Genomic DNA, 135,604 nt, shown 5'->3' with positions numbered 1-135,604 from the left:
AGCTCCTAAATCCCTTAAGTGCTTCTCGCAGTCGCTGGAAAAAACAATAATTTTTTTTTTTTAATGCCCTTTTTCAGCCCAGGGGCTTCTCCCTGCAGCCTGGCTCCAGAAAGCGAAAGAGCGCAGATGTCTCCAGAGCAGCCCCGTCTGTGCCTTCTGAGCCGATTTATGTTTCACAGTTCACTGGAAGTTCTCCCCGATCTTCAGGTTTCCGAGCACGCCATCACGCGCCGGGGTTTCTCTAACCAGAAACTACAACCTGTCCCTTCTAGCAAGAGACGGGTTTCCCCGTCAGAAGCTGCAGTTAGAAAATACCCCAGGGTCTCGCGGCCCCCCTCGCAGCAGCTACGCCAAGCAGCTGACAGGCTGGCGGGAGGAGGATGTTAGCTGCCTCCTCGCTTGCTGCGAATTTGTGCTTTGCTCACTAGCCGTCAAACGCTTTAATTTCTTCAGCTGCAGCAAGGCTTTCTGCTGGGCACCCAGGATTGATCGGGGTGTTATCACACTGGAAACCCGATGGGAAGTCATTGCCATTTCAGAGTTGGCCACGTGCAGTTTTGCCAGAGCTCCTCCACAGCCAGTGGCACTTTATCACCTGAGGACAAGGCATGGGCTGTGGACAGGACAGCAGTGAAGGGGCCATCCACTCCTGGGGACACGCAGCCAGGAGAAACCTCCCGCACACAGCAAGGGGTGCAGTGTGATCCCACCGCCCATCAGAGCCTGCCTCCACAGCCTTGGTGCAGTCACCTCCGGGGGAGTTATCCCCGGCAGATGGGCCACAGGTCTGCATTTGAGCTGAGGGTAGTTGGGCATTTAGAAAGTCCTCTTCCATAGCCACAGTTTGGTGGCAAGGAACAGGTTCCTGCCAAAGGCCTTTTTGACCAGCAAACTGACTCTCACAGATTGCAATCATGAGTCTTAGGACTCTCTGAACCCTTTAATTCTGCTCCTGCCCTTGCACTGGAAAACAGAGCTGTCAGGTGGAAGGCAGCGTTGCTCCAGTCGCTTTGCTGTGAGGAAGGGATTTGGGCAGTCCTGGCACTGGAGGTGCACCACCACAAAGCCACTGAGACAAGCGTAGCGTGCCCGGCCCCCATGCTCTGGACAACGTATCTCTGCGGCCGAGGGGAAAGCGCAGCGTTGCCTCATTCCCCATTGCTCCCTGCCAGCACCAGGGCGATCTCAGCCTTTCAGTTTGCCAGCACCAGAAACAACAAAGCAAGACAAATCCTGTCCTCGCAGCAGAAAGGTAAGTCCAGGCAAAAAGCATGATGTGTCCTGGCCTGGAGCTTTCTCCGTGTGGCTGCCCTGATGGCAGTAAAGCAGGGGTGGCAGCACCAGCCAGCCTGGAGCCTCCATCCAGCAGCATCACCCCATGCTCCTTCCAGCAGGGCCGTGTCACGCGGAGCTCACAGCACTCTTCCTAGCCCAAACACCTCCTTTCTCACCACTTTCTGCTCCACATTCACCCAACCACTGCCACACTTGCTTTCCACCCGTGCCACCTGGCAGGAGAACGAGGCCCTGCCAGTGCCTCCACCACCTGGTCCCTCAGGCCGGGCTGAGCCCTGGCCCATCCGTCTCTGGATGCGCACCACAAAGCGTGGCAGCCCCGGCGGGGCAGGAAGGAGAGCTGGGGGGCTTCACCTTCTCCCAGCCTTGCTTGAGGAGCCAGGCGCTTGTCTGCCCCTGCACTGTTTTGTCCCATCTGCTTCGTGTGCCTCTGAGGCCCCAGGAGCCAGCGCAGGGGCACGGTCTGCGGATTCCCCATCTGTGCCACATCTGAGCTGGCTAACGCAGTGGAAAAAAAACACCCAGTGTCTGGGTCTCCGAGGAGGTGATTTGCTCCGTCTGCCTCCTCCCAGGCAAGGCTGAGGTAATGTTGGTGCCGGCCAGGAGGCAGCTGAAAGCAAAGACACTTTTTGGGGGGTTTGTGGGGGCTGGTACCACTCTGTTCCACGCAAGTGCTTGCCGCACAGACCTGAGCACATAGGTGGCAGCTGCGGCCGCTGCACTTCGATTTGCCTTTTTTTCCTATTTGTGTTCAGCTGAGAAGAATTTGACATTTTCTCACTGGCCCTGGCTTCTGGCCTGAGTCACCCAGACGTTTGGGCTGCCGGGAATACGCTCTGTGCCATAAGGCTGGGAGAGAAGAGTGTTTGCTGGCTTTGGGGAGGATGATCCACAAGCCTCCGCCACGCTGGCATCTAAGTGAGTTTGCTTCACTGCTAGGGAGGATGATGGGATTTGGCACCACCCACCCCGAGGTTTGCACAAGGGAAGACGATATTTCTTACACCATCAATCATCAATTCTTGCACCGGGGCCATATTAAATCCCAAAACATTACTATGAACAGGCACTCATCAGAGAAATGGGACGTTTATAGTGCTTTTATGAAGGAAATCTGTGGTTTTTGTCCAAAAACTTGATATAAGTTTTCAGTTAGCTACATCAAAAGATGATTGCAGCAAAAGCTGGCACAAAAAAGCAGTTATGAGTGCTGTCATATCTACAGAGTGCTCTGAATTGCTTAAGGATTTAAGTTCGACCAAATGGCATGTTTTTTAACACAGACCAATCTATGGGGAAAAACAAGAGAGAGAGAGAGGCGGAAACCCAGCAGCCAACCTTTGTGGAGGTGTCAAACAGTCAACTCAGCATGAATTTGCAGCCTGGTTTAGTGGGTAAGCTGCTGCAAATCCCGCAGCAAAGGGCACTGACACCACCCCCAGGTCCCTGTGCCGCCAGCTACCAGTGGCAGCGGGAGCAGCGCGGGTGAGCTGGAGACGTGCAAAACATGAGGGCAGATAACCTGGCTGCCGGATGGGTGACCAGGACGCAGGAAGCTGGAGTTGAGGCCAGGAGCTGCGGGACACGATGGATGGCAGCGTGAGAAGCTGATGAAAGCACCAGGAGGGACGGGATCGCACAGGGGGAGTCGTGCCAAACTGCACAAGGAGGTGCTGGGGGTGATTGTGGGTCTGGCATTGCTGTGACAGTGCCTGTTCTGGGCCTGCTGGCACCGTCCTCTTCCCATGACTTCCCAACACAAACATTGATCTTCTGGGTCAAAAATTCACTGCTGAAAATACCTTCTCTCACCACCCTACCCCCTCAGAAATTAAAAAAATGAAAAGAGTATTTCACAATAAGTGGTCCGTAAAGAATAACCAATGCATAACCTCTGTAATCTTTTGGCTATAAAGGTGCTCTCTTGCTCATTATTCCCCTCTCACGGGGAGATGAGAGGAGTACAGGAAACTCACTTCCAATTTATTCCTCCTCATTCAAAGGGGAAAAAACACATGTAAGCCATCATCCAGGTGCTCGCCAGAAAACAGCTCAGGACGTTGCATTTCAAATCAAACGGAGATTGCCTCTTTCCATGGGGGAAAGAGAAGGCTAGCAATAAAATAATAATAACAATACAAAAAAATAATAATAAAAAAAGAAAACGCCACCAGAAACACCATTACCCACAGATGGAAATACTGAGTTAATCATTTATTGGATTTTCTCCTGTGTGTCTGGACTTCTCTGGAAACAGCTGCAAAAACATTTTTTTTCTTCTTTTACTCAGAAGAACAGAGTCACAACCCTTTCTTTCTGACTTAAGCCTGGAAAAGTAGCTGTAACGGCACAAGGGGAACAGCAGATACGGAGGTAAGGTCCACGCTAGGAAAGAGCTGGGCATGTGTAAAGAGAGTAACCTTTCTATTATTTTTAAGAAAAGACAGACAGTGGTAATAAATCATTACAGTAAAGCCCTGGGTGGCAGCCATGGCAGGGAAAGGGCCGGTGCAAACACGGCAGGTTAGCTGGTGTTATTGTGGGGAGTGGTACTAAGATCTGTGCCAGCATCATCACACTTCACCCAGTTCTTGCCTTGCAGATGCTCCAGCTGAGCTGGCTTTTCACTCAAAACGCCTGGAAATTTCTCTTTCAGGGGTTAACTGATTCTTGCCTTGCTTCTTCCCCCATTGACAATTCCCTAGAGTCTTGCCATGCCCAGGACTCTGGGAAATGTGATTTTTCCAGATCCTCCATCTCTTCTCTCCAGAGATTTCACTTCCCTCCTTCCTCCATCTGACATGTTCCTTGGGAGAAAAGGAAATGACAGACATTCCCTGCCTGCGCAGCCAGATAGTGATATTTGCCCTTTAACTGGCCAAAATTAGAGCATTTGATGGGAAATCTCATCCATCCTCTTTGGAGATCTCCAATCTGACATTTCTCTCTGAAAAACCTCACAGCACAGGTACCTCCCCTGATGTGCCTGTCTCTGTCCTTCAGAAATGTCCTTATTAGCCCCAGTAAAACTGGACGACACAGAAAATCCTGATGAATGCCCTGCTTTGTAAGGTTCGCGGTTACGTCCTGGGACTCTGCTGTTACTTCCTCTCTTAATCTCTTCCCTCCCTCACCTCTATCAAATCTCTCTTTCTGGCCTTCTCTTCAGTAAAAAGGGCTGCAGGGTCCCCCAATCAGCCTGTCAGCGCTGGGTCTGTACTTCCTGAGCAGGCCACCAGTGACAGCCGAGAGCACCCTCCGTTTCCTGGGCAGGCTGGAGAGCTGGTCGATGAGGAACCGCATGAAGTTCAACAAGGGCAAGTGCAGGGTCCTGCACCTAGGGAGGAATAACCCCAAGCACCAGTACAGGCTGGGGGCTGACCTGCTGGAGAGCAGCTCTGCAGAGAGGGACCTGGGAGTCCTGGGGGAAAACAAGGTTGCCATGAGCCAGCAGTGTGCTCTTGTGGCAAGAAGGCCAGTGAGATCCTGGGCTGCATTAGGGATAGCGTAGCCAGCAGGGAGGTGATCCTGCCCCTCTGCTCAGCCCCGGTGAGGCCACACCTGGAGTATTGGGTCCAGTTCTGGGCTCCCCAGTACAAGAGGGACATGGAGCTACTGGAGTGAGTCCAGAGGAGGGCTACAGAGATAATTAGAGGAATGGAGCACCTGTCGTACGAGGACAGGCTGAGAGAGCTGGGCCTGGTTAGCCTGGAGAGGAGTGAGAAGAAATCTTATCAATGTGTATAAACATCTGAAGGGAGTGTGTTAAGAGGATGGGGTCAGTCTCTTTTCAGTGGTGCCCGGTGGTAGGATGAGAAGCAACGGGCACAAAATGAAACACAGAAATTCCCATCTGAATATGAAGAAAAGCTTCTTTACTGCGAGGGTGACAGAGCACTGGCACAGGTTGCACAGAGAAGTTGTGAAGTCTCCTTCTCTGGAGACACTCAAAACCCACCTGGACACGATCCTGTGCAACGTGCCCAGTTTGGCAGAGGGGTTGGACGAGATGATCTCCAGAGGTCCCTTCTAACCTCGGCCATCCTAGGATTCTGTGATTCTAGCACTGGTAATGCATCACACCAGCCCCACAAGTCAATCTGACAAACACAGCTGGACTAACAACCAAGAGAAGAGTGTTTTCCATGAACATCAACATCATCTTGAAAAGACCTTTGGCACTAAGGAAAGTGCAGAAGTATTCAAAAGTGCACTCAATCCAACAGGCAGGGGAGGGGACCACACTGCATTTGAGCAGAACAGAAATGCTGCAGGTGGTCTCTTCCCTTCCAGAACAACATACAGGATTCTACAGAATGATATCCTTTCTAGGGAATCCTTAGCTAGTCTCACATAAATCATTTTGGTCTTGACCTCCAAAAGGAGATGCCAAAAACTGAAACTGCATGGTATGTTATGATCAAGGGAAACTTACATTTCAAGCCAAGGTACTGTGGCTTTGTGTTTTTGGTTTCCTGAGACACTGGGATCCTCTGTAAAATCCCCTGTATGGTTTTCCCCAGCTCATGTGTGCCTTCTTTCTTCTGCCACAGATTATTCAGACTAGACTGGGACTGCACATCAGATGCCAAGCCATGGAGAGTGGAGGGGAAGAGAGGGATGTGCTCTGCTCAATGGCCTTTTTTTTTTTTTTTTTTTGGTAGGGTAAGTATCACCTTTTAACAGTGCTAACAGTGTGTGGAAAAACAGAGTCAGAGGAGGACTGTTGCAGCTATGGCTATGACTTCATTGGCATGCTACAAGCGGCTTTCAGAGTCAGGCAAGCATAAGACACATCACCCCACAGTCCTCCCAAAAATGGGATCATTATGTCCCACAACTCTGGGACAGTGATGCAGCAGCCACTACCTGAAATGCTACAGCTGCAGAGTGAATTAATACCATTGAAAATGAAACTATTAAAACCAACCAAATAAAGCAGCCTCACCGTGTTGGAAAGGTGACAAGGAGAGATGGGTTGGCCATCTATGTTTCTTCTCACTGTCTTTACTGCAAGCAGCAGGACTCTGCTAATTGGACATGAGAAATTCCTCCTCATGCAGGTATTGCCTCTCATTTTACTTCTTCAGTCCAACAAGCAGAATGGAGTCCTTTAGGCAAATGAGATGTCAAACAGCCATGTTCAGCTTTCCAGTGAGGGACATGATATTTCCTTGTCTCAGCCTGCATGCTTAGGAGAAAGGGCCAACTATTGACTTAGGTTTCAATAGTGTGTATAAAAAAGACCACTTTTACAGTGTTTTAAGTCCCCTGCACAGTTCTCATCCACTCTCCAGTTCCCAAATCTCTCTCCTCCTCCCATGTGATATTGCAATACATTTTCAGGAGTGCCATTTCCATACTGGAATGAAGCATGCAGTCACACTAACAAGATCTGTTTCCTCTCCTTAGACAAAACAGCCATGGATGTGGGTAACAAACAGCTAGAAATGACCATGTTCATCCACATCCCTCCTCGGATCTCTCCATACAGTGAACACACATGAGTCACAAATGACGGATGCAAGGTTACAAATAGACAATTAAGCAAATTTCACTTGGACAGAGCAAGTCCAGCAAGTGTGGACAAATTGATAATGATTTTGGTTGGAAGGGAAAGGTTTCTGCAGACAGTTCTCTTGACAGATTTTTCTAAACAAAGAAAGACACAGTTCCCACAGCAGAGAACAGAAGCCAAAGCCAAAGAAGACCTGAGCCGAAGATATTATGTGTTTCCGGTGGGAGAGTGACACCAGAGACAGATCACGGTACCAGGTACAACACCATGACAACAGCCTCCAGTTTGCAGCTCACAGGGCTCTGTTGTCAGCTGGGGGGTATAGCATTTTCTCCTATCCATAGCCCTTTTCCTGAAGGCAGTCTGCCAAACAAGGGGGCTGCACAGCCTCCTGAGTTAACATCATCTTTATAGGGTCATATAAAGAGATTAAAAGCCCTAGGGGAACAAGAGCCAATAGTCCATTCCTGGGAGGATGTAGTAAGAAGCGAGGCATAGCTTTGCATCAGATGATGGGAGTATATGCATAAATCACACACTGAAACTGTATGTAGAAAAGTAGCTACTAGGGGAAGACCCTGTCCTCTCTTCTCATGCAAATCCCCTACAGTGTTTACTGGTCCTCTCCAAAGTAAGACCCGAGACCTCCTTTCAAACCCTTCTATGCTCTTTCTTCCCTCCCCAAATGTCAAGCTCAGCATGTATCCACTAAATTTCTACCCTCTCATGTACCTCCCCATTTCCTCACAACACCAGCCACCTCTTGCTCCTCACAGCCCTGGCCTTCTACAGCACTCAAACCCAGACCCCAGCACAGGAGCTCTCAACTCCTCTGTCCTCTTGCTTTGTACCACTGCTGCCTCCTCAAGGAAGGGTCCCAGCCCTACTGCCGTACATTTCCAGTTTCCCAATCCCTATCTCTCATGCAATCACTTACCTGCTTAATATTGCTCTTTCCCTAGCTAGTTGTTCATTCCCACCCTGCCCCTGGCCAGGGGTCAACACTCCGTCAGTGAGATGGGTACACAGACTTGACATTCAACATCCCTTTCTGCATAAGCAGCAGAAAAGCTGTAGGAAGCTCCCACCCACCCCACTTTTAGTCCTGCCTGCCATCTGGAAGCTGTGCCAAATGCCAGATCTATCCAGGCCCACTCTGTGCAAACAGAATGCTCTGCCCAAGAAGCATTACTTTCCATTTCAGCTTTTCTTTCTACATTTTCCCCCCAAATGAATAGCTGCCATCACCTTTAGTCCTACCCCCTCCCCACCCTCCTGTAACTCAGCCTTTATTTTCCATCTGCAACTGGATGAAACAGTTCCTGCCTGTTCCTGGGCTAGCACTCAGGATTAGTTTTCACAATTTCCATACATCTTCCTCCACACCCTAGGTGGCTATACTGAAAGCCAGGCTAGCAGGCTATATAGCATCTACCTCTTTTTGTCTCCTTACTTTCAGGAAATTCTCACTTGGACTGCAGAAGGCATGAAATGGACTGACTATACAGTACTCTAGCATAGAGATCCAATCTCCTGTAAAGTGGGTTTTATCTCAACAACTGAGTGCGTTGGTGGACATTGTCATTTTCCATTCCATATCACTCACCATCTCCATGTGGATCCAGATGAAACTGATGTGCTGCTCCTGACTCCTTTGAATCCAGAAATCCTTCTTTACTCCATTTCTGAGAGTTTGAATTTTTCTCCTTTAACATCATACTGTGTCTTTACAGCTCCATGAAACCAACTTTACTACTCCATAACTATCCCAAGTTCAAATCCAAGTCCAAATTCAGCACAAGGGAAAAAGCCACTCACTCCCACAAGCATGTGTTCCTATCCTTCAAATTCTTTTTTCCATTTGTATTTCAAATTAGGATACTAGATTTTTGATAGCTGGTGCAGAAGCAACATGCTGTTTTCCTCCTTTTCTTGGATTTCAGAAGGACTTGACTCCTTGCCTGAAGAACACATTAGATTCCTGTTTTCTGAGAGAAAGAGAAATGAAGAGTTATGCATGGTGATGAAATGATAAGTGTCTGAGACAGTTGCAGGAGATACAAACTTGGGTTGAAAGTCTGTTGGAGTCAGGGAAAGCTATCAGTTACTGCATTGGCCTTTGGAGCCTCCTGTGGTTCAAAAAATGTTGGGTTCTTCCCAAATGTTAGATTTCTACTGGCTACCTTAAATTTAAATTTTTAGTCTGTTTCTGATCCTGCTGAGCACATTAACCTTCACTGCTTAGGGCAGCAGTGACAAACAGTCAGCACTGCTCAGGATCAGGCCGTTGTGCAAGTGCAAGACAAACAATTGTTAATTATAGTTTTTCATACTGGCAGACTTCTCTGAAGTCCAGGGCACACACTCATGAATTAATCCTCCTACATCACCTGGTAAAAAGGCAAACCTTAGCATTCTCACTTCTCAGATGAAACAACTGAGGTAGAGAAGTTAAATGATGTGAATGACATGATCAAACCACAGATGCAAGCAAGTGTTAGAGTCAATATGAAAGGTCTGCTCTCTGCATAGCAATAAACCAGATGTCTTTCTGCGTGGTGCCTCTCAGTCAGTCCCTACTAACCACATGCTTCAGTCCCACTGCAGATAGTTACTTACCTACATCAAGTTAACCAAGGCACACAAGTGCTTTATAAAACTGGAACCCAAATATCCCAGATCCATACGCACATTTTCAGACGTTGGTCAAGCGCAATGCTGAGGCAAGAGCTCCAGCACATTTACCACATCCATTGCCCCACAAAATTGTCAGACAGCACAACTGTCTCAGGAGCCCGCCTTGCTCAACTGAGCCCTCAAGGAAGGCCTCAGTTTCCCTGTGTTGCCTGAGTCTGAGCTGTTGGAACTGGAAAAAGAAGAGAATGATCTACTGCAGCACTCAGATTTGTCTCTACTCCCTCCCTGCTTGAGTAAGTAATACTTTTCAATCAGTAAGCCCAAATAAATAAACCTAACTCACAACTTGGGTTTGAGTTTGAAGGGATTAGCTGAGTTGGATGAGAGATCTTTACCTCTTTTAGTAGGTCAGTATTTGTTGATGAGTTAGCAGCCCCCTTGGAACCAATAAAAGATTGGTTTCCTATATGTAGAATAAAAAGCTCCACCTTTTCCGAAGAATTCCTCATGCAGCAGTTCTTTAGACACACCTATGAAATTCAGCCATATTTACATTGGAGGTTAGCAACAGCCAAGAGAACAATGGAAAACCCTTCTCCTTCTCATAATGGGAAAGTGATTATTGCCAAAATAACTTGCTTAAATAATGGACTAGCTTGATTAATAGCTTTGATCTCAAACAAACAAATGAAAACAAATACTGCAGGCTTATGATGATCCAAAATGTCCATATCATATGGTGGCATGACAGGAATCCTTCTACCTGCAAGAAATGCAGGGAATCTGTTTTTGAAATGCAACATGAACAATTCAACAGGCAGTCTTTGTATAAAAGCTATGGGCCTCAAGCTATACAGCAGAACTTGATGCAGCCTGAGGATTTGCAGGTTCCTCACCAAGGATGTCTTCTGCATATAAAACATTCAAAGACATTAAAAAGACAAATTGTGCTATGTGCAGTAGGGTCACCTGGCAAAAAGAGACACCCAATGATCCTTTCTTTTTTACATTTAGAAAGACATGGTTGAATTTAATAAAGGATGGAAGTTCTCTGGGATCCAAATGATATTTTATAAGAGTAGGGAGTGCTTGGCATAGACCCCAAAAGTCTCCTTTGGCCAATGTGTGTTCATGGAGGTCTGGTAGAGGACATTGGTGGAAGTGAATCGACTGACGTCTTCTGTCGTAACAGCCACTGCCAGCATGAGTTTTCCTATGTATCAGACCCTGTAAAAGGTGTGGGTGATGGTGATATGGCAATATACATACCACGCGACCTGTTGCTTATGACTAATGCATCTGTAGCTACCAAGACCTTCTGTAAAGTTGACAAGACAATCCACTGGTCAAAAACTCCCTGCATGGAGTGGAATCATTCTCAGGGGTTGGGACCACGTAATTCAAACAATCTTGCTGTGACTGGCCGAACAAATATGTGGAAAACTCACACTCTTGGGATGGATTGGAGAATGAAAGCCACCCTGAAGAGGAACACAGTGGAATGCTTTCAAATATCAAAGCATATTGCAGTAAATAAGGTATACTAACAACCACCCAAAACTGTTCATACAGCTACAGTTTACCCTGTGGTACAGGGAAAAAAAAGAAAAAAAAAAGAAAAAAAAAAGAAAAAAAAGAAAAAAAAGAAAAAAAAAAGAAAAAAAAGAAAAAAAAAGTAAAGAATGCCTTCTAACCATTGCTTCTTAGCCAAAAAGGTCATAATTAGATGGGAATGACATTTTCAAGAGCTGTTGTTTTGCTATGAATCATACAAAAAGGAGACATTAGCTGTCCTGGAAGGCAGCACTTTTTACTGTGATTCTCCTGTTCTCCCCTTGCCATATCCTTCAACCCATTGCCTTAAATTCTCCTACTCCTACTCCCAAAAGAAGGCGCTGTCACAGGCAGGAACCAAACCCAGTCCTTCTGAAATCAGTCCTGTCTTTCAGCCACAAGGCTGTTTTCAGCTCCTGTGCTCACAGACTGCTGCTGCCGTAGCAGCACCGAACATAGGACCAGAGAGGATTGAACCAGACCAGCCTGGCACAGAGTTTCATATTCACTGTGTGTCCCTGGGGAGTGTGCTGGATTTGGTCCCTTGGTTTTTGAGGTGAAGACTTTCTCTTGAGTGCCAGACTTGACCAACTCACAGGCAGCTGCAGCCTGATTAAACAGTGCTCTTTTTAGCCCAGTTTTCTAAGAAAACAGAGCTTACGGGGTTACGCTACCTGTTATCTGTTTGTTCATCTGCCCCGCCTCCTGTAGTATCTTTTGAACCAGTTAGCTAATTCCAAACAGAAGTAGGACAGAGGTCTCGGGGAAAGTTAGGTTAATGGAAATCAGCACTTGATCAATGCTTGTTCTGCAGAAAAGACACAGAGAAGCACATCCCTTCTGGCAGCAGTCAGCATTGGCTGGTGGTATACACATTTAGGCAATTTTCTTGCCTGCTATAGGTGACCATGAAGACACAAATGGAAGATGGGAAACACTGATAGAATTGCATGAAGTAGGGCTATAAGAGCGAGTCCATGGGAATGGGACTTCACATGTCACACTCGTTATTACTGTTGGTTGAAGTTCCTCATGATTTGCGTGCACCGCTGTCACAGGTAATTATTGGTGATGCAACATCAGCAACACAGCAGGTCCCGTTGAAATGCTACTGGCTCTAACTAGAGGACTTCTAAGAAAAAGAAGTGGCTACCTGGCTACCTTCCCTGGTTACCAAAGTGCAACTTTTTAGTAAATACCCAGGTTGCTGCCCCAAAGTCTTGATGGTGCTTAGAGGGTTGGCCACGAGTAAATACATTACTCAGCACTTGGTCAAAGTGTTACCATTTTACAGAATGCTGTATTTACTGTTATTGCCCCAACATTTGGAGTAATTCATCAGAGCAGAGAAAAGAGATCTACCACTTCCCTGCTGGCCGCAGAGTTTCTTAGATTGTCTTTCCACTGCCCGGGAAGAATGGACCCTGCATGCCTCGTGGACTACTACTCTTGTGTCCACAGTCCAGTTTAAAAAAGGTAATCTAGCTCATACTTGCTATGTAAATGCATGATCACCATTTCAACCATTCCTAGTAATTCCAGGCCTGGATATCTTACTTTTTCCCAGCAATCTTTTCAAATGTTTCACTATCTTAACAAGTGGAAAACATCTAATCAAAATTTCCCTTCCTGTAATTTCAGCCTGTGGCTTTTATTTTATCCGCCATGGACAAAGAGAACAGATTACGCCTTTCTGTCCTGAAGCACTCTTGTAATTACCTGAATAGGGATCACATAACCATCAGTACTATCTTCTCTAAATTAAAACAACATTGTTTTTTGTTCAGCCTTTCCTGTACATCCTGCTGCCTGTGTTGAGACAGACCTGCCTGCTGGATAAAGCAAAAATGCAGAAGTCTACGTTCTCATTAGAGGTGAACAGTGATTACTGGAGCTGCCTGTCACCAAGTATGAGGAAAATGTTCCATGCTTACAGACCACACATTCTGGGGACCCGGAGCTAGAAATACCTGGTTTCAAAGCCAAGTTCTGCTTTTGCCAGTCTGTCTGGTCCTAGACAAATTGGATCCCAGTTCACAACTCCTTCACTTGACAGACAGGTCTAGAAATAACAATTTGCTTAACTTAGCATATCATGACCAAGGTAATATAAAGTTGGAGGCTGTGCAGATGTTGTAAAGTGTGGTGGAAGAGATGATTGTTATGACAGACTTCCATGTGTGTTCTCTCTTACAAGTTATTTTAAAAATTTTGTTCTGAAATACTACAGGTGTCTAAAAAAGATAGTTCTTCAAGACTGACTACATCAAACTGCTGGGATATCAATAGCTTCCAAGTAAACACAGTGACGTGCAGGACCTCAGAATACCAGGATCCTATTGGTAAGTATTGATATTTGAAGCCCTTCACATGAATGACTAAACTAATTTGCCTATCATTGCTATGACTCATGGGTTTCCTAGTAGAAAGCCGATTCTGCTGGGAGGATTCTCTAAAATGGGTATATTCCTGCACCCTAAGGTGCTTATAACATAAGGTGCTTATGAGTATCAGAATGCTTTCTAGTTCAGGCTGTTCTTTATTTTATTTTATTTTATTTTATTTTATTTTATTTTATTTTATTTTATTTCATCACTGCAGTAGATATCTACCTGGAATCACTCAAATGTTTACTGCCATTCAAGACTTTCCCTCCAGATTGGAACTTCACATACAATCATTTTCCTTTAGCTGTATTGGTCAACAGATTCTTTATCAAAGCTTCTTGTGCAATTGTATTGACTTCCTAACAAAACAAAACAAAACAAAACAAAAAATATTTGGTTTGTTCTGTTTTTAATAGACTAAAATGTAAGAGAGATCAAGAGATCTATCTGCAATAACAATCATCTTCTGAAATATTGGCAATGGCATATTAGAACACATGGGTGTTTCTTGTTTTTACTGTTTATTGAAAGAATTTGTTCCACATGGCTTGATGTAAGCAGGTAAAAAGAAGTCTGTATTTTTTTATTTTTCTTTTTTTTAAGGAAGTGGGCACTGATGTATGTCACAGTGTTCAGGTGATCCAAGCCCACCTGCAACTGTTTTTCACATTGCATGCCCATTCAGTTTGTACCTGCCTACCTGCAGTTTGTTTGGGTGCTCTGTTCACTTCTGCATGGTACCAGGAGTGCTGAGGTATCTCACAGCTCTTGCTGCCTAATACCACTTTAGGGATTGCTTTGAGGAGCCTGGTGGCAGAACTTGTCTGTTCTGCTCCCAGTTTCCATCTCCTTAGCCTATCAGTTTATTTAGCCAAGTTATATCCTGCTCAGCATGTTCAACCTGTGCTCACCACAGGTCTCTCTCAGTTAGATGAGGTAGTCCAGCCTTCAGCTGTGCTCTCATTACACCAAGATACAGGTGGGAAGGAGAGATGTGGTGAACAGACCATGCTGGCCAGATGCAGAGGTAGCTGACGAGTTCTGCAACAGCTGCAAATTTCCCTTGTGTGATTAACAGACCTGCAGCTCATTACCATAAACAGTAACAGCACCTCCTGAATTTTGGCAAAAAAATTCAGGGGAACTTCTCATCGAGTGGTACCAAGAAAAGCAGTTTTCTAGGGTGTCAGGGAAGAACAACTAAGGCAGGAAGAGAAGCCTATTATCAGTACACATTTCAATCTAACTACAGGGAAAGGAAGGTACAAAAGAGGCTATTTACTGCAGGCTGGAAGAGGGAGACAGCTTTTCTAGGCATGGGTGACAAGACTGTGTTTCTACTGGAAAGAGATCTTTATCTATGCAAGGCATCAAAAAATAGAAGAGAAAGGTGAATTATTGGAGTTGATAATTTAGCCTTGCTCAAAAATATAACCCATTATTTTGGGCTTTTTTGTACAAAGACTCTCCAGGCCTCACTCCCAAACTCAGGAGATGAATTAGAGCAGAAGAGCTTGCTCACAATAAAATGACTGGCTGCCTCTAACCCCAAGGTGGCCAAACACAGGCATCACAGAGTTCCTTTCATTGACTGGGACTTGTGCTGCAGGCTGTGTGGGGAATGCCATTAAGTACTATTACTGGTGTTAGAGAGAGACTGAGATAAAGAACAAAATACCTAGAAACTGCGTGTTTGCTGTGTGTCACCGTGGATGGTTCTCCACCCAGGTTAACCAGGCCCGCGGTAAATCAGCAACCCTCTGGTGCTGCACTGGTGTCTGCTGGGGCCAGGCTGTGCTGGGCAACGTGAGGAGAAGTGGCCAGCTGCTGAGCCAAGGTGCCTCAGCAGCACAGACAGCAGCAAGACTGAGGGGATGCACTCGTCTGAGAGCAGCCTGCTTGCATTCATCTTGGATCCTTGTTGGGAGAGGCTGAAAGAAATCATCCAAGCAAGGAAAACTGGCCATATTCGCCTCCCACACCCTCTTAGGCCTGCCTAGGACCATGCCTGTTCTCCGCATCTGGGCCAGGTATGGGATTGCAAGAATACCTGAAAGGTGCTTTCCACAGCAAGCCTTCTTGTGTTGGAATTTATCTTCCTTTACCAAATCCGATGGAATGAGTGCTTTTGTTTGTCTCCTCCATCACATAAGGCCTGCTGTCAGGACTCAGGTTAGGAGGCACAATGTTGTTTCACCCTCAGCTGAAAGAATCCTCGATTTCTTCAGGTTAAAAGTGTCCAGCTTGTTTTTCTTGGCAAGCAAACATGACTTTAGATCACACGTGCAACCCGTGTTTGGCCAAATCCTAGAGAAAAAAATCATTTTGCACCTCCAGAAACAAGCTTATTGTATGCAGCAAATAACAGAAGGCAATGGAGAAGTGTAGCTTAGGAAAGCGAAACTGGGTATTTCATTTGCATCTTTTGTAGGCTTTAATTTTACTGGGGAAAATGTTAATTGAGCTAATACCTGTGAAGTAAAAAGTCAACCCAGCTGGGTATTCCCCATGTAAACCTTCATCTGCATACTCATGTCAACTCCTTTCCGGCACAGACCTTACAGTTCTCAGCTGCATTATGCTTGAAATACCCACAGTGGCAGAAGCCACCGTATGTCACCCCATCTGTGAACATGTGCAGGCACAGCATTGGTTTTTGCCTAATCAACTGAAAAGGGATTAACTAAAAGGAGTATTTAATTCTCAGATTTTAAAAATATCACTCATAAAATGCAAGGAGATATTCTGAGGTGAACAACTGCAGTTACAGTGGTCAAGTAATAAGCACAACACATTAATAAAGTCCTTGAACTTAATACTTACGAGCTATTGACAGGGAAGACTTTTTTTTTTTTTTTTTTTTTTTTTTTTTAAATCAGAGGTCTGGAATAAAACTATTTTACTATACAAAAAAATTGAAGTGATTAGAGGATTTCAATATGTGTGTTATCTTTAACATGTCCCTTCTTCTAGAATCATTATGGATTTCCCAGGCATTAAAAAAAGAAAAAAGAAAGGAAAAATCATTTAATCAAGCTTTTAAGAAGCATGCCTTCTATAAAAGAACTGGGAACATATCTGAGTGTTTTCTTCTGTACTTAATTCGAAGAAACAGAGTGGCCCATTCCATAGTTTGTGCTATAGGTACTTGCAAGATGAGTGGAGAACATCTGATACAGTAAAATTTGTCTCCTCCTGGTGCTGATACAAACAACGACAAAAGGCACTGTGACATCCAACATAAGGCCCAAATGTTTATAAAAATCTAGCAGCATAAAGCAGCTCTCTAATTCCTTTCGAGACAGCTGTGCAGCCCTGCTCTGCCCGCTATCTTCTTCCCAAAGATCTAAGAAGCCAAGACCGTGGTCAGGGGCTGTGTCAAATGTCAGCCCATATTCAGGGTGTGGAATGGACAAATGCAGAGTGTGGACAGCAGGGACCTGCTTCCCAGAGAGATAAAGCACCGTGTTGCCTTCTCCAGCAAAGGGAAAACATGACATCACTGACCAGAAACCTGAAGATGACTCTGTTTTGAGCATGTCCTCAGGCCCTGGCCACAAGGAGCAGCACAGTGACTCTCACCAGTGGTAAGACAGGGATGGCACTGGTTTGGGTAGGTATTCTCATTGTTGCCACACAGCAATTAATTATATATGATGTAGATTGTTTTGATAGGATGAGGATTGCAAAGCGGCTGGGAAAACCACGGAGGAAAATACTGAGTTTGGTAAGCTGTTACTCAGATTTTCATATGGAACAGCTGAGAAGATGGAAATGAGAAACTATTTACATGTTCTGGCCTACTGGTAAGACACCAAGAGGCTACATTATATTCAGGAATGCTGTCTTGTGCACAAACCAGGAAATCGTTCACTGCTTGCTCATCCAGGATCAGAACCACCCAGACCATGGGCAGCACGTAGAAGGAGAGATTTGTAAAAATGTAACAGGGAAAGCCTGTGTGTTACACTCAGGCTAAATAAGCACATTGCACACCCTTCTCAAGTTCTACCAATGGCATGGAACTGTGTAACCAGCTGCAGTTGTAAAGGAGCCACAAGAAGACCTACTGCCTGAGCACTTGGAAACAGCCTTTCTGTGGAAAGGACTTAAGCAGAAGGTTTCATGGAGAAAGAGAAGGAAAGCTCCTTGTTTTATCCTTTACACAAAAGGAAGACGAAAGCTGTGATTCACAAATTGGAACATCCTGCCTAGTGTAATAAGGACAGGTATCGTGCTTTCTCAGTTTCCAGAAGAGCTTAGCACTGATTTGCTTTCTCTGCATTTGTTTAAGCAAACATCACAAATGAAGTTAAAGCTGCTCCTGCAAGTGTTAAAGCCTTTGGTACAGATGGTTACCTTTGTCTATTATCACCACCTCCAATTAGAGTATGAGAAAGATAAAAGATATTACCCAGTGCTTGCCCACACTCACAGGTCATTTACATACAGATCAGACTAAAAATGTTTCCCTGTGCCATGGGAAAATGATAATCGATTAAAATGTTGCATGGAGGGAATACAACACATAAATGCAGTATAGCAACAAATCACTTTCTTGCGTTTTTCCTCCATGGAGCTTTGGCTTCCACTGGTAACAAATATTTTAATAAACCATTTCTGCCTGGGGATCACTGGCAGTCACAGCGGCATGAATAGAAAACAGTATTTGATTCATCAACTCTACCAAAATAAAACATTCTGAACAGGGATTATGCAGCACTATTTCTTTCACAAGATCAACACTGTCATTCCCATATGTCCAATACTATCTGTGAGCTGCGTTATGTCTGCAAAACACAGCTCCTATTCACCACTTTGTGGAATGGTAAACAGCCCCATAAGTAGCAAACGAGTTGGATATACAGTCCTCTCACTCTGCCACTGTGGCTCTGCGTCGTCTGTTTTGAAAGAATATTCCCCTGGACTTCTAGAAGAACATAAATGAGAAAATATCAGGGAATGTGGCAAACTCATGTTTGAGGCAAAAATGTAGAGCTGAAAGAACTTCTTTCTTAACAAGCTTTTCTTAGCCACTTCATTAGCTGAACTCATAAGCAGTTTTCTCAAAGTTATGTCTGTATAAAATCATTTGTCAAATAGTCTCAGGGAATCATTTTGGGCCTACAATGAGTTCCACTGGTGTTTGTTGTACATTTTCCCTCTGCACTACATTGAACTGTTTTGCTCAAATACAAAAATCACATTCTATTCCCTGACTACACCAAATAGGTTTAAAATCAAAGCGTCTGTTTGACTGTTCAGGTTAACAAGAACAAAACCTGCTTTTTATGACTACTCGATTCAAATCCTGGTTTCATTCCTGACAAAGAAGCAAACACAGGCAAAGTTGAAATGATAAAACTTTTACAAATGTAAAGGAATCTCCCAGCACAACATGGCTATGAACAACATTTATGCATCCATATAGTAAGAAAAACAAAGGAAGACCTTAAATATTTTGGAATTTGCCACTCATTCCCTGCCCTCAGCTGAAATACAATTTGTTTGTAAGTGGAAAAGAAAATCTGAAACAGGCAATTACTGCATCAGCAATCACACTTCATATGTGCTTCTGCTATAGAAACTATCACAATGATTCATGCCATGCTGCAAAAATGCTTTATTGTGTATCAAGCTCAGTGCTTTTAACATAAAAAATGTAACCATGGGTAACACTTGCACGTGTACTTACAATGTATAAACACACTGCAGATTCTTCATTCTTCCCACACCACTCTCTTAATGTGCCTGCTGAAACAACTTTTTCCTTTCTCATTTTAATTTAGACCATCTTTTTTTCCTGGGGTTGTTGTTAACAAAAATTGTCTGTAATCAAGAGAAAAATCATGAAAGCTCCACAGAGAGTAGCAAAAACTAGGCACAAAGCCATCATTTCCCTCTTCACCTTAATTCCGTGCAGAGGCTAACAAAGTCAGTTACCTGAGAGGGGGGGATGGCAGAAGGAATGTTGTAATTCTGTTAAGACGAATCCTGAGAAGGTATTGCCTTGTTACGTTAGTTTATATTGTTATTATTATTGCTACTATTATTATTGTTGTTGATGTTATTGTTGTTGATGTTGTTGTCATTGCTATTATTATTGGCTTCCACAGGCCACCCTTCACTACGAAGTGGGAGGTATCTTTATTTATTATTTATAATTTATATTTATTATCAGCTGCACTGACACCCCCTTTGGGCCAGCGTTTAACCCTACAGAGGCAGACCAAGTCAGTCATCTGCTGGAGGGTAGGAAGGCCTTGCAGAGGGACCTGGACAGGTTGGGTCGATGGGCTGAGGCCAATAGGATGAGTTTCACCATGGCTAAGTGCCGGGTCCTGCACTTTGATCACAACAACCCCATGCAACGCTACAGGCTTGGGGCAGAGTGGCTGGAAAGCTGTGCAGAGGAAAATGATCTGGGGGTGCTGATTGATGCTCACCTGAACACGAGCTGGCACTGTGCCCAGGTGGCCAAGAAGGCCAATGGCAACTTAGCTTGTATCAGAAATAGTGCAGCCAGCAGGACCAGGGAGGTGATCGTCCCCCTGTACTCTGCTCTGGTGAGTCTGCACCTCGAGTACTGTGTTCAGTTTTGGGCCCCTCACTACAAGAAGGACATTGAGGCCCTTGAGCATGTCCAGAGCAGGGCTACGAAGCTGGTGAAGGGTCTGGAGCGCAAGTCCTGTGAGGGGCGGCTGAGGGAACTGGGGGTGTTTAGTCTGGAGAAGAGGAGGCTCAGGGGAGACCTCATTGCTCTCTACAGCTACCTGAAAGGAAGGCATGGGGAGCTGGGGGTCGGCCTCTTCTCACAGATAACCAGTGATAGGACTGGAGGGAATGGCCTCAAGTTGCGCCAGGGGAGGTTCAGGTTGGAAATGAGGAGACATTTCTTCTCAGAAAGAGCAGTCAGGCGCTGGGACGGGTTGCCCGGGGAGGTGGTGGCGTCACCGTCCCTGGGGGTGTTCAAGGAAAGGCTGGACGTGGTGCTTAGGGACAGGGTTTAGTGGGTGACGGTGGTGGTGAAGGGATGGAGCAGAAGATCTGGGAGGTCTCTTCCAACCTTTATGATTCTGTGACTCTCCGATTGTCTCTATGGTCCCACCCCCGCTCAACGGCCGCCCCGCTCCGGCCCAGGGGCCGCCCAACGTCCCGCCCGCCGCCGCCGCCCCGCCGCCCGCCATGCTGCCCGCGGGGCTGCTCCGCCGACCCCTCGCCGCCGCCGCCCGCCTGTGCGGGGCGCGGGGCCGCCCGCAGGTGAGGGCCGGGACGGGGCAGAGAAGGGCAGGGAAGGGAAGGGGAGGCCGGGGCGCTGTTTTGGCCGTGGTTTTCCTAGGTGGGGGGGCGAGAGCCCCGTTCCTGGCTATTCAGTCAGCCGAAAAAGCGAGCCTGTTGCGGGGCCGGGGAATATTTATGTGGCGTGGATGGGAAAACTGTTCTCCAGCAGCACTTGGGAGGCTGCCAGCAAAAGGCAAGGAGGCAGGGTTTAACAGCGTCTTGCAAGAAGGAAGCAATCTCTCCCCAAGCGTTTGCTTCTTCCCGTTTCTTATGCCAGCAATCTATAAGTTGTCAATACCGATTTAAGGCTGTAATTAGGAAGCATATTGCAATAGTTGGTCGTGTTCCCTTAGTTCCCTTGGTAAAAATGTAATGTAATCTGGGGAAGTATTGGGCTAAACAGTGCCAGGAGAAGCAGTGTTTTAATGCAGAATTGTAAATTAGTAGTAGCTTTTTTTAATTATTATTATTTTATGCAGTTGCACACTGTAAGTTTCCTCAGCAAAATTAGTAATGGTTTCTGGTTTAGTCAGTACTCTGCATTAAACTGTTAAGTGATATGAAGAGTTAGCCACCTTTTTTATTTTTTTTCTTTCTTTTTAGAATCATAAACTCTAAATTTACGTATTGAAAGCATATTAAGAAGTGTATTGCAGGGGGTAATCATCAAGATGTCTCGTTCGCTTTTGTGTTCACAAGCAGCCAAGGCAAGAGCACGCCCTGCAGAGGGTAATGAATGAGTAACCTGGCAGGCAGCACTTCCCCTGCTCCCATTTCTGTCGAGCTGACCCTTGGCTCACATGCCGTGGCATCTTTTCCATCGCAGAGGACTGGGTCATGCAGGCATACCTGGTGCCAGTGGTTCTCGGAAGACCCCCGTGAGACCCTGTTGAGGAAAGGAAACCCCTTCTTTTTTAATGGGTAATAATTAAACAGTTCATTTTGACAAAGGAAGCGTGACAGTCTGTTGCACTGCCAAAAGGAATTCCAGCAAATAGTGCACATGGGAAGTATTTCCAAAGGAAGAAGTCACAAGGTACTCTTGCAGTGGAGGTCATGAAGCATTCCCTCTCCCAGTCCCCAGTAAAAACAAAACAACAACAACAACAAAACACCTGTGCCTCACTGTAAAACAGAATGTCTAGAAATGAGACAGAAGATGGTTTTCTGGCTTGAGAATTAGTTTGTTACTTTTCTTAACATTTTCTCTTAGGTACTCGCGTCCCTTGCTACAGGCCCCAGACAAAATAATGGCATTTTCTATGAAATTCGCACATACGATATTAAGCCATCAAGGATGAAGGAGTTTGTGGAACTGGTCAATAAGTACTTCCACCTTCGCACAGCTCACTCAGAGCTGGTGGGACTCTGGACTGTGGAGCTGGGAGCGATGAATAAGGCTGTCCATGTGTGGAAGTATGGTACGCTCGGCATCCCTCTGCGTGCTCCGTGTGCCAGCGAGGGGACTGCTTACGTGGCTTTTGTTTGTTGCCCTTACGATAGGTAACCAAGCATCAGAAAAAAAAAGATGTTACCATACTGATTACTGAAAAAAAACAAAACACTGTAGGACAATTTTGACGTGTTGGGATGAAAGAATTACAGCTGTTCCTACAGGGTGGTCTTTGTGCCTCGCAGGTGTATGAGATGAACTGCAGCTTTTGTCTGTGGTAGGTGTCTTGCTTAGGGCCAGCTCGTGAACCACAGATGTCTTCACAATCTCAAAATGGATGGAAAAAAGACTGAGACCTCCTCAACAGGATAATGCAGATAACTGCAGACAATACATATGCAAACATCTGTATGTGTTTATACAGAATCACGCACGTATAATTGTTCCCAAATTTTAGATGAGCATAGTTCAAGTTTAGCTCAGTCACTCCCCTAAAACAGAGCACACAGTTTATGTGGTTAGGTTCCTGAAGCTACGCTGTGCTGAGCTGGAAAGCTGCTCCACCAGCTCTGTCATCCCACGTGCGTGAAGTGCTCTGTTGCTGCAGCGATGGTTGCAACAGGCTGCTGGTGCTGTAATCAGCTTTTTACATTGCTGGAGTCAGTGCTGTCTGCCACATGCATCTGTGGTTAAGAAATGTCCTGCTTCTTAGAATTTTCTGCCATATTCTGTTGTTCCTTTTTCTAAAAAAAATTCTGAATAGTTTCTGAGAAACTTTTTAAATGGAAAACTAAGGAAAAATAAAATTATTTTTATTTCATAATTATGTTTATATGTGTACGGTTCAACATCCTTTCTCCTTGTCTCATCAGCCCCCTTCTTAAATGTTGTTAAGTAATTAAGGAAAACTGTTACGTTTTTTCTCTCAGTACCAAAATACTGATACTCCTCAAGGTTCTTTCCAGTCTGTCATGCTGCATCTTTCTTATACTGGCTGATGTAGCAGTAAGTACGTTTTTTCATATTTTCTTCCGCTTTCTTACAGATAATTTTGCCCACAGAACAGCAGTCCGGAAGGCGCTAGCCAATGACAAGGACTGGCAGGGAAAATTCATCTCTCCAGCCCTTACCTGTATAGAGAAACAGCACAATGAAGTTGCTTATCTGGTACCCTGGTGTCAGCTTGGGAAACCTTCAAAAGAAGGGGGTGAGCTTACCTTCTTTTTTACTGATTAAAGTTACAGATGCCGACTGACCAACTAACAAAAAATGCCTTAAAGTTTAAACCAGGTATTACATGATTTTATATCCCTTTATGTAACAAGTGCATGTATGTACACTCGTGAAAGAGGCGACATAGTACAGATGAGGTAGAAAGTTTTTAAGAATGGCTTTGTACTTATGTCAAAAGCTACAGCTCCAGCTGTAAGGCTGTAAAAAGTTGTGTGAGTCACATAAACAAACATGCGGGATGACAACTCCACACTGATGTTCTGAGCAGTCATCCTGGGCTTGCTTTGTCCATCCGTCAGTGAGGGGATGTTTCCTGGAAACATTTAAAAAAAAAAGATTGTTCTGTTTCACGGGAATTTTTCTCCTTTATCAATTTTTATATTACTGCTTCTTTTGCATAATTGTTTTTAAAACAACAGAGACCCCCAAACCTACCTTTTAAAGGTACATATAAGTCAAGCATACTTTGTAGATCATAGATGAGGTTTAGGTGTCCTGTCTCTGTATATTTTCTTTCTTTCTGTCATGAATGTGACTATACGCTTACTGAAGAAAATTCACAGACGTTAGTCTGTCAGTGGAGTGATGTCAAATAGGCCCTGCTTTACCCCTCAGAATGTGTATGCATACAGTAACCTTTGTTGCTTATTTCTGAGAGATGGTGAATTTTATGCTGTGTTACAATTGAATTTAAAAGCAGTCCAGTTTTCTGTTAAAATTGGATACCTGGCAATTCTAACACTCAATTCCCATTTTAATGTTTGTACTTTTTAAATCTCCAGCCTGTATTTGGAGAACAATACCAGACAGTACATTGCCATATGACAGTTGTCCAGATTTCTATTACAGTGTTAGCAAGTGTGATTTAGAGTAACTATGTGAATGGAAAGGAGGCAGGTAACATGTCTTTTAGCAGGACTAGAGTTTTTTGGGATATCGTGCTGTTTGTCTGCAAGCAAGGCAGATTGTTTGGGAGAGCAGAGACGGTAATCTAGTCGTGGTCTGTTGTTCATGACTTCGAATCCTGATGCGACCAGCTGCCAAGATTCAAAGGGGTTTGTAATGTCATAAACCAGCTCCAGAAAACATCACTAGTCTTAGAAGAGGCCAACTTGCATAGTTCAATCAGCCATCGCAAACTTACCAAGTATAAGTATTTGTGATTTCTGCAAAGTACACTGAACTGCTGTGAATGTTCATGCGACCGTTTCCCTTTAAGCTGGGCTTTGTGGGAATCCTTCTGTACCTCTGGGTCCCAGCGCTTTTATGTAGACTTCAAACAGTTCCAGCTGAAGAGCCACCTCCCTGTGCTCCTCTGGAAGCTGTGAGATGATGTGTGGGCTGGGAGGAAGGGGGCAGTTTTGTGGGCTGCCCACCCCAAATGGCAGGGAATTGCAGTACTGCTTTCACAATGACTACATTGTGGCTGTGACTAAGAAACAGCAAATTACGTTTTATTTCCTTCCTCGAGGTCGTCTTTGTCTTTTCCTCCAGGTGTATACGAGTGGGTTACTTTCCAGATGAAACCTGGTGGGCCAGCTCTGTGGGGTGAATCATTCCAGGCTGCAATCAATGCTCACATCAATACAGGCTACACTAAGCTGATTGGTGTTTTCCACACAGAGTATGGGTTACTTAACACAGGTACAAGTACTACTCACTTTCTGATAAAGATTTGGGAATGGTGACTGGGGGAGAAGGGGTGGGAAAAGTGGGAGAAACCCTTGTCCTGGCTCACGATTGGATGGCTCGATTAAAAAAAAAATGTTGGTATGGATCACAGAAGTCCTGTAAACAGTCCTTGAACCCACCTTTGTGTATTGGGTTATATGCTTAAGCCAGGTGGTGCTCTTTTAAAAGGTTCTCAGATCTGATGTTCAAGAGTCAAACCTTTTAAAGGCTGAGCAACCGATTGTCTCTCCACATACTCGCCTTGCTAGATGCAAGGCATCCAACATGAGAGGGTGGAAAACTAGGGCATGCATATTGTATTACAACAGTAACAATATTTAGCTGCCTTTATTTGAACTTTTCAGTCCATGTGATCTGGTGGAATGAGAGCCCAGATCACCGGGCAGCAGGAAGGCACAGCGCCCATGAAGATGCCAGAGTGGTAGCAGCTGGTAAGAGATGTTGGCTCTCACTGCTGTTACTTGTATGCATGCTGAGAAAAGTATTACTCCTCATTGGATTTCTTTCTTAATTAAATGCGCGTTTCATTGCAGTACGGGACAGCGTCAGGTTCTTGGAGTCCCAGCACAACATGCTGATGATTCCTCTGGCATGCTCACCCCTGAAGTAAGCTTCCCCTAAACGATGTGACTGATGGCAGAAAAGACAAGGTGGAAGCACCGTCAGCAAGTACCGTCGCATGGCTCGTCATACCCTCATGAACTGTGTGGTTTGTTCTTCAGTTTACAGTGAATGGATGAAAAATGCTGATACACCAAAGAAAATTAGTAAAATCCTGCACATGATAGTTTATGGTGATGTTTCTACATCTCCAGAAATAGAACATGAAAATTAGCTTTGCAGATCTTTTATTTTAACATCTCACTTCTTAAAACTTTTCTGTGTTTACTAATAGGCCCCAGTAAGTAAAGCGTTGTTTTCCAAGGCTGCAATTCAGGGTGGTATCATTTTCATAATGCACATTGGCGACTCTTCTAATCATTGCATCATGGGTATTACATATTGTCTTAAGAATGAATGCCCCTATATCCTTGTAACACGGTTATGTTTCATCAGACATCTCATTGGGATGCTTTATATTAATTCTTTGTAATGTAAAATTTCAGTGTGGCTACAATTGTGCCATGGAGGTGCTACAGTGAAGCTGGTTAGGTGGCGTTCTGATGGAGTCTGCCCTGACTTCAGTCCTTTCATTTTGTATTCTGTAAGCTCGCTTTGAGGAAGTATTTTAATGCTTATTTAGGGTGCTAAAATTTACAATCTTGTATCTCAAATTCAGCGCATCCATACATGCTTACGTTCTTTGAAATACTGTCTGCCAGATTGTTAAAAGCCAAATAAATTTGCATAAAGAATGAAATTTTAGTGTTTGCATCTCCAGCTCATTATGGGTTTGACCTGTGATAAACCCCATTCTCCCAAGTACAGCCTTCTGCAGGTTTTGCATTTTGGTCATCAACAGGCCTGGTAATAGCTGCTCTGGAGTCACTAAGCTGCTTTGTGATTTGCTAGAGCAGCAGCAGGGCAGAGAGCATGCGGGGTGAGGTGTCACTTAGATTTTGTGTACAGTGAAAAGCACCCTCTGCTGAAATCTGAAGGTCGGTAATTGGCAGTGCACGCAGGAGGCCTTTCCACAGTTTATTCACTGACCTGCGATAAGCAACTGATTTCACTTTACCAAAGTATCTTTGTGCAATCTGCCTAATGATGATTATTGCTTCTGTCAAGTGCATTAAGGTCTCATGGAAAGCACTAGGAAAAAAAAAAAAAAAAAGAAAAACGGCTGCAGGTAGTTGTGCTGGTGTCCAAGCTGAGTGGATGGGATCCAGCTGCTGTGTAATGGAGTGTTAACAGGTCACAGATTTTACTCCAGTCTTCATCCTGTCTCCCCGTGACAGAGGGACCTCTAGCGTTCTCAGGGTGGACAACGGACTAGTTCAGAGACCCCTGAGTTATATTTTACAAATAAACTTTTAAAGGTATAAATGACTGATAAACCATCACTAGCACATTGATTTAGAATGTGATCTTGTAGCAGTTAAAAGGGGGCTGTTCATTTTTCTTGAACAAAAACGGTACAAGGAAGTAATAAGACTTTTTGCACACAAATGCAACTAATTACTTATATTTATTAACTGACATGGAAAACAGCAAAGTATTACAAAAAGACTAAAATTTTGTAATAAAACTATTCTATCACAAACACTTAAAGTGATGAATACTCAGAATGTTGGAGATGTACTTTATTCCAAAGTTTTTATTTTTTGTGGCACAAAAAAAATAAAGCACACTACCCAAATTGCAGGCTGAACACTGTATTAAGGCAGAAGAAACAGGTCATTTTAATTGGCTTCTTGAGAAGAATTTTTGTGAAGCGTCTAACTCAATGAATTCGTTGGATTCTGGAACTTTGATAGTGGGAGAAGAGGCAGTAAAAGCCAACATTTTTAAATCACTCTTCCTTTCAGCAATCGGATCATTGTTCTGCTTGCATTTCTAAATTGCTGTTCAAAATCAATACATTATTAACTTGAGGGATTGTCCTTTAATTTGATGTTAGCTAAGGTATTTCAGAGCCTTTATACACAAACACAACATTTTGCTTTGTCAGTGAAAACAGGTATAGAATAGAAAAGAGAAGGAGCACTTATCAATATAGTTGCAACTTGCTGCACCACTGTGATGGAAATATTCTGGGGTGGGTGCCTGACAGATGATTTGGACATCCAGATGGGTCTGTGGTTCTTAGAAGCTCTGTAGCTGGATTTGACAGTTACACCAATTACTTTTTTTTTTCAGGATTTGTTGGAAACCTTTTTACTTAATAATTTTAGAAGCTTAAAGTAGCTCTTGTTTTTCAGATCTTGGACCACCTCACTTACTTACCTGAAAATAGCAGGTGCCTCATACTTGAACTTGCTCATCAATTATGCATGAAAGTAAAACCAGACCAAAACAGGGCACAATGAGCTTCTAAGTAGCACTTTTCAACAGTATATGCATAAATGACACTTTACAGACCAAAGGTGCCAGAACAGCTTTATTTTTTTTTACTTAATACAAGGCAATTAGAGTGCCTTTTAATACTTCACATAACAGTTATTAGCAAATACAAATATATATACTTTTTTTTTTCGCTTTTAATGAAAATGTCCATTTAAGGATTTAACTCAGAAATTTCAGTTGTGAAATCTCACTAGATTTTTGCAAAGTTAATAGATATTCCAGTGCAAAAATAGATCCCATTACAGATAGCATAAAGTGCTTGGAATGAAGGACCAACTATAATTCAGGAGGCAAGGATAAGCGCAAAGTGGCGGTTTAACCATGGGGGAGAAGTATAACAACTCTTACTGAAATACAAGTGTACTACAAAGAGGGATGCAACATTTCAACAGTAATACAGTTTAAAATAAGTTAACACCTCAGTGCAGCTTCATTATAATGAGTGGTTCATAATCATACTGTATGTGACTAGAGTGATTTTTTCCCTATAAACTGTTAATAAGGGTAGACAAATTGTTGTCTGGATTTACTCCACGACAAATCTGCATGAGCGTTGTATTAAGCTGTCTGTTCAGTATGACTACAAACAAAATGGACTAGAGTTGTGAAACAGTTCAGTTAATATCCATGTTTACTGTAAGGTTTTCATCACAGATACCAGACTACCTGTGGCAGGTTAGAAGCACGACAGTCACAGGGCACAGGAACCAATAATGTCTTTTTGGCCAGCTAAGGGAAAAATAAACTGTTGTTTCCTGCTAAATTAATCATTTATATGAACAGTTACAAAGAGCAGACCCCAGCTCTTTTTTGACCAAATCTGAATCCTCCTAGAACTTGTAGTTTTCTATGTGCACTAGATCTGTGCAGTGCAAAACGTAAGCCCTTCACTTCAGTCTCTATGCTGAGATTTTGACTTAATTCTGATTTGTAATCACGATTTCTAGCAGTGGTAAGTCTTCAATACATGCTATTTGTTTAACTGATAAAATAACCTACCAGCAGCCTGCTATAGAAAAGTCATGGCTGTAGCTCAGCTGCTTAGTAGTTGTTCTGCACCTAGAAGTTTGGTGCAGACTCATCCTCGTGGGGGCAAGGATGCCATAAAGGTAATAACAAAGCATGTTTTAAGTGAGGTATAACAATCCCCGTTACTCTCCTTTCTATCCCCTTAGCAATGTAATATACAGATAAAAAATAATTAGTATGAAAAAGGCACTTGAGCAGAACGTGTAGTAAGCTATTAACTTTATCCCAAGGTAGAACACAGCAGGGACTGGGGACTTGTGCTAAATATTTAGCTGTCTATGTAAGAAAAATGCTGAATTGGTCAATGTTACCACGTACGCCTGGAAATACGTAATCAGCCTTAAGGCTCATTCCAGCCTCCTCACTGCTTGTTGTGCTGCTATGGGCATTCACAGAAGAAAGTGGTCCGTGGCTCGTTCATGGCAGAGTAGCGTTAAAAACTAGTTCAGAACTTGTATAGGTATTTAAGGCAGAGGCACGACATACAGGAATAGCCCAGGAACTACTACACTTGGGTTCAAACCACATACTGAACCTATTTCTGAACTTTGTAAAAGCAAGACGGAACGGCCCGTAAGTTTATTAACAAAAGCATACTCTCCCACAACTGTTGTACAGGATGAACAAGAATTGCTTGTTCTCACCACATAATCTCCCCTCTATTATTAATCTTTGTAAAACTTTAAAAATTGACTGATGTAATTTGTAGCACTACTACTTTGAACTATCTTGTTCAAGATGAATTTTTAATGAAGCAGTTTCTTGCATGAACAAGGGTGTGTTCTCCAGTTAGGGATCACCTAATGACTGAAACTATACTGCACAACAGAAGTACAAACTTGCACATTAATCTAACATTATATTAGCTTCCAACAGGGAAAACTTCAGGTGAACAACTTGCATTAATTCCAGATACAGGTTGATTGCAAGAACGTGGAACTCGCCAAGATCGTGAATATAGCTATCGCTGAATGGAGAACGAGAACACAGCATTGCAGGCATAATGTAAAGAAATACTGTGGCTACAAAGATCAAGTGAAAGCACTTTCAATCCCTAATTATGCTACTTACTTATTTAAAGTCATATAAATAATACTGTTAAAAAAAAAAATGACCTACATTTCTAGTTTTATCTGGCAAAGCCAGAAATGGCAACACTTGTGCTAAGCAATAACTTTAGTTGATGGGTACCTTTCTGGTGCAAAGCAGGGGTTAAAGAGCAGACGTTACGTATCTGAGTGACGTATCACGATTTAGAATTTGCTCTTGGTATTAGCAGCTTGTACAACTACTGAGTTTGCTGCTGTGGTCAGAACCCTGCTTCTCACCCACTCCCTTCTGCTAGGTGTTCATGCAGCTGCTGCAGTACCTCGAAGGAGCAGGAGAGTACTCAGCTACACAAAAACCTAGTCGGAGTAGGTTACTGGTTGTGGTGCTGGTGGGACAATCCTGTGCATTTGTAGGGTTCACAGTTCTACATATCCCCACCCTCTATAATAGATGTATGGATATGATGGCCCATCTCTTGCCATCCCATCTGCACAGCACTGCTTTGTGGCCCCAGATTTGTCACTGACAGACCTACAGCAGTCTAGGAAAAGAAGCTGGTCAGGTAAGTTTTTACAAACTCAGGCCACAAGGCTGGTGACTTTTCTTGCCACTGACTGTCCCGGTGCATTCATTGCCAGCAATGGATGTAGCACCAGGAAATTCCCACTCCTGACATGCATGTTTTCAAGAGTGAAACATGCACGTCTTTAGAATATCAATAAATAACCACTGGCCATGATTCCTCAATGAACTGTTTTTTGCAACCCTAGTAAAACATACTGTACAGGACAAGATACAGTATGGATGAAAGCCCGCAGCATCTGGTGGGTGCTTTACCACAGCTTCACAGAGTTGTACTGTAAATGAGCTAAATTCAAGTCTTTCACTTAAGAACAGTACAAGACGACTCCACGAGGCACTGCCCCTAAAATGGAATTTTGTTTTCATTGCATTGAATTGCATTGCATTGAATGGTTATCAGTAGAGTGTCCAGTTTCTCTCCCTCTAGCTTCTTCTTTGGGAGTAACCTATCCCCAGGCAAAGGAAGTTTGCATTCTGCTCATCACTTCTTGGCTGAAATTGGCTCACACGCAACTTTCTTTTACCTTCTCATCTTGCAGAAAGGAATTAAGGATTGCAATGTCTACCACAGTTTGGTTTTTGTGCAATGACAGGTCCTTAGTGTGGTCGTCGTCACTTTGGTCCTTCGCAAAATTTACAAATACCTGCAAGGAAAAAGGCCATGTGTAACATCAGTCTAGATTTTCATTAGTTCAGGGCACTTCATGCACTGGGCTTTCTGGACTAAACCTGGGATTCAGTGCTCCAGCTTGCTGAAATGCCCTTACAAGACAGGACTGGAAGATTGGTGCTAGTTTTGGCGCACTGGCTACTAGAAACTTACTTGGTCAAGTGTGGTCTGAGAAACGGAGTAGTCTTCTATGTGGAGTCTCTTTTTGTTCTGGGAGAGAATACTGAATATTCTGGCCAGGGACGATGGTGAGGAGGGAAGCTGGTACTGCAGCATATTCCGATGCTTTTCCTTTAGGACACTTCCAGGGAAAGCATGCCCAAAGAATTCCTCAACAGGCTTCAGGTCTGGGTTTGCCCCTGCAATTCGCACCACGATAGTGTAACCGTCTCCAAACCTGTAAACAAGAGGGCCAGCAGAGGAATTCACGTCAGCGGCTTTGAAACAGATGTGCAGCTTAAAATTCATCAGCTGTTCCCATAGCCAGAAAAGCAATGGGAATGCTGCATGAGGGATTAAATCTAACTGTATCTCCCTAAAAATGCATGCTGTGGTGGCAGTGAAAAGAAAATAGGTACCTGTTCTTTAGATGCTGGACGCTGCCCAGGCACCTGAATCGCCCATTGACCATTATCGCCATTCGAGTGCACAAGGCCTCGCATTCTTCCATGCTGCAGAAAGAATTAACTTCCTTAGCACTGTGAGAAGTGCTGCAGGGCAGAGCAGCTGAGCGCAGCTTTGCATCCAGCCCCAGCAGATGCAGTAGCACTGGTATAGTACAATTGCGTTGCTACTTGCCTGTGAGATGTAAGCACCACTGATCTCCCCTCTTTGATTACACTCAGAGCACAGTTCCACAGGAAACGACGTGCTTTGGGATCCATCCCTGTTGTCGGCTCATCCTGCAAAATACATAAAAAAGTAGGTTATGCTGTTCCATTCCACCAACAAACGCCTCATGTCTGACATGACCTGGCCATTCTGATTATGCTTATTGGAAAAGCTGAAAATAACCAAGTTTGACTCATTTTTTAAAATGAGAAAACAATTTATACTCAAAAAGATGGTTGCTAACTTAAAATTTGAAGAACTAAGTGCTGTTTATTTTGCAATTATAATATGTTGAAATAGCCAGTTCTAAACAAGTTAAACTCAACCAGTCCAAATTTAAATAGAGCAGTAGACTACTTCTTTCTATACTATGAACTTTACTAATCCTGAGGTTTATTCTTCATTTTAATCTAAAGAATCCTAAAACATTTATTTCCAACTTTCATTGAATTATTAAAAACACAGGACTGATTCTCCCAGACAGAAAGATTTGCTTGTGCCCAAAAACTAGAAAGTCCTGGAAAGCACTCATAATTTTTTGTAGGTATAGAAATCTCTGCAGCAGTGGTGAAGATGCTACAGCAGTCAGTAGTCTGGCATCATGTTTGAGACCCACATTTCCCCAGTGATTTTTCAGAAACAGAAGCCAGGAGGCACATTATAGTTTGAGCCTACAGTCAAATAGGGAAATGAAGTTTCCTTGTGTTCTTTGCTTACATTTAAGTGACTGATGACATATTCAGACATTAGGTGGTCATGAAATATCCAGCCTTCATCTAAGTCCGATTTCTTTGTTTTCAAAGGAAAATGTTAACAAGCAAAGTTTGCAAACTCACCAGGAATACCACAGGTGGCCCTCCAATGAGGGCAATTGCTGTGGAGAGCTTGCGCCTGTTCCCTCCACTGTAATTGCCTGCATATTTTTCTCCATATTTCACAAGGCCCAGTTTCCGAATTGCCCATTCGCCAACCTAAAAGAGACAGCACAACACCCTCTTGAACTGAGCACAGCTACATTTACACAGTGGGAGTTTCTTTACAAGCTTTAGCTTTAGAGTGATTTTTCAGAAGGGCCCCCTATCTGATGCTCCAGTCTGGCACAGATCTAGGTTTTGGAACACCAGGTTCACCTTCAGATGAGAACATATAAAACCCTGCCCCTAGAGGCCCAGAAAATCCAATGGCTGCATCTTAGTTATCACAGAATCATGGAGTATTCTGAGTTGGAAGGGACCCTCAAAGATCATTGCATCCAACTCCTGGCTCCACACAGGACAACTGAAAAACAAACCATATGTCTGAGAGCATTGTCCAAATGCTTTTTGAACTCCAGCAGACTCAGTGCCATGACCACTGCCCTGGGGAGCCTGTCCAAGTGCATTAAGTAAGCACGCACTTCAGCATCAGCTGAGCATCAGCACAGCATCAGGTGATGCTGCCCAAACCATCAGGTACAGATGTCCTGCAGCAGTGCATATTCTGCAGAACCCAGGACACAAACGGTGAAAGCTGCTGATAACCCAATGAGGCAGTATTAAACAGGGTGCTGTACAGTACTGGCAGCTCTCATTATTTGCCTAGACTGTTAGCATAAGCCTATATGTGAATGCTGAAACAGGAGCAGTGTAATGATATGGTGTGATGACTCAAAAAGATGCAGACCACCATGATACTGTGTGTGTTGTGGGGAGTGTGCATGCAAGCAGGAACAGTTAGTCATGGGGGTGGTCCTATGGTGTTTCATTTACCTTGCAGACTTCTTTCTCTGGAACACCTCTGAGGAGTGCAAAGAACTCCAAGTGCTCTCGCCCTGTCAGCAGCTCATTAATAGCATCAAACTGTGGGCAGTATCCCATGTTCTGATGAACTTCTTGGATGTTGGACAGAATGCTGTAAAAGAACTCCCTTTGTTAGGATTTTACAAATACACACCATTTAGACAATAAAAAGAGGAAGGTGCATCAGTGGGTTTGGAATCATTGGACTAACAAAAATACAGGATCCTAAAAGTCTGTCTTTGCCCAATTCTTTTTCTTTTCTTTTTATAGATGTGACATTTAACCATGGTAGGACAGGTATTTAGAAGTGACTAGCAGATTAAATACACCTTCATAAGTCGCTGAAGTACTTTAGGAAACTCCATAAAGGGCTGAAGCAGACACCAAGAGCTCAAAATTGAAAAGCGTGGCAGCATTTAGACTTGCTGGAAGTGAAACAAAGACTGTGAAAGTTGAAGGAGGAAGCAGCAAAGTATTTTCTTTAACACAGAGCAGTGAAAAGATGCACGGTCTTTCACCTGTTCCCTTTGAGGAAAGCTTCTCCTCCTGTCACATCTGTATCACCAGTTAGCATCTTGAAAGTGGATGATTTGCCAGCACCATTTACTCCCAGGAGCCCAAAGCACTGGGGATATAAAAAGAGCAAATGAGCACAGAATCTGAGAACAGGGTTCAGTCACATAATTTTCACCACTGACAAGATTGGAGGTGACAAACTTGACTCTCAAGACAACCTGAAGGGAGACTTCAGTGCTTTTTCTGAATAAACTTCTAGACTTTCATTTCAAGCATAAATCTTCAGGCTGGGGAAAGGAATGAACTGTGGTGTCACCTCGGTGCAGTGCCACCACAGCGTATCTGTGCTAAACCTTGGAGGGTGCCATAGTTTGGCCTCTGGTCCTAGAGGTAGCAGAGTTCACTAATATGTTGAAAGGCAGGGAAAGCCTGAGTCACAAACTGCTTCAACTTCAAGGCAATTGCACCCTTTGGTGCAATTTGAACATTATCTGCTTCTAATATCATCCTACTCTGTGCTGTGCTTTTAAATACTCCAGTAATACCAAAGCAATGACTTTGACAAATAAGCTTACCTCTCCAGGGGGGATTCCAACACAGATTCTGTCAACTGCTGGCTTTCGCTTCATTCTGTAAATCTGAAAACAGAAAAAACAAAGGAACAACAATGTAAAAGAGAACTATAACTACAGCCATACATATTCAACACTTCAACATTCTCTGGTTCTGATTCCATTAATCTCTGAGTGAGGATGCTGGTGAACTGCACAGCTTTGCTCCAACATGTCTCAGAAACACAAAACTTTTGTTACCTTGGTCAGCTCCTTGATTTCTAGGATGTCACTCTGTCCTCCTCCACTAATTATTCTCTGTCTCTCTCTGTTTACATCTTCATCTTCATCATTCACAGGAGGCAGCTTGGCATAGACAGGCCTGGAGAGAGCAACATGGTAAAGCCTCAACAGAATGTGACAGAGCCTCCATAGTTCACAGCAGACACCAAGAAAAACTTCACCTGCCTGCTGTGGCGAAGTGGAGCAGACAACCTACCTGGGTTTGATGAAGAACCTGTATTGGATGAGCACGGTGATGAGGAAGAACACTACACCCTCCACGGCCATGGCAAAGAGGTTTCTTCCCACCAAGTCCCATGACAGAGGGGACACAAAGCGATTCTCACCTGTGAAGGTAAGAAGAGCACAGTCACTTTTCCAGAGCATTGGGAGCAGCCCATCATTTCTTCCTGCAAAGCTCACCAGGTCAGGCAGTGGGGGAACTGGAGAGCAACCAGTGAGAGGATGGAGGGGATAGGCTACACAAATTCTGGCTGCATGCACATTTCTTGCTGCAGCAAAGTTGGGGGTGGGCAATTGCTCTTAGTTGAAGGTGACGTGGGCCCTGAGAATCCAGTCTGATGAAGAATTGCTGGCCCACCTTCTGATGAAGCACAAGACAACTGACTCAGGCCTGGCATTTGCATCCCAGAAAAAAATAAAATAAAATCCAGCTCTCCAGAATCTCTGCGACTCCTTTCACTTGGCCTAATGATCTTCTCCATGCATAGTGACCTCACGTATTTTCAGTTAAGGCTCCCAGTAACTCAAAGTACTGGGGATCTATCTGCCAGACCTCCTCAATGCTCAAAGCCTGAACAGGACAGCTGAGGAGACCTACCAGCTTTGGTCAGCTCTGCACTGCAAACTGTACACTTTCAGTTCCTGAAAACTCAGAAGAGCAAAGGGTGCTCGTTTGCAGCAGACTCAAGCGTTCCCCCTCCAGTTCATGACACTGTGCCTCCATACACAATTTCACTTACCAAACCTCTCCAGAGCATCAGCCATGGCCTGGTTTTTCACCATGTCGATAAGCCCCCGCCCCAGGCAGAAGTGGGGGAAGATGAGGAAGACGGACTTCAGGATGTCATTGATGTTGTTCAGCTTCTGTTAAGACAAAAATGAAGTGCCAGTGAGCCATCTGAGTAGAGAGCAGCCACCACCTGCTGAGTGTGACACCATATTGTGAGTGAACATCCACAGCCCACTAGCAGCACTGCAACCCCACAAAAAAACAAGGATTAGAAACATTCTGCCAAGAGCCAGTCCCATGGCTCCTCTGGATAGTCAATGTTGTGCTTTCTTTGCTCAAGATGCTATTAATACTAGCAAACTATACCAAAGGACAGATTCCTCCAAATGCTCACAGTCTGAAAGGCAGGGCCTGCAAATAGCAACATACAGAAAGGTTACAGGTCGTGGAGACAGGACTTGTGGTGGCACAGCCTGGTTATCTCAAGTGGCTGTGGGTAGCCACTCCCCAGTCAATATTGGATGCTGTAATCCTTTGCCTTTGCTGTTTTCCATTTGGCTTAACCCACAGGTCAGACTGACAGCAGCCTCAAGAGAGGTTTCTGTTCTGCCAGGCACTTATCTTCAAGCAAGTGCATGTCTTTACTGAGATAAAATAGGCCTTACAACAAAAAGGATCATCATCAAGGACTGCTGCCTTGTGCCTACAGGCAGTGCAAAAGTACCACAGGCAGTGGTACAATCAACAGGTTAATCCCACAGGGTCCCTTCCCTCAAGGAGTACTTCCCACCAATATGTGCCACAGGGCCTGCTAAGATGTCTGGTGTTGTATAATGGCATGAGGGAAAATTGCACCTCCCCCAGTAGGCATCTGGCTGTGCAAAAACTTAAGTGAGGTGCACAACTTCCCAATATAGTCAGAGAATTTACCACTGGAGGAAAAACCAAGGACAACCAAACTGAGTGCTTGAAATGGCCTCTAGTAGACAGTAACTGCCCCTTAGGAGGAACATGAGGGAGTTCCATTTAAACATAAGAAATGCCCATGTTTAAACCCCTGCTGTAACTAAGGAGATTCTGCAGGGGCTTACATTGTTGGTGAAGAGCTCCAGGACAAAGGTGGCCACGCTACCATTGATGCCAATGAAGAGGTTCACACTAGTCAGCACAACGTATGCTGTGCTGGGGATTTTGAACACAAAGGAGGCTGGATACATGAGAGGGGTGATAGACCACCTGCAAGAGGAAAGACAGCAACATCAGATAAGGATCTTCCAAATCTATGTTCCTTCCTGGTCATTATTCTGAGGAGAAATCCCTTACCCATAAAGAAGCAGAAGAAGAGCCAGCACAGGCAAGTTGGAGGAGGATACATATGATTTCTGCTGGAAGCAGATGAAGATGATGATGACTAGCGTGGCCGGAACAATGTAGTTGCACTGGAAGGTGAAAAAAACAGCTTTAGATTTGTTTCTAGATGACAAAAAATGAAGGTGTCTTTCTGCTCTGAAACTATGATTTTCAACATCCTGTAGTGTTCCCAAGGCTACTTGAGATGGGAGACTCTTAGGAGTGTCACATATGTAAGCTGCAATGTAGTACATATGAATTTAGACTTCTTGATCCCCTTTGAAGTAGTTGATAGAGTCTCAGGGGTTCTGGACACCATGGATTAAAAAGCCTTCTTTGAATAAGTAGAATAAGTGGCAAACAAACATTCTGGGGCAAGAATTCTAAAGTGACATTAAAAATGCCAATGCTGGAGCTTATGGTTGTCCTCCTATCTTCTGTTCAGTGTTCTTTGTCCCACCATAGCCCCAAGAGCATAAAGACAGAAGTCACAGTTGTTATTCACTGAACTAATATGGTGCCCACTGGCCCCAGCTACATTTTACATTTCAGTGGACACCCTGCAAACACAGAATTGAGGACAGATTAAGCACAGTCACAAAGCACAGTTCAGCCCTTACCATATCCCAGACAAAGTTGGCCAGCCAGTAGATCACAGGCTTCACACCACTGATGAACTGCAAGTGCTTAGCCTTGCTGACGCGTTCCTGGATAAGGAAGACCACAAAGCTGGCAGGAACAAAGGACATGGCAAAGATCACACAGATGGAGACTAGGACATCCACAGAGGTGGTCATCCTGGACAAAAAAAAAAAGAACGAAAGCAAAGTGTTTGTATGTTGGTACTGGCTTCCTTGAGATGAGGTTAGGCAGCTCATTCAGGGCAGTACAGAAACTGGTTCTCCTTCTGCTGTCCTTGTTTTGCAGGGTTACCACAGGAATACCACACCAGGACATGTTAACTACAGGGTTGTATGATCAAAGGAGTACCTATGGCTTGTAAGCGCCTCAAAGACAGCACCAAAACCTGGAGACAGGTTGGTAACTTCAGCACGATAGCCTACTTTCTGCTTTCCTCATCATCACCCTACGTAACTTTGTTTCTCACTTAATGCACTTACTGGGGTTGGGATTTTTTCACTTTCGTTTTTTAAGTTCAAAGGTATCTCTGACTGTCACCTGCCATTGCTGTGCTGTAAGATTTGACGGATGTATCTGCATACAGCTTAGGAGTCCTGATTCAGCTTGTGAACTCATCAATGCCTCAGTGATACTGAGTAAGCCCTGTGCATTACTGCATGCCCCAGAGGCTGAGATGGTGGGCAAAACTGAACAGGACCTATCAATTTGTCAAGTGGTGGCACTCTGGGACAAACAAATGGTATGGCAAGTCACCCTTCTGGCTGAGAAAGGAAAGGGGGAGTTATACTGTTGAAATTCCCCAAGCAGCAGTGGATCAGAGGATTTCATTGGTTCTTGGAAGTTACAGCTTCAAGGAACCATACACAGAAAGCTTGCCCAGCACTGAGAAACAGGGAACTACATTCACACAACAAAGAGGTTCCCTTTCATTTCGTGACCCCTACATATGCAGCTGCCTAGGGAGGATCTATCCTAGTTTGGAGATAAACCACTGAAGCTTTGAGAACATAACAGTGTGAAAACAGTGGTGACAGGTTGTTTGACTATTTACACCAGCTACAGAAAAAGAGTAAGTGACTTACAAAATCCTTACAAAACCACTGCTGTCATTTGTGTTTTGGTTATTCATCTTCCTTCAGAGGTGAGGGGTTAAACTAGCCTGCCCAGACCACAGAAAATTAGGGCAAGTATGGCAGAACCTCATTGCCACAAGCCACTGACTGCCCATCAATGATGCTACAGCATTGCACATGTTGCCAGCTTCCAGTAATCATCAGCTGATGATCCCAAACCCATCTGTATTCACATTAGGACTTACAGAGCCACTTCAGAGAGCTGCTGCTTGGTGAGGTTGAGTGGGTGATTGAAGGCAGTGATCCCATAAGCACTAGGGTTTTTGCCCTGCTGCAGGTTGGCCCGAAGGATGGCATTGTTGATCACATTTAGGAAGGAGGCAATGGCATGCCAGCCCTTGTTGTTGAACCACACCTGCAAGAGACCACATCAGCATCAGAAACGCGCCAGGTACATCAGCCACCGAACAGACTCCTGAGCCCTGCAGAATACCCCTTTCTTTGTTGAGGGTATGTGATTTCTTTCTGTCTTTTTCCAGACAGCTTGCTCAGGGACCAGACATACAGTTTGACCAGTAACCATTAGAGGCTGCTGGAAGCAAGAGCATGTGCCTTGAAACCAAGCCACTGATTCAGCACAGAACTCGTTCTGAGCCTTAGGTCTGGACAGGGGCAAACAAATTTCAGTGAAAACTATAAGAATATAATCTGCATCTTCTCCACTAGAAAATGATTTAAATGCAGAGAGCTCTAGTCTGCACAGTTGTCCATGGCAAACAGCTGAGGCTTTGCTAACTAAAAATAACCCCGGGTTACCAAAGTTTCAAACAGCAGGCACAGCTGTGAGGATGCTTGACTTACCTTCACGTTGTTCTTTGTATCCAGGCCTTTCATGAAACTTGCCAAGCTGTTGAGAAATCGATCTCCAGAACTCCCCTGCAAACAGCAAAAAGAGAGTTACTTCCTCTCTGAGAGTTCCTTTTCTCACATCCTGGACTCTCGGGGTCACCCTATGTTTTTCATGGCTCTGACCGTTTTCCTTCTAGTCTGCAGACTGTATCCTCTGAGACAGAGGTGGTAAGAAGGTTAAAAGAAGTGCAGCTTTCCCCTCCCTCTTTTCCTTTCTGCAGTCCTACCAATAGGAGAGATCAGCCTTAGGCCTGTTTTAAATTTTTTTTTTTTTCCCCAGTGACAAGTATTAAACCAGGGTTGCAGAAAATCTTCGGTGACACCACAGCCCAGGGGCAGTCTCAGAAGAAACCGGTGGACCAAGTTCTCTTCTGAGCCAGGACAGACTCAGCACAGAAGAACTTAAGTGAGGCTTTACAGGAGCTGGCAACAGCTTGTTAATTCCCTGAGACAGCCTGCTCTGCCCTGCCACAAAATTCTCAGAGGTGGCTGTAATCCCCATTGACTTGCAGATGGTGTTGGGTAGAACCCGCATCAGCAATGAGGGCTGTGCAAATGTCAGCTGAGTGCATCCCCAAGCCTTCTGCTGCTGCCCAACACCAGCCTGGAAAACCCCACCTCAGAGGTAATGGGAAGAAGCCACTGGAAAGCTAACATACACACTCTTCTCACTTTACAGTTTCCAAGTCATCTCCCAAATAACAGAACTCTGTTACATGAACACTATCTGGGTTTATGGGAGACAGCCACTCACCTGCGCTAGCTCCAAGATTTTCTTCACCTGCTTAATGGCATCAGTGACTTCATGGCTTGGAGGAAGCATGAGGGAACTGCTGGCTCCCAAAGAAAAGCCACCATACCTGGGGGTACAGATGAGAGTGAAGCACACATCTGACTACACACCTTCAGAAAACACCACTTCTTCTTTCCCAGATGTCTCCTTTTCTTGCACTGCAACCAAGGCACGTGTCCCCACTCTTACATAAAGGGCAAACTTTGACCCTTCCACATTGCTACTTAGCCCTGCTGCCTCCCACCCCTTATTTCTGGGGTTAAATAACCAGCTTATGACTACAGTGTGCTGTTTGTAAAGACACAGACTGTGTTTAATGAATGCAGCTGTCCTCTGCTGCCTGTGCAGGCAGAGCAGGACCCATCTCTGCTTCCCCTGCTTGGAAAAACAGCACCTCCCGTGAGACAGTATTGTTGGCTGCGCCTGTGAACCTCCTCAAGTCAGTACTGCTCTCCATATAAGCCAGGCAGGTTTTCCAGCAGTGTGCTCTAGGGTTGCCCCAAGTGTATCCTTTGAAGTGTTCCCTGGACACTTGGCCGTTAAGAGCCACATACAATAAACTATGAAACTGGGTGGATCTGTCCTGAGAACCTTGCTCAACACAGTGCACAGGGGGCAGTGGTAACAAACAAACTAGAGAAAAGGTACAAACTCACCTGAACTCATTCACCCAGATCTTATTCTTTAAGCTGCAAAGACAGAAAAGAAAGCAGATGTGTTATATACAGAAAAAGAGGAGACAACCCCTACCAGTGCTTCAGGCACCCAGCCAGGGAAAAGGACGCAATACCCCCTCACATCTGGCATATGATCTTTAAGGTCCCTTCCAACCCAAACCATTCAACGATTCCATGTCCCACCACTCCTCTCTGGTAAAACGCCTGGGGTTTGCACCCCATCTTTCCCATTATTTCACCCACAAGGCTCAGAACATGCCTGCCTCTCCTCCCCAGAACTGCCATGGCATCACTATAAAGCAGAAACACCTGAACTGTCCAGGACAGTCAGAGGAGCTAAGAGTTTGGGTTGCCAAGACCAATTCGTCTGAGCTATGCAGCATCCCGTTGACAGCACACTGTGTTTGGTGGGGAGGTATGGGACAGGGCATGTTAACAGCTACCTTTTTCCAATGATCTGCGCGTAGGTCTTCACTAGATAGTCTGATATATTGCGGCCTGTCAGATTCTGGAGGATATCAGCAGTGTCTTGTTCTCGCTGGTGTCACCGGGGAAACACAGATGAATATCCATTAGAAAACGCAAGTGCCAAGTCAGATAAACTGTGCTGAGTACTGCATACAGTAATCACACCCAGCCACTCCGCTCTCTAGGACCATCCCTCACTGCAGGACCCCTCAAATCCCTCCTACCTGTGGGGGTGGCAGCCCGCCTGCACCAGGGGGACACACAGGCAGCATCTTCTTGATCTTCTCATTGCTGCACTCGCATGATGGTGAAGGGTTCTCCATGCTCCAGTTGCCTTTCAAGATGTCCAGGACTGACTCTGGGACTGAAGCAGTGGTCCATTCCGTCTGCCCCATGGTGCAAGGAGTGTCTCTGTGTCAGGACAGAGGCAAGGCAACCGTCACCCCCCTTCCCATCATCCAGTGAAGATGAGCTGCAGTTCTTCCAGCCTAGGCACAAACCAGCCTGGACTCTGTATATCCCTTCTGCACAAGTGGCCTGGATTCTTCAGTGATTTGCCCAAGGCCATGCAGCAAGACAGCAAGAGCTAGGAAATACCACCAATGCTGCCTGGCTCTCCATCCTGTCTGCTGGTGTTTGTGGGGGTGCTAACCAGGATTTTTTTAGTGCAGCTGGAAACAGAGGATTGTGTGAATAGGTACAGTCAAGAGTAGAAGGCGATCCTGCCTGTGGCAGGGGTGCTGAAATTAGATGAACTTTAAGGTCACTTCCAAGCCAAAACATTCTATGATTCTATGACTAAGTCCCTTTTTTTTTTTTTCTTTTTTCTTTTTTTTTTTTGGTTCAGAACTGAACAGTAGTTTGAGGGAGAGACTACAGTCTCCCTTCCAGCTCCGTCAGTAAGGACTTGCATTCAGACCCTGCTCCCTTACTATGCCAGGTGCTGGCATTTTCTAGAAGGTCCTAAGCGTAAAAAAAGTTAATGTAATTACAACCCTTTTGGTTTAAATCCTGCCCTGGCCATGTGTACGTATCGTTCCCTGAAGCTGACTAAATCTACTGAGTGACCAGAAGCCAGGGCTGGGCTTCCCCTTCCCAGCACTGAGGTCTACTTACGGGATGGAGTGTCCTTGCATACAGCGTGTCCCAAAGCCAGGCTTATTGAGAAGGGCATCCAAAAGCCTCTGAGTGCCTGCATCTTCTGGAGCATCATTGCTATGGATACAGAAGACAAACACCACCGGGTCAGTGGGTTAACACACATGCAGCAAAAACAGCAGCAGAGTAAGGCTGAGAACACAGTGAAAAAGCTCAGGAAAAGGATATGGGTGGAGGTTTCCCTTTGAAAAACACTTGGCCTAGGAGCACAAACACACTTCTGCTTTTCATTTATTTCTCTGCACAGCATTACTAGTCATAACACCGTTCAGAAATGGATATGGCCTTGCTAGTAGTTAAGGATGGCAGTTAAAGGTTTAAAAAGAAAACACCAGCATTCCCTTCAAATGTACCTCTGAGCTAACCACAGAAAACAAATTTAAACAATCCGGTAAGGAATTCAGTACTCACTAACTTAAGTTAGCAGAGAAGAAAACAATTTTAGGATTTAGCACTATTTCTGTGCCACGAAGAACATACCTAATAAAAGTATACTGCTCATCGTACATCCAGGGCTGCAATTCTAGGCTGGGATACTTCCCAAAGGGAGGAACGATCAGGCTGAACATGAGAGCAATACACACGAAGACAGCTGGCAGCACAATCTGAAATTGCAACAAAAGAGTGAGCATTTTTGAAGTGAATGTTCCAGTGGCATCATCAGCTCCAGGTGAGTCGATAGATCAGGACTTTTTCCAAGTTTCCCAGGAAGGTCTTTGTTAATTACCAAGGCATCTCTAGACATCAAGACAAGGCCTATCCTGACATGCAGTCACGTCACTCACGAGGCATGCAGAGGACTCAGCCCCCACTTGCTTCTCTCAAGGCAGAATTTGGATCTGAATCTCATTTGCACCCTTCCTGTGCAAGAATACGTGGTAACCACTCGGTTATCATCTACCTCCTTTCACTCGCACAAGCCCCCTTTTGCTCAGATGTGCAGAACAGACTAGTTTGGGTGATCTGGATTCTCCTGAAGGTTCCTCTCTGCCTTCAACCCTAGACGCATCATGTGGACCAGACTTTCCCTTGATGAGGGACCCTGCACATGCTGGATGCTCTCACCTGAGCGAAGAAGCCTTTCCGGCTTCGCTTGGCAATAAGCAGCCTCTTCCACAACAGAGCCACGAACTGCTGCTGGGAGAGCTTCCAGCCCTTCATCTGGTAGGAGCCTTTCCCATCCATGCCACTGAGAAGGTCTGTCTCTCTGGATTCTGCTGGCAAGAAGCAAGAAACAATTAATTACAAGCTCACAAAGATATTCCCTGGACAATTCTGTACTGGAGAAACAAGGTGATGGCTGGACCAGTTACTCTCACTCATCAAAAAAAGAGAGCAACAGGTTGAGAAAGCAACAGAAATTCACATGAACGCATTTACACCTTTATCTCTTTGAGCCTTGACAGAAGGTTGGAATAGGGTATGGATACTGCACTGCCTACTAAAGGCAAATAAGCCACTAATCCTTTGGCACTCTCAGCCTTGTAGTCTGCACGATTTATAATGTGAAAGAGTGTCCACAAGAAGAAAACAGGCTTGGGAACCCGCAATACCTGGATCTATGTCTGAATCATTAGGGTCAAATGCATCATCTTCTGTAAATGGACGAAGGCAGCTCTGTCTGTCTCCAAACGCACGCCTGTTTCTTCTGGCTGGCAGCGTCCCATCTGAAAATAATGCAGTTATGGATAGCTGAACTGCTTCCATTGATCTCCAGTTAGCACCAGAGAAAGCAAAGCAATGTCATTTTCATTTTACATGACGCCCATCGGTAAACTGAGCAGCTGAGTTGGAGTGATTCCGGTGCAGAAAAACCTAAAACCATGACTGTCACTCTGCAAGGTCATACGGTTTATGCACTATTCTGCACGTGCTGTCCTAGAAGCTTCTTCCAGTGCACTGGACATTTAATTTTAATTTTTAATTTTTCACTTAGCCATAGAAACTGCAGGCTTCTCTCACCGAAGAAAATTCTCATTTAATGTGCACATGACACCAAGCACAATTTGCTAGCATTAGTTTATCAGGAAACACTGACAGAAGCACTTAGTGCAGTGAGCTGCTCTCAGGAAAAGAGAAAGTCAGAGGGTACTGTGGTCTGACCCTGTAAAAAGTTCTTCCTGCTCCTCAGAGTAGACAGCAGTGTCACTCAACGTCACAATACACTCAGAAACTTGAAACTCTGCACTTTTCCAAAACGAGGGTGCTGTTACTGAGTAGACAGAAAGTAACAGTAAACGAGCATACTTTAAGCATACTACGAACAGCTTCTTTAGGTCATAAAAGCTCTCACCGTATAAGAGCTCTGCTTCAGCCTGAAATAGGGACAAACACACCTGGGCATGTCACTGTATATCTGGACACATCGCCATCCACAAAGGTCACCCACCTGTCCAAGGCTAACAACTGAGAACAGGAACACTCTTCATTTGATATATCCACTACATCCTTTCTTCCCCTGGAAGCTAAGCCCTGCACTGAAATGTTACTCCTGAAACATCTAGGCTCCGTCAGCCATGTTCTTAAATAACACAAATAGGGTAACCCTCCCTGAAGTCTCCTTCAACACCGTAGGAGACAACTACACTCACCTGAGGTTTCTGCATCCACACCGCTATCATCAGCCACTTTGAGGAAGATCTGAAAGGCAATGGTAAGTGTCAGTGAAAATTAGAAGGGATGCAATATTGTGGGGACTCCTTCAGGAAATGCCACGACAGAGCCTAAGACTGACATTTGTATCATGAGAACAGAGGATATAGGCTCTTGTCCATTGGGTGATGGGAGCATGGACTTTCTCTTAGCTTCCCCAGAAGCATAGGCTGTAACCACATAGCAGTAGTTCCCCCTTTCCGACATCAGTTCTCAGTATGTCTTAAATGAAAGTTTTTTCCTATGTCTGAGAGAAACACCTTGGTACTAAATGTATCAGAACACAATCACAAGGATCAGCCCCAAAACCCTGACAAGGACATATGGCCATAGGGTTTCTGTAAACAACAATCTCCAGTATTGAAAATGCACGTTTTCAGTTAAGTGCAGCAAAAAGCATCCCTAAAAACACCTCAAAGGTGTTTACACAGTCATTAGAAGCCAATCTGGGGCCAAACTTCACATGACAGACATCTCAGTGAAGTGCAACTGAGTACAAAGGACCTAGCTTGCCTGTATTACATTTCCATTTTTAACACAAACACTATAATGGTATGGAAGAGAATCAATTTTGGAGAGGAAAATAGAGCTACTTGCTCCACAATAAACAGACAAATATTTACAGGAAGAAGAGACAAGACTGCCTTGCTCTTATTTCTGACATAATTCATTTTCCCTGGTTTAAATCAAAAAAGAAGTTTTAGCTCACTCACCTCCTCCAGGGTAGTTTCAGAAATGCCATAGCTGGAAATGCCAAGGTCAGAGAGACGGTCATCAATCTCATGGAACAGCTCCACAAAAGCTCCCTCTTTAGCAGCTTTGTATGGCAAGACATAGGTTAACTCATGGCCAATGTCCTCCACCAGCCTGGCCTCAGGAACATGTTTTGTAATGAGATTTGAAATTGCAGACACATCTAGATAAACCAAAGAAAAAGGTAGTATTCATCTTTTGACTTTGTTCACCATGCAGAAAAAACAGCTCAGTCTAAAATAATCCTGTCAGAAGCAAAGGAAGGAATATGGGACATCTCTGGAAAGCAGCTCATTTCCAAGGAAAATCTGACTTCCATTTATTTTTAGCAAAGACTTGGACCTAAGTCTGGTTATTCCTTTTATTTGTAGAATGTGGGAGACCTATTACATGCTACCAGCAGCTCTGCAAGTCGTATTGCTAACAGGCCTAGCAACTATATCACCTTTGACTATTAAATCTCAAGACAACGTGAACTCAAGTTGGCTCACAGGAGAAAAATGTTCCTGTATTTATGAATTTAAAAATGCTGTGTCTGTGAACTTGATAACTGTCCCAAGACTGTAGCTAACCACAGGGACACAAAGTTAAGGCAGTTGTTCAAGGTCAAAGTATGAGCAATGTTAGCACTGGAACTGAATGTTATACACTCTTTTTCCAAGTCTCACCTATTGTCAAGGTGTCACTTTCATGGTCACTGCCAAGGCCAGCATCAGAGCTGCTCTGGGAGACACTGTCATCCTAGTCACAAAAGAGAAGACAACCATTAAACAATGCTTAGTTAGAAAAGGGGTCTGCCCAGACGCTACACTCTTTATAACTCCAAACAGATGCTGCATCATGCTGGATACTCCACAGAGGAGTCGAAGTAAAGGTGACATACCACTGCAAAGGGCTAAAATACAACCAAGAAGTACGCAAGTATCACAGAAGGGTGCATTTAATCTATCCTGTCTCTCTCCAACCAGCTTTGGAAACAGTGGCATTGAAAGAAACTATAATAGAGGCATATATCCCATGCAACAATTTAACTAGATGTAGTCTGCCACAGCACCTACAAAAGCAAGCAACCCTTCTTTTAAAGAATAAGGGATTTCTCTTCAATATATTCTGTCATGTAAAATTTTAAGTGCTGTAAGGCTAAAATGTCATGCAGGAAGAAAGAACATAAGCAGGAAGGGTCAGTTGTACCTTTTTCAGATAGGACACTGTGCTGCTGCTGTTTCGACAGGAGCTCAGAGAGGAATCCACATCCTTCTTGACCAGAGTCAAGTAATAGCCTGTTCCCAGCTGGTTCTTCAGGAAGAGAGAAGAACCAACACAGCAGAGCTTGCCATGAGAAATGATGGCAATCCTGTCCCCCAGAATGTCTGCCTCATCCATGTGGTGTGTGGAGAGAATGATAGTGCGGCCTGGAAGAAAGCAAAGGAAGACACTGCATAAAACAACCATACCCAAGCTCCCAAAACAAGAAAGGCCATGATCACCTGGATTTTTCCATGAAGTTGAATGGGAGGTTTGGACCCAGGCTGAAGCTCATTTGAACAAGGATAGCAGTATGGAAAAGATTCACAATTGCTGTCACAGTTATATTCTCCTCATTCTCTGCACACCATTGCCCTGCTTAGCTGAAGTGGGTTAATTTCACGTCAGCAAGCATGGCTGCACTATGACAGGACACTGCTGCAAGAAAAGGGTGAATTTTTGCCTTTACTATTCTCACAATACATCAAGGAGCTTTGTTCATGAGCTCTGACATGAATGGGATGAGAAATGAGGACAGGTCAAAGATCAGAACATGCTTGTCCCACATGCTCTTTGTTCCTTCCTCAGTGCAGGCAACAACAGAGTTGCAAAGACTCATTGCTATTTTGGGAACAGTCACGAATCAGAGATTGATTTTCTTTTGCTTTCCACGACACATTTCATTGGGAGTACAGAAAAAGACCACCTACCTTGCCGATATTTCAGAAGCAGTTCCCATATCCCTCTGCGGGAATAAGGATCCACCCCAGCTGTGGGTTCATCCAGAATGACAACCTTGGAGCCACCCACAAAGGCTAAGGCAACTGAGAGCTTCCTCTGCATGCCACCTGACAGGCACAACAAGAAAGAGGAATTCAGGCTGACACAGAGAGCAGGAGAACAACAACAAACCAACACAGCGGAAACTGAGCTCTCCAAGAGAAAGCAGAATTGAATACTGAGAAGACAGTGCTGCTACTGTTTCAGGCTTTCTGGGTCCCATAAACTGCAGGACAGGGGATAATTCATAGGGATGGTTTTCCCCCAGCACTGCCCAATTCTTCTTCTACAGCAAACCACATCTTGCAACCCCCTCTATAAGTGAATTACGTGTATCTTTGCTACATCAGCAGTAGCAAATTTCCTGCTTGGAGGCCTAACCGTGTTTGAGGATATGGAGCACAGGTCTTTAGAAGCCTGAGCTACAGCAGTAGGTCCCCACGAGACTCCTCTCCTGTGTAAGTGCATCAGAGGCAGCAGTGAGGAATTACTATATACCCTTCAACCTCTCTTATGTTACACTTTTCTCAGTGAAGCCAACCTGAGGCCATCTACACTCCCTTTCCGAGGACAAATGTGCAGTCTGTGAACATGTTGACTCCGAGACAAAGCAGTCTCAGTCCTCAAGTATCTGGTACAGAATGATACAGGAATCCTGGCATTCTGGAAAAAAGGGGAAGGACACTCCAGGATGTCAACTGAAGAAGCATAAGTTGATATAAAAAGGGCATGTGCTGTTCACAAACAGCACATGACTTGGAGGTTAGGTTACGGTCTGAGCCACCCTCACCTAACCCCATAAAACCCAAACATACTAGTAAGCACTTGGGAGAACAAATATCACATGTAGCTTTATCACAGGTACGCAAATTCCATGGCTAGAGTGGATGCCTGTGTCATGATGGAAACAAGTACAAAACACTCATAGAACGTGATTGACTTTTTATGGTATCAGCATGAAATACTGTAAGATTGTTATGTTTCCTAATATAGATGATAATTAGGTACTTAGTAAATAACTAATATTTTAAGTGTCAAGTTGTGTGGTAGCCTGTGGAAGATCCAGCCTTAACTGGAAGATCCAGACGAGATCTGCGATGCAGCCTCTGCCAAGCTCTGCTGAGAGGGAGGGCTGAGGGAGCTACTCAGAAATGTAAAAGCTGCTGAACCTACCAGAGAGTTTGCTTGTCCTGGCTTTCAGTTTGTGAGGCAAACCAACATCCATTGCCATCTGCTCCATTTCCTCTTTCACCTGCTTTTCCGGCAGCCCTTTGAGCCGAGCATAGAACCAGATGTGCTCCTCCACAGTGAGCCTAGCGAACAAGAACAAACTCAGGGCACAGCTGAGAGCACCATGCTGGGATACATCCCTTGCATTAGGGTTACAGCAAGCGCATTTGTTTGCTTGGGAAAACATCTCTTAAGGCTGACGTTTTAGACAGCAGCTACAGATTGGGTGTGCTCAGCTTGGGTCTGATTTCAGAGTGTGGCTGATCAGCACCGACGCAAATAATCCTCCTTTAGAGGAGCTTGACAATGCTTAGCCATAACACCCCAAACCAGTAGACACTGTGGCAACATTTAGCCTCAGTAAGTTTAGTGTAGCAGATCTCCTCAGAGAGGACAAAGATGAAAGTGTAGGCTCTTCCTGATAATACATAAGCATGCATGAACACACTAATAATCAGAATGTCCTTGCACCACTCTCACACCATCCTGTTGTCTGTCACCATCCACACAGCTGAAGATACATCCATCCTAGCTGAAAGCACAATAGTGTCTCAAAAGGAACCCAAACACCAGATGGATAACAATAGCCCTGCATCTCAGGGATGCTACTCACAAGTCAAACAGCACATTGTGTTGTGGACAGACACCCAAGTTTTGCCTGATGGTGCTGAGCTCGGAGCGGATATCTTTGCCCAGGATGAAGGCGGTACCCGAGGTTGGAGGGAACAAGCCAGTCAAGATGGACCTGAAGAACAAACGAAACAGATATGCAGGTTCTACCACTAATAAGTGGCTGCTGTACATGCTAGGATGGATCAATGAAGAGCGGGTGAAAGCCCTTGGGAACTCCCACATTAGGGAAGTAGTCTGACAAGCATCTCACTAATGGATGAAGAATTGGCTCCAGTGGTTTTAACACAGTGATCAAAGCATACCCACATGACATTGCTTGAAGGAAATATCTTCTCCTCTAAAAGCTTCCCATCCTTTCAAGCTCAACTCATTTCCTTATACTGATAAGTCAGAATCACAAATGGGATTACTAAAAATATGCTGCCAGTAGATGCATTCAGTCACAGTCTGAACTCCCTCCACTTTCAGTACCCTTTATCTGTGCATCTTCTGAGGCAGATGGAGTAAATGAACAAAGCTGCACTAAAATCAGTGGAGCACCATCAGCAGAGCCCCATTGCAGTTGTACAGCCACCTGCACCATATTGATAGGTACAGCAGTATTCAGAGCCACTTCCCCCACTTCCCAAAAGTATTATGTTGATCTTACATGGTAGTGGTTTTTCCTGCTCCATTATGTCCCAGAAAGGATGTGATCTGCCCTTCATAGAAGTTCAGTGTGAGACCATCCACAGCAACTTTCTTGCCGTCACGATAAACTTTTACCAGGTTCTGGATGGAAACACCAAGGCTCAGATGCACAGGCTCTTCCTCCTTGCAGACTGGAAGGAAAACAGAGCAAAGTAGAGGCAGATTATTTAACTGTGTGAGAACTCTAACAACACATTCCCCCAAATTTGTGGAGATCCATGGAGAAATGAGTTATACAAATAACTGGCCACATTTCTTTCCTGGTGACAGGAACCTTCCATAGAGATTGCCCTTTAGCTCTCTTCACTCTCGTGGCTTCATCTGGAGGTTAGAAATCTACAGTGTCACCAGGGTCAGCAAAAATGAGAGAAATTCTCAACTCAAGGCTGATGTACCCTTCTGGATAAGTACCTTGGGTTTACCTAGACACACACAGCTGATCAGTCTACCCAAACTGAGAACAAATGGAAGACCAATTTCACCTCATCCATGCAGTCCTGCTGCCTGTGAACTCTGCTTTCAAAGAGGGAGACCCCAACACTGCACTGCAGAAGGGCTCCTTTATTTCCAACACTTACCTTCTGAAGGCCCCTTCTGGTCAGGATGAAGGGGCTGCCTGTCCTGTTGTTCTTCGCCAAACCAATAGGACTTTGTGAAAGGAAAGTACCAGGGTCTGGGAATTCCATACTGGCCTAAAGAGGGAAAAAAAAAAAAAAAAAAAAACATTACATGAGCCCAACTGCAGCAGACCATTTTCCCAAGCTACCTTTCATAACATGAAGGGAAGTATTTTACCCCTGTAGTAAGCCTCTAGGATAGGCAGGACTAAGAAGATCTTTACTGATGAAGACACTGCCAGTCTTCAGGGTGAGAACAATCTCTTTTCTAAAATTCCATTTTAGGGTTAGAGGTCCTATGCTGGAAGGCATTAAGCATCCACATGTGGTGCTGATATTCTCAATGCCTCCCATTCAGTATGGTCTGTGGAATTAGCAGTCCAGAGAAGGGAACAGCTGAAGTGCACCAAAGCTTCTGGGGCTACCTTAGCCACCACCACAATGGGGCACTGCCCTTGTGCTGGGAAACATTCACTGCTAATAGCCACAACAGCCTCCCTGTAATGCTGGTATGGAGTATTCCTCCATGACTTTTCTGCAGTTCTTCTTAAAAATGGGCCCATTTTACACCCTGTGAAAGGAGTAAGGCAAGAGGATCCATGTGAAAGTGTGAAGGTATACAGAAGCAGACCTCACCTGGGAAGACAGACTCAATGTACCAGGTCATGACCCCATACAGGAACGTGTCAAACAACATCATGACAGCAGATGTGGTGATGCTAAAGCCATCTTCTTCCAGTGGGCTCTCAAAGAAGTTGTCCCATTGAACACCGACTCCCTGCTCTTCAAACAGTGCAAAGTACTCGCAGCCAAAGCCAAAAGCAACTGGAGACAACAGGCTCTGCAAATGGGAGGCATGAACACATACCAAGTTTTTCACAACTACTCAGCTCTGGGCAGCTCAGCTTTAACACAAGGCTAAGGCAACCTAGTTCAGAGACCTTGCAGGAAAAGTTAAAGGTCCAAGGAGAATGACCAGACCTGCAGAGAGGGAGTGGCACACACCATTTTAGTTACATTCAAACGAGTAAAGCCTGCAATCTCTGCTGGCCCGCCACCCAGAAATCAGTTTGCTTCCCTATTCCTTCCATTATTCTTTGGACTTTTATGTGAGGGAAGACACCACTAGGACACCCTTTCCAGGCAGATGAGAAGTGCTATGGAGGAGAAAGTCAAATGGTTCCTACAGCCCCGCCTATCTGGTGGTACAGCACCACAGCATACAAAGATGAAAAGAGCTTCATGTAGCTGAATTACTCCTCCTACCAAAGCCAACAAAAGCTCAGCCCTAGTAGCTTCTTACGATGGAAAATTACCCTCTCATTGCCCCCTCCCTGCTAATTATCAGTGTCCAGTTAGAGTGCTGTTGGGTTTCATAGCAGTGGAGGCCCGGTTCCCCAGACAGTATCCTTGAGACTTACTGCAAAGATCTTGAGTGAGAAGCTGACATAGTCCTGCCAGGCAACACACAGCACATAGGGTAGGTACAGTGTGAAATACACAATACCCCCACAGGCAGCTGCCAGGTTGGCCCTGGAGAACACAGTACTGATGAGGAAGCACTGGAGGATGGTCACAACGGCGAAGATCGAGAGGAAAACAAACACCACACTCGGGTCGCTGTAAGGTAGCAGATTCCCCATCTAGAAAGTGAACAACAGGCACATCAAGCTTTGAAGGGGCTCTCTAAAATGGCTCTAGTAGAAGCAGATTCTCAGCGATGCTGCTGAGGGGACACTGGGCTGGCTGCGATTTGCACAGCAGCATTCCCAGAAGTGAGGTGGTACCAGAGGTACGTTTTGAAGGGCACTGAACCTATCACAGCACCTCCTGCTGTTTTTGGCAATTCATCTCTGTTTTGTTTCCAAATCCCTGCTCCCAAAGAGCTTCTGATCAGCCAACAGCCACTACCTCCTTCCCAGTGTGCCGGTGTAGGCCACTACACATCAAAGCTCTGGATTCTGCTGCCACAGACCAAACCAGTAAGCTCACCTTGAGGATCAGCACCAGCAGACCTGCACTCATTAGGAGAGGAATGAGGCTGCTAATGAACCAGCTTAGCCAAAGGATGCCATTGTCGAGGCCCATAATCCTCATTGTCTCCTTCAGCCGGGCTTCCTTCTCATACACGATGCCCTTAATTATCACAGCCACTGAGTAGATCCAGGCTAGAGTCATGAAGAGAGGCATGGAGCGACTCATGACGCGCAGAAATCTGAGAGCAGGAAGAAAAGGGACAGAAGAACAAAGTGAGAAACATTAGTGTGACTTTGGCTACCGCTCAACGGCTAGCAGAGCATGGTGATGGCTAAGGCTTCACTGCACAAAGCAGCCCAAGTGCAAACCATGACACAGCATCAGTGTCTCACCACAAGGTGAGGCTGATGGGTCTAAAGCACATCACCAGCCCTGAGAGGGAGCTGGAGTTCTTGCTCAACTGAAGAGTAGGTGCAAAGAGCTGTTTTTCCTGGGGACTGCTCTCAGCTGTTCTCCTTCCTCTCTCCTGTGCTAAGGTCTCTGCTTTTTTTCCCAGTGCTAGTTTTGCCTGTATCAGGTTTGGGGATATTGGCACATCTCAGAAATGCACTCTTGCTACCATCTACTCTGCATGTGGAAGTCCTGTACAGATCTGGAAAGGGTTCCACAAGTCATTACATATCCTAAATTACATACATGAGCCCTAATTCAGAGAATAGGGAGGCTAATGAGATCTGCTCCCACATTGATAATAGGGACACAGTAAGCCATGCCTGAGGAGCTAGAAAAGCCCATGCCTCCTAAGACAGAATGCTCCTGGTAGCTTTTGAAGCAGCCTGTATACGTACATGTCATCCACATAACACGGGTAGGGCATCTGCTGCACATAAACTCCCGTCTTCTTCTCTGTGCCTGTTTGCACCCTGATGATGGCCTGTTCTACCACATCCTGCAGGTAGGCAAAGCCACCCCAAACATAGCGCATGTCCTCAAAGGGGTCAGCACGGGGACCAGGATCCCAGTACCTGCCAAGGGAACAAGATGTTTCTGTTAGAAATCCTCAGTCAGCTCAACCCCAGTAAGAAATTGTTCATAAAGCAGTATGTCAGGCCTCACCCATCCTTGATCTTGTTGGTCCTTTCCACGTTGTCAATGTCCATCCGTATCTTGTATTTCACATGTTGAGGGAGCTCTGTGCTGTTAGGAGCTATTTCAGTGAAGACAATACCAGCCCAGAACCTCCTTTCATCCAGAAGCTCCAAGGACTTGTTTATAAGACGGACTTCTGTGGCCACAGGCTCCAGTTTGTCCAAGTTGACACACTAGACAGGGACAGATTTGGAAGTGTTTATGGGATCAGATCAAACCAGAACATACTTTAAGTTCAGGAGGGACAAAAAAGGTTAACTCTACAATACTAATGTCAGGCCCATGAAAAGGCTGTAGCACTGGAATACTTTGCAATGGCTCACAGTAGCCCAGCAAGTTGCTAGAGATGTCTCTCTCTCTCTTTTTTTTTTTTTTTTCCAGCTTACTGGTTATCTGCAAGACAAACAGGTGTCCCTGAGAAATAACCCAAAGGTATTTTCTGTACAAGAGGTTAGGAAGCATTGCAGTGGTAGCTATAGGATTCCATCCAAGCATCAATTTTTATAGACGACGTTTTATTTTTGCTGTTACCAATAAGCTAGGTCTGACTGAAAGCCTCTAAAAATCTGTGGATAACTCCCAAAAGTTTTGGAGCAGGCCCCCAAAAGGCCAAGACCTGCTTCTGTTTGCACTCATCTGCCAAGGTAAGTGAGTAACATGTAGAACAAGTTTCATTATTTGCTTCATCTTTCTCAGCTTAAAGAAGCTGCTAGCTTCACTGCTATCCTCAGCTAAAACCCCAAACAGAAATATGAGCTGCGACATGGCTGCAGTGAGCAGCCACTTTCAGTCGCCCAGTAACAACAGGGTGAGAAACCACATGCAATGGCCAAAGCAAGAGCTTCAAGAACAAGGCCTACAGTTAGGTTCCCACATCTATATTTAGATTCCTGAATAAATAGCATTTTCTAACATACTTTGCACTCGGCCCCACCAAAGCGTGGTAATTCACAGAACAGGGACTGAAGAACATTGACCTTCCCTTCCCAGGAACCATCCCACCATGTGACTGGAGTCCAAGTTGCTGCTGTCCCCCAGCTGCCTGCCCACACTATAGCACGATCTCACCTCCATGAAGCGGGAGATGGTCTGAATAGCCCTGTCTGTCTCATTGAAGGCATCCACCCAGGTGTACACCGACCCGTTATCTGTCTCAAACTCTTCCGGATGCTTTGAGAGGAAGCGGGCAACGTCCTCCACCGTCCAGTTGGAAGCTGGCAAGTGCAAGTCCCAGAGAGCTTTGCCTTTCAGCAGCGTCTGTGGATATTTTAATCAAAGAGGAAATAGTTACATTGAGAATTGCAGTTGGATCACCCCCTTGTCATGAAAATTAGTATTACCGGGGAAAACGTCTTAAAAATGCACTGATGGAAGCACTGATGTTAAACCAGAGCTCCCTTCAAGACCCTCAACCACCTGCACACAAGGCAGCTGCAGGATGGGGATGATGCCCGTGTTTCAGGTGGCAGCGAGCAGCAGCCCTCCATAAATGCTCACCTCCAAGCCCCAGCCACTTCGCCTGGCTGTCAGGAGGTCTCATTTCTGTCGTCTGCTGCCGAGTGCCAAGCAAGTCGCTTTGTCTCCCTGCGCTGATGCTCCCTCTGCCACTCACACCCTCTTTTAACTGTGCGAGTCGTATTTCCCCAGGGAGAAGCACTCTGCCGTACTGAGAAGCTCAGCCTGGGGGTGCTCCTGACAGCTCTGGGCACCTCTCCTACCGAAATGACGCACCTCTCCCAGCGCAGCAGTTGTGCTATCGGGCACACTTCGCTGGCTGGCTTGCTGTCTCCTTGTCCTGCCAGATCTTTTCCGTGGAGAGGGCAGCAGAGAGCCACGCACAGCCCTGCACCCTGGGAAAACTCAGCAAGTGCTGCCCAGCCCCGGCTCAGCCCTAGATGGCAGCCACGAACCGGACTCCTCGGGCAGGAGAGAGATGAAGCAGACAACAAAACCCATCCACGCCTTCCCTCCTCGCCACAAACCAAAGGGTTTTACACCAGCAAGATACGGAGCAGGAAGAAACGTGCTCAGAAGAAATGCATCTGGCTCCGAACAAGTCTCTGCTCCCCGCTGGGATGGAGAGGGGGTAAGGCGCAGCCAGAGGCTGAGTTCTCCAGGTAATAAACAGAAATACCAGCACCAAAAGCCGGGTGGCTTTGTTACGTGCTTTTCTGTTGTGTCACTGGGGCTGGCTGAAACAGCCTTGTACAGCAATGATGTCCTGCCTCTCTGCTCTCCCACCGGAGACAGTGCTGTTTTCACGTGGCTTAGCTCCAAGCTTTTGGAGGGTGGGCTGTGGACCCACTAGGTATATGTGCAACACCCTGCACAAGTGCAGTCCAGGTAGGAGCACCTGGCAAGGACTGAGCAGAACTGAGATCTGTGGGCAGTAATGTAAGGGCAGGTAGGAAGGCAGCATTAATTGTAAGAGATACAGCTAACCTGAAGGGGAGGAAAAAACAGCCAGCACAAGAGAGAAAACTAAAAATCATAACCAATAAAAACAGGAAATGGAATTTCTGCCAGAACAAAGAATGAAGCTGAGAGGTGTGGAGAGGAGCGTCCCCATGTGCAGCTGTCAGCAACAAACCCAAAAGCAACGGGTCACATGAGTTACAAAAACAGAATCACAAACTGGGAGAACAGAACAAGCCAAGCTGACAAAGGAGAACATGCAAAAGGGAAATCCGAACAAACAGGGATCGGCTGCACGATGCTGCCTTTGCGCGCTCGGTCTCCCGAGGCTGGCCACCCCACCCTCGCTCGCAGGAAGGGCACCACGCCTGCAGGCACGGGGCTCAGCCTCATCACGTCCAGCAGCAGCATTAACAGACAGTAACTCGTGGGGGCACGTCTCGTCCTCCCTGGAGTAGCAGCTGTGTTAGCCTCAGGCTGCAAGTGCCAGCAGTGAGTGAGAAAAGCAGTTTTCCTCTACCACAGACGGAAATACACCAAACATGTTCCACACCAAAGGAAGCTGGGAGGTGACAACCCATCTCCCGACACCACAGCAGTCTCAGGGACTTGAAAACAGCAGAGCAGAACAGCCCCAAACAGGCAGCTGTATGTTTTAGCCTACCGCTGTGAGCTGTGCTGCATTGCTAAGCCCAACAGGATGCTGCCTGAGAGCTGCCCAGGTGTTCACAATGCAGTACTGCTGCAAGCATGAACCGCTGCAGGTGACCGCAAAGGAACTTCTGCTACTGCACCAGTACAGGGGAAGAGACCAGACTGTTGGGAAGATCAAGAAGTAAACACCAGAGCCAGCAGCGTTAACAGGATGCATAAAATAAAGAATCAGTAAAGCCTAGGGCTCATTTAAGAACAAAAGCAAACAAAAAAAGCCAGCAACATTCACTTTTCAAAAGACAAAACTGCAAATCAAACCAATAGCCAAATCCTGGCTTTGTCAGCACTCCCTGCAGCAAACAGTTCAATTTACAATTGGTGGGCCTGATTCTCATCTCTCTGCTGCCAGTATCTGCAGAAGTAATTTTAATAAAGCCAACAGAGGCACAGGAGTAATAAAAATGATGTCTCCATCGTCTCTGGTATGTCATGTTCTTGAGAAGTGCAACAGGATAGGTCAGGGACTGTTCTGCACATCATTGCATTGGGATCAACAAGGAATGAACTTCAAGGCTTAACAAACCCGAGGAGATCTCTGTGTAACACCCGTGCTATGACACCCACCCAGCTGCCAGCAGGAAAAGCTCCTCTACAACTGATTTTCTTTTCTGCTGTTACAGTTTTACATCACTGCGTTTCCAAAGACATCAGTGCAGAGGTGCAAGACCCACCCCTGAACTACACCTGAGGGAAGCAAAGTGAACTAAGCCTCTTGTACTTTTAATAAGCAGATAATGCCCGAGTAATGCAGGTCTTACACTGGGCACAATGCTCTGGGGAGCCAACAGAATAGCACAGTGTGTCAAATCCAAACAAGGCTCCCAACCCTTTCTTCATGGTCTCGTACGCATAATGTGTTATGAAGTGATCAGCTGCAGGGTGATGTTCCCTCTTCCCTCCAAAATACTCAACTATTACTAAATTAAGCATACCATACAAGCCAAAATTAAGTTTTTACAAGGTTTGTGCCAGGTGACCACCAGGCATCTAGGTTTAGCTCTAACACAATAACCATTTAAATCTTACTGTACTCAATGGGGCCTGAGGCCACCTGGCATGTTCCAGGATCTGATGTAGGTATATGGTGGCTCATGAAAGCAGCTACTCCAGAGAGCACTTTCACAGAGGAGTGCACAGCACAGGCAGCTGCATATGTCACCAACTCCACAAAAATACCACCAGCCAGATATTTGTACAGAACTAGGGCAACAGTGTGGAAGAAGCGGCACACTTTCCCACAGAGGTAGATTAGAAGCAGCTGACAAACATGGTCTGCTCCTGTTCATGGCAGGATGTTACATGAAGGAGCGTCCAGCACAATGCAAGACTGGTACAACCACAACATGTTTCAAAAAGGGGGTCACATCCATACTATTTATCTGCCCAGACTAGCGCTGAAGCACTATCTAAACAAGTATTTCACGACTTATCGCAGAAGACGATGGTAGTGGTTCTGGCAAGAACAGCATACTGACCCGAATCAGATCCATTTCCTGACTGCTTTCCATAAATGTCCAGATCTTCGGGCTTATCTCCTCCCACATCCCCCCGAGGTCACGAAACACACCCAGCTCCTGGAACGTCCTGTTCACCTGTCGGCAAAGAGAGGAGGAAGGTTATTCCCAAAACCTGGCTCAGATCCACTGTGGGCTGAGAGGGTGCATTGACCTGTCAAGTGAAGTACTGAGCATTGCTTATATTCAAACAGCAACAGCTTCCGCAAGGACAGGAGTAAGGAAAGGCATGTGCATATGGAAGGAAAATTAGAAGAGGGAGTGAGGATGGCTGTGGCTGAGCGGGGCCTACTTGGAGAACTGCCCTTAAGGCTTGGTGGAATTTGGAGATGAAGGGCACACAGAGGCAGCCCCTCCCCATGTGCTAGAAGAGTCTACTGAGGGGAACTAGAGAGCACATTAGGTAAACCGCTATCAGAAATGGTTAAGGATCAGCTGATCAGCCTGCAGTGGGGGAGAGGAAAGACACCTGAAGGCATATCAAGGTCTTTCCCAGTCCCGTATCCCACATCAGAGCTGCAAAGACTGTGGGTAATCATAAAGCACCACCACAAATGTCTCCAGCAAGGTGTAGAAATGGAGTTCAGATTGGCCTTTTCTCTTTGAGCCTTTGGCATGGGAAGTGAGCGACTATGGAGGCTGTGCTTTGTGGACAATCATTTCTAGGCTTGCATTTGGACCCAATTTAACACAGAGAAGCTTAGCTGTACAGCCAGAGCACATACCTCACACTGCATATCAGAGGATAGGGTTAGAGTTACCTCAGTCATGACCTTCCTTATGGCTGGTGTGTCTGGAGTGTACAAGACCTTCCCAATCAGCAAGGGTTTCAAAGCCCTCCAAATAATTCTGGAAAGCGGGCTGGATTCCAGGTTCTTCATCAGCTCATTGCAGTAGGGTGCTGAGGAGGAGAGGACGGGGTGAGTGGCTGAATAGCACTGTGACAACTGCAGAAGGCACATGACCCACTCGCACGCACTTTAAGGACGGTCACAGCTGAAAGCAGGGCAGCTGTCACAAAACAAAAACCCTCCTCTGCTGCAAAGCTCCACAAAATGCCCTTTTCAGCCTAAGCCTTCACCATCTGCCCAGCAAGCATGGAGTACCTGCACAGCTTCCAGCATGAATGGGATATTCTATGATTAACAGTCACACTTATCTGCACAGCCCATGCAACCCACTTCATGCCAAAATTTGCACAGAAAAGGCCAGATTTCCAAAGACTGCATGTGACCGTGCTCTCCATGCCCTTCAAGGAGGTCCACATAGCCTTCAGTGGACCTTCTACATGAGGCCCATGGGAATCCCTTGCATCTTGACACCCTCACTGGCCCTAAAGGCACATGCAGGAGGCAGCAGATGGCTGTTCAGACAGCATGTGTGTACTTTTCTGAAACAGTAGTAGGTATGCTGATCCTCAGGACCACTTGCTTTCATCCGTGGAAGTTTGGAATACAGCAGCCATTACAGCCATGCAGTGGATGGGACCTTAGACCACGACAGGGTTACACTTACTTGTGGAGTTATCATAGAAGTTGGTTACATCATCTTCAGTGTTGTTGCCTCCGAACAGTGCTTTGTAATTGTTGTCCTCATACCAGTTGAGGGATTTGATTTTGAGCCCTCCACCTTCAGGATGGCCACACACAATACGTGACACAGCCTGGTAGATCTGCGTAGAGGAGTTTGATGCATTCACATTGGTCAAGAACATCACCTCTTGCCTCATGTCGCTCCAGCTCTTCATGCTCAGCAACTGGAGGGGAGTGGGAGACGAATGGAGACAGGGGTAGGAACTAGATTAGTGAAGGGAAAAGATCCTGCCATTCCCCTTCAAACCACACATCTGTTTTCAGACAGATGAGAATCCCACTGGATGCGCAACTAACCGGAGAGACCAGGGGAAGTGTGTTTCCCCCCACCACTGTGGGAAAACGTAGAGACCACGTACTTATCGAGCTCTTATCCTAAGTTGTCTCCTTCAGTATTGTGGTGGTTCCTGCCTTTCCTGCCCTCTCACATGGAAACCACTTCTCTGGTTGCACAATAGCTCACATTCCAGCAGTCCCCTCACTCCGGGGTGGAGCGACTCAGAAGAGGGAATAAGGAAACAACACGGAGTGGGAGCAGCTAATCAGACCCAGCCTTGCAGAGCTGCAGGCCCCAGCGCTCTGGCAGTGTCACCCGGCACAGCTCCACCAGGGTCAGCAAGCCTCCTCAGATTTACACCAGGCAGAAATTTCGACCTCCTAGACCAGCAACACTGTGCCTGCCCTAGCGCCTCCCTGCCCCTTTGTCAACAGCATTGTTGAAAGCCCGTGAAAACAAACCCAGCTGCAGCCTCAGGCCTGACCACAGTGTGTGCCTTTACTCCACAGAACATGAAGCCAGCCACGGTGAGAAGCCTTCTCCTGCCCTGCTTGCTCGACACCAGGCACAGAGATGCAACGCTCACAGCTGGAGGGGAGGTTCTGTAGAGCAAGACACATTCACTTGTTGTGGCAGCTACCTGCAGGATCTGTCACGAACAAAAGCAGCAGGTGCGCAGCCTAGGACACTGCATCAACGTCTCCACACTCAGAGACATGGCCAGGCTCACCACAAGGAGAAAAACGATGCACGTCCATGAGCGCTGCTTTCGTGCTACACTGGACCACTACTCTCAGGCTCTCTGGCTGGAGACGCGAGAAAACAGAGGTGTGTCCGTACACACTAAAAGTCTGTTTAGCTCAGTAACCTCTGTGATGGTGACAGTAAGTGGATGTTAGGAAACAAAAAAGCAAGGCCAAGAACAGACTTCCCCCAAGTAACCTTCCAGATTCCAATTATTTTCAGCTCAGGGAACTTCTGTCTATTTGCTAACTCACAATGAATGTCTTCCATGGTATTTGAACATCTGCAAATATTTAGCATACAACATATCACTGGAAAGAACCTCCTCTCCCTCTCCTAAACTTGGCTACTGTTAGCTTCACTTGGTGCCACACTTTTTGCACAGTGAACATTCAGTCCCTATCTCTTTTTCTCTAGGCCATTCAACAGACCTCTGTCATATCCCCAGCTCATCTCCTTACCAGGCTGACAGGTCCCAGACTGCTCTCTTGTTCCTTATGTGAAAGTCACTCCACTTCTAAATGTCCCCACTGCCCTTCCCTGAACTTTTTCCAGTTCTGCTACTGCTTTTTGGAGACAAAGTGCCTAGATCTGTACTCCCTATCAAACAGGAGGGCAAACTACAGATTTACATAGAGTCGTGGTAACATCTTCCACAGGTGGTCCCCTATCCTTTTCTAAATCTTTTCTAGCATTTGATCTGATTTCTTGTCTGCTACTGAATATCAGGTGACATGAACTGTGATGCTCTTGCTCTGCTGCCCAGAATAGCGACATGCACTAATAAGGGCAAGCAGAGCTGCTGAGACACCTATTTGTAATTGCTCATCAGATGCATCTCAGAAATAACATTAGGTGGCCCCAATTACTCTGTTTTCAGAGTCAGTCAAAGCCTTGCTGCCACTTCTGCTATGTCTTAGTTCTGTCACCTTTGTTTAAATAAAATGGCAGGTATTCAAAGTCTAGGACAGTTGGCAAAGCCAGCCAACAACAACCCCAGAAAGCAATGGTGTCCCATAACAACTCAATGCCAATTCAACCAAGGCAGGCACACCCAGGGTCTCTGGCCCTACACTGTAGGTAAACCTGGCCCTTTGTGTTCATTTGTAGTTCTGTGCATGCTCTAGAAGTGCCAACATCTGGACAAAAAAAATCTTGATGCTAAACAAGAGCTATTTTGTGTCACATACACAAGGAGCCTCTATTTTTAGCTGCCTGAAAACACATGACACATTGATATGACGGAAGACAGCTGTGAGAACAGCTAAAACCTGGGGATTCAGTACTTGTATCCAGACTTGCTTCAAGAGTACTTTCATTTTCTCACTACTCGCTGGTGCCTTTGTCTGCACCCTGGTGCCAATCAATCAGGCTCCACAGATTCAGCGTGACTGACAGGACGCTAACGTCGTAGGACGTGAATGAAAAAAAGAATGTAAGACAACAACTGTAGTTGGTTAAATATACTCATGTGGATTTTGGATTTGATGTCTCCTAACCCAAAAGGCCAAGGCTGCACTTCAGGCGTGACAGTGTGAGTCTCCAATTCAAAGGGATGCCTTTGGGAGGTTTTGGTACCTTAGGTAAGACGGTTGAATTTTCTTTGGTAAATGTCAACTGCTTTAGCTAAAGTACCATCAGCTCCTTAGGATAAGCAAAGGTACAGAATCAGAAGGGGTAGCTAATTGCCACAAACTAACTTGCAGAGGGATTGCATTAACAAAAGTATTTTTATTTGTTATTTTAAAAACAAAGTTTGAGCAAGCAGCTTTGTTTCATCTTTGGCACCAGCAGTTTTACAATAGATGTGCAGAGCTGCTCTGTTCACACCACTGGAAGCAAATATCTCACATGTCTGAAGTGTTACTGAACTACTTCTCCCAGACATCAGACCTGGCTCCGTGCTTCTTAATAGTTGCCCTCACTCTCAGAGTTTAATCTGCCCTCCTGGGTTGATTTAAAGAGCACAGGGACAGAGACCCAATCAATCCCCACACTAAGAGACAAATATTTTGTTCAGACTATTCTCTAATTAAAATTCCTTGCTAGAAAGGCTTCTAGACGTGGCACAAACAATAGCTCTCTCCACCCCCTCAAGCTGCTGCCCTGTGAAACAAGGGAGCAAGTCCCTCCTTTTCACACAGAAATCAGCCTGCCAGACAATAAGAAGTAACTTTCGGTCAAGCCATCTGGAGCAGCTCACGCTGTACGCAAAGGAAAATGCTGCCTTTGTTTGCACAGTAATAAGGCAGCATAAAAGGTAGTCCTACCCAAAACAGCTGCCAAGCAAAAGGCACGCTACCCTGGGACATTTTCAGCCACATCAGCAAACTGAATGTCACATGGTTTCAATTATTTTTATCCCAGACAAAAAAGAAGGAAAAAAAAAGAAAAGAAGAAAAAAGAAGAAAAAAGAAGAAAAAAAAAAGACAAGCTTAAGTGACGTAACGGGAAACAGCTGTAACCAAACTCTTAAGGGCAGCCTCCCTGCTAGCAGTGAGAGCTCTGCCACTGTCTTAACTGCAGCTGATCCGGGAATCATCTTAATTTCCCTGTAAAAGGGAGCCAGTGGCAGGTTCTGGGGCTCGGTGAGGGACGCGTGCCAGGGGCTGCTGGCTGGCACGGCGCTTGCTCCCGGCGGGGCGGCCGCCCCGGGCTCGGTGGGAGGGGAGCGCACGCTGCTAACCCCGAGTGACCCGCTCCTCCGCGCGCTCCACGGGGTTACTGCCGTTCACCGCTCTGCTCTGCGGCTGCCTCCTTGCTCGCTGCACGGATGGACGGACGGAAAGCTCGAGGAGGGGAGGAGGAGGAGGTATTGTTTAGTTTAGGTGGTTGTGATTTCTGCTAGAGGGAGAGAATGTTTTTGCCTGGTAGCAGCACTTCAAAGTCGGAGCCGGGCAGAAAGCGGCTAAGATGTTTCTGGCTCCAAAAATCATAAAAAAAAAAAAAAAAAAAAAAAAAGGGTTTGGGTTTCTGACTGAACCTAGGCATGCAGGGCTTTTTTCTTAATCCACTGTCTCACCTGCAAAAACAAATACTCACGGCCTCTACAATGTCACTTTGCCTCTGCAAATCACTACGTTTTGCCAGAGCCTTTCTCAGCTGCCGCTGTGATACCACTGCATTGGGTGCCCCACAAAGATCAGAAAACAATCTCTGCCTCAAAAAGCTGTTTATTCAAAGATGAAGAGCAAACAGTACCCTGTAGTCGCTCAGTTGTAACACACACCTCTTCCACATGCCATGCCCTCACCAAACATAAGGGCCAGTACCTACAACACAGAAACACAGCTAGCACAGTTGGCAACTGAGTGAAAAAGCTAAAAAGGAGGCAAACCTCCACAGGCAGTTTGCGAGCTGCTGCTAGTCAGTAGATATATTGCAAAGGTAACTATTGGGCCACTGCTGACAAAGTAAACCCCACAGAAAATTTAACTCTTGCACCTCCCAGAGGTACCCAATCTTTAGCCACATGCCTAAAGAACTCCTATGGTGTCCACGATCTGAAGTTTTGTGCACCAAGGGGTTGCGTTGCAGGTGCTGCCTGTTGACATAGGGACAATGGTGGTAGGATGGTGGAGAAATTTCAAAAACAGCAAGGGGTTTGACTTTGAGTTGCGCCAAGGAAACTTGTGCTCCTTGTACTCGACCACAGGCTCGGGCAGCTGCCACCACCACACCAATGTATTCTTCTGACACAAAGGACATACTTACCTCTTTAACAAGCTTTCCCAGGCTCTCTTTCAAAGCCTCCACAGTTTCTGACAGATCCCACAAGGAAGAATTAAAAGAAATGTGTCTCTGCAAGAGAGAAAAAGAAACAGGGAGTCACTACCAGGCACCAACCAATGTGGAAATTAAACCATTTTAGACATCCTTGTAAAGAAGGGTAGATAGGACTGTTTACAAGGCAAAGTGATTGATGGGGAAGTCTGTGCAACCTTGAGCTCAAGCTACCCCAGGCTTCAGCACCCCGTAATGCAATGGAGACTCCACAGCTTCCAGCTCAGAAATCCTGCTGCACAGTACATCTCACCTTCAGGTGATCTTCATTACCTGAGTCCTCCCATCAGACCTTTACATTTTCAGACTAAACCAATGGTGCATTTTAAAGGAACCAGGTTCCATAAAGCAACAGCACCGCAAGAGAAATAGTGACAGGTTTCTAGAAGTGGAAGGCACAGCTTCTTTCTGGAAATCCCATTTGCTCTAGCAGTTGCTTGACCTGGGAGTCCCACTGAAGACAACTCCTTGTTTATAGCTGCCCTCCATGTAACTGGTGGGGGGCCTGGATTTTTCTTTTGTTTCTTCTGTTTTATTTCTGGATAGTTAAAGAGCTACCTTGCATGGGAAACATTTCTTGAAAGAAAAGCATCAAGACTCTTTAGCCTAATGCTTTGGACACAATCCTTCTTTCAGAGGAATGAGGATTAAAATCATTTCCTAAGATTTTACATTCATAACTACATGTTACAACATTGTGACACAAAGAGGAACAGTCAAGACCCTCGATTTTAGTACAAATCTTTTGGGCTGAAGCCTTTCATTTTTACATCTTTCCCAAGGCAATTGCTGGAAGCAAAGTCTGGGGTCTTTCACATGCTCTAGCTGACTTGCTGAAGGGTAGTAAGAGTTCGTCGGTGTCAGCTGGTGTAACTGGGCACCATTCCACTGATCTGCTGCTGGGATATTTACACCTAGCTAACTTTGCTGAGTGCTCAGTTCATGCCTGCTCCAAAGCCAGCTGTAAATTCAGGGAGGCTTTCTAGCATCTATGAATTTCTACTGAACACAGACCTCAAGGTTCAGATAAACCAAAACACATCAGAGCTAGATGAAAAGCAATTAAAACTCCCCACAGGCTAAGACCTTCAAGCCATTTAAAAGGAATACAGTTAGCAAGTATCAAAGCTACATAGCTGCACTGCAGCACGGAGATGAAGCAGAAAGTCCTTGATTCGTGCATACTGTAAGACAAGCCCAGTCAGCTCGATTATGCTTCATCAAGCTCTACGCAGATTTGCGTTGTTCGGTGTATTCAGAAGTGATTCAGGGACAAGGTGGATGAGGAAGAGTTTTCTGATGATACTAATTGGTTCAGAATAGTGAAAGTCGAAAGCCAATTGCAAAGGATTAGTGAAAGACCTCATGTTGACACACTGTTATAAAGTGCCAGATGAAATTCAGTGCTGCAAAGTAAAGTACACAGGGAGAAGACAGTTCTACCTTAAGATACCCCTGGATGGTTCTGAACTACCTAACACCACACAAAGAAGAGATCACAGAATTACAATAAGACAGGCCACCATCAATATACATTCATGGTGCTTTCTTGTTTCTCAAGTACTATGTGCAATTTTGGATCCTCCATCTCCAAAAGAACACAAGTACAGAAGAAGGGCACAAGTATCATTTTAAGAGACAAATGGCTTCTGAAGGAAGAACAACAGACCACAGTTCTTCAACAGAAATCTTACTGACAAGCAGAGGATATGACAGGGGTCTGTAGAATTAATAGTGGGATAGAGAACATGAATAGGTGGTGATTGTTCACTGCACCTCACCATAGAAGAACAGAGGGCTTCCATTGTAAAGATAGGTTTAATACAAACCAAAGGAGCTATTCCACATACAACCCAGTCAAAATGGAGAAATTTTGTACATACTATGCAATGCTGAAGGTAAAAGTTAACATGGGCTTGAAAAAGGCTAAGAAGAAGTCATGAAAGAAAAAAAATTACCAAGATTCCAGGCTTAGCTGAAGAAGTAGTGCTGCTGGAGTAGCACTCAAGGGACGCTGAGCTGAATAGGACTTTGGTCTGAACAAGTATGTAAGCCTTATGAGATTCAGGTTTTCAGATCTGACCCTGAAATGTCTTCAGTTTCCCTGGAAAAGAACTCTTTGCAGTGTCTCTGTGCAGCTCTTTACATTCAGGAGTGTCCTCTATACTCAGCACTTCTCAAGCAGGACTGGTCCCACTGTGACAGTGTATTTTGCAGGTGTCTGCACTAGAACAAGGTGGGGATAATGGCTCATTTGCTGGTGAAATACTGGAAGACAACACCTGTCTTTTCCTGGCACATGGTGGAAAGAGAAAGTTCTAGCAGGTTTTGAACAGAGCTGCCCTGTACAATTACTGTGCTCGTGGCTGGTAAGTTATGCCTTCATCTAGTCTTGCCTCTTAGGGCATGCAAACGTCCTAATATTCTGCAGCTACACACTGCACTAAGCACACGCTGTGTGCTTGCATGTGCGCCCTTACAGGACACAAAATAGAGAAATACTTGAGCTAACTAGAGTTGACTGCCCAGTCAAGACAAGCCTTAAATAAACCCACCTGTCAGCTCCTGCTAGAAGGGATGGAAAACTCTTTAACATACACGAGAACACATCTGTATTTGAAGTGCTGGGAGGTCATAACAAATTGTCACTTGCTGCAGCGTAACAGCTAATTGCTTCTGCTTAAGAGACCACTCTGCCATGTTTACTTTGAAACAGTTATTACAATTTTACACTGATCTTAGTGGAAACTGAGCACTGAACTATGCAGAAAAATCACATGCTTTGTGTTTCTGCTTTTGTTTCCTGGGAGTGAAGTCCCAAAGTACAGCTGCTTGAAATCACGATATCATCGTGCTTGACCGAAAACACTCAAAAGAGCAAGGAAAGCCACAAATTTAGTTGCAGCATGTATTTACATTAAGAGACCTTTTCTAAAGCCATTTCTTTCAACTGGAATGCATTCAACATTCAATGCTTAGTTCATGCTAACCATTTGACAAAATACCAGCTGCATTATGAAGGGAAAAGAACAATTGGATTTTCATGTGCTCACCCACACTCCTTCAAGCACCACTACAGTACAGAAGCCACAACATATTTATGGCTTATTATAGACCCACACCACTGGAAGTGAATGTGGCGAAGCCCTTCTTAAGCAGCACTGCAGAGATGAAATCCCACAAGGCCAATTTGAATCGTCTCTGTCACTTAGCAGTCTCCCCCAAGTTATTTTCAAAACTGGGGAGATTTGCAGAGGTATAAGTTGTTGCACAGACATGTAATTTTATGCTATAAGACAGTCCCTACCCATCAACACCAGTCTGTTGGGACATCTCTGACTTAATGCCATTGCTCTTGCTAACCTTCCCCAGCCTGTACAGTTCTTCCATGGGACAACTCCTGACCTAGCACAGAGAGAAAGCTGAAATGAAAACTTGTCTGCATGGAATTAGAGGTTCTGTTTCCCTATTTTTCTCCAACCAGCTTCTCCTGCCTCTCTTTAGTTTCACTGAATATACTCAGTAGAAGGCAAACCTTCCACTGAAGACAAGCTGTGCCTGCAACTGGCTTGAACAAAATGTACTACAGCCCATTGTTCTTATTGTTGGCCAAAAAGGCTTCAGGGAATGGATGAAGATTGAGATGTGGGACCTAGAAAAAAGAATCTGACTTTTATAAACATTTAGTGTTTCTAGGGGAGTGAATACTCCCTTCAAGAAGGAAAGCTGATCCTCTGCCATGGCACCCTGTGATCGCTCCCAGATTTTCTTCTGCGTTTCCATCTAAACAGCGCCCCCCCAAATAGGTTCTTATGAAGGAGGGAACAAGGAGGCCTACCTGAACTTCCCCACCATGCCTCTACCATCTTGGCTCTGTTTTCTCACCCAACAGGAGTAGGGTAAATGAAAGTCACACAAAGGATCAGTGGCAGAGCTAGAAAGGCGTATGTAAAATTTTAATTGGAAATCCTTTATCTTAACTGTACTAATCCACTTTGTGCAACATCCAGTGTCTGTTTGGGATAGAACAGATGAGCGGATATGCAAAGACAAGTATTGAGTTTTTGCCTTCTTTTTCAAACTTCCTTTACAGTGCTGTGACATTCAGAGCTCACACATTTCACTGTGCACCTGTTTTAATTTCCTTTTTAGAACTCTGCTCTCTTCATAATTCACAAAAAACTACTGTTTTGTTGTGAGTTACCTGAAACATTTATTGTTTCCCTCAGGCTGCAAAGGCACAAACACTTTAAGCTGATAGAAGCAGATGTTGACACAGGGGTCTCATGCCCCCTCCCCATACACTCTGACCACTCGGTTCCCAGTCGTGTAACAATCCCCCTCCATCTTTCTGCACAAATGTTTGTGTAACCATACAATTACATTAGTCCATTCTAATCCAGATCAATTCCCTAACACAATTTGCTTATGGTCTTGCAGAGGGAACAACAAACAGGGATGTACAAGGGCAAGAGCAAGCAGGTGGATGGTGGCCGGAATCTTCCATATGCAGCACACCAGAAATTACAGCCACTTGAATGGCAAAAACTTCCATTTTACTGTTCAAGACTTTAGGTGTTGAACTTAAACAGTTCTTGCACATTGTTCCAAGTCCTTTTCATTCCAGTTATATCTACCTAATTATATTAAGATGTTTTTTCTCTGCCTCCCCAAAAACCAGCAGAGCTTAGGTCTCATCATGTGACCCAAATACCTGCCTCTAAATTTCTGTTGTACCTGCATCTGACTTGGCCCTTACTTTTACTTACTGACATCAAGGGGATTAAGCCAAAAATTAAAAATAAATCTCTGGGACAGTCAACTTGTTGGCATTGGTTTGCCTGCTCTGTAGTGGATAGGGTGCACGCTAGCTTCAGCATGCTTGTCCAAGATTTGACCCCCAGTGCCTTTAATGATAAGCTACTTGTCAAAAGCCTTCTTTGTTTAAGAACAGAAAGTTCTCTCTTTGTTCCAATATGTTACTACAGGTCATGGCATTTTTTTTTTTTTTAGCCTTTAAAGCCACTAAGTTTCAAATGTATTGGTCATGATCCTGGTGTTATTTTAATCATTTTGCCTGGGCATACTGAAGCAACTTGGTTTTATTTCACTCACCAAAGCGTTACAGCAGCTTTTACTAGTGGGTAGCGTGCAACATTTTTCTGAAGAAACCCATGGACCTTTACAGGGTGGTGTACAACATACAGCAGGTTTAGAACTTCTGGCTTCAGGGCTCGGGCTTCTCTGAAGCCAGGATCGTGAGCAAACTTCTCAGAAGTCACCCAAAATTGCTCTTAATGTCTCTATCTACTTTGCTGTTGCCAAGTAGCACTATCAGAGTGGCTTATGACTGCTTTCTTTCACCAGTAAACAATACAGATGTAACAACAGAGGCATAGTATCTGCTTCTGTCAGCTAAATTGCAGAGACTTTCAAACATGAGAAAAAACAACGTGGAGTCTCCAGAGGGCCCAGAAGGACGATGCTGAGTGGTGTTAGCTGGTTAGTTTCATTCTACTCAGTCCAAAAATTCTAGAGACACTGAATGAGATAAAGTGAATGCATGCATATACATCTAACTGCACACAAGAAATTGCTTATAGCCATTCATTTTCAAAATAGCTCATTTTTGTTTTGGGGATGATTTCAGTACTGTTACCTCATTTCTTAGTGCTTATGATTAGCTTGCTCTTACAACAAGAAAGAAAAAATGCAGATGGAGGACACATGGAAAACAGAAAATGATCTGCAGAGAGAACTGTCCACTGTGCACTGCACTGAAGAGTAACATGATTCCAGTACTTGTTAATGACCGTCTTTGACTGGGGACAAAGCCAAGCAAGTGGTACATGACTTTCTGTCCTGAAAGGCTCATCAAATCTGGAAACACACACAGCCGAAGTGTTTATTTCTTCCAGTGCACACAAGAGAGTGTTTGTTTTACTGGGTAACAGAGTGGGTTCTGTGGTCCCTTCTCTCTGATATTTCCAGCACTAACTTCCTCAAACTTTTGCTCTTTATCCAGATATTGTGGGCATATAACAACAAAGCATCACTGGTGTTTCTTAGAATAAACAGCTAAGTCTGCCCCAGACTGCAATCACCCCCTAACTGACACATTTCCCTTAAGTTCAATGAGTTTTGGAGCACTTGCTCCAAAATCTATTGAGTTGGTCAGCCTTTCAAACAAGGTCTTTAACAGTTGACTCCTCTACATATGAATTAAACCTGCTACTGGCTAGGAACTTCCGCACTCTACAGCCCCTTCCTAAGTGCAGAGAATGATGGTTTTAGCACCCAGCATGGGCCAGTCTAACATCTGGGCTCATTTCAGCTGCGATACAGTTGACCAAAGCACAGGGACAACCCATCATCTGTTTGTTATTACACTGCATAAATATTTTCCTCTTGACAAACTAAATCATAGCCCACACACATTTACACTATGCAAGCAACACTGCAACGGAAAGGGTAGGAATGACAGGAAGAAGCAACTTTGTTCAAGCTTCAATGATAAAGACCATCTTCTTTCTTAATGCCAATAAACAATTCACTCTAGAAATACAGAGATAAATTTCCAGATTGAAACCCCTTGAAAACATCACAATGTCAATGATAGCTTCTCACAGGTGCAACCATTAGACTCACCTGAAGAGGCTTCAAAGGATTCAGGTTAGCACGGAAGGCTTGTTCGGCTGCAAGGAGTTTTTCCTTTGGTAAGGCGCAAAGGAAGGCTTCAGAGTCCATGGCCACTGACTGATTTTGGATTGTAAGAAATTCAGACAGCATTGAGCTATTGCAGAGATCTCGCAGCCGCATTCGGTAACCAGACACTATGACCTAGAAAAGTGAGAAAAGCATATAAATCTCTCTACGTTTAAGAGTCATAGAACAAAACTGGTTGTCACTTAGACAAAACTAACCATTCACAACATTTCCAGATAGAGGGAAGAGGGCATTTTTCTTTACAAGTTGCATGGTCCCGACCCATACGCAACTCTGAATTCCAAGAAAAATATGTTTCCCTGCAGAGTACATGGGGGAAAAGTCCTGGGGGACACAGGTCTCTCTCCACTTCCCTGCACACGTGCTCAGAGCAGCGGTAATCTTGTCCTCCATAGCAGCCATTTTCTCCAACCACGGGTACACACATTGCCCAATATTCAGTCTTCTGGGAACTGTGCCATAGAGACAAAATGAGGCTTGTGACCAGACACAAGTCTGGCAAATATATGTGAAGGGCAAAAGAACTATGTCCCAAACTCCTTAGTTATATCTGCCAGCTACGTTCTCTGTATGGTTCTGGATCAGGATCACCTTCTCCTGTAGCTCTTGATGCATCTCTTTACCAGCAGCCAAGATAAACATCTTGCAATGTTTTGGGGGCAGATAATGTACCAGTGAAATAAAGAATAATCTTACTTACTGCAACAAACAAGAGATAAGATCCTTGAGTCTTCTTTTACAGGCATATTTTTACTTAAGGTGATGGTTTGCTTGTGGATGAGGTTTACTCATCCGCAAACAATCACTTTGTTTGTGAAGGAAATGCATAAAATTGCTCTGATTGATCACGAACACCTTTCAGCCCTGGTAGGCAAGTTTCTTTCTTTAATGAAGTCAATAAAGCATCTAGGTTTGTTCAACAAGAAACAGGTGCACAGCAAACAGGTACACACTTCATAAAAGTGAAAAACACAAGGAAAATTTGGAATCTTTTTGGAAAGGATTTTTTTTTTGCCTTGGGGCTAGAGAGAGTGAACAATTTTATTGTGAATACACAGTGAACAAGAGCTTTACAGTTCATGCTTTCTGTTCTTTTGCAATACTCAATATGCATTGCCCAACTTCCAGCAAAAAATAAAGAGGATTGATCTACATCCCAGAAGAGTTAATAGTTTCTGCATAATGCTGGTAATCCTGAGAATATTCTTGTCTTTCAAAACCAAAAGGGCATCAACAATCCATGGGGAAAAAAGTGCACTATGTTCAGAAAACAAGCAGATGGAAATGATATGAGAGGGAAGTGATATATAATGCAACACTTATGCAAACCTTTAACTTTAGTCTGCATCCATATGCCAAAAATAGGATGTTTCTATGCTGCACACTCGGCCGAATACACAGAATAGCTCCTGCATCAAGAAGTCAAGACTTTTGAGAAAGATTTTTTTTTGCCAGCAGCATTACTACCACATCATAGCCATGCTGTAAAAGGGATATTCCTGTGACACTGGAATGACACTCAGGAATTGTGGGCTCAGTCAAAAATAGTTTCCCTGGGTGGATATACAGAAAACCAGTGTCTCTCAGTGCTCACTTAAAAAATAAGGATGAACAAATCTCTAGTGTCTGACCATCTATTTTACTCAGATTTCAAGCTCCTTTGGATAAAAGATGCTCCTATCAAACACAGCCCATCCAAGGCACATGACCCTAACACAAAGGCCCTACCTACCCCTCCAACCTGAACACCCAGTCACACCTAGCCAATTCTCTTCAACAGTTTTGAGCCACCTGAAGCCACGGTGTCTTCAATAAGCAAATAAATGGCAGGTTAGTTCCCTAAGACTCCCAAAATGCCAAGCTCATTTCCAAGAAAGCAGTCACAGGTGACTGTTTTAGGTTCACGGGTCACACTGTCCTCTCCTGGGACTGTTCCTGTTGTATGAAACAGGGAGATTTGTGCCAGGCAGCATACACCCTGGCCACTGTTATTTACTCCTCACTGCCATTGAATGGGTCATGCTGCAGCCCAAACCAGGACCTCGGCCGTTTTCCCACGGATATGGCCCTACTCCTGCCATCCAAGCCATGATCCAGCATGTGATCACACAGCTGCCTGCCCACTGGTGGTCTGGGCTCCTTCCAAACCCCACAACCCCCTCAGCATGCCTACCACTGTCAGAGAAACACGAGGGCGAGCTTCTCTGCCCCAGGAAGCAACGTCCACACCTGGACAAGGCTTTGGCCATTTTTATGCATCTGTACCGTACGTGGTGCACTGGATACATGACCCTGCTTAGGACACTGGATTACATTACAGTAACATCAGTGAACTTTCTCCTCAGAAATTCCAGTTCCCTACTTGCTTACAAACTGTAATTCTGGGCTTATAACGCAACTATAGGACACCAACAGACTGCAGGAGAAGTCTGCATTTGCAGACTGCATTTGCTGTGAGAGGTTTGCATACTCTGAATAGGCCTTTCTGTACAACCTTATATGAATGAAGTTGTCACCCATTTATAGATATGTCACCGATTTTTTCCACCTTTTTTTTCTTAGTACAACTTAACTCGTAGGAATAATTATCAAACTGCACTGAAAAAGATGGCTTGAGAGAATTCACTGAAGAATGAGACACTATGTGGAAGAGGGGCAGCAACTGTAACTAGAATCATAGAATGGCTTGGGTTGGAAGGGGTCTTCAAGATCATCTAACTCCAATCTCCCTGGCATAGGCGGGGATGCCACCCACTAGATCAGGCTGGGCAAGGTACCATCCAGCCTGGCCTTAAACGCCTTCAGGGATGGGGCATCCACAGCTTCTCTGGGCAACCTGTGCTGATGCCTCACAACCCTTACAGTGAAGAATTTCCTCCTAGTGTCTAATCTAAATCTATCCTCTTTTAGTTTAAGACCATTCCCCCTTGTCCTTTCATTATCTACCCAAGTAAAGAGTCATTTATAAGACCCCTTTAAGTATTGAAAGGCCACAATGAGGTCTGCCCAGAGCCTTCTCTTCTCCAGGCTGAACATCCGCAGCTCTCTCAGCCTTTCTTCGTAGAAGAGGTGCTCCAGCCCTCTGATCACCTTTGTAGCCCTCCTCTGGACTCACTCTTACAGGTCCACATCTTTCTTGTGCTGGGGGCCTCAAACCTGGATGCAGTACTCCAGGTGGAGCCTCATGAGGGCATAATCCTCTCCCTCCATCTGCTGGCCACCCCTCTGTTGATGCAGCCCAGGATGCAGTTGGCCTTCCGGGCTGCAAGCACGCACTGCTGCCCCATGTCAAGCCTTTTGTCCACCAGAACCACCAAGTCTCTCTCCGCAGGGCTGCTCTGAACAAGTTCTTCTCCCAGTCTGTACTCCTGTCTGGGATTGCCCAGACCCAGGTGCAGCACTAGCAACCTAATTAATGTTTCACTGGGTGGAAAAAAAAAAAAAAAGATGGGAAATAGGAAATTCCATTCAGCCTGAAGGGTACAAAGGCTAGTTTCTTACGCTAATTAAAACATTTCCATGTGGGTCTTAGTGTCTTTTTACAGCTTACAACCAAATAAGACAGTAAGTTGAGGGTAAGGAGGAAGAGAGAAGCAGGGATTACATTTTCCTCTCTGTTTGTACAACACCTAGCATAGAGGGGTCCTGCACTGTGGATCTTGGCACTATAGTTAAACAAACAATAGACTGACCATTATATTAGTGGTTGAAAGCGCTCTTTACCTGCTGGAGCTTGACCTCTGCGTTCAGTAGCTCCTCTACTGCAGATGATGGCATGGACACATTATGATAGAGGAAGTCTGAGAATGTCTCGTTGTCAACCAGGAAATCCCGAAGTTTCAAGTCTGAAAAGTGACAAAACCAGCAACATTTTGGTCAGGGCAAAGCCAAAAGGAAATTCATGTGAGAGCTCTGAACAGGAAAAGCAACAGCTGACAAATAGGGGAGAGGGGATTACACAAACAATAGCATAAAGAAAGCAGGAGATGCTAGCAAAATGCTCTGAAGCATGGCAGCTTTGAGAGATGTCAAACTATGATGTCTCGATCTCAAAAAAAGGGGAAGGGGGTTAAAAACAACTTAATCTAATACTTAAACTCAATTTGCACACACTGTCCATTAGTCAGACACAGAAGCAGCAAGGGAGACCAAGCTACTCCCCTGCTCTGGGGCAAAATATGCTCCAGCATTAGCCCTGCACAAAGATTCAGCTTCTCTTAATCCCTGTGCCCTTACTGAATGCAGGACTCAGCTGGTACATGGATCATGCAGGGATTTAGTAGTTCATATTTAATTATGCTAATAGTAACTACAAGATGTACTCTACAAAACTACTATATTTACTCTACCACAAAGTATTTCAAAGTCTGATGTGCGCAGACAAAAAGAGATCAGGTCATACAGAACTGCATGAAAACATAGGAAGCAATCTTAACCACTCTGGCAAAATTTCTGCAAACACTTTTATTCCATTTTCTTCTCCCAAAGCTTCACCTTCACCTTCAGCTCCCCGCTTTAAACAAATGTGTATCTCCCTCACAGCAGACGCGAGCCATCTGAAAATTATAACCCATGTACAATATTAAAGTTCACAAGCCCGGAGCTTAAGCAACTGACTGACCCTCATGCTGTTTCTTTCTTTCGAGAGGCCAACTCGCATTTTACTACGCTTAAATAAGTGGGGATGAGGAAAGCAGCTATGCCAGGGAGAGCTGAGAGAGGAGGCCTGACGGGATTTACTGGGGTGAAGGTTTCCAGGTGACACTGAGCCCACCAGCAGGGCATCATGCTGCTTTGTCTACTCGAGGAAGAAGAGGACATGAGTGCCCACGGCAAAGATCAAGCCCTGACAGGAACATCCCGCAGGCAGCCCTAGGAGTAACAGGCGGAGTAACAGCAGCTGCTGCTACCCCCAACCTTTTATTTTTTCGCTTCACCAGGCTGGTCGTCCCTCCTAGAAAACCCACCCTGGGGAAGAAAAAAAGAGCCTGGCTCCCATCAGGAGCCGACTGCTGCCCACGGTGCCAGGTCCGGCCCGGGCAGGCTGCGGGCGCCCAGGCAGCAGGCCGCAGGCACTGCTCCTGCGGCACGAAGCGTGCCGGGTTACTGTCGGTCGTCGCTCCCTCGTCCACATATCCAGTTACAAACGCCCTGTCGCCTTCTGGTTCCGCGCGAGCAGCCGCCGCCACCACCACCACCCTCGGCCGAGGCGATGCGGAGGTTACTTCGGGACGAAGGCTGCTCCCTCGCCCTCTGCGCTCTGCTGCTCGCGGCAGGAAACCTCGCAAGGAAACCACCCGCCGCTGCTGCCATAATGTGCGGCCACCTCGTGCTGTCCTCCTCCCCAGCAGAGGCTAAAGCAGCCTGCCTCAATGCTGCTGAAGGAAAACCTCCCCAGCCCCATTCCTTGGCTGCTCCTGAAAGGCGCGAGCTCCCTGAACGCTCCTGCAGCTTGTTTGTTTTTTTTGGTGAGATCATCAATGGTTCAGAAACTCAGATGGACAAAAGGGTAGCTGGCTGAAGGTGCCCTAGCATGCAAAGTTCAGATGTTTGCAAGCTTTTTCATGTCGTCTGTCCCTGTTCGGAGGATTTTTCAAGCTCCTCTTAAAGGGGACATACACCTTCTTTTTATAAAAAAAAAGTAACCATGCAATGATTCTCCTACTTTTCTGAATCCTCATTGTTGTTTGTTTGAGGGGGGAAGAGGAAATGCACTAGGTCTGCCATGCGAAAGTAGGATTCTCTTGGTCAGGAGAAGACTCTGTACATAGTTGCAGGAAAGCAACCTGAGCAATGCTTGGACTCCTCCTGGCCCCTCTGTAATCACCATGGGAGGAACAGTCTGCCGTCCTTCACAACTGTAATTAACCAGTCCATGGTTAACAGGGTATTTCTCCCCTTCCTTTTTATCATGCTGAGTATTTTCAGACTTGTTCAGCACTAGAATTTGCTGAAAATCAAAACTGACTTCTAAGGCAACTCCTACAAATGCCTGAAGGGGTTTTCATCATCACTTGGAAGAAAACATGATGGGAACAGAACATAAAGTTACCAGCACGTGAAGTTACCAGAACTGCTTGTGGGATAATACTTAGCTTCCAACTGGCTGGGCACGAACCTATGCTTACTTGGCCATATCCTTTGTGTGCCTGAGACCACATGTGGAAGCTCTGCGAGACCAAGGGGCCAAATCCAAACATCATGGTCCCACTGCAACACCCTAAGCAAACAGCCAGCCTCTCTCACTGTGCGTTTTCTCCCCCACCCTGTCTGGTCCTACTTCTAGCACTCACGGCTCAGTGTCTCATGTCACACCCCCAGTCACGGAGGCACGCGTAACAACTTGCACATGAAGCCACAGAAAAGCACTGCACACTGCAATCAGTCTAAATTCCTGCCCTGGGTATTTCAAGAAGGTGAAAGTTAATAGATCTTTCCTCTTGAAAACAGCCATTCTCCTCCAAGGTTGCTTGCCCACAAGGGTATATGAAATACAAGGGCATTAGTTGAAAGAACCACCCCAAAAATAGAAAACAAAAGAAACAGACAGGTCTTTTGAAAGCTAGTATCAAGCTTACCTAATAATGCAAACATTTGGAGTAGAAGAACACATTTTACAACCAGAGGCCAACTACTGTAATATTTTCCTGCCATAAAAGTTCAGACACACTATCAAGTTACTCAAAAAACGTGAGGCAAAATGTCAGCTCAAATGTTATTTAACTCATGCGTCTTCTCTCACACTTGAGACTGACGAAAAGCACTGGTACGGTCAGCTATTGCAACCCAGCTGACACTGAGCAATGCAGCTGCAGCATCCGCAGAGCACGTCAGAAAGACGTCCCTCTGTGTTTTGCTGATGTGGATGGACAGACTCTCTTCCCCTCTCCCTTTGCCTCCAACAAAAATCCAGGACTGCAGGCTCCCCTCACCACTACCACAGCAGGGAACAGCTTCCCAGTCAGAAACTCAGGTACCACAAGTCGAGATGAGCCCCAGGCACAAACGTGAGGTCAGACTGAGCCACCACACTGGAAGATGATTAGATCTGACGTCAGCCTCTGCCATGATTTGGAGGTGAGATGGACATCTGAAGTTCCTGTCTCACAGCAGAAGAAATACTAAGGTAGATGGTGTTCATGGTAGCCTACCTTTGTAATTTCAGTCATGACCCCAAAGGAACAAAAGCAGAGCAACAACAAACACAAACAGGGGCTGTGCTTATAAACCATGCAAGTAGCACCCCCACCTCAGCAGGCCCAGCAGGACTGATGTGCTGAGCCTTGTTCTGCTGAGCTCCAGCTTGGGCACTGTATAGCAGCAGAGCAGGAGACAGCCCCCATCCGTATGAAGCAAGCAGAAGTCCACTTCCCCTGTGTGGCAGGGAGAAATGTCCTCCCTTACAGTCACGCAAGGAAGTCTCCAGCAGAACCAAGAGCTCCCAGAACTGGCCGTCTTGTGTCTTAACCACAAAACCACCCTTCCTCTCTGAAATGACAGGTCAGGATTGAACAATCACACATGGCAGCATTTCACAGACACTGACTTCAAGAAAGACACGGCTTTCCTGTTGCTTCAAACTGACGCAGGGGGCTGAGCTCTGGGCAGGAAAAGTAGAAATTTCGGATTTTCATGTTGAAGACCATCTCCTTCAGGACTGTTTTAAATCTGTTCAAGATTCAGAGTTTCCTGACAGCTCAGCCCTTCCAGCACCTTCGCCCCTGAGCACAGAGCCAGACTGGTCACTTCTGGCTTGAGAATCAAATCATTGTGACAATAATAGCAAAAAAGTCTACTCAAGGGGCTCAAGACATCCATATGAATTAGCAAGAAAAACAGAAACTCCATGCTTGCTATGTTATTGGTTGAGTCGAAGTGCAGAACAAAATATGTCCACTATAAATAATAGCAAGTCATTGCTATGTGGGGTCATGAGAAACACTACAGATAAACTAGTCTACTTTCCCTCTAGATCTGGACTGAAACACTGATTGTGCAGTGAAGAAAGTGTCCATGGTTCATATGTTCTCCACAGCTGGAGTTTTTTACTGTCATCACTCTGGAAACACATCACCGGTTACTTTCACAGGCTCTAAAGGCAGCTCAATTCGGGAAAGAGCTAGAGAACCCACAGTGAGGAACCTGTTTTAATTTGCGGCTCTTACTATTAGTACGACCATGAGTGCTCCCAGAGCAAGCAGTGACTATTTCCAGCAAAACTGAGAGGATCCACAGACAAGTGCGAAGATAAAAATTGTGCAGGTTAGAGAGCAGGACTGTTCTCCTAAACATCCCTCCCATTCTTTCTTGCTTCACTTGGAAGCACAATGGGCTCATACCTTCCTTTCAAAATTTAATTTTGTGGCGTCTTTTAAAAATGAAACAATAGGCTAGAAAAACAAAACCCCACGGAAATTGTGGCTACAGTTTTCATATCCTGAGCACTGCCTTCTAAAAATAAAAGGCATGCAAATGTTAGTTCAACATATCTCAGTGTACCATAGAATACAAAGCTCACCAGGTCTGACTTCAATTTGCGGGGTTTGTGCTCAAAGGATTTGTTCTCCATAAACTGTAGTAAACCAGACTTTCAACCAGTTTAAAACTAACTTAGGCTGACTGAAAACAATCTGACAGGCTGATGTACTGTTTATTTCCCAGCCTCACATGCCGTAACTCCCTACAAGGAACTTGGTGAAGGAAGGGGGAGAAGGTGATTCATGCCATGCTAATTTAGAAGCTAGGAGGAAAACAGGGCAGTGTGTCCCATCTATAAGTGTGACTATTTATCTTCAGGGAATTTCAGTCCCTACTTACGGAACATTCAGGGCAGAAAACAATTATGTTATTTTCTGGATATCCATTGTGGTTAGCAGATTTGCTACCCTTTGGCTAAGCCTGTGTTCCTCACAGCCAAGCATCAAGACAACAGAGAAGCTGTTGTTAAATTATGACCCTTAATTTCTCATCACAGACTGCTAATAGGGCAACCCGATCATTTTCATAGCAGCTGCATAAAAGCATCACTGCAAGATGAACCAGTGAGACAAGATTGGGCATACGAAGCTGTAGCTTTGTTAGAATGAGCAGGCTTCCATAAATGCCCAAAGGCGATACCAGTGAGGGAACTGGGATTCATTGTACCTGGTTCCCTGCTGGGACAAAACTGCACTTCTGCAGAACTAGAGGTAGGTGCAGAGTGCCTCCTCAGAGCTTTCATGTGAAGGCAGTAATTCACATTCACCCACACCAGCCTGATTATACACCTGCCTGTCATGCCTGTGCAACTCTGCTCCACAGTGCCTTTGCATGACCAGAAGACAAGATGAGAAGGCTCCCTGGCCACAGAGCCCTGCTTCACCCAGGGCATTGCTTCTTTACCAGTCATACCCCCAGCAACAGGATGTTTTGCAAGATACCAAGTGCACGAATGGGCTACCAGCAGACCAAGAGCTGGTCTCAGCTCCTGCAGCTGAAACCATTTACAAGTGGCACATGTTACCACCAAGAGGACGCTGGCTGGAGACTTACCTTAATAATTAGCAACTCCTCACATAGGAAAAGGACCAGGGCAGACAAACCAAATGTACTTGCAGGATTAACACTTACACTGGAATTTTGTGCTAATTTTTCAGTGGAGATTATGGGAAGTATTCCTCAAAAATATATGACAGGTGCACTTAAATGACTCAACTGATTTCACACTCAATACCCGTCACTGATTTATAGACGAAAGGAGCCTGAGGCTACGTCCCATAAAAAGAGGCTTTCAAACAAATTAACAGTGGAACAGAAGGACTCACGAATTGACACTTACTCTGAGGAAATAGAGGCTTCCTAATGTTGGAGTCTGTTACAGTGTTGTACCACTCTGAGCCAACAGCCCACATCTACAGGGTGAAAAGCAAACCTTCCAGATGACCCACTGCTGGGCTTTGGCAAGGGGGCAAATTTTCATTTGCCCTCATTATAACCCTAACTTCAAGCAACACATCTGGAGAGCATGATCAAGTGACGTATGATACATACATACAAATATTTATTAAAAAAAAAAGGCAGTTACTAGGGTTTAATATTCCTTTTCCTGTAGGCACCCTTGCCCCTGTATGGTGGGAATAGCTCTCAGAGCTGCCTGTATCCCTGCCGATACTGACAAGTGCAAAACTGTTCTCTGAACAAGTTAGACGGCTGTGCCCTGATTTGTTGACAAGAAATCAAGCAGCTCAGCAGGCCTGTTGTGCAGGACCTGCTCATGTGAAAACACAAGCCTAACTTGCTTGCAATCGAAGTGCTGTTCCTTCTACAGCCATAGCTTGATGTGTTTTCATGGCAGGCTATAGGTCTATGCTGTGTCCATCAGTGCTGTCTGTGGAGACATTAGATGACACCCAAGTTACCACCATTTAACTAGAGCCTGTAATCTTGACATATTTGCTATGTCAAATTTCCCTGGTGAAGTATGTAGTGAGGAGGCAGCCTCCTGCCTTTCTCCAGCAGCTAGGATTTCTCCTGGATAAAGGTACATATTGTGCAACAGGTCCTCTCTTTCCACCGTGGAGAACTCACTTCTCTTGTCCTTCCCACTTGTTGTGCTGGGAGCTATGAGTTAGGAGGTGAGTCTGAGGTACCAAGCAGTGCTTGGATAGCCACAACAAACAGGCACATCAGAGAGATCCCCCTTGTCCGAGGTCATTTTACTGTCATCGCCATGGTCTCAAGAGACGAGCCCAAACGCTCCAGAATCAGGAGAGAGTGTCTGGCACAGAAAAGTGACCTCAAACTCATCTGCATGGTGTGGTATGGTACAACACTCACAATGTTTAGAACATGAAAAGCAGGAGGAACAGTGATAAAAAGAACAGCTCCTCAGGAGGCGTAAGACATGGGCAGGAGGACCTCTTGGTCCTCTGAACTTCCCTGCCCAGTAGTTCCCAAAACATTACTCTTTCAGGCACTTGCACCTTAACCATAATGTCATTGCTTTGGTTGCTTTGGTTTGTGAGCCAGCAAAGATTAACGCTGGACAAAACACTGTGCTGCATCTTAAGAGAAGTGCTAGGACATAAGCCTGCAACATGGGCCTGCAGGCTTTGGGACCTCCATTCCTCTTTAAGTCAGCACTTTTGCTTAGAAGGGCTTTAAAAGCAGCAGACAGCACAATCACTCTGGTTGAAAGCACAGCTTACGTTGCTGGTTGCACAGAGAAGAGAGCAGTCCTCAGCTTTTACCGGGGGCGTGCTGGCTTCAAGAATGTAGAGCCAATTTAAGCCAGCTGAGATCCCACCTCCAACCTGCATGGAAAGTCAGCAAGGAACACGAGGCTCATACCTCTGTTTGGGTACTACATGAAGTCTCAAATGTCATCAGGTCCCCTCCTGTGTGACAAACATGCCAACAGATAGCTTCTGCATCAAAAAGCATAGGCACAGGACACAAAAGTGAAAGCCACATGGCGGTCAGCAGCAGTTCTACGAACAAACGCAGCCTCCAGAGCTTCCGTCTGCGAAGGAACACATCCACCCACACCCACACCCGCTGGTCTTGTATAACACCATAAAAAAGATATTCTCGCCTTTTCCCCTGCTGCAAACCAAATACTGTTATCAGCACAGACAACTGTGAAATACAGTTGGACAGTTTAAAATAAAATAAAAAATGTCACTTGTATTCAGGCTTTGTACAGTACAATAAATGAAGCAGGCCTTCAGAAAAAAATTCAAATACCTCCACTGTATTGTTTTAAGAAGCAAATTCTGAGCAGGGTTCCAGAGTTCACAAGGCAGTTATAACTGGTTGAGAATTCTCCTGCTACTTTTCACAAAATAACGATAAACTGCTACGCTGCACATCTTTCAACCCATGAATTGGCTTGTCAGCTATACCGATGACAGACCTCAGATCTGACCAGATAATGATACTTCATTATTACAACAAAATGATTTTCAGGAGTGGTATGTAGAAAGTTTTTGAGGCTAGTACAGACTATGGAAGGTCTCTGTTTGTCAAATCCAGCTCAGAAGAAAAAAATACATACTTGGCAATACTTGAGAAGTGTTTCTAAAGAGCCTGAAGGTAAGGGTTGGTTGCTAAAAATAAGGTTTGGATTTTAACTGCACTAAGAACATTATGCCCTAGGTAACATGCAGATTTTGGATACGCCAAAACATCAACTCAGAGATACAGTAAAATATATTAAAAATCAATAGACTGGAAAACAAACGGCATGGTCACGTCCAGCCACAAACCACTATTCCAATGGCAAAGACTGCTGTGAGAATACACGGCGTGACACTATGCTATCAAAAAGTATGGACCTAAGCAGAAGTTGACAGGAGGAGCTGTGGCCAATGAAGACCCAGGCCAGCGTTGCTTATGCTTGGACAAGTGACTTTATATTCAGTGGAAATTCAAGTCACAGGAAAAGGCGGGACTGGTCATTTTAATCAAATGACCATTACTAATAGCGGAAGGGCTTTCATGAGCTGGAGATGTGAGCAAGCATCTGGGAGACTGCTGGTTCAAATGCAGACAGAAAATACCTGTATCAGAATAGCTTCAGAGGCCTGAAACAAGCAGGCAGAACCACCCCAGCAACACCAGGCTTCTTCTGACTTACAGCTGCAGCCCAGCACCAGGTATCAGGAAGAAAGACTTCCCTCACAAAACCAGTAGGGGTAATGATGAACTGTAAGCAAAACAACAGGCAGAGATGCCCAGAATCAAGGGACCCTGACTGTCCTGCACTTGCATTGTTTAGCTTTGCACAGAAAGATGAAAAAAGAAATAGCCACACCTTCCTTGGGTGTGAAGCCTCATTCTGCCTTGGCTCCCTTCCTCTCTCTCAACAAGGATTCGTAGAACTCAGCTCACATCTGGCTCAACATGATACCGGGTCTGCAGTCAGCAGATCACAGTGCATCTTGTTTCCCCGCCTGTCAGGAAGAAGTGTCACTTCTGGACTTAGTGCCAAGTCCTAACGCTCCCTCATCTAGTGCACAACAGCAAAAGCCAGCTCCGGAACAAGGAGCTTCCCAGGGTCAAACCAATCCAAAAGGTAGCAAAACTGCTAAGGATTCACAAGAATCAGACAATCACTATAGTCCAACTAGCTTAAATGGGAACTCTGCCTACTTATTCTGAGCATATACCTATATCTAAATGATTTCAAATCCTCGTGACTGTTTTTTATGTTTCAATTTGGTTGGATGTTGGAAAGTTATCCATAATGTAGTTCATTTTTGCTTCTGAGCTTCAAGTCCAAAGGAAAGAAAAAATCAAGCTTCAGCACTGGAACAACAGAATGTGCTCTGTCTTGCTCAGGGAAACCTTTGCAACCATTCAGCCCCGCTACTAACATTAATCAGACTGTTGAGCAACAGCACTTCAAAATAGTTAAAGAACTTTCTCAATCTTTGAGAAATGTGGTTTGAAAAGCAGATACTTAGCGAATACATCTTGCCCAAATTCACGTAACAAAAGTTTTGGGTACAGATCATGTCTCTTGCTTCCTAAGTACTACGCTCTGCTGCTGTTTACACCAGGAAGCTCCCAAAAGACCTTCCCTTGGTAGTCTGAAGAGCTCATCCTTCTGTTTGGCGTCACTCTGGACTGGCAATATACTAACCCTTCTTTCCCTTCAGTACTGGCAGAGCTTGCCAGCTGAAAATACACCTTGGAGTACTTGTGGCAGCATTAGTGCCTCCTATTTCACACAGAGGTCAGGAGCACTACTAGGAGATGCAGCAAAGAGCAGTGCCGCTTGCTGCCTGAGGAACAGGGTCCTGAGTACTTCAGAGTCCCAGACCAGTGCAGTTTAATGGAAGAAAAAGTGTGTACTGCTGAAGGAGGCTTGTGCATTACTTATATGGACACCCTGGTACCACTCTTTTGACTTTCTTCAGGTAGCACTACCATACAACTTGGAAAGGAAGTAAATGAACTGTGTAGCTAAACATAACTGTGGGCTTAAAGAATTGTTTTGTCTTGATTTCTGTTCTCTGGCTTTACAGTATTACAGTTAATGCTTTCCCTACCTGCTGGGCAGTGGACAAGTGTGTGAGTAGAGCAGGAAAGAGCATAGGCGAGCAGAGAGATCTGATGGACATTGATTATGTCACAGATCTGTGGCATTATTGTAAGGACAATTGTTGGGACAACATGCTTTCATCTTGACTCAAGTGATTATTTTTTTCAGTTTTTATTTTTTTTAACGTTCTGAAGTGCCATTTTGTCGGGTAGATGACAGCTGGTTCTTTCCTAAGGCTCAGATATGGTCCAACTAGGTTCTAGCAGCACTTGCTAAAATATGTAGAGAACTGCACGGAAAGGCCTCCTGAGATGGAACAGGTTATGTTTGGTGAGTTCTGTCTGGCTGCAGTCATGCAAGCCTTCCACCAGCATCGACAGAAAATGCATCTAACTCAGAAGTAGTATTAATTCCAGAAAGTTGCCTTTTTAGAAGAACAGTAAAGCTAAGAAACGAACAGGAAAGGATCTGTACTAAAAATCCCTTAAAATGCAGTCTTCTATTGCACCACCCTTAAAATTAAAACTAAATAGGGGATGAACCTTGAGCTGTTTATAGAGATGTATGTCACATATCAGCTTCAGTCTCCCTCATATATACCTCAGTATGGACAAGTCAGCATAAAAATGCCTGAGCAAGATCTTCAGCTGAGCTATGTTCCACAAACTTTTCACAGCTATACCAATTTTTCATCAGCCAAGAATCTCATCAGAGGCATAAGCAATATTAAGTTTTAACAAGCTGGGTTAATTATTACAACTCTGTTAATACATAAAAATGTGCAACACTTTTGTATTCCGGAGCATTTTCATTTATCTCAAAAGGATTTTTCCATAACTTTGCATGTTTCTTGTTTACAAAGTCTGATTCAAGCACAAAACCTACAATCTGAAATAAAAATTCATCCCTTAAACAAGACATAACCACTACTTGATAATACACAGCAACACTACAAAAACAGGACTGCAAGTAAAGAATGTTGCAGTCTGTTGAAGCAGCAAAGAAATTTAGCAACAGGAGGTAGAAAATGTTGTTTGATTTTAGCCAGGATCCTGACATTGACAGTCACTTATTTTATGACCAAAAATACTTAAATAGAACAGCATGTGTTCCCTGTGAAAATGGCAGCCTACAAAAATTGAATTTTTATGGTTTTCAAAGAAATTGGTCAAGCAGTGTTCTTGCCTGGATAAAAATGAACTTTGATTCAACATCAACAATATTTCAAAGCCATCATCTTTTATTGCATCCTGACTACATTTAAAACTATGTCACATCCTACTGTGTTGTAGAAGGAGGACTCCAGTTCCTTGGCAGCTGTTTATTTAGCTCACAGGGATGCTGTAAAATTGGGGAATAAATAAATGTTTGTAATGATGAAAAAAAAAAAAAAGATAAAAAGTATTATTACTAGAGAAGGCTCCAAAGCTCAATATTAACTTTGGAAATATGGTAGGTCGGATCAAAATTATGTACTCCAGCCTCAGTACCAAGTCAGATACAGAGGTGGACAGGGCTTTTTCCAGCTGTGGCCATTTCCTAATAGCCGCTCTCATGAGAGCACAAACACAAGGAAATCCCCTGGGAACAGCTGCACTCTTCACCAGAGGACAGTGGTACAAGTTTTCTAGGAGACTGTTTTCACATCGAGATTGGTGCTAGCAGCCTGTGACTCTCCCCTCTCATCCAATCTCAGCCTGTACCTTAGATAAACCAAATGTGATCTTCCACCAATCCGGCAATTTATTGAGATTCTGAGATTAGAAGTCACTGAGAACAAACCCAGAAATCGTTTCAGAATGAGGAATGGAGAAAATAAATGCAAATTGAAGTTAACACTGAGAATATGTTTTCAGCAACATAATGCTGGTATTAGCAAGCTCCGCTGGTAAGGTTGCATTAAAAAAAAAGAGTGAGATAAGAGGAGAATCTGAAAGGTGTAACTGTTCATTTAATGCTTGGTTTTACTTGGCGATTCAGAACAAAAGTCGGTGTTGACAGACCAGACTGAAGAGAGTTTTAGGAGACAAAAGGAAGGACCCAGAACTCTCCCACAGCGTCCTGTTTTGGCAGCTGATATTATTCATGCTGCAACAAGCACAATAAGCAATTCTTGTTTTCTTTACCTTTGTGTCTTTCTCTAGACAAATTAACATCAAGATAAAGGCAGTGCGCCTCTAAGGTACAGTGATTTTCTAAAATTTGTTGTAGTAGCTGTGTTGCATATTTTAACTATGGGCACTGTTGGTTGCCCTGCAAGTGGTCAAATTGTTTGGTGGCATCATCAGGTAAGATGGTCTTAAAGTAACCGAACTGTCAGCACTGCTCTTCACCAATACAGACCAATGATGACATCCTTGTGATTCCCCTTGCACGTTTTTAACATGATACACACAGTCATGTATCATGGGAATCCTAGATGTCTTTCTCAAGCTCTCATCACTTACAGTGCAAACACTAAAGCAAGGCCAGATGTAACGTGATGCTGAATGGATGTTCTGAACTCCACTTTCAAAGGTGCTTCAGTCTTTCCCTCCTACATCCACATGCATGCATATTCTACCTAGAGTGCAAGCTAGAATAAATGTAAACCTCCCACTTCAAAAGCAGAAGGGAAGTTCAGCTACAAACACACAGGCACCGAAGCCCAGTTCTGCAGAATCACAAGACAGTGATGCACATTATGCTGCTTCTGTTTACCCATCCCAGCCTCTAAGTACAGTCATGTAATAACAATGCTGTTACCAACAAAAATCTCTGAAAGTTCATGGACACCCCCACAGGAAGCAAGGTAAAATCTTTTCCTGGTAAAAGATTTAAAAGTGCAGCAGACCTTGGTGCCTAAACCTCTAACAGAATTTTTTTATTACTTTAATCTTACTTTTAGCTTCCAAATAGCAAGGAAAGCACAAGCAGACTCCAATGGAAGTGGTAAGTGTACAAGTGTGTAGTTCAGCAAATACTGTGCCACGTCACTAAAAGTGGTATAGCTAACTGCACAACACATAATTTGGGCTGAATACCACCATAAGAAGTCTTCTTGATATTGGTACCCCTCTTGACTGTCAGTCTACCTGCTGGAGTTTATGACAAAAGCATAATGAACCCTCTGGATTCACAGACACGCTGCTCACTACTTGTAGTAAGGGGCTTGAACTTCCAAGAACGTACTGGAAATGTTTTCTACCTGTGCTGGCTCAGAGACTCAGTGCTTTCAAGAAAATTAGGCAGATGTGGGAAAACTGTGCATACCCGAGTCTCCTGTCTGACTGACACAGCTCACAACAAAAAAAATCCCTTTCCGCAATCTGACTGCCCAGTGTTGGCAGCTTCTTCCACGGGCTCCATCCTGACAGACCATATCTGACCAAAGCAGAATTACGGCTGTTCGTACACAGTCCTGGGTTCCCCTTCCTGGCTGGACGCTTTGGGCTGGGAGGGGACAGCAGCCTGGAGACCTCCAAGAACCCCACTGCTGAAGGTTAATGCAACAAAATACATGAATCACGCTCCACAACTGGCCTTCCTAGATGCCCCCAAGAGTAAAGATCTCACCCCTGTTACCACAGAGCAGTGGTTTTGGCGCCATTTTCCCCAGACTGAAGGAAAGGCAAGGCCTTGTGCGTCATTATGGAGCACGGTATCAGAGAACCCAGACGTGTATTTACTTGCTACCATGAGATGCCAGGAATGCCACCCTGCAACCACTGGTGTATGCAGGTGTTTCCGGGGATGAAGGCCACCTGGACATACGGTTTGTTAGTCCTCGTTCTAGCCTGGCTGGTTTTTACTAGGATCCTTCCCAAGGTAAGTCAGGGAGGAAACCAGCTTAATTAGGGAGATGTAGGCAGGTATAAGAACCGATTCAAATGTTTAGCTTGAGGGTGTGGGGCCATTTTTATTAGGGAGAAGACACTGAGGAGGGAGCTATCTATCACCTCAAAGTCATCTAGTAGATAATGCAGAACATCCTGTTTCCCTGAGCACCCTAATAATCATTCAGCAGGTCACATACCACCACAAAGCCTCTCCCAAGGCCATTGTTCAGCCCTAGCCCTCCACCATTCTTGAAATAAAAAAGTAGCCCTACTATCTCTGACTGGACAGGCTGCAAACTCCTTCAGCCCCAACACCTGTCTGTGCAGGACCTAGAGCCACCAAGGTGCAACACTAGCAGAGGATGCCATCCAGCTGATGTTTCTCCTACACCATGGGTAATACTAACCTAGCAAACAAGCAGGAAAGGGAGGGCATGTATAGAACAACAGCCTGAGATATGATGCAACTTCTTAGGCGATGTTTGTTTCCCTCTGCCTATTTCATTGCTCCCTTTTTGTTTAGTTGGGTTGGTTTCAAGGAAAATAAAAACATGCCCTTTGGGATCACTGAAAACTAAGAGCAATGAAGTAAATACCAGCTAGACTGGCTTACATGTGCAACTGTTAGCAACAACAGAGAAGGTGGTTTTAGTTTTACTTGTTGATTTTTATTACCCCATGGCACTGCAAAGCAAAACATTTGGGATCCTTTTAGAGAGAAGGAAACAAAGAATGGATGCCTCAGAGCAAAAAGGAAGGTGTACCTCCACCTTCCAAAACAGAAGAAAAGCTTATTTCTTGTAAGTATTTTATCCTTAGCACTGAGGCCAGTTGCAAAGCCAGCACCTACAACCAATGAGCCAAGCCTATGGTAAGGAGAAGTCACAGCAGCCATGTCTTGCTCTTGGAAGTGCTGTCACCAAGGTCTTTGACTCTCTGTTCTGATTTGTACTCTGCGTTATCATATGAATGTTGAAGACCTTGGTGACATTGTTGGACAGAGATGTAACAAGTGCTGGGAAGGAGAGGGCACCTGGCACCTGCCTGCAAAATCGATTGCGTTGCAATATGTGTGTGCATACACGTAGATTTCACTGCTCAGGGCTTGCTGGAAGCTCCCATAAACAGCAGCTCCCATACAGCATGACAGCCACTGGTGCTGATCTCCCTCTCTCCACCAGCCAGAGCTTCATCCTGGCTAGGAAAGGTGCCACATCGAAAGACGGTGGGCTGCTCTCTAATGGCCACATCCCCCACTTTCAGCTGGACAGCAGTTCTGGAGCTAGAAGCAGCAGAGAACAGGAGACACTTCTCTAGCTCCTGGAAAACCATCCCTGTTCTTCACAAGATAAGAGGTGATCCCTCAGAAGTGATGGAGGCACAAAGCCTGTTGTCATGAGTTTAAAGTACTCCCTGACCAAAATCTCAGGGTCCTGACTTGTGTCTTTAACCAAGACTCCTGACTTAGTGGCACCTGTGTAAGTACCTGGACATCTCAGGCACGCATCCCTTCCCCAAGGTTCAGAATGTGCTTAATTTCAGATCAGATAACACCAGCAATCCCACCTTGGACATTAGTTTGTCAAGGCTCTTTTTAAAAACAAGTTTGAAGTCAAAGGGCTTTGGCAAATGATCTCTTAACTGATTCAAACATCTGGAGTCAAACACAGACATGCATACTCTGCATAATATTAGAACAAACCATACCGTAGCTCTAGCTTTTACGCTAGTAACAGAAGGTCATCCTGAAGCCTGTTTTAGAGCCATCAGACAGCAGTAGGAAGTGTGTATGGAAGAGGGACATCACACCAGCTGGAGAGAGGAAGAAGGAGCTGCAGAGACCCCAGCTGAGCCCGTAACACAAGGTAAGGAGCATACAGTTACTCCCAGTGGGGAAATGTGAGCTGCAAAGCTGTATTTGTCTGCATCACTGCTTGAAGAGGAGTCAGATCCAGGCCAGAACTGGAATGGATGAGGTATTACTTTTTTTTTTAATTATTAACTCATCAGGTAATTAGCCCTCCTGCTAATTGCGGGAAATGCCTGTACTAAGGCAGGCAAAGGAGCTTTCTTCCTGTAGACCACAGGGGCTGTATTTACTCAGAACATCCTTTCAGTTTGGGAGGCTCTCTCACATCTGACCTCTCTCTCTTACGGTCTGCTTAGGTTCCCAGAGTCACTGAAATAACCCAGAGACAGAGAGATTTAAGCTACTCCTCACACCTCTGTCAACAGCAGCTGAAGGGTTCATCTGTAGTTCCCTTCATTGTACAGGGATCTAAGCATTGCTAAGGATAAATACGCAAATACTTGTAAGATTAGAGGATGCAGTTTTATTCATGCTGTCAAGAGAATGAATCAGGCAGCCAAAGAGTGGGCAGCAGGGACCCCCAAGTTGGTGGCTTTGTAAATGAGCATATCATAAGAAGGACAAACAAGCACAAGCTTTGTTCCCTACAAGCCATATCAACAATGGACAGTCTGTCATTCTAATGACATGGACGCTTGATTATTTTTTTTTACTACACATTTGAAATACTTTATTACAGAAATACAATCTTTGATGACTTGTCTGATGCTTATTTTTTGCAATCAGTCCAGTAGTCTTTGTAGTGTAGAGAAACATGAGACTTCTGACTAGACTCGCACAATACTCCCTATGCAAAATGTTTCTTGGAATCACTCCTCCCCCACAAACCTTCCCAACAATGATGCTTCAGCTTATGGCTTCAGTCATGTTCTTGTAAATGTTCACATTTGATGCTCTCTGCATGTTTCAATACAAAACACAAGTATCTACTCTCTTTGGTACAGTTAACTTGCCGATAGTACTGCAGAAATTAAATGTAAAACCTGGTGACAACTTATGCTGTTCCCACAGGAAAGGCTTGTTCCCACAACACTGAGTTAAAACAAGGTGTTTAACGAGTTCCCTTCAATGTGTTTTTAATCTCTCCTTGAGGAATATAGTCATCTTCGCTCATTTTGGCTGTGTTCATTATCTGTCCCTCTCTGCACAAAGGGTTCACCATATACCTACTCCCCCTTAACTACTGCAGATTTCAGTAAAAGGATGGTGGTGCCACTTACCAGCTGTCAAGAGTAAAAAGAAGGGAGCCTGGCAATATGGATGGATATTGAGCCTAGGAATGAAGGGTGTCCCCTATACATAAGGATACATGTCAACTAAGGTAAAAAGAAGGGCAGCAGGCTGCACTAACACCTGCAGATCTGATCACATTGGGATTCTGGACAGTGCTGAAGGAGAGAGAGGAAGGTTACTTATCCAAGACAAACCCCTTTGCATCTACCAACCCACCAGTAACAATATAGATTATTTCAAAGTGACCTGCAATGTACTGAGCAACACAAGAAAGAATATTAAAATGTTACCTCTGCCTTAGAAGTATGCTCAGGCCACATCAGACTTGTGAAACTATTCACATCCCACCAGGCCAGGTATTCTTCTTCCTGGAGCCTACGTGAACCATACTCATATGAAAAGAGCTGGGAACACTACAACTGTGAAACCAGGGACAACTTTCACAAAACACTAAAATACCGTCAAGTGCTTGTAGGTGAAGGCACTCAACAGCTGCATTCCCAGCCCTGCAAATATTTCTTCCTAAACTGTTACTTTCCAATAATATCCAACTATTGTTTGCAATAGAAGCATGCAGTATCAACAAAGCAGCCAAGAGAAATAATCTTTCAGAGAAGAGTACCCCAAAAAACTCTAACAAGTTGCCATGTCAGAGGGGCTTGGCAATATATCCCCCAAGACTGGACAAAGATGTTGCAAGTCCCAGCTCTGCAGCAAGCTTCCTATGTGATCTCACACTAGTTACTTATTCATTTCCATGGAACAGGAAGCCATGCCGGGCATTCCCACATCAGCTAAAAGTGGCAGGATCCTCAGTTGTTGGTGGTTTTTTTGTTTGTTTTCCACTAACAGGGCAGTAAGAGCCCGTAAGACAAAACATTTTCTTCTGGAGCTTGTCACTGAAAATCCTGCTGGACAATAGCAGAGAATACAGTACCCTACACCAAACAGTCACAGGGAAACTAAAAACCAAGAAGGGAAATGAAGACTTCATTGTCAGATAATAATCACCTCTGAGTTTGTAAACTCGAGGCCAACATCAGCTTTTCTTTATCTGTTTTCCTTCAGCTCACTTCCTCTTGCAGCTTGTAGGGTAGAGAGGTAAATTCAAGCTGTAATGGGTTCATTGCTTCACTGGCAAAATAACTACTGTTTTCCAAACACACACCACCTAAACTCCTTTGAGAAAGTCAGCATTTTAAATCACTTCAGTGGGCTGAGGATTGTAATTTCACATCCAAAACAGTTGCTATTCTTGGCATTCAGACCTCCTCTTTCTCTTCCACAGAAGAATCTGAGGAGCACACAAAGCTTTGACATGGAGAGGCTTAAGTTACTTCTGTAGGACTGGAAAAGGTCTGATGAGCAGCAAGTGGTAACCATGCAGCTTCCTTTTATCATATATGTCAGAAGTTCACACATGCAGAATTAACCAAATGTAGGTGGCTCTTTCCGCCATGCCATTACCTGACACAGAGGAGTTTCCCAACTTCCGCAGTTTTCCCAAGACCTTCTGGACATCCTTTATGCTCGTGTCCTGTTGGCTGTACAAGAGTAACCTCTTGGCATCTGAGAACAGGCGGGAAACACTGGTGGAAGAGACGGGAAAAACAAACAAAAAAGCAGTCATCAGCTCTGTGAGCCAGCATCCACAGACACAGTTTTACATCCCAATTTCAAACTTCGGTCCTTCCAGTTATCCCACTGCCCTCTTCCGTACAATGAGCCCTTTCTTTGGTGGCCACCCTCGGGACAATTAAGGAGCCTAATAAAAGTTGTCTGCTAAAGCAGGGTCAAACAAAGTGACACTGGTAACCCCCAAGCGTTTGAAAGCAGTTCAGACTTGGATGGAGAGGGCCTCCTGGTGCTTGTAAACTGCTCCCTCTTAGAATTCAGTAATTTAAGTGTGCCCTTGCTCCTTTTCAAATGCTTTTCCAGGTTGCAGACACCTTTTATTCTGCTTTAAGCCTAGCTAGCCTGACAGTAAAAATGCAGCAAACAAGGCAGGGCACAAGGATGCTGGCCACAAATGGAGCTTCCTGCAACACATTAGCCAGTAATAACTGACAAGGAGAATCACCCAGACCTTGCTCTTAAGCTGCTCTTAGTCTCTCACTCTACACTGTCCATCTCAGAGCTACATTAGCCAGGTAATGGGGGTTCCCTGGGGAACAGTTTACACCTCGCCTTTTTATGGGCTGAATATCCTGAGCACTCAGGGAGAGAACAGACCCAGCCCTTGCCCCAGCAAAGCTCTATTCAACGAGAGCTTCAATTGCTTGGATGCGGGGATACACCACAGGCCCTCTGAACTGGGAGCTGAAGAGCTTGGTCCTTGAGATGGCAGCAGAATTAACTGGTGACTTCAAAATATCCCTTTTTCATACGTTCCCCCAAGAACAGAGATTAGGAAAAAGCAGTCAGATTAGACTCACATGGAGGCATTGAAGTTTCCAACAATACCAGGGGATTCCCCAGGAGTTGGGTAGCGGAAACAAGGGTTGTTGGCGTTGCAGATGATCCCCTGTATCCAAGGCAAGGTTCCGGCTGAAGGCATAGCTTTGTTTGGGAAGTGACCTAAAACCGAAACACAAGAGTTAGGAGACAGACACAAGACAAGCCAGATGTAATGCCATGTAGCAGTAGAGGGCAACGGCAACCCTGTCCTGGTTATTGCCTCAAATTGTTTACAACAGAGCAGAAAGGCCAACACCAAGAGGGCTGAGTAGATGTTAACTTGTCCATGCAGCTCTGGCCTCCTCTCCTCCACTTAAAAACTACACCTTGTTAAGCCTGTAAAAGCTTGCACTATTGTTTTTGGCCATGCTGAAGGGGACATACTACTTGAGGAACACCCAAAAATAGGCAGCTCCGAAGCCTGGCAATATTGACCACATGTGCACACATTACTTTCTAGCCTGCCACGTTGCTCTGGATTAACATGGTTATCCAACACAAGGGACTGTCCACAACGACAGCCCAGGTCAGGGTCTTGGTTCTGGAGACCCTTAATACTCAGACCTTTTGGTTTTCGAAATTGTCTCCCACTTACAAGCACCGTAAGCTCCAACCAAAAGGTCAGCACATGTGGGGTGCCTACACTGGTTTACCTGAGATAAATGTGTCATTGTTCTCCCATAATAGCTAATTTCCAGACAATTTTAAGATTTCAGAGTTCCTGAAACACTAAGACATCTGCCAATTTCAAGTCTTTCGAATAAAATTCAACTCTTGCACTTAAAGAGCTACTTAAGGCATACCTTAACATTAGCATCCTGTTTATGTTATGAATTCTGGTTGAGTGTTAAAGCAGAAAAAAACTGCCCATGGCAGAGCTCCACCAGTATGCCACCCAGGTACTTGTGAATCCCTCAGCCTTCAAAGAAAGGCTTCCCTCATACAATCCCGTAACTGAGAAGGCTCGTCACTCTGCTTTCTGCACATGAATTCACTTCCTTACCCCAACCCTAGGGAGGTAACCAACCCTCCCTTGCATAAGGTTTTGACAATGAGACCCACAATCTGCTGTGCACTGCTCTCCAAACCTCACTTCTTGGTGCCTTCCTCATCTGCCCTGGCTACCTCCACAGCCACAATAGGGGTACCAAGCCCCTAGAAGTCAAAGCTGCTCAGATCCAACAAGTCCGGTTGGTACAGGTGGTGGAAAGACAGGGTGCTTACTAGACCTCCCTGCAGAAAGCCAAGGACTCTGTCCAGGAGAAAGGTGAGGGAACCAAAGGTTCATTGTTTCCAGTACCCAGGGGACTACTTGTTCCTAGTGTTCTTTTAAAAATAGAAAAGCTATTTACCTGAGCTCTCTGGCTTTTGTTTCATTTCTGGTTTTTGTTCTTCTTGGCAGAGGGGTATAGGGGAGGATAAAAGAAGAAAAGCACTAAGATGTTCAGATTATTTTCCTAAAATTTCTAAAAGAAATACCTTCTCCATCATGCCTTCTATTTTACATGGATAAAAAGTAAAATATAAAAAAATAAAGTAAAAAGTAAAATATAAAAATAAAGAGCAGTATGAAAACAGGAAGAGTGCACAGGAATTCACAGTAATTTTCTACATACATGTGAAGCATGTAATGGCAGTTTCTCAAAGAGTAAAGTGGAATCATCCAGTTTTAAGACAGCGGAGTTACTCAGAAAACACAATATATCAGCACTCCCTTTTCAATGGTATTGCTGCAAACATCTAGCTTTTCAACAGATCATTTTTTTCTGATGGGCTTTTTTCTTACAAATGAAGCCCATTTTGAATACCTCAAAAGACCACAGGAATGGAAAAAAAAGTCAAGCTCTACAAGACAAAGTCAGCAATTTTGCTCAATGCTTCTTCTGGATAAAGATATTTAATTACATTAAAATAAAACGCTAATGATATGAAAGAAATACCAAAGAGCTCTCATAGTCTGAGATGCCTTCTCTGGCTGGTCTGGTGAAAGCCATGCAGCTATCATTGAAGAGTTAGCAAAATTTTCCCGTGTTTTCAGAAAAAGGTTCCCCACACCAGACCAAGCTGCTGGAAATAAAAGTCCTGTCTGGAAAGTCTGATCACACAAACAGTCCGATCCTGGTTCTTCTCCTTTGCCTCAAACAGAAAGAGAGCTGAAAATCTTATTTGTTTATTAAAAACATTATGCCATCAAAATAACGAGGGTATTTGGAGGTTGCAAAGCACCTGCACGCAGCTCTGTTACTGCTATCATCAGGCATTACCTGCAAGTCATTTCATAACAGCAGACAGTGCTGCCATTACAGATAACAATCCTGTTTCCCTAAAGGCATCCACAGGTTGCCACAGAGTTCACCACGAACTCAAGGTTTCCTTCCAGTATCTCTGCTCACAGTTCAGCAAAAAATGTTCCACTACAGAACGCACCAGTATCTGTCAGCATACAAGTGAACAGGCAGTGAAACCAATCCAGACTTCAATTAAAGGACTTAGCTTTCATTTTGCTGAAAGCTTCTCAAAACAGGAGAGGAATTAACCATAGTGTGAATTTAGAAGTTACCAGATGCTCTACACTCTGTGAATCCTGATGCCAACAGTGGGAGAAGGCAGACAAAACAACATTAGTCAACAAAAATGGGGAGGAAAAAGGGCTGCAGGTGAAAGACTGAATTAAAATTCTGCTTCTGACACCAGGGTGCCAGACCAAAGGACATAAAAGGAGGCTAATGAATAACAAAACCAATATGAGCAGCTATGCAAAAGCAGCTCTTTCTGGGTTTGAGTCTATATACAACACTGCTACAGCTGGGAAGAATTACCATTGAGGCAGTTATTTATACCAGCTGAGTAGACTGCCTATTGCTTGTCTTGCTTCTCTCCAGTTCCATGTCCATATTGCAGGTATTTCTCCTAATGCCACTGTAATACTTGGTTAGGAAATGCAACTCAAATGTCATGCAGCAAAGTACGAGATGGCATTTAGAGAAGCTTCAATTATCCTGCCAGCCACAGTAGAAAGTGACTTAGGCAGTGCATGAGACCAGCAGTGTCCAATGCATATAGGGAAACTGCAGACATTAGCACTTCAACCTTGAAAGGCTCCTTGCTAGCTTGAAAGCCTAGCAAGCAGTATAAAATGCCCCAGCCGCTGCAAAGAACCACAGGGTAAGTGCTCTAAGAGCTAGTTCTTCACCTATTTTAAGAACAAAATACTTCAGATTGCCCTCCAGAAACATGTTGTGCTGACCCTTAACCCTTACCTTGTAGTAATCAGGCAAAGGAAAGATAAACAAAGAGCTCTTCCATCGTCAGCTGATTGCAGCATGAGGTCGCCACCAATCACGGTAAGATGAAGCATAATGCTAATAAACAAGATATGCTTCCTAAATCAAACGGCAACCAACACAGAGGCCTAATGACAGCCATCCGCAGGGCAAGAATAAGCTTCCTCTGAAGGAAAAGCTGACGTGTGCCCATTTATGATGTGAAGAGAAAAATACAACAGTTTTCTTCGCAAGCGTATGGCTGCCGAATCTACTGAATACGGAGCTGACGGTGTGCAGTTAGAAGGAATGGAATTGCTCCTCTGTTGTTTTATGTAATACATTAGCCCACATTACTGCCTGAAAATGAGATTGCTTTCCTACAGATCTGAACACTGCTTTCTTTTTATGCTAAGTCACATACAGATCAAGGATGAGAAATAAGACTTTGGTTCTGTGTGGGTTTTGCAGACTTGTCACGCTCCCACAGCAAATTCTCAGCTAATAGATTGTAACTGCAGAAACTAAGGAACATCAAGAAAAGCAGGAGCAATGTACGGTGATGAAGCAACATTAACGTGTCAGAACAGGCTGCAGACCCCAAGATGGAAGGAAAGCAGCCACTAAAGCTTCCCTGAAGATTACTGAGAGGTATGCAACCACTACCCCTGTTCTTTGTCTCTTGCCAGTTGGCATTGCTGCCTCCTAGCTATGGAACAACTGCTCTGGGTGCAGCTGCTGCATTCAGTACTTACATTCATGCTGTTCGTAGGGCGGATATGAAAGTCTTACAGAGATCAGGATGAAGAAGATAAACAGAGGCCAAGCAACTTCGATCAGCAGCTGGAACTGGAAACAATAAAGACAAAGTATTAAGACGTCATATGCAAAATACAGGACAGAACAGAGTTTCCAGTACAATCCACTTGTAAGTCAGGACAGCTTTCCAAGCACAGTCTCGTGTCCTTTTGGTTATGCATTCCAGAACCAAAAAGTTTGTTCCTACTACTTCAGAAGACACTCTGTGAAGAATTAGTCTTTTCTCGTTGATATGTGACAGTTACAGGCCTAAACTGGATTTGCTTAAGAAGGGTTATTTTTGGCTTTTTTATAGCTCTTTTCGTCTCTTGCCTGCAAGAAACTGCCCAATTAATCTTCCCAGCAATTAGCTGAATTTTTGGCCTCATATTTTAGAGTTAGTGGGAAGTACTTACATCTCATCCTCACAATAAACCACTCAGCTTCTACCCTAACATCAGGGATGAAAATTGTGCCAGTGCATAGCTGTGCCAAATCTTTCAGTTTCTCTGTTATAGATGTATACTGTTATCACGAGAGCAAAACTACTAAGCTTATACCTAGTTACTGTTTTGTTCTGGTGTATTTACGTTCCCAAAGGCAGGCAAACACTGGTCTGGGGTACTTACATATACACAGTGAGTGTCAGGTAAAGATAGAAAGAACTCAGTTATTTAGAGGAATGAGGTGAGGATAGAAGAAAAGGGTACAATTAAATGCAGAGCATTTTTTAAGGAATTGAAGCACAGCAAAATTCACTGGTATGTGCTACATCCCACAGAAGCACATAGAGAAAGCAACACTTCAACACAGAGCTCCTGGAACACAAGCAAAAGAGTTCCAGGCTTGAGCTTCACCAGCTATTCCCTCCTTTCCCCTTCCAGAAAGGCTGCCTGAACATGCATCTTGGGTAAACCACAAGACAAGGAAAACGGAAAGCTTTTTATACTGCTACTTCTATGCTTTGGGGAATGGAAACGAGAGTGCTTTCTTGGTCAAGAGAAATCTTTTCTCCTTTGCAGGAATAAAACATCTTTTCTAATAAGACATCTACGTCACTCTTACTGGCCAGACAGGATAAGACCTGCACTCCAGTGGAGGAGATAATCCCCACATAAATGTGTTTTCCTGTATTACACCATTAACAGCTAAAATTAGGCTCTTGACATTCAACACAGAGCACTCCAATCAAACTTGGAGGTGAGATTTCTTGACTACTGTACCTTGAAAAAAAATCTCACGTTGTAAAATCAGTATGTTAAAACAAATGCCATGATCCAGCAGAGGAACCATCTAGGATGCCTCTTCACAGATACCACTAATGGCTGACATCCAACCACATGGTAACTGTACCCGGAAGTGAAAACGGAGCAGAGTCTCCCAGGCATTTCTGGTAACAATGCCCGGCTCTGCAGGATGAGTTTTGAATACTGTTTCCCCCCCCCGTTATTCACATGCACATATTATTTAGCCATCGGATAAGGGAATGCACTGAAACCACGCTAACAAAGGTGCCACAAAAATGCCTTGGTAGTCTAATTGCACAGTCCAGAAGGTAACCACGTGCAGGCTGCATGCAAGGTGCTGTATGCTTCTGCATATGTATGTGCACACATGTTTCTGGCTTTCCAGATTCACAACCCAGGGAAGGACAAAGAGAAAAGAAGAAGGCCATTTGGACTGACTGAACTGTATGTTAGCAGCTGAAGGCTGCTACATCACAGCTGCAAATGAAATGCTACTCCATGAGATGTGGCTGGCAATTGAGGCTTGCATGGGGTCAAACTTAATGCATCTGCAGACTTTCAGTAGAGAGTTTGGACTCCTTGGGCAGCCTCTTATGCTATTCAACAAAAAAACAAATTATTTTCCTTTTGCTCCTAGAGTTCAATAGGTTCCTTCCCATGTTGCTTCCTGACCTTCATGTGACAGCAATTATACCAGAGCTTTTCATCTGCTGGGGCTTTTGCAGAAGAGGACACATGGATACTAAAAGGGACATGCCTCTCCCAGGTTCCTGCTAAGAAGACACTGAAGAACCAAGTCTCCTCTCCCACTGTTTCATGCTGCAGCGACCAGACCAGCCTGGTGAACAGTAAAATGAAGCTCCAAGCTCCCAACCCCGGCTGCCACCCCTGCCCCATCTGGAACTGAGGAAGGAACATCCCGTTTGCACACAGAAGGTGAGTTCAGAGGCAGCACAAACTGTTCATAGTTTTACTAGGCTAGTTCCCAAAGCATGCCCAATTTATACCAGTTGGCTGACAATGCTGGCTACTATTAAATATTGAAATCAAAGCTGTGTCAACAGGAAATCTATTGAGCAAGAACTAACCAAACTACCACCCTGTCTCACTGTCAACCACCGTCCCCATCTTCATGGTCCAGTTTCCACGGGGGGAGCTTCGAGTGCTAACCAGTCTCTCCATGCCAGTTTGAGATGACTCCTGATTTGCAAGACAGCAGGGAGAGATAGCGCTTTTACACAACAGTGACCCCTGAACATGATTTTTTTTTCCCCCCTGCTCTCCCCCTGTGCACTCCTTCCCCCCACTCCAATGCTGTTGGAAGTTATCCAGTACAAAGTAACGCTTGAATTGCACACGTCAGGCTGAGCTTTGAACCCAGCTTTCGCAACGCAGCCCAAACGCACAGCACCAGAGGAGAGAGTTCAGTGGGAAGAAAAGGCTAGCCCATGCTTCTTGCAGGGAAAAAAAAAAAATCAAATTATTTCTGGGCTACATCTTCAGTAGGTACAAACGGGTGAGCACCACTGCCAGCAAACATAGGTGAAGGACAGTGGTCTTCTAACAGTAGAGCAAACAGATGAATGACTGTGCAGACGTGAGAGCACCATGGTGAGTAGAGAGGTTCTGCCATCTCCTTTTCCATTTTTTCAAGTGGCCTTCCCCTCAGTATCTGCAGTTAAAGCCTGAACTGAAACCATTAATGAGCAAAACCATGGAGATATATGCAGAATGTGTGATGAAGGAATGACTGGGGACTTCACTGGGTATTGACTAATAATATTGCTATGGAATAGACTATAAAGCAGTAGTCTTTGGGCTACGCAATGGGAAATTGATACAGAGGCTGGTGAAAGGTACCAAGAAATAGCTGAACAGATCCAAGATCGCGACAAAATTACAAGCAGGAAAGTCTTTTTCTACCAACATGCAGACATCTTTTGCGTTTTTGTGGCATTGCCAAAAGACCTGTATGAACTTGTGCTGCCTGGCACTCTAGCCTACAGTTACTTGATAGGACATGCCATGCTAGACTCAGACCTCTTCAAGTAACCTTCAGACCTGACGCATTAATTTCAGAAGGTCCGGCCAAAACAGCCATCATCCTCAGCATAAAACTCAGCTCTTCTGAAGTCTCCTCCTAGTTGAACCAGTTTAAGCATTGTTCCAGAGGATACAATCTCCTACAGTTCCCCCAGGTTCATAAAGCCAGTTTGGGAGAGAACGGGAGTAAGATTTCTAGTAGCAAGGGAGGAAGAGACTATTTTCAGTTCTGAGAGCCTAGTTTACTTTGGTGGTAGTTGAGAACAGCCTGCTCTTTTAGGAGCTGCAGCTACTACTGAGACTACTTTCCCCAGCTCCATTGCAACATTTTTCTAAATTACGAGGCAGTTCACAAGGTTAGGATGCTGACCCATACGTACTTCCAGAGAGCAGGCAATGTCATTCCTTAGGGCTGGCACAGCCCACAGCTTATCAGCTGGGCTGTCTTGTCATGGAAGATCAAGGCTCTTGGGTAAGCACAAAAACATGCAACTTGCACGGAAATTCTTGCCACCTTGATAGCACTGCAACCATGGAGCTTACAGGAAAAGTCCAATCTGGCAGGAGTCCCCTTTGTCTGATTTTATTTAAGCACTGTAAGAATAGGATAAATTCAGCTCTGAATTCACTGGACACCAGTCCTATGACAAGACCCAGACATTTGAGCAAAGACCTCATAGACTGTTTCCATCACCCCTAGTGAAAATGATAGCTGTCTGTCTCTCCCGTGTGACACTGAGTTTCTAAAACGACCCAGCCCCAGCCAGCTGGCAAACACCCTGACATTTGCAGGGTTCAGAAAGCTTATCAGAGAGACCACTTTCCACTCACCACCTTGGTAACTCGTGTTCCCTTTGCATTCCCTACTCATACCTCCTCAAGGTCAGTCCTAATGGGACAGTTCCTCTGTACAGCCCTGTTCTACAGAACATGCCCCAGTCCAACACGGCTACCTCCAAAATTCCTGGAGGAGAAACAACACACTTTCTGTGGCTTTTAGCTGTCTGCAGGAGTTACAGCATGCTGTGAGGTCTCATTGATGTTAAGACAAAAAGCCTTGAGAAGAATATGCTGAATTCACGCTCTTGTGCCCCTGTCGCCACAAAGAGAGACTCCTCTTGCATACAAGTAGATTTGGTAGCATGGTTTAGTGGTGGACTTTAGTGCTAGGTTAAAGATTGGACTAGATGATTGTAGAGGTCTTTTCCAACCTGAATGACTCTATGATACTGTCTACCCAAGCAGGTATGATTCCACACTGCTAACAGATGGTGGGGCCAGCACTGAAACTGATCAGAACATGCCTTGGTAGAAAAGCATCAGTTGCCTGGATTCCTCTCCACAAGAATCTGAGAACACATCTCTTGTCAGCCACGTAAACTACAACACCTGTCAGAATGGTACACAGCAGGTTTGTGTTTCTCTCCTTGATTACAGATTGAAAATGCCCGCTATTGCCTCTAACAGAGGTCCCAACATTGCTGGTGTTGGGAAGTGGCTGAATTTCTCTGCTGTTGTTGCAGCTTACAGAAGTCAAAAGCTTTTAGACCCCAGGGGATGTTTACATCCCTCCCTGCTGCACGCAGCAGACATGCATCCTCTCTGCCCGGTCTGATGAGTGTTTCAGTCTCCATATTCTCCTGCTGGGATTCAGGACCTCCAAGCCCCCACAGTTGCGTGCACCGACACTTTTGGGATTTGAATCAGCCCTCTGCAAAGGAAGACCAGTTGTTCTTCCAGAATCCACTAAGATTTGAGACACACAGATACAGGAATTTTTCTCTGTGTTGCTTTACAAGTAAGCTAAAGGCTACAACTTAAGACCAAAAAACCATTTGGCTAATACTTACAGTCTGTCTTCTCCTATAGGTGAAGTTCTTCCATAGCAGCAATCCCAGCTGCGTCCAAAAAGCCATTGCTCTTCAGCAACGCCTTGCTCCTCTTGTGCAGCAACAGCAGTACACAGCAAGGAGGTTGTGGCTGGGCATTAACTAGAAAACAAGAGCTGAAAGGGAAAACCTGTGTTAATACAGGAAATGCAACAAGACACAGAAAGGCAGAGACTATGCCCTGTGAACCCATATAACCTTGCAGCACCCCGGTGCATTCCCCATCTCTTCCTCCTTACCCCGTGCACTCCACCCGAGACTCGTGGGCCCAAGTAAACTCAGATTTAGAATCACTGCCTATTACTTCAGAGCTCCAAGATACAGAAGAATGAAACACCTGCAAGAAAGCAATTTCCCTGCTTCCTCCCCCTCCAAAAAAAATGAAAGCAAAGACAGCCCTGAAGGGGGAAGAAACTATAGGCTTTGAAAGCTGATTTAGAGACTCTCTGAATGAGGTTGAACCATACAATTCTGACAACTGTTGGTTTTTTTTTTCCCCTTAAGCGTCTTTCCATATTTATTTTTATAATGGTGAAAAATGTAACACCAAATCAGGAATCCCTTTGTTTGGAAGTCCAATCAGCACCACAGCTTGTAGGACAAAATGCTATGCAATTAACAGGCAAGGGAGAAACATTCATCTCCTTGAAACGAAGAGACTAAGAATGACCCTACCACCATTTACATTTGGATAAAGTGAATGGAAAATCACTGTTGAGTCAGTGTCAGGTCTTGCAGCCACCTGGCCTCCACATCTGTTGTGAATACTGTGCATTCATTATGCACCTTGTAAGACTATGAGAAAGTATAAAGGATTTAAAAACACATTCGTTTCTTTGGTGGCTTTTAATAATTACATGGTATAGGCTTGGGTACACAGAGACTTCCAGGAAGGCTCAGATGGAAAGGTGAGCTTATAGCAGATTGAATGTCATTACACTTTTTTTTTTTTAAGAATTAATTTAGCATAGCTTAATTTACTTCTGACTTTAAGCCATTTCAGAGTAAGAGCATTTTCATTCCAAATAAGTGTCCATGCAGGAATTTGGCTAAATCCACATCAAATTAACTCTGATTTATGTTCCTGAATACATTCTGTTGACAGGCTCAGTGTTAACAGGACAGCTAGCAACTGATCCAAACACACTATGAGATAACTATCCCCTCTAACATCTGTTAGAGTGGGAACACACATGCTTTTGATTCTAACATCCCACATACCAGTATCCGAGCCTTATGATTCAGAGTTGCATGCTTGATTGCAAACTGCATTGAAAACATTTTGAAAATCTGTAAATGTGCTAGGAAGATAAGACTTCAAGAAATGCTCTGACCAGTCCTATACTGGACCAAGACTGGATTAGAAATGGTAATTCAGGATGTGAGCTTTGAGTTAATGCATATCTGCAGCCTTTAAGACTTGCCCACAACTAAATCCATTATTACAATGACTTGCAGATTAAAAAGTTGTTTTACAGTATAGTCTGTGCTACAAAAAAGTTTCCCTACCATGGCTAATGAAACAAAGTCATGCTAGCGCTACAGACAATTATACTGTAGAATCACTACAGGACAACAGTGCTTCTTTATGCCAGTTTAGGGAAGCAAGAATGATAACAGACGCCTACAAAAACCTACAAATTGAACCTCATGTCAGTACCCAGGCAGCCGAGCATACAGGCAGCATGGGTTCGTTAACTACTGCTATAACTCACTGAAATGACCTGTGCCCACAGATGCTCCTCTTCGCAGGTAGATGCCCAGCGGATCTAGCAGGACAGCCTTCCTCCCCCAGCACTGTGGTTTCCTCTATTCAGAGCACCCAGACACTAACACATTCCAGATGCGTGCACATCTGGCTGGTAGGTAGTGAATTCCCAGACGTGCTCAGAGCGAGGCACTACAATAGCTAATAGCACATACACAGCATTAAAAAGATCCCACTGTACCATCCGATCAACACTCTGCAACAAACTACTTCCCAGTGTTTTCCAACAACTATAAAACCCCACAAGTATAAGTGCCACAAGAAGGATCAAGAGAGCTAGAAGGATCCTGAGGAAAGCCAGAGAGACCTGTCATTCTGAATGGAAATGCACACAGTTCATGAAATCATAGAATGTCTTTGCTTTAATAACCTGCATAAAGGTAGAGTAAAATTTGAAGCCATTCAGAGGATGTTTGAGCTAGTCACTGTATATCTGGTTTAGTCCATGCCAGTGAAAATCCAGATGTTGGTGCCTTGCAATTGCAGGCAGCCCCCAGGATTCAAAATACAGAACTACTGCTTTATAGAGGTTGGAGGGTTCGCATTGCATTAGCACTCTGTAGTGAGATAAGGGCATATATGAGCTCACTTAACACACATCTCTGCTAATCAGCAGAAACCTGTGCAACTAGAAAGACTCAGCTATGTCTGCTTGGATTGCAGCTCTCCAGAGTTTAGGTAAACTTTATGGGGAACAGAGCAAATGCGAAGGCTTTGGGATCAGGCTAGTAAGTCTGGATACAAGTTTCAAGTTAGGAAAAAGATATTGATTTGTTACAACTGTACTGGAAGATTGGAAAACTTCTTCCAGATGTTGACACAACTAGCTAAGTCTCTACATTAAGCCAAGGGGCAGGTCCTAACACTGGATACTTGTCAACTGCACAAAACCTGAAGCTGAAGTGTCCCCACTTGTACTTCTTCCAGCCATGTTGAGATGACAGCTTCAGAGACATACTTTTGCCCCAATATCTCTCACAGAGTGGGCAAGACAGGTTTTGTTGGTGCCTAGAGCTGTCTCTGATTTTGATCCACAGAGGCTGGCATATTTGGTTCACTGCTGATACAAGTTAACTAGGTCCACCTGAATTACTAACGCATCAAAATGCTCTGCAAGCTAAGAAACTCAGATGAAAATGGGTTACCTCTCTTTCAGATGTTCTAGCTGTCAGAAGGCAAGAACTATAAAGCAGCAACAGAGAAAACTGTGACAGACCCAACACTTCCAGCTCAAGGAGCTGAAGTCCACCTCTATTTCCACTTCAGACTAGCCTGGGAAGTTCAACACAGCTGGGAAACCCAACTTGCCATTTAGTACCGCAGTGCCAAATGCACATATACCAGCCAGTTTCCCTTTTGTGTCGCACCTAAGGAAAACTTTGTGAGTCAACAGTATGCATCAGTGATCACTCCTGACACTTACCCAGAACCCTCTAAAAAAGCAACACCATTTCTGTCTAGAACAGCAGGGATTTAAGACTGCCAAGACTGGGCCTATCCTTTTAAAATGCAATCTCTTGGTTCTGTAAAGCTCTGCTCCATGACAGCAGAAACAATTTCCCCAACTGTAACAAGCAGCGTAACCTGGTTGTGTAGAGGTCTCTGCTGTAGACGTACACCTTGCACATCCAATCTTCTCATTGTGTGAACACTGCAAGTTTTCCAGCAGAGGTAGGTACCCATACACAGCAGTTTCAAGCCTAAGGGCAATAAATAGGCTTACTTCTCTTAATCACCCAGCAATCTGTTTTTGTCTAGCTCTGCTTCAGCATTTCTCCACCTCTTCACCAAGACATGCAACACCACTGCATAGCTTAGACAACATGGAGCACGCCAAGGGAGGCTCAAATTGCCTACAGCTTTGGGATACACCTGGCAGCTGTCTGGTACCTCAGGTGCAAACTCTATCCACCACCTTACTACAAATAAACAGATACCATCAGAAAGGGCTGTCTGATAACTGAAACAAGCAAATGGTGTTTGGAGTAACGTCCCGAATCCCACCACATGCCCTATGCAACACAGATAGAGCAATGAGCATTCAGATAACCATACAGCCAGGCAAAAGGATCAAAGGGTTACCCTACATTTAACCAGCAAATAAATTCTGGGTATCCAGTATACAGACCTCCTCGAATGCCTTACCAATGTGCCACTCAGACTTGCATACACTTAACATGCTATTTACTAAGCATTCCAAATTTTCGCAATTCATGACAAAAAAAAAAAACACACAGGAGGGATGAAGCAAAGGCATCTAGATACTGCCCCCCATCTTTTGATAGTCTTCTGCATAGTCTCTTCCCCGAGAGAAGCTTACCCTTCCAATTACAAAACAGCTGTTCAACCCACAGAAATTTGTGGGCATCAGAGACAGAGGCAGGGCAGATCAGCCTGCGTGTACCTTCTGATCCAGTCCGGGGTTCCTGCTTATGCTGGGTCAGGACCCTCTCTACCAGCTCAGACCAAGCAGCCACAACAGCTACCTGCACAATTAAAGCATGAGGGTCCACACACTTGTCCCAGGGGCTGCCTTTGTATATGGCACTTCTCCCTGCTGCAGAAACCCTGCAGAGGTTCCAGACCTGTAAGGCTGCAATTCCATCTTAGTATGCAATTCAGAAAATTACTCCTAAGAAATAATTACACTATGGGGCAAGCTCTGAAAATGCTGACAACAAAATACACACTTTGACCAACCCTTTCTTTCTAGATCGGTGCTACCCCACTCTTTGGGAGCAGAATGGCTGTTGAAAAGTCCATTAGCTGGTATGCCTAGAGTTTCCAGGTCCAATCAGTCTTAAACACAAAGCTATGTATTTTTACAGCTGTAGATTTTAAGAGGGGAAAAAAGCTCAAGTGGCAGAGAACCAATTCCCCACCCCCATGCCTGGTGTCTGTACTAAATAAACATAAAACAGCCTTCAAAAGCAGCTTTCTGCAAACAATGCAGCTGTTTGCTTTCTTTTGGGGGCGAAAAAACCTTTTCCCTAGAGAAGAAATCACTATTTAGACAGTGAACAAAGCAAACTTATCAAACCTTATGAGACTGGAACATTTCAGGATTCCGGCAGCAGGCTACCTTCAAGCCTCCAGCAACGACTTAAACCCAGCCCTGATCAGCAGAGCTAAAAGCTTTTTTACCAGTTGATGAAGGTTCAGAGGCCTCCATGAAAGCAGTCAGTGGCTTCTGTCCCGCCCTCTTGGTCAGGTCTCCACATCATAAAAGCTACCATCATTGGCAGCACTCCACAGACCAACCAGCCAGGGAGAATATCAATCTAATATCTAGAGATGATGCCCTCTGAGAGAAAAGAAAATATTAGCTGCTGTACTACTACAGCCAGTACTGTTCCTCTACTATGAGCAAACATGGTCTAGCACATTACACAGTCCATCTCAGATTAAAAGCTGTACATCTGCTTAACACCATTAGCTTTTTTATAAGTATCTATCAAATCAAACAGCCGCTCTTTGAAAGAAATGGGGCAAGGGAAGAAAAAACGGCAGTTTTGAGCTGAAACAGTCATTTTGGGGAATGCCGAGAAATGACTTAACATTTCATTTCCTTTAGGTAGGTCAAGCTGCATTTCGTGGAGCAAACAGTATCATGAGCCACGTCAACCCTGCAAAGCCCAGACCCAAAAGCAAAGTCCCCCAGTACTCCATATGCCACCAAGTGTGAGCAGGTCCCCATGACGGCCATGAACAATGATGGCAAGAGAGAAGTGCATGTCTCAAGAACTGACATTTTGATTTAAACAGGACAAGCCATCAGAGAACTAGTAGCCCTTCTGTTCATTTGGGGAATAGAGGTGCAGATTAAGTCAAGAGACTAGAACGAAGTCCACGTCTCCCAAATCAGGGTCTAACATCCTGGCCATTTCTCTGCAGGACACCTAGACCTAAGCTTCTGGTTTCTTCCAGCATAGTAGCTACAGCCAAGAGACTTACACAACCACATCCACCTCGTACAACCTGTGACTGTGCGAAGCAATAAGCAACTCTCAAGACACAAGTATTAAGTTCCCCTTCACCATAACTTCCATGATTTCCAGAAAGGGATAAGCATTTTGCTTCTACACAACTTCAACAAGACTAAAGGAATTGGAAAAGCAGCATTAGTTACAATGCTGTTGAGATTAGGCTCAACAAAGAGCAGCTGAGGACAAATGCAAACAATTACTTATCCCACTGTTAGGGATCTAACTGGAGATAATCTCCACAGTAGAAACAGACAGTGCATGAAGAATCAGGAGTAAATGTCCATTCTAAAACCAAAGCAACTCATGCGAAGTTTGCAAGACTAATAGGAGCAAATCTGACATTCACATCTCTAAAACCTTCAAGAAGTCAAAAAAACTCACTAACTCTTGACTATGAAGTCAAAAAGCTCATGACTATGAGTTAAAAAACACATAGGCAAGAAGGGAAACTGCACCCAAACAATAACACTCTTCTAGGAATAACACCATTGCTCTTTTAAAGTCACCCTTTAACTCAAACAGCCTGAACTACGTTACAAAAAGATGCCTTCAAAAACGTTAGCAGCATGGTCAGTTCCAGCAACTCACCCCGGGCCACAACCAAAGCATAAGCAGAGATGAGAATACAACTACCAGATGCCACACGTCTGTCTCCCAGTTTAAGCACTGCTAGACTCTGTAGCAATAACGAGCAATGCAGGGTCAGCAGAGGAGGTGTGAGCTTTGAACCTGCAGCCTGCTCTCTGGGACACAGGATCATTATCAGTGGAGCCACACAGACACCAAAAAGCAAGTCTTTCGTAACATCCCCACAGAGGACTTCCATTTCTTTCCCATTTGCCAGAGGAATATCGGACAAAATTTCCTATTCCATTGAAAAATTCATTCAATGAGAAGTGCTTTCCTTCTCAAAATGGCCCAGATCACATCACAGGGTTTAATCTGACTGCTTATTGTTAACAATGTGATTGGCGAGCTTCTGGGTCAGCAGGCAAGGACTTAATTAGGACCACAAACAACATTTGGGTGGTGATTCTTGGCAAGATCCTCCACTAGTTTACATCACTTTACACATACTGACTACCTGGCTTTATGTTTGGTAATAAACAGGTGCTGGCCTTGTTCTCCAGCACTTACTAACCCTGTAAGCAACTAGAACATTGTTTCCAACTTGGCCATCTGTCTGCCCTCTGAATAACAATGATGCATATGACTGAGGCACTTTAAGATCTAGCTTCATGGTAATAATCCACAACCAGTTTGACTCATTTCCCCCTGCGGAGCATGTCAAGTTTCCTAAAACCCTCTAAGGATAGTGTCAAAGTATCAGTAGGCTGACTAAACATTCTCATGGAATTCGACCAGTGTCCAAACAAAACCAATACACTGCATTTCACTTATTCACAGGATCCTTACTGCAGCATACACACAGCTACAAAAGACCAAGTAAATGACTTCCCTTTGTTTAAGAGGGCTGAACCTCACCGAAGAGAAGAGACAGCTGGTAGAAAAGAACTGCTCCTTTTAAGAACAGCAGGACAAGAAAATAACTACTCTCAACCTGCTTTAACTGCTGCTATTAAAACAATTAGTCCTGTAAAAGAGACCGGTACTGGGTTCTGCCTGTCACTGTACAAATTACAGGAGGAGAGGGAACCCTAGACCTTGCTCTGGCAGGAACTGTAACAAATACAGTGTGATGTTAGGGGCAGAAATCCAGCACCCCAAATATTTAGGCAAAATTGAAAGGGGCTTCTAAAAGGTACCTAGCCTTGACACTAGGAATAAACAGCTGGATTTTTCAAAAGCCAGCATATTAAGTGCTGAGTAGCTCAAAAAGACCAGCAATGAATCGCTGAGCAGAGATCATTATGAAAGCCTGAGACCAGAATGAATATTACAAGCACAGAAACTGCTGGCCATGAACTCTTCAGATGGTCTCGCTTCCTCTTTCTGGCAAAGCTGAAGTCCCAAGAGGTATTTTTAGGGCACAGGTGGGCCCATGCCTACCAACAAGAAATAAACCATAAGAGATAGTTTGAGAAAGACCTGAGCACTAGCTTACAAAGTATTCCATAATATAAATTGAACTAGATTTTCCAAAGTTTGCAGTGCCTCCTTAGGCATTTATATGAAGCCATGTTTTTAGACATGGCTGGTGTTTAGAAGCCTCCCTTGTGACAGAGCATACCAAGTTCCTTTGAAAACCTGTCCCAGGTCACATGGGAGCAATGTCCTCCTACCAGAATGACCACAACAACTGGTTCTCCTTACTGCTAGCACATTCAGGAGGCTCACTGGTGAAAACAAGTGTGTTTCCAATGCAATGGAAGAAGTCAGGCTTGCACGTGCCACAGCTGGACTGGCCCAGAGAAAGGCACGTGCAGGAGATTGTGTCACACAATTCAGCAAGAGCAATTGCTTAAGTGTCAAGTATAACACTCAAATACAGTTGTCTGTTTTACCAAAAAAAACTTCCACTGGAACATTGTGAAACACATGAAATATTTTAACTTTCCTATTACACTGGACATCCGAACTCTCCCCATACAAAAAAAAGAGGCCGAAATGTAGTCCATTCTCTGGTGAAAACAAACACAAAGATGATTTGCTTTATCACGGCCAATGTCCAAAAATCCATAGTCCATATTAGCTGTTTTTTTTTTTTTTTGGCTCTCAAAGAATGAGCTCCTCTCTGTAGTGGGATCTAGAAATAATAGAACATCCTGCTAAAATAATAATTGCGACATTTGAGCTCAATTCATGCCATTAAGCTTTGATCTCTGAGCAACTATAGCATTGTCAGTACACAGTCTGCAAAAAGCTGTGTAACACAGCCTCAGTCAGTTTTTCCAGCTGATGACGCATCCTGTTTAAGGACGTTATCTCCTCAAATGGGAAAAAGGAGGAAGCATTTTACATTGCAAAAGGTACCGTTTTCTGCATGACAGACACCTTCAGGGTGAGAGGAAAGACATGGCAGCCCCCAAGAAAGTCATCAGCCTACTCAACTTTTGGGAACAGAAATCTGTGAGCTCAGGGGGTCTTAGGCAAGAAAACCTCTTCAGCACCACTCCCTGCTCACTGAATCACTTTATCCAAACAAAGCAGCTAGAGATCTGTCTTAAGAAAGTGTACACTGGATAAGTGCTCCACATTCCTACCCTGGATTGGCTGGAGCACCACTGGGGTACTTGTATCTTCTCTTGAGCAAAGTCACCATGCCTTGCCGCGTTGCCATCACCTTCGTAAGGACTTTTTTGGAAGGCAATGTCTTCAAATTCTTGTTTCTGTAGCTTGCTCTTGATCTTGGGAGAAGAGAAGGTTACAAACATCCCAGCACAAGATTAAACTGCAATTTGAGATGTTTGTCTGCCCTGTATGCCCTGTAACATCCAAATAAACTTTACTGTTATTTTCTTCTTGATCTTTGCCATCTGGGAGCAGCATGTCGTGAACCAGCATATGTCCGGTAACAAAGCAGAATGCAACGTGGCTCATACTGTGGGAAACATCCCAGAGGTGTCTTTGGGATTCACTAGCGCAAGGAATAAGCTGTCTGTGAAGCCTGGTACCTACACAACTGCACTGATATCTGTCACACAGGTATAAGTTACAGCAGAAGAAACAAACAAAAAAAAAAATTCTCTGAACTATGCAGAAAAGAATCAGCCAAGAAAAAGCCTCTAGCACAATGCAAGGAAATGACATTGTCAAAAAAAAAAAAAAAAACAGGTGGCAAAGGCAGTATTTTGCAACAGATGTCAGTTTGAACTGTTTGATCCTTGAAACCCTACAACAGATCGTCCCACAACACGACTTCAGCTCCCACATCACGAGCCACCCAACAATATGGACGTAGAAACTAGTAATTCACTAGAGATAATAAACATGTGTCCAAATGCTTTCAAAAGTAATGAGCTTCAGCTATGAAGAGGAATGAATTTCTGCTCAATCTTTGCAACTGATACGGCTTTCAATAACCACTTATCTCTAAGGTTATTCATAGAGGAATAAAAAATAATTGGCATAGATGATAAGAATGGAGGCAGCATGCCTGTTGCGGCAGGTGTGGCACCGGGCACCTTGCCGGGAGTGCTGCCAGAAAGTTGTGTGCAAAGCTTCCCCTTTTTGCCTGGTTCACAGAAACAAGTCGTTCTGCACATTTATGTTCTTTAGCTCCAGCTGTACAACTCACGCTCCTGCGGCTAAAGCTCCAATCCTTAGGGTCAACAAGACAGTTAGCAGGCATGTAAAATATACAAAAGTATGCTTATTTTAATATAATGCACATACTGAGGTAACAGAGACAAGGATGACCGAATTTGTTCATATCCTAAGTTACAACTCTTCAAGCAAGATTTGGGACAAAGATCCACTAGTTTACTTGCACAATTTCAAGGAACTAAATCCAGCAGTGAAGAGCTGTGGTCTACTCAATTTGAAGCAAAGGACTAACAATTCAAGGAACTTCAGGTAGGTGCAGAAGTGACATTAAATGCTGAAAGGGAGAGAGTGAGCTCGTAAAAGAAATGTAAAACAAAATAGTTTGGCAAGTTGTTAATGGAAATGGGATCCAAGCCATACATTTTCTGTTGAGCTTAGGATATTCTTAATGATGCTGAGAAATTTCCACTGGAGTCAAAGCATACTCCCACAGACAATCCAATTGACTGCAATTATGTCTGGTTTTATATGTGAATGCAACTGGGAAGAAAAGATACTGCTTTCTTTAGGATGAATATTTCAATATTGGTTTGTTAAAGCTGGTAAACAAGGTGGTAAGAATTGCTACTCTAATTTAATAGGGTAAAAAAGATCAAGAATACTTTAAAACAAGTAATTTTGATAAAAAGCACATTGTGCAGTGATAGCATAAAGACTGAAATGCAAGATTAATTTAGTTTCATAAACAGAAAATGCTTTAAGAAAGGACTAGATTTTGAACTTGGGCTCCACTGCTGCTACTAGAAAGAAATGTCTATGCTTCTGCACATACAAAAGGTTGCTGCCATTTCATTGTTTGAGTGAGGGGAGGTTTTTGGTTTTGTTTTGTTTCATTTTTTAATACATTCAAATTTGGTCCTAACTCTGCTTAAACCAGCAGCCACAACAAAATTCCTGTTATGGGAGCATAATCACAACATGGGTAAGAGGAGAAAAAGACATCAACATATCCTAAAAATATAAACTTACCCCCATGAATACATCTCTCAGACAAAACATGTGTTTGATAATTTCTGCTTGTTTCTTTTGAACGCACAAGAACTCACCTGCAAAAGCACAAGCCATGTCTGAAAACATGGGCTTTACAACTTGGTTGCTGACACAAGCAACACAGCCAACAGTCTTTAAAAACAGATGCATTACAGTGCTGCAGCTGAGCAAAAATACACTTTTGCTTTTACCTTGCAGAATATAAGGTTTTGTGATCTCATTTTTATAATGACATTAAAATCAGTTAAGGGGAAACGGGAGCATGTCATCACAAGACAGGCACTGTTGCTGGAAACCAGGTTATCCTGGTCCTGCTGTTGTCACCTAGACCGCCGCCACCACTGTTGCCCTGAGACCTTACACATGGCTTAATTTTGGCTTTTACTTACAGCCAAGAATGCTAATGAACATTAATTGCATAGCTTACGTTCCAGCTCCCAGTGACAGCCTTTCAATGGGACATGGGCTAGTAAAACTGCAGAATGTTTCAGGGAGCCAAGCAAGTAGGCTGGTAGCTGGTTTTGGCCACTTCTTTACCTTCCATGCAGCCCTGCCTGCTAGAAAGGAAGCCAGACCTCCAGAACGATCTCTGAACCATGCGGTCAGAGGCTCTGACTTTGTTTGCTCTTTCCCAAAGAACGACCTTGCTATCTAGCCCAAGCTAGAGCAGTCTTGGAAAGGCTCTTCTGCTCTCCTCTTTTTGCCTAACGCCAATTGTTCCCTAACAAAGTTAACACAACACAAACGGATCTCTTATTGGATTAGATGGAGCTCTGCTAAGCAACACTCCTCCAGAAAATAACAGAAGAGGAAAAAGGTCAGCTTGTATATGGATATTTATGCCTTTCAGACCGATGTACATTCTTCTTATAATCCGTGATCAAGCCTTTTCACTAATAACCCAATAAATCTTAAGATCTGAATGCTCCTATTTTTCCTACAGTGTTAGCTTGTTGTGTCAGGAAAGCTGCATCAACAGTTTTCCATCCTACTCTGTCTCTCCCTCAGTCCTTGAGGCAAGCTCACATGTCTTCTGCCCTATGACAAGTGCTAAAAAAGACAGGTCTTGCTTTGCTGTTTTTTGTTAGTTTGTTTGTTTTATTAGAAAAACAGATCTAAAAATAGATAAGAGGGTACTCTGCTCAGTAGTTCAAATCATAGTAATTCTTATGAGTTGCTCTGTATGACTTTCCTACAGCCAGTAGAACTAGAGGAGTATTTCCTACATAATAGGAAATATTTTATTTTTTTTTAATAATAGCAATCATCTTCTACAAGTAAGAATTTTACCATAGTATTTATGATCTTTATTCTTAATATCAGTAATTGTAACTGTGCTGGATAACTACACAGTAAGCTTTCAAGAATTAAGGATTCAAATCTTCCACAGACATAAAAACTTCTACCATGTCAGCCCCTAGCTGCCTCAGATGAACTAGGAAGATACGGCATATATATGTGTGTGTGTGTGTGTGTGTTTTATTAAACAGCAAGTCCTGACTCTGGCCAGTCACAGCAGGAGTCATCAAGAATAAGCAGCCTAATAGAAACATGCTGGTGTTTGGTCAGCCATGGCCTCCGGACTTATTTCAGGATTTGGTGTGTTGCCCAGCCTAAGAGACCTATATAAACACCAAGGGTGCTTGCTCCAAGGTTACTTAAACAAAGGGGTAGTCTGGTTCCCCTTCTGCCCTGCTCCTGTCATTATCTCTGTGCTGGCACCGGCAGCGTGCACAAGCCCACACTAAAAACCTGAAGACAGGATGCTAAAGCTAAAAAAAGTTTTCATCCCTTCCATCCCTCCGTGAAAGCACCCCCAGACCCGAAAGCTCAGAGGAAAAAATTAATTTCAAGTTTGTTCACTCTGGGTTGGTGAACTCCCAACACCAGCCCAGAGGGTGAAACAGATGGGGAGAGCCGAGAGAACGGGCACTTGGGGGGAAGTGAACTGGGTCCATTACTAGCGCAGCTGCAACCTTCAATTACTTTGGATTAAAGTTCTCAAGAAACCACACCCTAGGAAATGTTGTGCCTGCGTGGTGCAACACACGTGATAAACACTAGCAGCACTGATCCCATTCTGCCATGGAGGGATGGGTTTGGGACCGATCCTCCTCCTGTTCTGGTTTTGTGGGCACAATTTATTCACGTGAACTACTAGTGAGAAAACAGGCTCGCAGAGAGGAAGGCAAGGGAGGACTCGCTTCCTGAGTTGAGTATACTAGATTAATCTTTGAGAATTTGCTTTTTTAATACTCATGCCTTTTCAACTTCTGTAGTTCAGCACTTCACCAGGAACCACTCTCACCTGCACTGCAATGGCAGGTGCTGAATTTGGTGCTAGACCAGGTCTCTGCTCATGTCAATAGAGCTGAGCCACACAGGTTTTTGAAAACAAATTTGGCATGACAAAAAAGGTTAGCCAGCAGCTGCCTGTGGCAAACCCATTTATAAACACGCCTCAGTCTCGCTGGGTGAAAGGGACATAAAGAGATTTTCAATATACCTGCTTACACTACAGTCCAGCTGAATTTGGAAGAAATCTGGAATTTATATCCAAAGATTGCCGTAACTCCTGTAAACACCAAAACCTCACACATAGCTGCACCCAAGGTGCTTGTTTCACACAAATATCATATGGCTAATTGAACTTCAACAGTAATTTCTCAAGGGAAAGTTACTCTGAATGGCTGCAATGCTTGACCACTACACTGTAACAGCAGATGAGAGCCACTGCGATCTCTGGCAGCCCAGAGCCAGCACATACCCACCCATCGCCGCAGAACAACTGTGGTGGCCATACTCTTGCTGTCTTCTAAAGTGAGATATTCTCGACTTCAAAAGTTCAATTTAAGCTCTACCACACTGCTCTTGTTTTCCAGGCTGCAAACCTTTTATCCACAGTTTGGAAAGAGCCGACTTCCAATTCTTACCATGATCAGCCCTACTGCACTATGACAACACGATCAACACGGCACATGTTGCAAGTGAAGGCATCAGACTCCTGCCCGTAGCTGTCCAGACCACACCAGACATATATAACTCCTGCCCAGACCACACCAGGTACAGACTGAGGAACCACTTTTACACACCTGAAGGTTCAGATGGGCGCGATGAAGAGTGATGACCCAGGAGCAACATTTACAGCTGACACATCAGTAATGCTGCAGCCCCAGACAGCTCCCTGCATGATGCTATGGGAGAGCCTGGGCACATGCTGCCACCCATCCCTGCTCATGAGGAAGGAAACCTGTGCCAACCAGGACCAGACCAAAAACATACTCACACCGTGTGTTTATTACCCTAACCCCTTTCAAAACCGAGCGAGACTGCTCAGTTAGGAAAGCCTCAAGGCAGCAAGCCGGACCATCTGTTGTTAATGGAACATCCCCAAGACGTGGCTGTTCCCTGCTGTACCAGCATCGACCTATTTCCAAAGGCCACCTCCTAACGGGTTTGTAATGCATTAATCTACACCAGTAATCTTCAAGATGGGCACCGATTCAGCAAAAAGCGTGAGCATGTGTTTATATCCCCCTGGCTTTAGTAAGGTCTACTCCAACACACTGGAGATCAACTTTGACCCTCCAAGTAAGTTGATTGCCCTTAAAATCTCCAAGCACAACAGCTGGGGATGGCGGGACAAACAGCTTATGTTCAAAACAGACAAAAATACTGTTTACTATAAACTTTCAATTTACAGTCAGAGTACCTTTCCTCTGACAGACTTTATGCATCTGAGCAGTCACGCACGTCCCGAACTAAGCAGCAGTGTTTTGTAGGAGGCTGATGGCAGCCTGTAACATAGCAGAGCACAGACTTCACAACAGCCTGGCACACAGAAGCGGGATATGCTGCCTGCAAGCGAACCTCCTGCCCATCACAAAAGCTGCGGGATCGATTTTTTATTTTTACACTCCCGCTCATCCCAAGGCCCTCCCTGCCCCCGGCGTTTTATGGATTTCCCGTAGGTGTGAAGGGGATGGAAACCCTTCCCGTTATCTTCTAGCAGCCCACCGGGGCTGGAAGCGGTGGCGAGGCGAGCCCCCCTCCGAGAGCGCAGCCAACCCAGAGTCGCTTCGCTCAGAACGAGCTATAATAAAGTGATTACAAAAAAAAAAAAAAAAAAAAAAAAAAGTAATAATAATAAACAAACACACAGGGAGGGAAAAAGGAAAAACACGCAGCACTGTCCCCTTCCCAGTCCCTCGCCGTCCCGCAAGCCATCCTCCGCGCCTCACTCTAGACACGCTGCGCGCAGCGAGAAACAAAAAGACCCAAAAAAAAGGAAAAAAAAGGGGGGGAGAAAAAAAAAAAAAAAAGGACACATTCGCTTTTTCTCCCCCTCGCTCTGTGCCGGGGCCGCCTCCCCCGACAGCAGCCCGCATCACGGCTCGGCACGGCGCTGCGCATCCACCCGGCCGCCCTCCTCGCCTACCTCCCGGGCCGGGGGGGCTCTGGGCAGCCGCCGTCGGTCCCGCCGGGAGCCGAGCCGAGCCGAGCTGCCTTGCCCCTCCGCTCCACCTCGCTCCGCTCCGGCCCCGACGCCGGCCCCGCTCCCGGGCGGCCGCGGCCCCGCAGCGCCTCTTATAGGGCGGCGGCGACCGCCCCTTCCAAGGCCGGGCAGCGCCGGGGCGTCTTTCTCCCTTCCCCTTTTCTCTTTTTTTCCCCTTTTACTAGTTTTTGTTTGTTTGTTTGTTTTCCTTGCATTTTTTTTTTATTTTGCTTCTCTTCTTTTCTTTTTTTTTTTTTTTTTTAATTTTATTTTTCCTCACTTTTTCCCTCTCGGGGCGGGGGGGGGGAGGGTGAAGGGGAGGCGGGGACGCGGCGATTTGCATGAGGGCGTGCACGTTGCAGCCAAAAACAAACCTCGAGGCTCCGCCCGCACCACACGGGACCGCACAGCGCGTGGTGGGTCGGGACGGGAGGGTAACTGTGGGACGCGGGTGGCGTGGGACCGCTAGGCGACAAGGGTGGAGGGTGGCCCGGGGACCGCCGAGGAGCGTTGTCGCCGGCAGTGCCAGCTCCAAGAGCACCGGGACACCCCCCGCACCGTGTTGCTTCGTGGTGAGGAAGTGGGTGAGGAGCTGTGAAAGTTAGTGTGCTGCTACCTACCCAGAGACAACGATAAATTTGGCCGAAATGGTTCGTGGTGAGACTGGGAACCACTCCCAAAACCTTAAAAAAGCCCCTTCTTCACAGTGCCCAACTTCACCAGGTTGGGACAAGCACAAAGGGGAGCATGTTGGAGCCACCTGAGGAATGGCCTGTGCTCGTCATCCTCACCAATGGGCTCCTCTCCCAGAAACACCAACCTGCACATCACCCTTTCCAAAATTTTTGTCAGGAGCACCCAGAAGCGCTGCAGTTCAGTCTACAGAAGCGTAGCAGTGCATTTCCAATGTGCATGAAAACATGTAACATGCGAAAGACAGGCAACTCTAAATTATGGTTCCCACTACAGACATAATGCACTGCCGTTGCTCATCTGCAGTGAAGTCATTGATGTTATTGTGCATGCTGTTAAAACTTTGCCTTATTATGAGCAACCTGGATGATACATGGTTACTGAGGGAACTGTACGTTCCAGTTTCTTCGGTAGTGTTTCGATTCTCAGCCTACAACCATTGTATTTCTTCGAGGCGCGCAGAAATACAAGGACCTGAAAGCAAAACTCCAGAGAGCTCAGACTGACTGTGATCTGAAATAATATTATCCACCGGAGTGTCATATATAGTAGTAAATATTCAGATTAATGGTGCAGACCCTTCCGCACTGAATAAACGCAGACACATTTGTTTCGGCAATGACCCAAGCTCCTTTGGTCAGTCACCATCCCACAGAGCAGCTCAGGGATGAACAAAATAAAAACAGACTCGGTTTCTGATTCCAGGCTCCCCTGGAATCACTGCTACATATCTCCACTGACTCACATGGACTCAGTCTGTACACTCATCTGGTCACAAAACTGAAATAAAAATTAGGTCCTTGATGTAAAAAATAGAGCCATGTGTTCTTCACTATATACTACACCTTTCAATTTTTACACATTTCCAAACATTTACTAGATCACAATTTTAAATTGTCATATAAATAACTTCAGCATGCTTGCTCAAATACAGCGAGAAAGAGTACATTTAATTTATTATCAGCAGGGTGTAAGGACTCATCCCATGCAATAAAGTCTGAATAGAGTGAGATGTACTGGGCAGGGTTTTCAAAATAATTAGCGACCTGCCATCAGTGGAAATGGTGCTATGTGAGTACTGAAAAGGGGCTGGAAATTGCCCTGCTGCTGGTGTCTCCTTAAATCAGATTCCTCTGAGGAAAGAGGCTTGTTTTTCAAAACATCATCAGAAAACTAGACTTTTTTAATTTTGGAAATCAGCATCTGTGTCAACTGTTAAAGCATTTGGATATCATCTTCCAGTAAAGCACTTAATACACAGCTGTTCATCAGAAACAAATGGAGTATTTGATTTAGTTTGCTAAATACCTGTAAGATGGTGAGAAATATCTTTGTGCACTAGCAATTTATAGCATTTTCCACATTTACAATTTCTTGTTTGCATGACAGCACAGTCAGGTTACTGAGAGGCAAGCCGTGGTGAATCATCCAAGAAGATGAACAAGGAAAGGGAGCATTGATAGATCCCATGGCTAGCCTGTACACACACCAAGTCCGCAGCTAAACCAGGAATAGATTTTAATAAAAACTCAGTCTCCTGGACTGACTATTTATATTTGGTTGGCTTGAGTTTTCAGAGTGGATGAGCACGTGCAGCTCCTATAGATTTCTCAGAGAAATTTGTACCTCCCAAGTCTCACACCCACAGCAAGCATTATGTTGGCTTTTGTGTCCCGTGGAAGGTGGGATAGGTTAGTTGCAGGCAAAAGAGTTTCAGTCAGGGAATTGTGCTCAGTTTTGTTTATTGCCAGTTAACACAAACTTGCAGGTACTGATTCAGAATATTGAGGGGAAAAAAAGAGATAAACACCTAGGGCAACACCTTTCAGATATTGAGAGGGAAAAAAAAAAAGACATAGACAGTCAAGCCCTTAGGGAAACACCTTTCTGTCCCTTCCCCAAGCTCTCTTCCAGTTAAACACCTCTTCTACCTCTTTCCTAGTCTCAACATCCCTTGTTTTCAGTGGGTGTTATGCCCAGTCCTTCCCAATTCCTTCTGCGGCACTGGGTGGTGAGGGAGGTTGGAGGCAGAGTGTAGTGGTTTCTTGCTGCTGTTCCTCCCTTCTTATTCAATATCCTCCACTGCTCCTCACCTCTTACTGCTGCTCTGTGGGTCCTCCATGGGCCACAGTCCCCTCGGGGAAATCTCTGCTCTGGCACAATGTCTCCTTTCAATATTATGTCTCCAGCCACGTCCCCGACCAAACCCCCTTCCATACGTCCCCTCCACTTACTCCTCCAGTGTCTCCTGCTCCCAGTGGCTGTTGCCCTTCCTCAGATACACATGAGCAGAGGTGCCACGTGCTGTTCCCATTGGTTGAGGTTTGGGTATGCAGTGGGTCATTTTCATCCATTTCAGAGCTGGCTGGAAGCAGCTGCCTGTGGCTGTCACAGCACCTCCTGGTCTCCTCCCTTGCGGCCCCCTGCTACTGAAAGCCTCCAGGAACAGCCAATACACAGCTCCTGTGACATGCACTTCCAGACTAGACTCAATCTGTTCTGCTTTTCCAAAGGATAATCCTCTTCCTCAGCCTGCACCCACACCACAACCTCATTTTCGCAAGTGTGGAAGATGCAGCCCACACTGGGGTCCAAGGCTGGGTGCAAGGGAAGACTTAGAGAGCTGCCAAAGGGACCACAACTACTGCAGACGGTTACAGTGAGAGGTCCCAGAAGGTGTGAATTGCCGTTCATGGAAAAGACTTTATGTAGTGGAATACAGGGGCTGGGTTCTTGTTCAGGAGGAAGTTGTTTCTCCATGCTTGTAACTTGTACAAGGCATGGCACGCCATTGTTGAGCCTCCAAGATCAATGGCTCCTGACATCAGGATGCTAGAGAAGACCCTGGGCTTAGTCAGTCACACCAAGAAATGCCTTGGTGTAAACAGAAGAGCTCTAAGACAGACTTCAGCTATAAAGAATGCCACAGTTTGCAGTCAGCTGTTGAGATGAAATATTTCATCTGGAAATCCAAACTCTTTTTAACCCTAAGTGAGCTAGTTTGGACTTAGTTCAGGAAGCAGGAAAGATAACAGATTAGTAATACTTCTGTTTAGAAATTACATTTCAAAGAGTTTTGATCAACTCTTCTTTGATTACTTGGCAGTTTTGCAGCACTTTGGGACTCTTTTCTATTGCATTGTGGGGTACACAGTGAAGGTTAATTAGCATTTCAAGCATCTGCTCAGTATTGTTTTACTTTCTCCCTTGATTTGCAATATCTGAGTCAGCTGAGGTGACAACTTTCTTAAGGCTTTCCTGGAAGGAACTTCCTAACTTTTAGTAAGAAATAATTGCATCGTTATTATTTTATAGCAACCTAAACTCTCACTGAGCATCCCATCTTCAATTTGTATTTCCTAACATGGGAGTGAGTTAGTCACTCCAGCCCGGTTTACAACACAGTGAGTACAAATGACAGCACCACACTGTTTACTGCAGCCTGCCACACTCACTTTCTTTTTTTTTCTCCCTATCCTATTCACAGAAAAACAGGTAACACCCATTTGCTCTTTAAAAGATGGCGTTCCAGTTGGAGAGAAAGAGAAGAAGTGGTTGAGGCTTAACGACCCCTAGGTCTTCCACTGTGCCCTGCAGTGGGGGAAGCTTCAAGGTGCCTGTCTGTGCCATGTCAAGTACTGAACCTAGGAAGTTGCTGCCCTTGGGTCCAAGAACATTGCTGGCCTGTCCCAGCACCTAATGAAGGCAAAGAAGCTTGCTTAGTTCTCTGCATCCTTCGGTATAAGCATCAAACTGCCTCTAGTCATCAATAAGATACTTCTAAATCTTTTTAACAAAACAATATATTGAAGCTCAGACATGAGCAAGTAACAATTCAAGCGGTATAGGTAATGTTCCTTAACGTAACATATATTTTGTTTAAAAAGGATGATTTAAAAACTTCATCTCTTGTGAAGCTGCCAAATTACTGCTGTTATTTTAAGAAGAGGGCCCATTACCACAAGCATAGCCTTGTCATTTCTCACAAATGCTTAGCATTAAATGTAAGCACAAATGCCAAATTACGTCTGCAGTTATTATAGATAAGGTGGTGTGAGGCTCCCTGTTAACAAAATTACTACATTTTGGATGTAAAATATACATGCAGCCAAATACTTAGCTGGTAAAAATCCTTCAGCTTGCCAGAAATAAGCTGATTTTCCCAACCATGAGTCTGACCTATAGTTTGAAGAGCAAAGAGCATATGTAGAGTTGCCAACTAAAATACACCTAAGGTAGCAATTCTAATTTTACACCAAGTTTACGCCTTTCCCAGAGTCCCCAGAGGTATACCATATAATGGCATGCAACATGTATAAATTTTTGTGGTAACATTTCCATCTTCCTCTGTGCAATTGTCTACTGTTCAAAAATTATCCCACACCAGGGCTCCTTTAGAAATGTTTCAGTGCACATTACGTGTACTCTGCCATTCAACTTTTACAGGGACAGCCTGGCCTGCACAAACTAGGGTTTCTGTGCCATTAATGTGATTGAATGGTTAGCAGTGGAGAGAGTAAAATGTCAGTGTGAAAAAAGCGCATGCTTTAAAAAATTGGCACTTGTTCCCCAGTGAAAAATGATTATTCTAATAACATCCCCAGTGGGTGGGACAAGGAAGAAAGGCTTCATCACAAAGCAGAAGCGGTCTGGTAGACACAGGATCCAATCAAATGCAAATAAAGCCAAATAAAAGGATGCAATTTGGCTTTATATAACCTCAATTTAGGTACTGATGGACAAATCTTTACTTGTGTAAAATGGACTGACCAGGAGGTAAACTTCACCAACTTAACCCTTGAGGTGTGAGCTAGAATGGCTAGCATTCCCTCATGGCCAGCCAAATGCCATTTCATATTAGTTGTAGTTGCCCGTTTTCTTAAACAATTATTTAAGAGAGATCAAAAATCGACTGATCAAAGATCCTTATTCAATCAATTCCTTGTGAAACTCAGTGTGATGTTTATCTGAATAAGGACTCCTGCACTGGAGCTGTTACTACAAAAGATTCGGCCTTTTATGTATGGAGGACGTGTTAGCGTAGCTCCTTAAGTCGGTGGAGACATGCACTTGGGAATCAGGCCACATATACTGGCAGTGAAACTGCAGACCCAGTCAGTCCCTGATCAGCAAATCTTCCTTCACCCACAGCTCTGGAGCTGTAGACTACAGCACTCAGTACAAATCTTACTGACGAGGGAGCTTGTTTTAGGAGGAAATGTACTTCCTTTAGTAGATAACGACATTCAAGAAGGGAAGGAAGTGCACTCAAGTGTACAAAACCAGCTTCTGAACCAGAAGGAAAGGGAGGTGGGGACGGCTCCCAAACCGTACAGCCTGTTTCAGTGCCAGTACGACCAGAGGCCACAGGGGAAAGCACTCCGTGCCTTACCTCTGAACTTAACACGGGAGTCACACTCGGGTAACCAGGGCCATCCTCCGGCCCTGGGAGGTTTTGCTTACTTAGCTGCACTGCAGTGCACGGGCCAGCCAGCCCCCTGGCCTCCACCCCAGCAAAGGTGTGCTTTTGGGCTCTTCAGCTTCCTCTGCACTCATCAAACCTGCAGTGTGGAACTGGGAAAGTGCCTCTGTCCTTCTGACAGCATCTCCATGTCTATGAGAAGGGAAAAAATAGGACTCGTCTGCCATTAAGTATAGTGCCCTAAAAGAAAAAGTCATACTTTTTTTTTTTTTGTCAGAACACTTTCCTCCTCTTTTCCCACCTCTGCCTTTACTGAGCATCCATGCCACCCAACAGGGATTTGCTTTCCAGGAGGCAAGAGAGACCTCTTCTACCCCTCCTTTTCCAGGCATGACTGTTTACAGAGATAGGTCTGAGGCTACATTTTGCTGCTCTTTTCATCCACCTGGAGAAGCACCTTGTGCAGTCGAGCTTTAAAGGTGTCTCCTCAAATCAGGAGCTTCCCTGGACACCAAGACGAACTCACACTGGAAAAGAAAGGATCTCTTATTCAAGCCCAAATCTTTCCAGAGCTGCTCGGAATTGCCAGCTGACTTCCACGCTTATTTACACTGCAGTCTGCTCTGTAGAGCCTAACATTTTTTCCTTATGATAGGTTAAATGCTTGCTCAGTTTGGGGTCTGCTTTGCACTGTGCTTCTACACAAACACACACACGCACACACACAAAAAGCAGCTTTTGAGTTCTGATATTCCTCCCTTTGGAAATAGCTTCACTTTCTGAATGTTCCCAGCTCTTTTATCAAGGCAGCAGGCTTGACCTCTACATTCTCTAGCTACTTGCGGGCATCCGGGGCCGGATCTAGGGTGTAGCCAACTTGTGCTGCAGACACACTCTTCTTCTTGGCTCCGAGATGGGCCAGTTCCTGCTTCTGCTCATTTTGTCTTGATCTAAAGAACAGGTATCTCCTCGTGCCTGTTAGTTCTCTCCCTAGCAGCTGTAGCAAGGGGAGATAATTGAGCTTAACCTTGTCTTGTGCACCCCCATCCATTTCTGTGTGGTTGGGTAGCTGCTGCAAACGCTGCCTTTAACTTGCCTTCAGTGTTGGTGCCAGAGACTGTGCAGTCACTGGTCAGGATATTAACAACCTCCCTGGAGGTTCAGTGGGCTCACAATCTATTGTATGTTTCCAAGGAGAATCCAGTACCTTAGCCATGTCCTTTCTTATCATTCCCAGCCTGTTTTCCTCTTTATCCTCATGTGGCATGCGCAAGTGTGAAACGCTGTCTCTTTATTGCCCAGCATGAATGCTGTCTGACTTCTGTATCCCAGATCCTTCTTTTCCTTCAGGAGAGGTTCTCTCTCTTTTCCCTTCAGCTTAGAGGATCTCCTTCCCACTTTGATGTTCCTCAGTCAGCACATTCCCACCTGCCCCTGTAACAAGATTAACCCAACATTTTGGACACACTCTGCTTTTATAGAAGAAAAAGACCATCAACCTCTTTCTCTCTCTGTCCTTGAGTCTTTACACACTCACTCATTCTGTCCAGCTTCATTTGGTTCCTGGCCATTTTAGCCAGATTTTGCATAAAAACTAATAACTCTGGGGCTTCTTCCTTCTGCTGTTAGCAGTCTCCTTCATTCTAGAGCCTCAGAGTATTCCACAGAATTCTTTTCCTTCAGAAAAGCAGTGTTGCCATCAGCAGCCCCATCAGAATTACAGAGCAATATGATATCTGCTTGTGTTGTTTTTCTTGGTATATGTAAAAACTTGTTCTCCTTCTTCTTCAGCATGCAGGAAAGAATCTTCTTATGATTGCTGTAACCCATGATCTTTGTCCAGGCTTCCTCCCTAAGCTGCTCATCGGTGTTGACTTTCATATCTTTCTAAGGGAAGTTATGACTGGGGATAAATTTTTTTTAACTGAGATTTCCGCAACTCTTCTTTGGCCATCTGTGGAATAGTGAATAATTGTAAACTATCAGAAAGAAATCTTCAGGGCAAATGATTCCTAGCAATCAGCCTAAAAGTATTAGTTGCCAGAAGGGCTGTATAAAAAAATGAAAGACCAAGAAAACTGATATGTATCATCAAAGAAAAGGAGAGGATACAGGTAGATGCAAGACAAGTTTGACACATATGCTATCATTTAAAGCTCTCTCAATGTTTCTCACAAGATCAACAGGCATTTTAAGTTTTGGCAGGTTGTATTTTCTTTATTAAAATACATGAAGTATAGTCTTGCCAAATTCTTGCAGTCATAAGGTGTTAGGAGCTAACATAGCTTTGTAGATCTGCTTCAGTGTTCACATGCCATTATGTAAGCCTTCTGGTTGTGATCACTTTCAGAGATTAATTAGATGGGCTGTAGGTCTCAACCATTCATGCTGGATTGTATTCCCTGTAAGCGCAATGGGCTGATTAACAGGGTATAACTTCAGTATCTCACCTTCAAATCCACAGTCTCTCTGCAGAGTATTTTTCACTGTGAACCAGGCTTACTTGATCATTATTGTTTTCCTTTCCCCATCCCCTTTACATTTTTCGGTCTTGAAAGGCCAAGAAGCTATATGGATGCCTAGTAATATACAGAAGAGACCTGGTCTGGAATAAATGCTTATCATCAACATATTCCTTCCACTGAGGGAATTTGTATTCCTGACACTAAAGTTCAGTCTCCTTCAGATTCAACCCTCCATTGATCAGGCTGTGTGTTTATCTCTGGCACAGAGATTCTGTGCACTCCATCTGCACGTTCTGCAGTCCCTTTGCTACACTGAGCTAAAACTGCTCTCTGACTCTGAAATGTAATTTAAGGCTGGATTTTAAAAGCTGCCCAGTGACTTTAGTGCTCAATTAAATGGGAAGTGGTTGTCCCAAACTCTGAAGCAACTTTAAAGAACCCATTCGAAATGATAGGTTCATAATCCCACTTTTACTCTCCAGGACTGCTTTTGAAATGTTTGGGTTTATTCATTCAGGTTTACTTTTCCCAGTTTGTTTTCATTTTTAATGAACGACCAGGTCAGCCTCCCACAGATGAGTACCTTCAAAGCCGTCAGCTATCTCTAGAATTTCTGTGGGACACAATGGAGTGTCAGCTCTGCAGTCACAATGCCTTACCTGTTTTCCTTGCCTACTTCTAAAGGTTGCACATGATAATTAGGGTACTGTCTAAAGGTAATATTAATGGTCTGTTTATACATGCTTCAGTATTCATGATAAATAAATCTCTGTTGGCAAAAAGCTTATGCAAAACTCCTCCCTGTGCAATTACAGTTCGGGCATATGAGCAGTGGGTAGGGTACTGAGATACATGCAAGTAACATTGCGTAAATAAGGTAACACTGTGCCCAGGATGGATTCCTGCATACGAGTCCATATGTAGCAACGTGAGCTGAAGGGCATTGCAGCTGGGAAATCTCAGACTGCATGGTTGGAAACAAGGTTGGAGAGCTAACTGGGAAATTCATTGGAACTTCTCTGTCTCCAGAACTGGCCTCTAAAATGGGAGATGGGTTTCCTATCGAACTAAGAATGAAAAATATCTGCTGTCTACAGAATAAAAAATATTTCTTATCCTAAACTCAGAAGGGACTCCACCTCTGTTCGTTCCTTCCCTTGTCCTTGCTGCCAGCCTTTCCATGGAAGTTAAAAAAAAAAAAAAAAAAAAAAAAAAAAAAGGAAGAAAAGTCAGGAGGAGCTAGGAAAAAAAAGTGTAAGACAGCAAACAAACAGGAGGTGCCCCTGAAAAGTACAAACTTTTTGGTTTGTACCAACCACAGATAAGAGCTGTCAGAGAATAATTATCAATGTTTTCGTCAGTTCTGCCTGACCATAAAGCTCATTGCACGTGGACAAATAAAAACAGCAGTAATATGTGGATGCATTCCAACCCTGCCTACACAAGAACAAACTCCTTCCAGAGGGAAAAAAAAAAAAAAAAAAGTCCTTTCAGAGGTTTCTTTGGGTCATTTTTTAAGGAGAGTTGAGAATCCTCTCTGCATTAAGAAGCTTAGCTGCTCTTGCCCCAGTGCAGGTGTGTCCCTGAAGTGTACAGCTGGAACACAGCCTCTCTTACACACAGCCTCTCTGAAAAACTGACTGCAACCTACCAGTCAGTGGCAGCAAGAAGCAGGAATGCATCCTGATTTACACAATATCTTTACATTGAGATGTGGCCAACTATTTTCTTATGAGAAGTTTACATTTAGTCAACCCTACCTTGGGAAAAGAAGGCAGAAAAAAATGACTTCTTAAGGGATCTTCCCACCCTTTTTTTTTTTTTCCACGTTGGTCTCCCAGCAAAGGAAGGAGCCCAACTAGAAAATACACCTGCCTGCACGCGCTGCAGTGCACTGCCTCTGGGGAGCTGGAGCAGGGGTCTGACCCCTACAGAGCCACGTCTGGCAGCCCCGTTCTCACAGGAAAACAAACAGTAAAAATCCCTTTATGCTGTAGCTGCTTAGAGGAAGACCGACCAGTGCCGAGGAATTTTGGAGCACTTCCTCCTTTTATATGATTTAAGCCACCTTGCTTAAATGCAAGCCTCTGCGTTTCAGGATTTGAAACTTCCCAGCAGCACAGAAGATATTGGCTCCCCTACCAACTGGAACAGACTCTGGGGACTTGAATGACTCAGTGCTGTCCACAGACGTGCTTCCTCCTTGAGAGGTTAATCTGCCACATGCAAAAAATTGTTTAAAGTACGGAATTTATCTGCTTGGAACCGGCAACTCATACAAGTGAAACAGACACAGTTAACACACCCCGTTGCCACTTAAATTGTGTCTTTTAGAGGAGAACATCCTTACCAACCACTTTTCTGGCATGTATCTAAGATTTGAGAATGCGTGGGCCTGCACACCTAAACCATTTGCTGAGGAAAAACAGTGAAGACATAGTTAATCAAAGGAAAAGCAAGGATGATTTTATGAAAAACAGAAACTAAACTCTAGCTTTAACCTGCACCTTCATATATCAACACGTGAGAAAAATCTCAATAATTTTCTCAGACAGGATCACCTTCAGGGACACCTTCTATTGCAAATACACAACTTTGTTTCTCACAAACAGTAATATACTTTGTACTTTACATGTTTTCTTGCATACAGTGAGTTATGAGAAACACATATGCAAATCTTGCATACATCTATTTTACTCATACTTTCCTGAGAATCTCAAAATCCTGGCTCTTCCAGCTTTTTGTTCCTGGGATTGATTTGCAGAGTCTTTTTTTTTTTTTTTAATTTGCATCTTTTCACTTGTGCTCCCTGGTGCTTCTTAGATGGAGTCTGCTGGCAGCTAAGCTTTGTCTTGCTGTTAATATTCCATGGAGTTTTGGCAGCAGCAGCAGTACGTAGCAGATGGCTGGCCTTTCTCCTTTCTTTAAGATGTACAAACTGACTTAGAGCTGTGTATGACCATGAAGTAGAGGCTGAATGCAGCAGTATATCCAAATAATGGCACAGAAGAGAGGGGTTGCGAAGCAATACACAAAATGACCCCACGTCTGGCACGTCCACAAATCACTGTCACTCACCTTTGACTCAAGTTCCTCCCCACTGCTCTGGATAAGATGAGCAATCATTTTATATCGGTGGAGACCAGCTCCAGCCCAAGCCTTGTGCTCGGCTCCACATAAACAGGGAATAAAGGAGAGTCCCCAGTAATGGACAGGACAGAATCAGTCCTTGTCTCTCCTACAACGTCAGTTCAAGAGCAGCTGGTGAAGAGGGGTCACTTCACTGCAGCCTTTCATGCCATCACAGATCAAGGTGGCAGTGTTTTCTGCTAGCTAGAGATCCCAGTCTGATCAGCTCCAGTAATACTACTGATTTATGTGGATGGGCATGAGACAACCAGGGTCCCGCATGCACATACTAAAGGAGAAACCTTATCAAACTCTTTTGTTGGGGCCAATCTATGTGAAAAACATCCTTCTGCCGCATACAAATAAGGTCCAATCCTGCACACCTGTGGCCAGGCTGCAAGACAGTGTCAGAGACGGTTAAACAGGAGTCCCTCATAGCAAAGTTAGTGCTTTTCGAATTCTCACGAGCTTCATTAATTACTCACAAGTTTAATGAGCTTTAAACAAATGGGTGAATCCTCATCTGCTGGTGTTAATGCAGCTATGCAAATTATACAAGGGTGAGAGTCTGGTTGGAGCACACTGGTTTATCTGTTTCTCTCTGACAAGACTGGATCCTAAAGCATCTCATCCATATTTATCCTGAGGAAAAATGTAGTGCAAAAGTAAATATCAACAAGCTTCCATGCTGGAATGAGAGAATGACCTCCACAGAATAAGTAATGTGACTCAGCATCTGTATCAGTTCAGACCTGAACATCTCCTGTCCTGCCCTCTTATCTCCTTCCCTATAAGAAGACTTCTGTTATTTCTCCCCATCCTCAGCCTGGACAAACAGTCCTTGCTCTACCTAACAGTCCCATCGAGCCAAACTCTGTGACAGAATAAAGCAGGGCACATTCAATGCCCTAAAGCTACGTTACACCACTGCTGACCAGCATGAAAGCCTGGCTCATGCAGACAGGGACTTTGCTTTTTCAAGTCAGCAAATTGCTGAATGGCTGGGACAGGCTGCAGATATGTCTAATCACTGGAAGGCATCCCTCCATCTCCACAGGCCATGGTATTGCTAGCTTAAATGCAACATGTCTTGGAGCTTGTCTACACAAGGAAGCTATTTCTTAGCAAGGAAGGAAGTGAATTTACAGCTGAGCACCACACTTCTCATGTGGACACATTCAGTGTGCATGAAGCAAATTACTGTTTGGCCAAGCTTTGAGTGAATATATGCCCAGGAATGATTCACTAAAGGACTATCTGGTGCTTTAACTGCTGGAAGATTTAACTCCTAAACAGGCTGGGCAAAGGCTACCACTATATCACACAAAAATCCGTGCTGGAAGACTGCGGCAGTAGAAAAGTAAAGTGCTCAAAACTGATGAAATGCCAGGATGAAAGCTGTCTTCATTCACACATAGGTGTTGCAGTGGTCTGTGACTAAAGGCTCATGTAATTGTTTTCCCGACAATTTTTTTTTTTTTTTTTGCAACCTTGTGCTGCTTCTAGTAAACAGTGGCCAAGCCTTTTCCATGGACACAAGTATGGAATTTCTATGCCACCAAGAACAGTCCCAAAAAACATGTTAATTTCTCTCCAGAAGCACCCCAGAAGGTAGCAGGATGATGTTATCCCAAAATTGTATGAAGGGACAGATGGGAAATTCGCGTGAAAGCAACAGTGGCTCTGTGTCCACAGCAGCCTCAGCCACTCCGACAGCACCATGCCCTGCTCTTACCTCTCGCCTTTCCCCTTCCCCCTGCCAGTTCTTGCAGCCCTGCGTTAACCAGCAGCCATGTTTTCTTCACCTCCCAAAAGACCCCGGAGTGAGTGCCAGGGCCAGGGCAGGAAAGGGAGTGAGAGCACCCAGCTGGGAGGAGAGGAGAGGACAGCAGCAAACAGCTGTGTCTAACTGCATCTAAAGAGCTTTTACCAGGTGGGTTCTCCCTTCAGTCAGACAGATATTAATAGACTATCACATGTCCAAAGGGAAAATGAAACTTTTCTTCCTGATGCTTCATTTCCTTTTCAGTACTGTGCTGCAAAATCCCCTCATCTTCTCTCCTTCTCTTTCCTAAAACTCATCTCAAGAGAGACTCTATCAACCAACATCTTCTTGCTGACTTTCTCCTCCTGTTCTCAGCTTAGATGTATTCTCCATCAGCTCTTCTCTGTCCAGACATACCATTCTTCCTTTGCTACTTTTCTACCCATCTTTGCTGATTTATTAACACTAAGGAAGGAAGTTAAACTTTTCTGAAACAGCTCTACAAAGCAAGACATATATTCAGCAGGAGGGTGACCATCTTGAGACATGGCAGCGCAGTCCAAGAACATCCCTCTTCCACCTGTAGAGAAGTTCTGAGAAGTTTTCAGTCTCCATCAGGAAAATGCATACAATACCAGGCCACGGATATTTCAAATTAGCATGAGCTTTGGCATCACTTGTTTGGTCACTGTGTACCCATCACAACTGAATAATCTATGTGCATTCCTAGCTATAAACTACTAAAATGGTCAGCGTGCAATTGTTAAACAACACTCCTAATTACATCAGTCCTGTTTTATATATAGACAGGCATCAATTGTTACTTCTTAAACTAGAAGTTTGGAACCATGGGGACAATTGTCTTACAGCTTCAAAGTATACAGAGTTCTGCAATTACAAAATAAATAAATAATTAAATTAAAAAAAAAAAAAACAATAAGCACACGGTGCTCCCTAGCTAAATGATCTGTAAGGAAGCAAAGACACAGCTTGAACTCCATTGCCCACACGACAATGTGACTCATACTTTTTACATAAGTTCTAAGTAAATTTTCAGGAGTATCAGGCTGAACCCTTGTGACTCGGGGATTTTAATGTCCACTTAGGTGCAGGGAGACTGCCTGAAGAAACTGTCTGGAAACTGGTATGAATTACTATGTACATCATGCTATTTTTTCTGCCACGAAAGCCATACATAAG

At 44.6% G+C, this 135,604-nt stretch overlaps 2 protein-coding genes across 3 annotated transcripts; one reads left to right on the top strand and one right to left on the bottom strand.

Annotated features, from left to right (window-relative positions):
* The first annotated feature begins 20,540 nt into the window (after positions 1–20,540).
* On the top strand, positions 20,541–26,351 carry NIPSNAP3A (nipsnap homolog 3A). The gene is made up of 6 exons (XM_035570082.1): positions 20,541–20,652; positions 21,887–22,094; positions 23,112–23,273; positions 24,794–24,943; positions 25,336–25,422; positions 25,525–26,351. The coding sequence occupies exons 1-6, from the start codon at positions 20,578–20,580 to the stop codon at positions 25,599–25,601; spliced, it is 759 nt and encodes a 252-aa protein (XP_035425975.1). The 5' UTR covers positions 20,541–20,577; the 3' UTR covers positions 25,602–26,351.
* An 847-nt stretch (positions 26,352–27,198) lies between these two features.
* Positions 27,199–120,996, bottom strand: ABCA1 (ATP binding cassette subfamily A member 1). Of its 2 annotated transcripts, none has more exons than XM_050716204.1 (50): positions 120,874–120,996; positions 105,426–105,580; positions 100,243–100,336; positions 96,203–96,344; positions 95,235–95,356; positions 76,544–76,665; positions 72,743–72,934; positions 66,026–66,112; positions 61,214–61,454; positions 60,460–60,599; positions 59,660–59,776; positions 56,124–56,312; positions 55,023–55,228; positions 54,755–54,931; positions 53,922–54,144; positions 53,351–53,572; positions 52,566–52,770; positions 51,891–52,004; positions 51,272–51,443; positions 50,603–50,734; positions 49,933–50,072; positions 48,690–48,827; positions 47,926–48,146; positions 47,403–47,475; positions 46,695–46,897; positions 45,921–45,969; positions 44,883–44,996; positions 44,395–44,546; positions 43,810–43,934; positions 43,288–43,386; positions 42,396–42,582; positions 42,147–42,241; positions 41,683–41,715; positions 40,988–41,093; positions 40,186–40,260; positions 39,570–39,739; positions 38,230–38,407; positions 37,583–37,698; positions 37,351–37,495; positions 36,270–36,393; positions 35,504–35,633; positions 35,266–35,386; positions 35,029–35,091; positions 34,456–34,562; positions 33,908–34,049; positions 32,996–33,130; positions 32,127–32,230; positions 31,907–31,999; positions 31,482–31,725; positions 27,199–31,302 (listed from the first exon to the last, which is right to left on the bottom strand). In XM_050716204.1, the coding sequence occupies exons 2-50, from the start codon at positions 105,489–105,491 to the stop codon at positions 31,162–31,164; spliced, it is 6,786 nt and encodes a 2,261-aa protein (XP_050572161.1). In that variant the 5' UTR covers positions 105,492–105,580; positions 120,874–120,996; the 3' UTR covers positions 27,199–31,161. The 2 variants fall into 2 exon arrangements, with proteins under 2 accessions (XP_050572161.1, XP_035425974.1); XM_035570081.2 differs by having other exon boundaries at positions 44,395–44,543.
* Positions 120,997–135,604: the final 14,608 nt, after the last annotated feature.

This window comes from Cygnus atratus, chromosome Z (genome assembly GCF_013377495.2).
Source record: "Cygnus atratus isolate AKBS03 ecotype Queensland, Australia chromosome Z, CAtr_DNAZoo_HiC_assembly, whole genome shotgun sequence".
NCBI lineage: Eukaryota > Metazoa > Chordata > Aves > Anseriformes > Anatidae > Cygnus > Cygnus atratus.
This window is presented reverse-complemented; position numbering and strand designations above follow the sequence as displayed.

What these genes read in the sequence shown, in the direction of transcription:
- NIPSNAP3A (XM_035570082.1), top strand. Translation starts at nt 20,578, where the DNA reads ATGCTGCCCGCGGGGCTGCTCCGCCGACCCCTCGCCGCCGCCGCCCGC. An exon ending in TGTCCATGTGTGGAAGTATG is followed by an intron (nt 22,095 to 23,111) that starts GTACGCTCGGCA and finishes GCTTTCTTACAG; the next exon opens with ATAATTTTGCCCACAGAACA. An exon ending in TGCCAGAGTGGTAGCAGCTG is followed by an intron (nt 25,423 to 25,524) that starts GTAAGAGATGTT and finishes GTTTCATTGCAG; the next exon opens with TACGGGACAGCGTCAGGTTC.
- ABCA1 (XM_050716204.1), bottom strand. Translation starts at nt 105,491, where the DNA reads ATGGCTTTTTGGACGCAGCTGGGATTGCTGCTATGGAAGAACTTCACC. An exon ending in CACAATGTGCTGTTTGACTT is followed by an intron (nt 50,073 to 50,602) that starts GTGAGTAGCATC and finishes CTTGTTCGCTAG; the next exon opens with GCTCACTGTGGAGGAGCACA. An exon ending in GTCCAGCATCTAAAGAACAG is followed by an intron (nt 31,726 to 31,906) that starts GTACCTATTTTC and finishes TCTTGTTTACAG; the next exon opens with GTTTGGAGACGGTTACACTA.